Source organism: Juglans regia, chromosome 13 (genome assembly GCF_001411555.2).
Source record: "Juglans regia cultivar Chandler chromosome 13, Walnut 2.0, whole genome shotgun sequence".
Lineage (NCBI taxonomy): Eukaryota > Viridiplantae > Streptophyta > Magnoliopsida > Fagales > Juglandaceae > Juglans > Juglans regia.
In genome coordinates this window covers 11,207,899-11,352,077 of record NC_049913.1, presented here as the reverse complement: position 1 = coordinate 11,352,077, position 144,179 = coordinate 11,207,899, and the positions used below count along the sequence as shown (strand labels likewise).

Below are 144,179 nucleotides of genomic sequence, written 5' to 3'. Positions count from 1 at the left end.
AATGCATGTCTTCATTTTGTCAACTCATGCATTTTTTTTATCTTTTTGTAACCCATGAATTTATAAAAAGTTACTGGGTTTTGTAGAAAGTTAAGAGGCTCACAAGAGCCATGGCTCTCTTGTTGGATAGAAATTAGAAACATAGAGGTAGTTTGGCATACTCTGGACAAGACCCTTGGTCTCTCTGCACTTGAGGGTACAGTTTGTGACTTTCTTCGTTACCAATATACCACCGAACACTTTGACTAGAGAGAACCAAAAAATATATGAACAAAAATAACACTGAATACGCATCTTTTGAATCCTAAATGGGCACTCTAACTGTTTCTTTTCTTTTCTTTTTTCCTTCTATCGTTTCGTGCAAAACTCTTCTGAAAGTGATCGTATACATTGCATATATGCCTTATCTTATGAACGTGACATGAGCTGTTTACAATAGTATCCCCGGAAAAATTCAGAGGTTCACTGTCCAAGATGATCTCAAAGTTGGCTGGATTGTAGTCACCTTAATCTAATTGATTTTCCAGGGCCTAGCAAGTCATCACAATCTGTAATTCCCTCACAGAGGCACTCCTGGGGATTTGCATAAAAATAATCTTCTTCCTTTGGTTTGTCTACGGAAACTTTACGAGGCGTTGGCTGTCCCATTCTTTTCTCATGAGCCGACCGGACAGCATTGACAAACTCGGTCCATGAAAGTGTTCCATTCTGATGCATATCCAGTAACCCTACAAGCCTCTTCCGATCCAATAGGATAGTTTTTTTAAACCCAAGATATCTGCAAGAGATTAATCAGAAGTGTCTTTAAGATCTAAAAATAAGAGTGCTTAGCTTCCATTGCCATTAAATCAACTAAAAGGCCAACTTTGGAAGGGTAGGTTATACAAACCTGCGGTGACCTTCCACAACTTTTGCCATGTTTCCATCGTAGGTGGGAATAAAAGTGCTACTGGCTACCGAAACCATAAAATCTAAAGCTGCCATTTGTGATGAATGATTCTGGAACTGTCGCAGCTCCTCTGGGGCTAGCAACGTTTCTTTTTTCACCTGAAGTTTTTGGGTCTCAAATTTTAGAAGGATCATGTGCAAAGATATGCAAGATGATCTGAATGATCCAAAATGTTTGTCAAGTATACCAGTAAATCCGATATATCACTTCACAACTGCTCAACAGACACTAAGGATTAGCTATTAAGTGAAACTTATAAAGGAAAGCCCATCAATGTCATGCTTGATCCTCAGCTTGTGAAAATCACCATGTCATTTGGAAAGATTTCAATATGTTACTACTGAAATCACTATTAACTAAAAATAACTACCAGACAGTGAGCCAATGACCTATGGGCCAACTGGCATTACTTGTCTTTAGGGATCATGGGGTGCAACACTGGGGGGTTTTGATCCCCCCCAACTAGGCAATGGTGCCCTCTTCAAAATTGCCAAGCAAAAAAAAAAAAAAAAAAAAAACTACTGGAGACTGGAGAAAGTGGAGTGTTTTCACTAAGAGGAAAACAAAGATAAGGGCAAATGCAGAATAGCGATAAACTTACAATCTGAGGAAATGCAGCTCTTAGTGCCACAAGCCTCTGTTCACTGCCATAAATTTCACCAGCTGCGATATAAATCTGTGTCTCCTTATTGAAACCCAATGCCTGCAAAACCAATACCATCTCCTCTGGTGTCAGAGGACACAAACCTTGTGATCTTCTCTCTTCTGACACTATCTCTTTCTCTCTCCACCAAGGGTAAGCATACCTGAAAGAAAGGTGTGAAAAGATGAATGATATTTGTACTTAAAAAAACTAATTTAAAACTTATCAAAAAGGGATGAATGCTATTTATGGGTGTGTATTGTAGTAAGTGGATGAGTACAAACTAGTTTTAACTTGAGATACTTTTTTTTTTATATAGGTAATCATTGAAATATTATTAATAGAAATAGGCCAAGCCTAGGTACACAGGAAGTATACATAAGAAACACCTAATTAGGGTTTACAAACGAAAGGAGAAAGTCATGGACATTAAGTCCATTACAAATAATGGTTCCCGCCCATAAAAGCAATGACTTATAGAAGAAACGTTTTAATTCATCCATTGTTCTCTCGCAATCTTCGAAGCTTCTTTAACTTGAGATACTATCATAGACTTGAGTGAAAATAATAGATACACTTTGGTCAGGAAGGATCATACATTATACTCTTTCCTCTGCCCAGTGCTAAAACCCTGAGCTTCTTGTTTCAGAAACAAACAAGCGGGAACTGGCCTTATTAAAACTCAATCAGGACATTTCAGAATTTACCCCATTGACTCATCATACATTTGGCATCCTCTCCAAATCATCATACACAAGGCATTATAGCATAAAGAAATTTGAAATTCCCTGATCATTTGAAAACAAACAATGACTATTCTATACTGTTCCTTGTCCTTTGTTCAATGCATCATGAAGTGAAGTGCTTCCTAAGCAAAGAACGTTGGTCAAGCTTTTGAAATGAGCATTTAGAACTAGAAGAGACCAAAAAAGTATAATAAACACTACAAACCTCATCCTCTTGAGCTCTGCAGCTTCTTCCTCAGTGCAGCCATGTGTACAACCTGAGAAAGCCAACATGTCCATCTCATATCTCAGATGCAGAGCCAGGAAAGGTCCCTTTTCTTGAAGCATGCGAACTAATTTGTATCCCAAAGTCTCAATCTGAGGAGTGAATTTCAGTGCCAGGAAATTAACACGACACCTGAGTTTCTGAAGATCAGATGGGATCCCATTATTCGCCAAACGTGCATCTGTCTTGTTGAAGTGCAATACTTTATACTTGCCAAAAAGTGGAAGAATCTGCAGAACGTGATCAAAGACTTAGGGTAATGATGGATAGCTGAAATTTAATAGTTGATTTTTATACATTTCTTTTTTTCTCTGGGGGGGGGGGGGGGGTATTGATGTCCCACTTTTTGGTTCAAAATTCAAATCAGTCAATCCTTTAAGGATGAGGCCAAACTTAATATGCACTCACATTATAATTTGGCAATGTAAGCCCCACTAATAAAAATGGATTTTGTAGGGAAATCAAGCATGCGATAGCCATATGAGGTAAAAATCTCATGTACGGTTCTGTAGAGTGGCAGTAAGGGTGACTTATCTGTCAACTTTTCCACTATCACCCCCAAAAAACCGTACTCTGGCAACAGTTCGAGGGGCTCTTCAAAACTACCTTTACGCCCCCAAAAAATTGAGGGAAAAAAAGTACAAGTTGATCAAAATCAAACTTTGTAAATTCTAATTATCCAAACTATCGATACCCATGAATTGAACTACTTTTTCTTTTCCTTCTCATGACTACCTTTTTGTAAACTGTAATTATATAAGGTTTGAAACCCATATTAATAAGACTGACGGGTATCTTCATTTCTTCTTTTCATTTTCTCTGGGAAACAGATACGGTAGGTTAAATTAAAATAAATAATGCAGAAAGAGGTCACACACTGAATACTTTCTTTTACCTCTGTAGGTATATTAATGCTTCTAACACAATACTCGTTGAACTTCCACAAATGCACTACCATGCACGGAGGTACATATCTTGATACATATTTTGATATACTACTTGTACAATTACATTCATCACTAATTTTATGAGTTGATCTATGCATAGATTTAGATGCAATCCTGATTAGAGTAAAACCTCTCTAAAACTTTTGTTTTAGTTTTCAGTACTGACACTAAAAACAAGACATATCAAGATGTTCATAGCATGAAGATAAACCCATGTAGATTTGAGGGGACCTTTTTCTTTTTGAAGAACCTTCCCCACAAAGATAGTTATTCCCTTCCACAAAAATAAAAATCAAGTGAATTCCCCTATTTTTAGGACTCATCGAGAGCCCTAGTCAGTCAAGATCAAACAAGACACAGAAGTATTCTCATTAACCTAATAAAAAACAAATCTACAGACATGCTGTGAAGTTGATATGTAGCAAAAAAATTCATTAATTAAATACAAACTAATAAAAAGTACACAAACCTGTTGCACGTAATATTTTTCATTTGACCAGCTAACAGGAGCCATCTCAAGTGGGATGAGACCATGTTTCCTATTAAACCTCTTTGGCAGCCTTTTTATGATTCGAACTTCATCTCTTAGTGAATTAATGAAATGTTGCACATCAAAGATGTCCTCAAAATTACTGCAGAAAGAATGTTATGGGTTAAAAATTCTTATATAAAAATAAAAGAAGAAAATTAAGCCAGTTCTTTTAGAACAATCAATACACCTAGGGTCAGCCCAGAAAGATGTCTTGTCGAGCTCTGGAACAACCAAAGTGAGATTTAAAAGCCGAGCAACAGTCACCATGTCACATATCTGAAATGTCAAACTAGCTAAATCAACAATTTGACATATGGTAACAAAGGCAGGCAAAGAAAAAGAACAAAGGGTACCAACCGCTGCACGCATTTGATTCAAGCCTCCATTGCAAGACACTCGTAGAATACCATTACTTTTATACTTTCCTGGAATATTTCAGAAGTTAGGTTCCATTTGGAAAGAAAGAATAAAATATGCTTAAAACCAATTAAAATACAGGTACTTCATACGCTAAATTATAATACCCCATAATTCCCCAGTTGATTATGGTCTTGATCATATAAACCTCGTAGAAGAAAATAATTGTGAAGGCATGGAATGCGTTGGTATTTTAGAAAACCATACGATGGAAGCACTTGGGACTTTCAAAATATCACCAGAAAATGATTAGAAATTAATCACGAAATTTGATCAGGAATGCAGTAATTCAGCATCATTATTATGTCAAACAGCATGCAGGAGACAGCACAAGGCATTAGAAAAGTAGCAATTTAGCATAACCCATGCGGCTCCAAGCATCAGAATCCCCAAAATTTTCTCAGTATCCATTCTAAAATCACGTAGTGCTGTAACATTCTTTTTCTCTAATCAAATCAAACTATGCATCCAAAATTTATATTATATTGAAGTGCAATAGAACTTTTTTCATCAGCAGTTTTCTACTATCCAAAGACGCAATATATCGCATGCAGTACTAAACTGAGACAAATTGAGTAGCGACATTATAGATGATCCGATTCCGATTACTAACGCACTAGAGCTTTGGGTCTCAAGAACTCACTTGCAGGTAGAAGAGGCGGCAGCGATTGCACCTCTTCGACGCGAAGCTGAGCTACCCTCGATATTCGATTTGTAATCCCAGCCAGCAAATGCGGATGCCATAGCTCCCCGACCGCCACCAGCTGAACCAAGCACGTCCAGAGCACAATGCTCGAGCACACGCGGATGAACCACATCTGCAATCGCGTCCTCGGAATCACTGGAGCCGGTAGCTTATCGCAGTGCACTTGTATACTCTCTGATCTAACCTCCATTTCTCTGCCCAACACCTCATCGCCGCTTCATCGAACCTCTCTGCCTCCACACCAATTTTTAACCCCGATTTCGCTACTCAATTGTAACACCACAAAGCCGGCATGAATTTCACAAACAAATAGGCATCCACACTGTAAACCCTAAGCTAGACTTATCTCCGAATCCGAAGCAGGAAAAGAAAATGGGAACGTAAGTAACTAGGATAACGCAATTAGGAGGTTGTGAAAGATCGAAAAAAATAATAAAACCTTAAGAGAGCAAAACAAGAGCGGAGAAAAGGAGGGATAAAATCGAACAACTTTTATCAACAGCAATACAAAGTACAAACCGATCAAGTCAGGTGCTTCGTTCTGAATTGTTTTGGACTTTTTTCGGGGAAAATTTTCCTTTCCTTTTTCTTTTCCTCACAACGGAACCGTCAGACGCTGCATCATGTTTTCATGGGAAGAAATAATGAGAAAATGACAAATAGAAATATAGTTTGGCTTTCAATCTCCTTCTCGATCCATCTCTTTATCATGGACTCGAAATAAAAGAAAGTGCTGTAAAGATCAGAGGCTTTTGAACGGAAAATCTTCGGAAATAGATCTCTCCATTTCTGATGGATCCGTACGTTCCTAAACTTCCTATATGCTTCGAACTTTGAAGAGGTCGTTCTCTACTCTGCATTGAAATTTTTCCCGTTTATATAATTTTTCAAAACTGCTGAGATATTTGCAATTGATTTTATTTTGATTATTCCAGTCAAGAGTAGGGGTGTAACCGGTCCGGTCCGGACCGATTTTGGATAAAATTTAGGACTAAACCAGTATGTACTAGTTTTATATTTTTTAAAACCGATTATGCATCGGTTACCCTCCTAAATCGGTACTTCCGGTTTTACCGGTTTCTGGTTCGGTCCGGTCCGATTTTCCGATTTTTTAAAAATATAAATTTTGCAATTTGTCATTAAAAATTTATTTATAAAAAAAAAATTAATTTAAAAAAAACTGTTTTATACTTTTATTAATATATTAGACTATATAATAGTATTAATATTAGACTATTGGGCCATACAAATCTACCCACAAATATCTGAAGATCTATGCACATATCTGTATGACCCATGAACACGGTCGTGGCCTGTGGGTCTGTTGTTCAATTTGTTCGATTAGGTTCTTTGTTCAATTTGTTAGATTTTTCTGATCTCTAAGACTGTAAGTTTGTTTGGTTGTAAGTTTAGTTTTTGGTTTTCATTTGGATTTGTAAGATCTATAATGTTCTATGCGATTTGTTTGTAATTTTTTTTTTATTTTGGTTGTAAGTGTGTTCTTTAAGTCTGTGACACTACGTAATGCAGTGTTCGATGAGGTGGCAAACGGACGAGGGGGCCATTTTAAAATCCCATCTCCCTTGCGTCTCTCTCTTCCCTCTATTTTAAAGTCTCGTCCAGTCACAGTCTCTCTCTCCCTTTCTCTCAATATGCCCCGTCATTCAAACAGGAGCACCTGCCCACGGGGGGCGAGTTTAGAGCCTTGGAGCCCAACTCTTCCCCCGGGCCATGCGAGGGCTGGGGGCTGCCTACTCAAGAGTTGTGGGTAACACCCCTACGGCAAATATGGATTCGAATTAGTTGCAATTCTGTATTTTGCTTCTTGGAGGGAATATTATAGACTAGATTAAAATGTATATAGATATGGTGCTAAGTTATTAAATATCCATAGATAAGTGAAGCCACAAAAATAAACTAACGTCACCACTTCACCATCTATAAAGTGAATCATCACATGCAAAACGTAATAGTATGTTACGATGTTACGATCTAGAGTGTCATGTATAACTCGATTGTGAATTTAACAAAGTTTGTCTCATTTTAAGGATTAATTCTAATTAGAGTTTGTATCAAATATTATTTTTTTTTTTTTTTGTTTTAAAGAAACCAATATCTTATGGGAACAATTTTCCTTTTTTCCCATTCTCCTTTGAGGTCCTGTTTTCCTTCTCATAAAAAACTTCCCTTTTACGAAAAGCAAGGTGGAAGGGATGAAAAATGAGTGATGCCATGCAATGATATTATACATCCAAGAACCTTAACTGAGACAACATTATGATGATGCGTAAGGGACCAATAAATATCAAAGTACTCTCTTATTCAAGGAACCCCCAAACCGTAGTGAGCCTCGTGTACTTGTGTTATGTGCATATACAACCCGTTGATAATGAGTAACTTTGATAATAAGTTTATTAAAAAAAATGGTTTAATTAGCTGTAGAGTAATTTCATAAAAGTAAATTTATAAACTGATGCGATAATTTGATGTAATATGCTAGATATACTTTGAAATAAAAATAGTTTTACAATTTAACCTACTACATCAAACAACATCAATTTATGAGTTTACTTTTACGAAATCTTTATATGACAAAAATATTTCTCTTGCTAATAATGATTTCACAAACAATGAAGAAATGATAACAGTGATGATCGAGATATCGACAAAGAGTCTCCATTCTCTGATGACGACGACAGCGATGATGATGGAGACACGAGCACCATAAAGTTATGTTTTAATCCATAATGCCATATACAACTTCATTGCATGATCGATTTATTTAGTAATTTGTGGTGTGATAGTTAATTAATTATCAAAGTAGGACTGGACCCATGGGGAACATTAAGGTAAGTTCACATCTACTCTTGACAATCCCAAGTGACAAAGGAGTGACGAGTTATTGTGTTTAGTTTATGAGCTATACTAATTACTTGGTATAAAGTAACCAACACGAACATTATGATTTCGGAGTAAGTTATGCACGTGAAGAAAAACAAAAGTAAACCGTATCCAATATATATTCGATATGCTATACTTTTATTTGTCTTTGCATTGTATTGTTTGATTTCGAGAAACATTATTGTTTGCATAATTTGACAATATGTTTCTTCAAGACTTCAAGTCCCACTAAATTCTACAATAATAAAGATTGATCTTGTTCTTATCCATTTTGAATCTGTTAACGTCGTGTTTCGTATGCCTTTAGGATAGGTTCCATGTAACACCCACTTCCCGTAGGTTAGGAATGTCACGTGTTTTTCATAAAATAAACCCGACAAGAAATCATATTTAATAAATGAATTTAAAATTTATTTTGTAGAAAAACTATCTAATAAAATGTCTTCAAAAACTTAAATGAATAAACAATTTATGTCATAAAATAGTTTTTATTCTAGAAAGTCTGAACTAAATCAACTGGTCATTCTAATCCTGGTTTGTCTACTTGAATTCATCATCCTCACCTGGGTGGTTAAAAATATGAAAACAAACAAAAATGAGTCGAAAACTCAGTAATAAATCCATCACAACGTAAATATAATAAACATAATGTTTTCATAAAAGTTTTCATACTGAGAGCTTAAAATCATGACTATTCATACTAATGCTCATGTTATGTATGACTTGATTTATCTGAATTAACTGACTGATCTTACTGATTTATCTGAATTAACTGACTGATTTAACTGGCCAACACACTTAACCCTGTATGCGAGGTTGTGTACCGGCCCCACGTCTTGCGGCCGCGAGGGGAGCCGCTAATAGTATTCTGGCATACTATGATGGACCACGCTTGAGTCCATGAGTTGTACATCCACCTTGAAACTAAACTGCATTGATACCATGCATCTAAATAACCATTTGATTAACTGATATGATCTTATCTTGCACCTGAACTTAAGATAACTTACGTGTCTTATACACATAAGATGTATGACATAATACATACATAATTATAATTTTTGAATTTGAACATGATACGAAATGACATGATCGTATGCTATACTGTATGACATGTTTGCATATGACATGAGTGGTGCATAAATAATAGCAGTCCATGAACTGGCTTGAAAATAATACCTATATATAAGCTGAACTGTGATGATCCTAATTGGTGATCAAAATTACTTACCTCGTTGCGTTTCTTCTTGAATATCACTCCGTAGCACGTCACCTATACGCATTATTAACTATCACTAAATCTGTCTAGGAACAACATGTACTAATATCCGACTTAATTAAATTCATAATCCAAAAGATAGTCAAATAAATCTTTGTTTAACACCATAATTGATAAATCCTAATATTTTAAATAACATATTATAATTTAGTAGAATACTTGGACTATTTTAAATTAAGTCATAAAAATTCCAATTCTTAAAATAAGTTTCATTTCTTAACATAATTATTCAATCTTATACGAAATCTAATAAATATCATTTAAATATTTTTAATTTTTCTATTTAAAATATAACATAATAATTTCATTAAAAAATCTGACTAAATAGACAAAGGAAATATTAACTAAAATATTAGGCTCAATAGTATACTTTAAAATATATTTCAAATTCTTTAAGCTCTTCCTTATAAAAATGAGCTTATGACTAATATATTTATTTAATAAAATTAAACTCAACTTGAAATATTAAATTCAACTTCAAATAAAATGACGTAATGGTCTCCATAAATATCATATACTTAAGTGCAAGGTTACAAAAGTAATTATACTTAAAACAAGGTTATAAAAGTAATAATATATGTAATATTATTAACATCTATTCGTAGTAAACCAACAACCTAAAAACACAATTTATAAAATGAAGAGAACAGAAGCTTGGGAGGGAGGCGTGCGATATAGGGGCTCATCGAGAGAGAGGCTGGCGTGCAGCTGTTCTGGGTGGCTGGCGGGGTCACGGCAGTGCAGCTGGAGGGTCCTTGTGGTGGTTCAACACCGAGAGAGGGAGAGAGAGCTGTCGATAGAGCTTACCGAGAGGAAGGAGGAGCACTTGGCTGAGTTGGGTGGCTGTCGATCGTGTGCTTACCGGGAGGGAGTGGGTGCAACTGGGTTGGGCTGGTCGGCTCTTTCTGTGGTGGTCGAGAGGTGGTTGGCGACAGCAGCACCAGTACGCGGCCAAATAGCCACTGCCGATGTCTTCTATGGTGGCTGGCGGCATGCCTTGGTGGTTTTCACGGTCATGCATGGTCTGGGCAGTGGAGTTGCGCGGCGGTTCCATTGACGAAGAGTCGCTACCCCTTTTTGGTTGCTGCTGCTGGTGCTCTATTTAAGGAGTGTAAAACAAGGCTATGTTTCGTGCATGATTGTTGCACACCGAGGGGTTTTAGGCTCCCGATGGTTGGCTTCCGATACGTACATGGTGCAAGTTGCGGTTGACGTTTTCTACAAGGTGGTTGCAGTTCCTTTGTGAGGCTGGGCAGTAATCTACCCTTCTGTGACGGTGGTGCAATCGTTGAACGTGGAGGAGCTATGGCTGGGTCGATGGTGGATTTGTCGTGATCCTTGCTACGTCTAGTTTGCTTGGTGCACGAAAGTTTCTGAATCATGAAGGTGACATAATGTTTATGCATGAGAGAAATTTCTACGTGCATTATACATGTATAAATAAGTGATGGAAAAAAACCCTAGGGAAAAAGAGAGAGAGGCCTGCATGCAATGGAAACGGAAGTGTATCGTGTTGAACATGGAGTCTGATACAAGATCTCACAACTTGGGCTTTTTGGCCCAATAAAAAATAATTTAGGCTCAATAAAAATTATAGGATTATTGGGTTGGGTCGTTACATTCCAGCAACTCAGGTTTTCAGAATTTGGGCCTGGCAAAATAGAGATGAAGGCAATCTGCGAAAGGGTAGCCTTAGGGCTGGAGAATCTCCAATGCCAAAGTCAGTAAATTCTCTTGGAAGTTTGTAAATAAGTATGAGAGTCTAGGAACCAAAGAGAGTTTCTCGTACTTGGGACTTGCTATTTATACCCTGAGTCTAGGGGGACGGATCGTGTCTGCCCCCAAGGAGTCTGTGTCCTTCGTATTGTTCCTTTTGTCAGAGTCATTTAATGTGTCATGGCTCTGCGACAACGTCATTATGTAGCGTATAGCTCGGGTAGTGGTGCAATTAATGGGGCGTGGTTTCCCGATTTGTTTCACCCTCTGGCGTCCTTGGTGGTTCGTTGATGCCTCCCATGTCAAAGGATCGAGAGTTCCCCATATTTTCCTCCCATTATGTAGACAAGCATTCAAGAGCCGAACAATATTCGAGGGGTCTTCAGATCGGCAAGTCATATCCCTTGTAGCACGTTCTCTCATACAGGTAGCGTTCAGAGGAGCCTACCTGGGGGCTGAGTAAAAGAGTCTACTTGCTCTGGATTGGGCATTTGCTTCTTGTCTCCTTAGTTGCCATTATCAGGTCCGTTGAGACAGAAGGAGGTAAAAATCCCTTACATACTTGCTCTGGATTGGGTATTTGCTTCTTGTCCCGTTAGTTGCCATTATCAGGTCCGCTGAGACAGAAGGGGGTAAAAAACCCTTACATGATGTAATAACGTCTTTAACCTTATATATATCGAAAAAAATAATTATATCAATTATAGATAATTCTTTGTATGAGAAATGATATTTGTAGTTATAGAATGCGTAAATGTCGAACACTCATTTTGAAAAAGTGAATAAATATGAGACTAACATAAAAAAAATAATTTTTTAATGGTGAACTTCCTCTTTTTCAAAAATAATGCGCGGCGTTTAAGTTAACGTCATGTTTCGCACACCTTTGAGCCAAGTTTCAATAACTCTGGTCTTCGAAAACAAGCCATGTAAAATGTAGAAAATACTGCGACTTTGAGATGGCAACCTTGGAGCCAGGGAGCCTTCGATGTCTAAGTTAGTAAATATTCTTAAAGTGTAGTATATAAGTAAGAAAGTCTAAGGATCAAAGAGAGTTTTTCGATACATGAGGTTTGTTATTTATACTATGTTTGGGGAGGGTGCAGATAGTATTTTCTCTTGAAGTTCAGGCTTCTCTTTTAGCATATGCGGTCAGACTTTCTTTAATGTCGCATGGCTCCAAGTCGACTTGATAATTGTGGCATGTGACTTAAGTAGTAGCGTTATAAATGTTGAGTGGTTCCTTGGGCCCCGGTCCGATTTATATGAGCTGTAAATGATCTGATGTCGATAAATCGAGGGTCTCCCGTGTTCTTCGTGTGTTCCGTGCACATTCTGTTCCCAAGGACGGTTGTAGTGCGTCAATTCATTCTGTCTTGTCGATCAATCGACATTCTTCCCTGATTGTTGTTCCGTTCCTTGTTTGGTTAAGAGGCCCCATTGGGCTAGGTTCTTGGGCTGAGGCCTCGTGGGCCTTTCCAAGGGGAAAACTTCCCTTACACGATCCATAACTATATCTAACATTATTCTTTTGAGTTCAATCCCTACAATAAAAAAGAAGATGGGCCCAACCAATTAAATACGGGCTTTGCATTCAAAATATGTGTTAGTTTACATTTGGTGAAAGATTATTAAACACATCCTATTAGAATTTATCATTTTTTAATCATCATTTTTTTTATTATCTTCTTGTATGATATTAAATTATTAAAATATAATATAATATAAAAAATAATTTTTTTTAATTTTTTAATACCATGTAAAAGTAACAAAAGAGAAATGATTAAAATTGTGATATTACACTTCTTTGAGCTAATTCGTATAACAAATAGAATATAATAAATAAATAAATTATGTTTCCGTGACACTTTTTAAAAAAATTATTAGATATTTTTATAAAATAGATGAGGTGGTATTTTTGTATATATAAAATTAAAATTATTTATATAAATATCAATTAATCAAATTTAAGTGACATGGGAGAGAAACATCAGCCAATCAGCAAGGCCCACTTAAATGAACTTACGCGTCCCATGCAATCACAGATCACCACGTGGCTCAAATAAATAGAAAAGAAACGACAACTCCTCCTTCCTCGCTCAGATTTCGTCTTTCAAAGTCCAAAAAAAGATCTCTCTCTCTCTCTCAGGAAAAAAAGAGAAAAGAACAAGATTTTGCCATATAGCTCTCAGCCTCTCACGCTATGATTCAATCCCAGCATCTATATTTTCTGCTAATCTTAGGGTTGCTATCGTGTACATCGGAGTCGATTCGGTTTGACCTGCAATCGGGTTACACCAAGTGCATCTCCGAAGACATAAAGAGCAATTCAATGACGGTGGGAAAGTACAGCGTCGTCAACCCCAACGAGGGCCATCCCATGCCCGATGGCCATAAACTCACCGTTAGGGTATATATATTTTTTCTCTTTATTTGTGCTCGATGTGTTGACGTTTTTTAATGTGATTAGACTACGTATGGTAATTTGGCGACAATTTTTGGTGTTGCTATGCATAGGTAACTTCGTCTTATGGGAATAGTTATCATTACTCCGAGATTGTGGAATCGGGGCAGTTCGGGTTTGTGGCTGCGGAGGCCGGAGACTACATGGCATGTTTCTGGGCAGCCGATCACAAGCCCCAGATCACGTTGACTGTGGATTTCGATTGGAAGACTGGTGTAGCCGCCAAGGATTGGTCTAATGTTGCTAAGAAAGGCCAAGTCGATGTAAGTCTCTTTTTTGCACCTTTTATTGGTCTAATATTACTTCCGACAGGTTACTTAAACAATTTTGTTCCTTTTTCATGCGATTATGGTTAGGTAGTTAGATTTATTGTTGGTCTTTGGGCGATGAAATTTGAGATTTTTTAATTTAATACAGTGTGGGCTTGAAGCTTGTCCATCACTGCGTTAGGAAAGTTGAATTTTAGAATTTTATGCTGTATTATTCAGGAGTTACAAAACAAGATGCCAAGAAAATTTTGGGAAGGAGAGTTTCTTCCCTTTCCCAGTGAATGCAAAACGCGAGCATGGTTTTTCAAGGCAACGGACCTTGTTTGCTATTGCTTATGAGTTCTATAGGGTGTGAAGTTGATGAGATTTGCCTTCAGATGGATATGTAGAGAACCCCATTTTTTGAGTATACCCTAAGCATGAATGAAGAACTGGTCTCCGAAATCTATGTATATAGAAGCCGAGCTGTTCAGTTCTGGAAAATGATTAAAAACACCAATTATGAGTTTATAAATTCTGGCTGCCTCATCTGTGTACCTGCTGCATTTCTTATCTAGGTGGTCCAAATAATGTGCGGTACAGTTGAGGGCTGGTTTGTTATCCGCCTCTCCTGTCACAGCAGGAAATGCGACTTGTCAAAATTAAATGAAATATAGAGGAAATATTGGTGTAATGGGTAATGGAAACTTTGGGTGTCTTGAATTGCAAAGAAGTTACGAGTGAAGATTCTGAGTCGCTCATATGGTTGGTGAGTACAGCCGAATTCATTAAGAGTGTGTATGGTTTCTCACTCCAGAGGCACCCTTACTAGAAAACACTTTGGGTGCCATATTTGAAACCATTTTTGGCTATAGGTTTGGCCTCACTTTTGATAGTTCAATAGAAAGGCCTAGCTGGTGCTTTTATTTCATGTTTTAGCAGCATTCACTGCCCTTGAAGTGGCATTGCTGAAGTGCAGTTCAGAAGGAAGTAATGATTCCTCATTGTTGTTTCATAAATACGCTTGGTTATAAATATGGCTGAGATGATGTGCTTTTGTATTTATTGGGATTTCAATACAACTGGGCTAAGATAGCCTCTTTTACACATTGCCTGTTGGGAGAGATTGTTGAACTAATTTGTGGTTTTGATTTCATTTTTTTATGATCATGTTATGTTATCATAGAATTCATTTCATTTGCTATATCCACAGTGTTTTTGCCTGCTCTTCAGACTTTTATTTATACAGTTCTCAGTCATCTTGTTTGATGTAAAATTCTGGAAAGTCAAGATAAATGTTTTTTGGGGAATTGTTTTGTTTTTCCCTAGTTCTGCATTTTTTATTGCATTTTCAGAATCTTCACTTGTGGCACACTTGCAGTACAGCTTCTTTTCATTTTTATTTTTACTGCAAGTGTGCCATAAGTGAAGATTCTGAGAACTGTTTACTGTTGACTAACAAGTTTGTTGTACCAAACCTCAGAAAATGCAATAAAAAATGTAGAACTAAATGGAGCCTGTATGTGGAAAGTTCGTGCAGAGGATATTCCTCTTCAGCTGTATTTAGATGGTTTCCCTGGACTATCCTGGGATTGGGAGTGAATAGAATTTGGTGTTTTTCATGTGTTTTTATACCTTATGATATGATTAGTTACTTTTTTGGGAATTATGCTGGATGTTTAGTCTGTCTATTTTCAAATAATTGTATTCCCATTGGCCCTGCACTTTTAAATCAATATATTTTTAGTGGTGTTATTTTCAATATAAGTCTTCAGCTTTTTACATATTCCAGGGTTGAGATGTGAGGGGAAAAACTTATGTTGTTGTCATTACTTCATGTGCCAGGCCATGGAACTAGAACTTAAGAAGCTGTATGATACTGCTATTTATATTCAGGAGGAAATTTATCATCTCCGGGAGAGGTAAGGAAGCATCTTTATCTCGACCAAGTTGTCATAGAAGGGATATGTTTTGGCACAAGTATTACTACTTGAAAAAAAAATTATAAAAAAAAAGTCATAGAAGGGAGTTTTTTTTTTTTTTAAATTGTAATTGGAGCTATTTTTGCTTGATGTTTCAGAGAAGAAGAAATGCAGGAGCTCAATAAAACTACCAACTCCAGGATGGCCTGGTTGAGTTTTCTTTCGCTCTTTGTTTGCTTATCAGTGGCAGGCTTGCAGCTATGGCACTTGAAAACCTTTTTTGAGAAAAAGAAGCTCATTTAATCTTATTCTGGGCAGGTTCTACAATTTTTCTCATCTGTTTCGATTTACAACATAGAATCAATGTACCTTTCAAGTAGACTACTACAGTTGAAAATTGCTTACAGCCTGCAGAATCTTGTCTGCGCGTGTAGCTACCTTACATGAATCTAGGAGCAGCGTACCTTAATCATCAGTTAATTTGTTTCATTTAAATTTGAGATGAGATGAGACGAGACCAATCCAAACGTGGCCTAATTTCCATATTATGCGTTCTTGGAAGTTCTTCACATATGTTTATACCCACAAGAGCATTTAGAGGAGACATACAAATTAGTAAACAATGGATGCTTTCATAATCACCAGCCTCGTAATTGATCAACTTGTAGCATGGCAAGATAGCATCAAACCCTTTCAAATAAATTGTCCAAAGGCACCATATAATCTTGGTTGAACTAAGGCTCAAAAAAAGCTTTTAATTTAAGCCGATTCAAATTGTATCAATAAGAAATCGAGTTGATTTTAGTGAATATTTTTATTGTTTACTAAACTGCTTCAATCAGCTGATTTTGACGGATTTTAGTCGATTCTAACCAATTCAAATTTGTATTTTTTTTAAAATTGTCTGATAATTGAGTTTTTTTAATAAAAAAAAAATTGAAAAATAAAACATATAGTTCTTCATTTTCTTTAGTAGAACTAAAAAATTAGGAGATGAATAATTGTTTTGTATTAAATTTGTGGTCGTGGATAAAATATTACATTTACCATGTGCTTATAAGTTAATGGTCTTTATCTTCTTCAGCAAAAAAAATGTCAGACATTTGAGGTTAAATACATGAATTCCAAGTTTATTTGAAACTATTTAGATTTCATGTAATATTTTTATTAAAACCAGTCAATGAATTTTGTGGGTTTCAGAACTTGCATCAAGAAAATTATAAAATCTGATACATCTTGATTAATATATTTAATTATTGCACACGTGTTTTGTGCTAAACAATCTCCCTAAAAATGTTTAAAGTTGTTTAGATTACAAACATAATTGGTAGAGCTAATTAATCGTTCTCGGCTATTAATTACTAGACACCAAGTACAAGCTCCAACTGTTAAAATTAACAGCAACAAAAATACACAAAATCTTCACTTTCAGCAAATACATCCTTTACACAAAGGATATGGGGGTTAACCCCCACATCTAGCTGTTAAAAGAGAACGCCTAAACAGCAGATATACTAGATGTTGCATGTTCTCTACTCTCAAATCCACTTCGGTACCAAAAACAAATTACAATTAAACGATTAAAAAAAAAAGAGCAAAGAGAAATTAAGGTCAAAGGATGAGAAGTTTCTTTCTTCACATATGTCAATTTGGACGAGACTCTTAAAACAGGTTTGTTCACATCGAGATAATTGTAGAAAGTGAGAAAATTAATCAACATCATCATCTCTATCCGTTCATGACAAGATTACAAACAGAATATTGGTAACCTGATCAGTAGTAGCTATTTCCTTGCCAACGACCAGTTTGAGTCTATTCACAATCTCCATCTGCTCTCGATTGGAGGCAGCACAGGAGAAGACTGGTAGAAATGGCAAATATATTATCTACTAACTGATCACACAAATTGGTCTTGGATATCATGTATTGAATAGGCTCCAGTGATGGTCAGTTGGTAGATTTTCCTTTATCTTTTCAAGCCTCTTGAGGATTTCCAAGAAAGAAGGTCTTTGGTTCATGTCAGCAGCCCAGCAATGCTCGGTTAACCTAAAACCATTCAGTACCAATGGAGATCAGAATAATTTCTAAAAAGCTTTTCGACTAATCTATCAACACAATAGTAAGTAATCAAAATATAACAAATCTCAATATCCTAATTGCATATTGAGCAACATGAATAGTTTTGGACGAAAAGATTACAACAATGTTGAATAGGACCACTAAGGGGATACTTGGAGAATGAGATGAGATGAGAAATCTGTGAATAGTAGTGAAATGGTTTGAGTTATGATATTTTATAGAGTTTTGAGAAAGGAGAGAGAAAAAGTTGAACAAAAATATTATAAAGTTAAAATATTGTTAGAATATAATTTTTGTTTTGGGATTTGAAAAAGTTAAATTCTTTTTTGTGTTTTGTTTTTGGAAAAGTTGTAATAATTAGGTAATGATTAGATGAAAAAGTGTAAAATTTGAATTGAAAAGTGTATGTTTGAGTGGTGTTTTGATGTTGAGATGTGATGAGATGAAACCCCTAAATGTACTAAGATACCAATTTTTTCTCAACATTGGCATCTCCAGATTCTCCACCTGAAGAATGGTGGGGGTGGGGGAGAGAGAGTAGGAGCAGAATGAGGTGTAATAGGTTGTATGATGCACCATATAGCCAATTTGCTATATTAATCAATATTTTTACCAAATAAGATATCAAAGGCTATGCTCAAACATGTAGCACAAAATGTGGAAAAGAGAAAACAAAAAGCAATAAAAACAGATAGCAAATTGGATGAAGGGAAAACAACGACAAGAAGAATGAAAGCAATCCCGAGTCAACTAATCATTGCATAAGGAGACATTAGTTAAGTTAAAATAGTTACAAGGACAAGAGAGAAGGTAAATAACTTGGAGCATGGCCGTGAAGACGACAAGATGGCCGTGAGGGAGGGAGGGAGAGGGAGTCAAGCAACCACAAAATCATGGATTCAATTCAATTAATTGATCAGAGAAAGAAAGAAACAAAACAGGAGCCAACCCCTCAATGACCTTTTGATCGACAGGAAATTATGGCAAAACTTAAGTCTCGTTTGTTTTCGCACATGAGATGAGTTGAGATTAAAATTAAAAGTTGAATAAAATATTATTAGAATATATTTTTTTAATATTATTTTGTTTTGAGATTTGAAAAAATTGAATTGTTTATTTTATTTTGTGTGGGAATTTGAAAAAGTTGTAATGATTAGATGAGATGAGATGAGTTGAGAGGAGTTGTGAAAACAAACGAGGCCTTACTCTTTCAGTTCAGGGATGTATCCTTTTGAGCGAAATGTAGGCCTGTGTCCTTCAGCCACATATTTGGCTGCTTCATAAGGCTCATGATTTGAAAGTGGCGGGTCCCCTTCAAGCATCTGAACCAGTTTGGGAATGTCATGAATTAGAAATAATGTCAAACACTTGTATGTCTTAACTCGAACTCTGTATAGAAAGTAGCATTACCTCATACAGTATCATGGCGAAAGAGAACACATCAACCTTCTTATCATATTTCCGATGCTTGAAAACTTCAGGAGCCATATACCGGTCTTTCATTTCGTGCCATGCCAAAAAGAAATAAAAAAAAAAAATTAAACATTCAGTACTGAAATTCCTATCTGTTACAACAACTTTGTTAAAACACTCACAGCTTCCAGTCTCTCCGGTCATCTTGTACACGTCATGAGAATTCTGAACCTTGATGAGCTTGCTTAGTCCAAAATCTCCAACTTTTAAATGGTCAGCACTGGAATTTACCAGAAGTACATTCCTGAAATTGATAAACAAATTTCAAAAGGTAAAAATGAAAACCCAATATTAAGGTCACTAATGTTCTTGATGGCGGAAGCCAGAGAAAGAAATAAAAGGTGCCTTTTCAATTGGGTAAAGAAGCAATCCACCTAAGAACAGTAATCTCCTCACTATGAAGATGCATTAAGGGTACTAATTAAAACATAGCATCTTCAGCTACCAGTACAACACAGAATATAGTACGCCCACGAAGATCAAATACAAAATCAACTCACCTTGGTTTTAGGTCCCGGTGAATTATGACATTTGGTTCATTGTGAAGATAAGCCATGCCTCTGCCACATAAGATTTACATAAGATTGGCATAACAACTGAATTCACAGAGGATGCATCTTTTTAGTATAGAGTATGATTGCATAAACTCAAATTGGGCATTCAGCAATATGCAACTAATTCTAAATATGTACTGTCACTCAAACTTGCCTTTCCTGGGAATAAATCTCTGGACAACTATCTCTCCACACAAATTTATTTCATACAACCTTAAAAAGGTGTGGCTTAATTGAACTTTCCCACTTATAAGACAGCTTCTATTTACGATGCACAAGTAATCATAACTTTGGGATACAGGTCTGGCATTTTTCTTTAGGCAGGTATAAGAAGTCGAAGTACCTTGCTATGTCCAGTGCAAAGTTGATAGCCGTTGAAGGACTAAGGGAACTTTTTTCCTTGAGGTATTGATGAAGATCACCCTATAACGGCATATAAATGCAATAATTAAGTGCTCTGCAAGTACATGTTTCAGATCACTGAAAAAGACTTCTCACAATTTGGAACACAAAATAACCAGGCATTTTACTCACCCCTCGTAAGTATTCAGTAATTAACATAAGGGGCTTCTTGTCAGTGACAGCTCCGAGAAATTGGACTATATTTGGGTGACGAAGCTTCACTAGCAACTTAACCTCATGTCTGAAGTCCTGACTGAATCAGGAAAGTGCAGAACAGGTGAGTAATTTACATTCTCGATCAAGTAGAAATCAGATTGGTAAGGAAAACTTGATTATAGACAACAAGCACTTGATTAATAATTTTCATGAGGATAACTGCCCTCCAGACATGTTGACATATGAATAATAAAGGCCTTTCTAATTTCAATAGACACACCATTTCTTGGAAAGAACACCAGGTAAAGCATTAAAGAAAAGCTTTTTGGTCCGAATAAAATATCTCACCCATCATTTTGGTTCTGGTTCCATTGTATATTAGAACAATTCATAATAAATCTACAGCCACAACTCAACTCAACTATGCCTTACTCCCAGCTACTTGACGTTATTAGAAGGATCTTATGCCGGTCGGTCCAGACTAGGGGCATATCCCTAGTCATATATTTTCAATGTCAGTTGGGAATGCCCCAACTCATATCTCAATAGGATCCATGCTTCATACGAGGTGAAAAGTTATGTGCTGGCTGCCTACCTGCCATAACCCTCTGCCTTTATCCAGGCTTGAGACTCACTATCTAAAAGGATATAACATTTAAGTATGACTTAAGCAAGTTACTTCCAGAATATACATGCAGATATACAGAGGAAAGATTGTACTATGTCTCCAAAATAATCAGCTTATACGGGATTAAATAAAACAAACGTATAACAACCCCTCTATACGAAAACATCATAAGAAAAATGGATCTTACATCACCAATCTGTCATCTGAAAGTGATGGGAGAATGCGTTTGATTGCTACAGGTGTTCCACGCCAATAGGCTTTCAAAATCTCACCAAAAGATCCCTGCTAGCATCAGTCTCATCAGTTAAAGCATTTCTGACAAATGGACTAAAAAAACACACCAAGAGCAGAACTAGATTCAAGTGCAAACAAAATGACCAAAAAGTCCAAGGCATACCAGACCAACAGAGTGAACTAAGAGAAAGTACCAAATAAAGATGAAATTATTTTAGCCCAAAGAAACTATCCTCTCTTACAAAGATCAACTTCAGAGGTACTGTATACTCTGTTTCTTTGACAAGAATCATCTCGGCACTTTACCTAGCTAGGGGAAATGAAGTATAGGGTACAGGTGGAATAAAATTATGTGATTGGTATGGGGGTTCCTAAATCAATATCTCACAAGGCAGAATCTAGAAACTCTTGAAAATACAATTAGATTCTGCCTGCAGTAAAATAGCAGACAGAAAATCCTAGTCATGGTATTTGAGGAGAACCATCAGGCTCAGTTTAAAGAAGACAAATAAGAGACTTTTAAATATCATAGTGTACTTATAAAAAAAAATCTATATATCATAGTGTACCTACTTGGAACAGATTGTATAACTGGCCCTTATACAGTTTGCTCGTTACCAATCTTAAAAGAAATAAAATCAAACCTTTCCAATAATAGCTGAGTTTGACAAGTCCAGTTCAGAAGGGTCAATTTCCCAGTCACACTTGTTTGGCAGAGGGGGTGGAACAGGCTTTGGTTCAAAATGGCTTCCATTTTGGCCCTACAGCATGAATAATCAAAATTAAAGCCTGTGAAAGAAAATAATATAAAATACCTATAAACAAGTCTTTATGAAGTAATATGATATAGGTCGCATTGATATTGAGCCAATTTAAATTCATCATAAGAGCATAAACAACAAACAAGAGAGTGCATTCCAAGGTGAACTCAGGTGAAGCAAATTAGTCAGATATGACTTGTAAATTGTTTTCACATCTATGAGGAAACAACTCTACACATATTGATATTGAAGCTTGATACAAATATAATACCGTGCCTTGTTATCCAACTTCCATTTGAAAACTAGTAAAAAACATGGTAAGGACATCATCATATTTGAAGGTTCAAAGCCAAACACCACCGGACATTATTTTTTTTTTTATCGGTAAACAAGATTTTATTGATCATAAAATGTGATATCCCATATGATAAGGATAAGCGTAGGTGATGCATGGGATCCCACATTGCTTGGGAAGGAGAAATTCTTGCTTTTTATAAAGTTCCAATGGGGCTCCAATTGTATCATTCACTAGTCCTTTTGGAGTATAGGTCATGTGTTTGGCCCTTCCATTTGGGCATTACAAATGGTATCAAAGTCTATCCCAACCAGAAATATGGAACTTTAGCCATGCTACGTACAACGGACAAGCCCGACGAGGACGTCGGGACTTTAAAGGGGGTAGATTGTGATATCCCATATGATAAGAATAAGGGTAGATGGTATATGAGCCTTGAATTTTGTACCATACCGGCCGGTATGGCCGGAATATACCGTTTCTGTGGCGTAGCCAGTACAAAAAAGGGTATAGTTTCGTACTGGTCAGGATTTCGGCCATTTTGGCCCGTACCGACCAATATTTCGGCCTTTACTTTTTTTTTTTTTTTTCATTTCTTCAAACTGCAAGCTCATTTTTTAACTCCCCAATTCAGACCAGACTATTTATAATTTATATATATATTTATACATAATTTATTCATATATAGACTATTCCGAAATAGTATTCAAAACGGTACCGATACTGAAATATTTCGTTTCAATGCCTCGATAGAAACGGTCACTAGTACGGTATTCAAAACATTAGTATGAGATCCCACATTACTTGGGAATGAAAAGTTCTTGCTCTTTTATAAGGTTCCAATGAGACTCCAATTGTATCATTGACTAGTCCTTTTGGAATATAAGCCATGTGGTTTGGGTCTTCCATTGGAGCATTACATAAAATAGACAAAGCCCCAAATATATGGGACATACACAAGAACATTGCTTATGCGATCACCAGCAGACATTATTACATGCTCATTCTGATGGAAGACAACTTAGTCAGTCCAAAGTCAAACAATTTTGGACCAACTAATGAAACAGAACTGCTTTCATAATTTCCCAAGCAAACCAAAGTTCTCCTCACCCTACCCTTCTCAAACATAAATCATATATTAATGATCAATCTAACCCTGAAAAATGTCGAATACTCAATTGTATAGTTAAAGGATTAGGTTTGTTTTAATCTTAGCCAAGCAAACCAAAGTTCTTCTCCCCCTTCTCTTCTCAAACATAAATCATATATTAATAATGATCAATCTAACCCCGAAACGTGTCGAATACTCAATTGTATAGCGAAAGGTTTAGCTTTGTTTTAATCTTAGGTGTGGGATTTTTTTGTAAACCCTAAGGTTGTTTGTACTATGGTATACCTCCTCCATAAGCAAGGACTATTAATAAAATTGGGGGTACTATCCTCTTAAAAAATAGTGTCTAATATCCAATTATTTATAACTTGATGTGATGAAATACTTATAATGATGTTATGCTGCAATACAAGGGCTTAATGGAACCCAAAATCCCTAAAACGTCTTGACCTCAATTTATCCTTGATGGCAATACATGCAGCAGACAACAAGTTTCCAATAAACGCACCTCTGGAGAAACCAAAGTATAACTTTTGGTTCTCTCTTACTGAAGGAAAGCCATGTTAAAATCACTCAGACCTTTCACTAGTTTATTAAGAAGCCTATTTTGTCATTCCATCATCAATCAGATATCATAAAAATGGATCCTCAAAATAAATCTTTGTCAGCCCTTTACCCATAAAGTTACAACACCAATGCAAAGACTGCACACACACACAAATTTATATATATATATATATATATATATATATATATATACAGAGAGAGAGAGAGAGAGAGATGTCTGCACTTTTTTGTTATATGTCCATATATGGCCCAAGGATTCACATCCTAGAAAACCGGCTTGCTAGGTGGAGGTGCCCCCAAGTTTATATGCACACATGCCATTTGACTCCTAACCAATGTGGGACAATAACATACCCCCACCCTTCAAGACCAATGCCCATGTTGGTTGAGCAATATGGGAGGCTTTCATCAGGCTGGGGCAACATGGTCCGTCCCACTGGATCCATAGCCAACCACTCCGCAAGCTCAGGCCGTTAGGCGAGGCAGCATGGGAGCCCACAACCTGCTCTGATACCATTTGTTATATGTCCATATATGGCCCAAGAATTCACATCCTAGAAAACCGGCTTGTTCGGTGGAGGTGCCCCCAAGCTTATATGCACACATACCATTTGACTCCTAACCAATGTGGGACTAGAACATTTTCTCTCTCTTTTTTTTTTTGTCTTTTGAATTTATCCACCAAAATTAGAGCCCCCATTTCTTTTACTGTAAAAAAATTACCGACTACATGCATTTAGAGAAAGAGAGGGGGGACCATAGGCTTACATAAGACGAGCCACCGTACGATTTTAACAGCTCAATCATGATATGCTTTTTAGCTCCTTCGGCATCAGCTAAAGGCTGTCATAAGAGAAACTCCAGCTAATTAATCATCTGATGCCAAATACAATGAAATAAAAACAATAAAACTCTTATGCAAGTCTTATGTTAGCACTTTTTTCTTTTTTATGGGCAAACCTAATGTTAACACTTCACCGTCATACTACTTGTTTCTTGCTCATGATAAAGGTCCAGCGACTGGAAGCCGAAAGGAAATTTGTACTTTTAGAGTTACACAGTTTATTCACTTGCAATTCTATTTTCAGATGGACAACAGACGAATGCATTAATAGTTTGTCTGACCCCAAGCTTACTGACTCACACAACTCTACACTCCTTGACTTAAGCTTCTCCCAAATTTATCGTGTATTTTGCGCTTTTATGGATACGCTCCTCTCAAATAACTAGAACTAATAAATTATACTCCCACTGGTTGTTTGGAAAAGCCTAGAAAAGTGAAAAAGAAAATCGAATGTAAAAAAAAACGAAAGAAGGGGGAAACAAAAGCAGTGATTTAAAAGAATTTTACGGTGTTCTTCCAGCGATCTTGGGCGTTGACGTCGGCGCCATACTCGATCAAGCACTTGGCAACGTCGATCCAGCCGTGGAGAGAAGCGACGTGGAGCGGGGTGCGGTTGTCGTAATCTCTGGCATGAACGAGGGAGCGATCTTCTTCGAGAAGCTTGCGGACCGCAGCGGGGTCGTTCTGGTGGGCGTGCCAGAGAATCAGGGAGGTTCGGCTCACCCTCGCCTTCTCCTTCTCCTTCTCCTTCTCCTTCTGCTTACCCTTGTCCGAGGTAGAGCTTCCCTTACTACCGGCGGCCTCGCCTCCGGAGGGGGCGTCCGAGCTCATCACCAGCGATCGGATCGGATAGGAACCGTTCGCTTAACTGAGTGAATTCGGTTAGAAGTTTTTTTATTCTTTTAATTTATAATTAGTGGGGCGTTGGAATCTGTTATTGCCATAAAAGTAAGTGGGAAAGGACTGAGTGGGGGCGGCTAAAAATGTTAGTTTTGTGTCCGTTAGTCCGGTTTTACTTTTAGAAAATGCTTTACGCATAATATTTTTTATAATATTTTATATAATTATGTTTTAAATGAATATTTTTATAAAATATCTTATAAAAATACCATTATTTTATAATATTATTATACCATATATTATGTAATATATTATGTATATATCTTTATTCTTAATATTTAACAATTTATTTAAATATCATCAGTACAATAAAATTATGTCATTTTGATAATAATATTGAAAGTCGGGAGGTAATGTTTTGATATTCAAGCCAAATAATATTACGAATCCAATAAATAAAGAATTTAATTAGTTTAATATTACAAATTTTTTGAATTAATCGTTAAGTTTTTAACTAATAATATTATAAGAAAAATAATGTTACGACGCGAAGGGACGATCTATATTTGATGCACCAAATCTGAATATAGAGCAAAATCAAATAAAACGGGAAGTCGAGTAAAATATAATCAAGCCTAATTAGTATTGGATTCAATAAAATTTAATCAAAATTTAGTTAGAGAATTTACTTTTATAAATTTAGCTAACTACTTTTCAACAAAATAACAAACTCTCCAAATCTATCAATATTCTGTTAAAATATTGATTTTGATATTTTTATTTATTTTAATTATACTTGTAATTTGAATATTTATTCGCTATTAAAAAATACACATTAATTTTCTAATGTTCGTATTAGATTTTAAAAGAAAAAATTGACATAAACTAATTATAATATTATAGAACTAGAATTTGAAGCATTCCAACAAGGTGATGCCACATCATTGAAATGATGATTGATGGAGACTAGCCGCCTTCTGTACTTGAGTTTGAGATTTGGGCGCTTCATGCTTTTGAGACGAAGAGGAATTTTCTAGAATTGTGAACTTGCACGAAACGAATAGCATGCTAGAGAGGGAATTTTTTATGTCAAAATAATATTTGGCAAGTAACTTGGACTTAACAGATTTGGCCAATGAAAATTATCAAAGTTAAAAATATTATAATTTTGTTAAGTCCACTACAGTGATTTTTTATGAAATCTAATTAAACTTTGGTCAAAATATAAATTTGTTGAGTCTACTACTAGAGCTCTAAGCAGAACTTGTTGTTCATCACTATTCTTTTGCCATTGAGGCTTTGTTTGGATGTCAATATCACTTCAATCCGTCTTAAATCAATTATTGATGTGATATACTATTTTTTTAACTGTTTATAAAAAGTTAAATTCATATTAATTATTTCATACATTCAAACACATATCTCAATTTATTTACATTAAAATAATCTCAATGAGACTCACAAAATATTATTATTTATAGATCAACCCAAATCATTTAAGATCACATCAGCATCCAAACATAGTCCAAGTCTTCAAATAATTCATCAGAAAAAAGAAGAGTCCTCAAATATTATTTCGTTGTGGACCTTGTGGCCGTTAAACATGTTTGGATTTAACAATAATTAATAGTGCCAAAAGAAATTGTTATGGGCATATCTTTCCTACATATTTCTTTGGAGGTTCCCCAGCCAAATCGGGCGAGCCCTCTAACATGCATTCAAGCCCACCTGCGGATCAAACATCAAGCACCAAAGGTTTTATGCAGAGAATGTGAAGCTTAAAAGAGAAGATCAATGTTGCTTCAACTTGTTCATAAGATATGGAATCATCATGACCTTTGAAGACAAACCAAATTATGCAATTTCCATTCGAGCTGTATAATTCACTTGTAAATTATGAGTATATTCTGTCGGCTAACAAAACTTATATTACATTATCAAGTTCCAACCTTCAGCGTTGATAACGTTAGTTTCTCGTACGTACATGTTCTTCCTTCATACTTTGGGAACTTCACAGCAAATCCTCAGCATCTTCAAGAGACCGCTTGCGTGCCTTGAGGTTGAGCTCAAGGCTCTGAGGTAGAGGTGGTGTCCTCCCACGCCGGAAGAGAACTGCAAGAGCCCTCATTTTCCGACATAGATCAAATACCTGTAGATAATTCAGAAAGTCTTATTATAAAGAACCATATACAGTACCAAATTGAAGATTGCTCTGTTCTTACTGAGGAGGCTTCTATCTCCGCAACACCTTCACAACCTTGGCCTCCGCCTTGCAGTAAGTCACAATATTTTGCCGCTTCATTTTCATCTTCAAATACCTGCAACAACAATGAAGTTTTTGACCATGCAAAAGATACTTGGCCTGAATTGAACCATTCACACTGGAAAGTGGCTGGAGTGACTTGCTTCCGGGTGGGGAAGCAAGTGGGTAATTAGTGCCACAGACGGTGATGGTAGACTTGAGCATTATATTTGCAGTTATCTACAAATAATATATAGGGTCTTGCTCATGTATTCGCATTAGCGAATACTGATCCAATGAAATATATATTTGAAAACCAAAGCTTAATTATCACTTACTAGCACTCCCTCCCTAATATCCTCCACAAGCATCTGAAACTTTGTCCCGGTTCTTGACTGTTTGGGCTGATTTTCAATTCCAGACGTCCACTTTCCTCCCTTGGAAAACAATAACCCAAGCTCCCTTTCGACTTCACTGTTACAGAAAGAACAAAAAAATTGATCCGGTGCAACAGTAATAACCATCCAAAAGAATAATGGAACTGGAAAGGAGACCTGCGATTCCTTCGGGTTTTCATAGTGCACAATTGGTTTTCCCTCTGGGCAAGTACATATACAGGCTTTGAAGTTTCTCGCCAAGGGTTGGCCTCCAGTACTGTACAATAATAAATGACCGAAAATGAGAAACATTTTGCATAAAAACAAACATAACATTATATATGAACAGAGCACCAAGAATTGTAGAAATAAAGCCTATCACCATATACAATGCAACGTTTATGAACTATGAATGAACGAGTAAAACTTGGAATACTCAAATTTACAAGATAAAAATGGACACTGCATTCTGAGATAGAGGTACCAGTAACAATGATATATCTCAACCAAGAAAGGGGGATTCCATTGGACACACTGACCCAAGAATCAAGGGATCCCGCCAATATAAATAGCCCAACAAATGAGGTGAAACTCTTAGCAATTCTGCACATACTAGAATATCCTCTCTAAAGATTACGTGAAGTATCAGAGCTACCCCATGTCGGACACACCCGGAAAGTTTTTTCTTTCTTTGTAGGCATTTCATTGATCTCAAGGTTCACGTCTTTGGCATCGGAAATTGTAATAACATCCCCAAAAGCAGGACGGAGAGGTTCTACCTCTGCCTGCCAGCATTTCTTTATCTTCAGGCAAAATGTATGCATTATTTCAAAAGCATATGTCGTTAAATTTACATGTTTCAACTATATAACTGTGGCCTAGCCGCCTAAGGGTATATGCCTCTAATTTTAGAGTCAAAATAACCGTTCCTTCCTTTACTTCTTTGTAAATGTTGAACAAGAATGTTAGAAGATTTGGTCTATATGGTGTTATATGGTACGTGGGATCTGGCAGATTTGGAGAGTGGGATGAGACACAAAATTCTCATCTCATCTCATCTCATTTCATCATTACACATTTTTCAAATCCCTATACAAAATATAATAAATAATTTAACTTTTTCAAATCTCAATTCAACTTTTTTAAATCTCAATTCAATAATAATACCAAAACATAATATTTTAAACTATAAAATAAAACACAAAATTCTCGTCTCACCTCCAAACCTGCATATAGAATTAACATAAAATTTTTATCTATAAAAGGGAAACAATTACTCTTTGATCAGCTGTAAAGAAGCAAATTTTCATCATGCATGATCAAAAGACACCATGTCAAGAAGGGGATCCAAAAGAATTACGGCCTTAATAATGTTTAAATGGTTATATATAAGGCCCGTCGCACGCACAGGGAAAAGCATTGCATTCCAACCAAATAGCACGCATTAGCACAAATCACGACCAGGAGCACCAGCTGGAGCTAAACACTACAATCAAACGCAACAAATAAGAAGCAAGCAATACCATCGTAGCTGCTGCTATCGAAGGTCTGGTGTAGGTGTCTACGCATGTCGTACGCACGCGACGACATCCGCTTCACGAACTCATCCGAAGTTCCAGGAATGGTACCATCCAGGTGAAGCGCCCTCTCCACGTCCTCTCTTCCGTCGTCGTCGTCTTCATCTGCGGCTCCACTTCTCAGACTACAAGAAACTTCAAGAATTCTCCTTCTGTGAAGTTCTGGAGAGTACGAGAAGCCGAAGAAAGAAGAAGAAACACGACGAAGACGACGGTTGTGGGAAGCGGATAAAGAAGCAACGGAGATTCGCCGGCGGCGGCGGAGGCGGAAGATGTCACTGGTGGGAGGGTGAACAATGGAAGGCGAGACGGAGGAGAGAGAATCCATGGATGATGGTTCGATTTTCTGTAGGTGGGTAGGTTACATGTATATAAATGGGAAGAAAGAACAGTTTGGGAAGAATGGATTGCTGGACTTCTCGGTGTGAAAGGCTGCTAATGTGCCTCTTGGGTTTGGTGTGGTGGAATTAGGAAGGAAGGAAGGAGACGAAAGGTTTGGGTCCGTCTAGTGAATCTCAGCGTGATATTTTCCCTCCAGTCTGTGGTGGGTACGGTAGAGTTGGGTCTGTGAAACGGATGGGTCAAATTCTGAGAAAAACTATGTGATTTATTTTATTATCTGTTTATATCATTTTTATTATTTAAATGATAAACTTTGATTGATAATATTTAAATTTTAAATTTTAAAATTTATTTTTTAAATTAAATTATTTTATATAAAATAATTAATAGTAATTAACAAAATAACATCTAATTTTAGCCAAGTATCATTTTCCTTTTATAATTTTTTATATCATTATCTCTTATTGAAAATAAGTAAAATAAATAATTTTATAATTATTTAATACGATTTCAAAAAATAATAAAAAATGATAATTTTTTCTCATTGCTACTGGAAATGTCTTTTTATACACTGGTTCATATGATTGCCCCTAAGGCACCGATGGACCAACGACTTTGTCTATCACCCGAATTTCTTGATTAACGGCGTGTCAAGTATTTGCACTTTAGATCTCATGACTCGACCTGTAGACGGTGACATCGCCACCTTTGGAGACGTCATCTTCTCTTATTCACTTGTGCTGGTGGCGGAGAGGTCAACTCAAAAAAATAGAGCCAATTGGGCCTGATTTGTTTAGTAAAATCATTTTATTTTATCGGATGATTATAATTTTTTTAAATTTTAAAATAAAAATTATATTAAAAAATTATATTTTAATAATATTTTATTTAACTTTCATCTTATCTTATATTAACTCAGTATCAAAATCAGGCCTTAGTGTGTCATTACTAAATTCGAGAACCAAAATTCATAGCTTTGTAGTGCATGTGAACAGTTTTTCAAAAAAATAGAGCCAATTAGGCCTGATTTATTATTGAAACCATTTAATATCATCTAATCATTGTATTTTTCTCAAATTTTTAAAAAATATATATAATAAATAATTAACAAAAATCACATTAAAAATTATAGTCTAATAATATTTTATTCAACTTTCATCTCATCTCATCTCATATCAACTTACTACCCAAACCAGACATTACTGTATTATCACTAAATAAGAGCACTCTCATTGGAATAACCAAAGTCAAACCCAAGTTTTAGCTAATTTGAGATGAATTTAGCTTTGGCTATTTCATTCACATCAAATCCCGATTATTCATTTATTCATTATATAATAATAAAATAATATGAGATAAATTTGACTTTAGTTATTCCATTCACATCAAATCTCCATATTGAATTATTCATTTATTCATTATATAGTAATAAAATAATATTAATTTAATTTTTTTAATTATTAATTTATTTAATTTTATCATATTTTATCATTCTACCTATTATATGTTAATTAGCAATCACATTTTAATTAATTAATAATCATATCCAGAATTTGCATGTTTGGAACTTTCCCAACACATTGCAAAGTTCACAGATGATTCCTACATCAATTTTAAAGCAACTGGACTAGAATAAGAATTAATGATTTTTTATGATGAGAAATACCGAAGAACTTGTCAGTATTGATGATGGCACAATTCACAATAGCACTAAAATAATAGACATGAAAGCTACGCAAAGGCATGAAATCTAAGCTTTATAAAAAAATCATCCCAAAATCTCTACTCAATTAGTGGAACAATTGGCATCTATAAATTGCCACCACACTGAATCGAATGTAGCTAATATGTATAAAATGTTGTAGTCCAGTTCAAGTTGCACTGGCGCCAAGCAATTGCCTAGGGTTTGTATTTCTACAAAAAACATTCACAAAATACATCACATAGTGGCTGCCTAGCCACATATGTTGGAAAACCAACATATGTGGCTAGGCAGCCACTAAAATCAGAATTTTAGAGTCTACCGTCTAACTACATTAATGTACATTTACAACAAATAAAAGAGTAGGAATACCAAACAGTTACTTCCTTCCAAAAGGTGTGGATGTAGATATATTCTTCATTTTCTCGTAAACTTCCTTTTGAAGAGTTTGAAAATAGTCTTGTTACATTGCATTCATGCCTGCAAGATCTAATTTCATGATCTTTATATCAATCTTCTTCTTCTTAAGTGCAATTAATGACATTCGATTAACTTGGCCTTGGTGATCACTTTCTCCTCTCCACCATGCACACGGTTCTATCATCGGTCATGTGACTTAAGGCTTTATTAAACTCAGCATCTTCACCTTCTCTAGACTTTCTCTTTCTCTCCCTCTCTTTCTTACTCTTCTTGCCTAGAGGTCTCTCACCAATGATCTCGACGTTGTCATCAAGAGTGTCATTTGCTAGTGGAGTTGAGTCAACAATGGTTGGATGTTTCCCATGTAGTCTCCTCCTCGTGTGCAACATCGACATATGTTGCTGCCATTTTGGTTGGTGTCTTAATAGACACCAATAATGTTCCATGGTGTACTTCGCCTTCTCATTCTCTTTATACAATATTTTGGCCTTCTCAAGCTTAAATGAGCCAAGTGAGAATGTTAGAGTAAAAATGAGCTCAAACACTAAAAGAACATAAAAGGAGAAACTAAATTATTACATTGTCCTGCTCCGTGGCACCACTAGGATGTATTGACTCTACTTGGGCAACAACAACACAAAATTTATTTGTGCATTTTTGGATACATTGTCATCGATTGGTCAATGACACTACAGAACATTTAGGACTGTTTGGTTTTTTATATTGATTATAATATTCCCCTATTCTCTCCCACATTTGAGTGAATTTTTAGTCAGTCCCGCATATAGCATCAATGCTAATATTTAGCAAAACTGAAACAAAGAGGGTGTCCTCCTCTACAGTGAAAGACACACCTCGAAATGATTTTTTAGAATGTGACATTCTTTCACCTACGCAATGTGAAGTTTGGACCGGAACATTACCATCTATGCTATTGAACAGGATGTTGCCTTCCTCATGTTTACCACTTTGTAAGAGAGTGGTGAAGAAATGATCCTTATCAAATGGTGCGGCCATCCTTCATCGTATTAACATGGTATATATTAGGATATAATAGTTGGGATATAATAGGATACAAACTAACATGGTAAATAACTATATAAGAGGATCTTACCTAGATAAACAAATCTGGATGTATGGTTGAGCAATGGCTTTTCAACAGTTATCAAAGAGGTTCAGCAAGTCGGATGCACATCTTCAGCAATATAATCAAAATACCTGCACATTAATAGATCTCAAATACCCAAATGCTCCTAGCACGTGGGCAGAAACTCAAAACTGACACAATGGACAGATACATGTAAACATAGCTCAAACAGATAAAAACCCACATACATGTAATAAAAAATGATATGTTGGTGGTCTCTCTGGCATGCATCAAGGAATTTAAAAGGATCAATGACTTCTCACAAAACTGAAAGATCCTTTTACTCATAATGTTCACATCAGATGGGGAAAATCACATAATTGACAATGGAGTTTTGAACTTTTGACGGGGACAATCAACAGGCTCCGGTGGGGATGGCGGGGACAATCAAGGATGGGTTGAGGAGCATTTTAAGAGGATGATGGAGGAAAATCCTAGAAACCCTTTGTTTTTGAGAAATTATGCTCAATTTCTGTATCAGGTTAGTTTTGCCATAATTATTTGTTTGCATTTGGGCATATTGCTTTTCTCATCCTGTGCAATCATTAGGCTTATAATGGTTTTTTTTCTTTTAATTTTTCTAATTTTTCAACCATGGATAACTGCATACTTCAGAAGCCTAAACATTTGACAAGGGGATGATTTCACTTAATTCTCAAGTTCTTGGGAATTATGTTTCATCTGGGCGTTAATAGTAATGCTTACAATCTTATTGTGATGACAGTCCAAGAGAGATCTTCAGGGGGCAGAAGAGTATTACTCTCGTGCAATACTAGCAGATCCCAAGGACGGTGAAGTTCTATCACAATATGCTAAGCTAGTATGGGAGCTCAGTCATGACCAAGATAGGGCTTCAAGCTACTTTGAACGAGCAGTTCAAACTTCTCAAGATAGATGTGTATCTAAGAAAACTTCATACATTAGAATGAAAAAAAAAAAAATTATTTTCTAAGTTTGGCTCTGCACTTGCATGCCATGCAACTTAACTTTAGGATTGTTGGTTTTCAGCCATGTTCATGCAGCATATGCAAGTTTTCCCTGTGAAGCAGAGGAATATGTGGATGAAAGTGTTGTGCCAGAAGAGATCCAAGTCATGCCATCACATTTTCATGGAGCTGTCGCATCTGCAAGTGCTTAAAACGGCCTTAATTGACCTTCTGCAAGTTCAACCTTGAGAGAGAGAGAGAGAAGCTGACCAAGCTCAAGATTTTCATAGAAGCTAAATTAAACGGCCTTAATTGATTGAATGTATAAAGGATCGCGGCCTACATAATGTGGTAGTGTGCATTTGGGGCTGTCAATGGAGGGCAAATCATATCCAGAAACATCCAAATCCAACAAGAAACAGTAACAGCTCATGTAAAATAAAAACCCACTACTATGAAAGGAGGATATAGATAAGAGGAAAAGGAATCAAAAGCAGGAGCAGAACGACCAAGGAGTCTGCGAGAGAAAGATGGGGTTTTGGAGTGCGGTGACGGTGTTGCCGACGAGACTTGGGTTGGTGGTGCAGTGGTGATGCGGTGGCATGGCTCCTTGGTCGAACAAATGTCGTTTTCTTAGAGGAAAATAAACAGAATGATATTTGAGATAGGAAACGTCGAGATAAGAAAGAGAATATGTCAAAAGTAATAATAAAAAAATATTTGATTCATTTACGATATATTTTTGTTTTAGATATACAATTGGGTGTAAATTTTAATCGAAAAATCAGACCTGACCAGTTCGAACCGGTGAAATGGTTCAAAACCGATTTCTAAAATGTAAAAATCGGCCGGAATCAATCCGGTTCCGGTTTTATAATTTTTAGGACCGGATAATAATATAAATTATAATTAGATATAATAATATATATTATATAATTGTCACTATGACCATATATTATTATATAGTACTAATATCACTATTAGTATAGTATATAGTATAAGTAATAATTTAGTATCAATGTATTATTATATAATATATAATATATATTCACTATAATAGTATAATATATAGTATTAGTATATATTAATATATTATAAGAGTTATAGCATAATATATATAATAGTATAGTTAACTTAATATGTTAGTATTAATATCACTATTAAATATTAATATAGTATATAGTATTAGTAATAATTTAGTATCAAGGTATTATTATATAATATATAATATATATTTCATAATGTATAACATATAGTATTAATACATTGACATACTCTAAGTTAATAACAAATTAACAATTAATATCATAAATAATTTTTTTTTGTTTTTTTATAGTAGAATTTTTTTTACATGGCAGATTTTTTATAGCAGAATTTTTTTTACATAGCAAATTTTTTTTTTTATAAAGCAGATATTTATAGCAAAATGTTTTTTACATAGCAGATTTTTTTTTATAAAACGGATTTTTGTAAATAGTAACAGATTTGTAATAAAACAGATTTTTTTTTAAGTAGTTTTGTTTTTTTTTTTTTAAACCAGATTTTTTATGATAAATTTGCAAATTATTTAAACCGGAGAACCAGACCGAAAACTGGTAAAATCGGATGTACCGATTTAAGAGGGTAGTTGGTGCGTAATCAGTTTTGAAAAATACAAATCGATGCATACTGGTTCGGTTCTAAATTTTGTCCAAAATCGAACCGGACCGGACCCGTTACACCCCTATATACTATAGCAAAAATAAAATTTCAAATGCTTTGTCTAACTAGGCTGAATTTTATCCCAATAGCTCTCAACATTTTAATTTTTTTTACATTTGGCTAATCCATTGAAACTGCTCCAAATGTTCATAGCCCTGTAGTTCATATGAACAGTACTCATCAATAGTGTATGGTACTGTTCATGTGAGAGGGTCCACGAACGATGAAAGCTTTTTGTTTCTATCTTTTCTCCATTGCTACATCATGTTCACTTCTTTTAGCTATAGCTTCTCTCAAAAAAGCAAAGATGATATATATATATATATATAATTATTTTTACAATTTTTATTTAAGTATATTTTAAATAATGTGTATTTTTATAAAATAACTTATAAAAATAACATAATATTACAAAAATACCGTCAATTTAAAACATGATTAAATAAAAAAACTAGAAAAAGAATTGTAAGTGATTTTAAGGTCAAGTATAATGGCACAACAACCACTCTCTCACTAGAGTCTCTCCTCACTACATAATGAATACCCACTTCTCTATGAAGTCATCCTCTTTTGTATTGAAATTCCAACAAAGATCTTGAGCAACAATCTCAAACACAATGGAAATGGACACCTTGATCACACAAACTGAAGCCCTCTCCTGGAAATACCTCAATCTTGAACCTGCAACAGAAGCAACAAAGAAATCATTAGATTTGGCTTTGGTGGATCATTTGGTAGCTGAAAGACCTCTTAACAAATTTGCAATACACTCAATTATCAAAACTACTTGGAATTTGATACAAAAATTTCTCATTGAAGATTTGGAGGCCAGTCTATTTTTATTCACTTTCCAGTCACCTCAAAACAAACACAGAGTGCTCAATCAAGCACCATGAAATTTCAAAGGTCATATTCTCATCCTAAAACCATGGCCTCCAAGATCATCATTGCAAGAGATCCGATTAAGTCACTCAGCTTTTTATGTGCAAATTCATCTCCTCCCACTAGATTACATGACTGAAAAATACGACAAACATAGGAAAAGCACTGGCCAATCTTTTGAATGTAGAATAAGACGCGCAGTTTGGTATAGCATGCAGGAAATTTATTAGAATCAAGGTGGAAATTGACGTCACAAACCTACTGAAGCAAGGTTTCACACTACCTAAAGCTTTCAACATCAACACATGGGTTTCTTTCAAGTACGAGAGACTATCAGATTTTTGCAATGCATGTGGAAGACTATGGCATTCACAGATTTTCTGCACCTATCTCAAGTCCCTACCCACTCACCTTCCATTTGGACCTTGGTTACGAGTGGAATACACAAACCCAGCACTCTCTCAGACAATTCCTCAAACAGCAGACAATCAGCAGACCCAAGTAATCAGTACCACCCCACACTTCTAGCCAACAAAGAATCAGTTGCAAAGCTCAAAAGGAAGTGAACAATGAATTTTTTAGTGCTCAACACAAATGAAGTCACTAATGGGAATAACACGAGCTGTTCCGAAATGGTCATCAAGAACGTCTCCCCAGTCAGGCAGCCAGAAATCTCCCAATTTTCCCTTGCTCGGACAAATCTCCCGGCGTTCTGATCCAAATTCCTTGTTCCATTACAATTCCTCAGCCATATTCAACTCTGTAGCACCTACCGCACTAACTTAGATCAGTCATGAAATAAATTACTTCACTGTAAGCTCCAACCCATCAGTCATGCCGAATCTAATCCTTAACAAAACTAAAGCTCAATATACTTTACCTTATATGACTGAAACGGCGTAGCAATTGAGATTTATATCCCAAAGCTCAGCAAAGAATACTCTCCTGGCAATCACAATGGCGGCAGTGCAATCTACAGTGCTAGTTTATATAGCTCAACAAGCAAAACATAAGCCCAGCAGAACAAGGCCTAATTCGGTGAGCCCATGTTTTCTAATCTCATTAGGCAAGGTTCTTTTTTCATTAACAAGCAAGCCCAACCTCCCTCAACCCCAAGGCCCAGTAGCTCAAGCCTATCAAGCCCACAAAACCCATCACAAGAAGACTTCTCTGATGTTGGACTCACACATAGCACTCACTCAGCCCCACCCAACACAGACAAACTATCAAGAAGGCCTTGCACCTCTTTATCTTCTGATGAAGTCCAACCCACGAAGAAGAAGCCCCAAAAAAATCAGTTGGAAAAGAGACCATCATAGCAACGGCTACACCTCTATATCAAAATTCAGAAAAATCAACAATGGTACTTACGCTCCTTGAGATGCAGTCAATATCAATGGGAAAGAAAAAAAAATTTAAAGGGCTTGCTCAGACATCTCTATACCAAAAGCCACTACCACCCCTATCTGGAAAATCTAAAAAAGCTGAAGAGGCAAGCTCAAAAATCCCCCCTCCCCCCAAGTAGAATGAAGACAATGGTATGAAATTACAGACGATTGACCCAGCCTAAAGCAATTAAAAATTTAAGGGACAATATTAGGAAATATAATCCAGACACTATTTTTTTTTTTTTTTGTTAGAAACCATAGTGACAGTAGAATGCACCTTATCTATTGTGAATAGCTTAGATTTCCACTAAGGGTTGGCTCCGACTCTGACAAAGTCGAATTACCCACCTCCAACCTCCAACTCCGATTCGAGTCAGAGTTTGACTATGATCGAAGTTCAGAGCTCGGAGTCAGTCCTCGGAGCTCCAATCGGAGTTGAAGTGGGCTTGCCCTACTCAGATTGGGCCTGGGCCCACAACTAATATCCAAGGCCCAATCTGAAATTCAAATTGGCCCACCTTTATTTAAAAATATTTATATAAAAAAAAGACAAAATAATGTAAAAAATTAATTGAAAAATCTAAGATACTATAAACAAAAAAAAAATGAAAAAGATAAAATTTAAATACAATGACTAAATTGTGTACAATACAAAAATATGTGATTTAATATGTGCAAACGATAAATTTAAATTTAAAACTACAAATTTGCAATTAACTCTAAATTTACAGTACCAAAATATAAATAATGTCATATATTTGATTCAAATAGCCACAGTTCCCACATCAATCTTGACAGTCCATCCATTTGAGTCAATGACTCGATAGTCGATAGTGATTTCCTGCATAAAGTTTTACTGATCAGATGCACTATCATTTTTCTTTAGCCATTTAACTATAGACTTCTAAACCATCAGCCAAGTAATACATGACATAAAACAGGACACATTATGAAGTTATGAACTCACATCCACCTATAACTCTAACGAGTTTTGCATGATGGTAATCATGATATCGAGTTTCTCACTAATAAAGAGGCCAGGGGGTTCTCCATTTTACGGTGCGTCCGTCTCAGTCATCCACAATTAGTCTAAAGTTTACTGCTAGATTTACAAAATTATATAAATTATACTCTCTAGCCAGTGGTAACAAACATTTTCTACATCAAAGCTTTCTCCTAGGCATCCATCTTTAAATAATCGGGAATCACCATATACCGTGAAGACATGGAAAATTTGTGGCTTTAAAGTGTGCACAAAATTGTGGAAGCCTGCTTTGTCAATCGTGGTAAAAGGAATCTCGTCAGTGATGATCATATCTGCAAGAAAATCTCTAGACATCTTTTCACTGTATTAAGGGATTGACAGCTTCTTAATTTGCGTACCATCAGTGGCCGTAAAAGTCTCGTAATACTGACGTGCTATTAATACTGACATGCATTGCTTCTTCGAATAACAACCACAAAGTTGCCCATAGTAGTTGCATCGAGCCTGTGGGTTCTTACGATCATCAAGAATTTTGATGAAATGTCTCATGTCCACGACATTTTTTACTAGGTCGTGCTGGTCAATCTGCCTTAACATTCATCAACTCCTCCTCATTAAACATATCAACATATTCTAGATCTATTGGGACTCGACTACTTGCACAGGAAGTAACTGCTCTAGATGGGGGTCTACGGCCAAAAGTACATGTCAGTGACGCCAATGATTCTGCGTCATCCTCTTGTGGAGAATCGCGGTGAGATGGTGTGACATCCATAGTTTGCTTTGCGAAGCCTTGGTATAAAATTATTTGAAACAATTAACAAATAACCGTCATTTAACATGTTATAAAAATTATCTACACATTATCGAGGTCCTTTAATTGACAACACCTTGGTTTCTCACTAAGAGAACCAATGATCGAATCCTTCATCCCCCATGTATTAAAAAAAAAAAATTATCTACATATTGGAAACACATTGAAAATGAAAAATATATATGTCTGATTATGTTTGTGGTATTAAAAATAAATAAAACATAAAAACTAAACGTTCGCTCCTGCCACACTCAAACGAACAATTTGTGTGAAGTTCGCTCAAGCCACACTCGAGCAGTGAGCAAACATTTTCTGCAACCAAAAATCCTTATTTTTCTAAAACTTAAATCCCCCAATTGTTAAATTTAACTACCTAAAAACTGAAATCAATGAAATGCAAACAAAAAACATACACATTTTACAAATTTCAAACCAAAATGTGACAATTAAAAGATTTTTGAACCCTAAAATTCTAAAAAAAAAACTAAGTGAGGGAGTAAGCTTACAAATAATTTTTGGTTTAATGAATTCTAGAAGGTGGCTCGCAACGGCCTTAGGCGATGGCAGACATTATGGGAACAGTGTGGACAAAAGAGCTGTAAGGTGTAAGGTGCAGCAAAAGTGAGGGGAGAAGAAGGGGGTCCAAGCTGCAAAACCCCCTTCTTCATGAAACGACGTCATCATTGTACCCCTTTCTTCATGAAACGACGTCATTTTTTACTTACTTCAATAAAGGGTCCTGCGTTTTGGACCTCCGTCTGAACAAAATGACGTCGTTCCTCTTGAAGTGGAACAACATCATTTTAATTATGTTAAATTTTTTTAAAAAAAGTTCGGAATTCAGAGTCTGTGTTCGAAGCCAACATGGGCTCTAGACTCCGACTCCGACTCCGTTGGAGTGTTGTCGGAGCTCGGATGGAGTCAGAGTGGCACAAGTTTTTGCCCATCCCTAGTTTCCACCATTTTGTAAGTTATCCAATCTTGGAAAAAAATGTGGCTTGCTACTTTTGTGGTGTTTGAGTGTAGAAGTGGAACCTGTACGTATTAATATGAACGCAATTTCAGTTTTAATTTACTTATACTCTCCATATCACCCTTGGTTGATCACATATGTCTATGCACCAGCTCAATAAAAATTTAAAGCAAGCTTCTAAAGCCACTTGGGTTCAACGTATCAAGCATTTTCGGGACCTTGGGTTTGTATAGGATATTTCAATGGTCTCCTCAACCAATCAGAAAATTTTGGTGGACGTCCGGTTCCCTTATCATCAATTGGAGGACTCAAAACTCTAATAAAAAACTACGGACTTATCGACATTGGTTTCACATGTCCTTCTTTCACATGGACAAATAAAAGACACGGCAATGCAATTATAAGAGAAAGGTTAGACGAAGGGATAGCAAACCAACAATGGAGACTATTATTTACAGACGCAGCACAACACCATCAGGCCTCTTCGGCCTCAAACCACCATCCGCTTCTATTGCACACATGCAGCTACTAAGAAAAGAACGTTCTCTTTCAATTTTGAAGAATTTTGGAGCCACTCAATCAAATTATAATTAAAGAAGCATGGATCAAACGATTCAACGGTACTCCAGCCAACATGTTGTGCAAAAAAATTAAGTCCATAAAACAAGCTCTTAAGCTATGGAAGCAAAGAACGTCCTCCTTCAAATTTGAAGAATTTCGGATTCACTAGCTTCTCAATCAAATTATAATTAAAGAAGCATAGATCAAAAAATTCAACGATACTCGGGCCTACATGTTGTGCAAAAAAACCAAGTCCATAAAACAAGCTCTTAAGCTATGGAATATAGTCTACTTTGGAAAAATTCAGGTTAATATCCAAAATGTAGAACGTGAACTACTCGAAATGCAAGTAGTCTCGCAACTCCTTTGAACCAAGGAAGAGAAAAATACCTCCAATTTAATCTCCAGGAATAACTGAAGAATGAAGAAAATCTATGGCGCCAAAAATCATGAATCTCATGGTTGACATCCTCAAGTCTCAACAAATAATTTTTTCATGTATCAACAACAATCTGGAAGAGAAGCAATTCAATAGACTTCTTTAAATTGGGACCAGGTAATTGGACAATGGACCAAACTATTATTGAATCTTCTTTCATTAATTATTTTTTATCTATATATACTTCCACAAAACCACATGTCCTGGAGTTAATAGAAAATATGTTTGAAAGCAAGTCACAGATCAAGACAACAATTTTCTTAGTGCTATGCCCAGTGAAAAAGAAATTTCTGGCGCACTAAAACAAATTCCTAACCAAAAAGCGCCAAGTCCGAATGGAATGACAACCCTATTCTATAGATATTATTGGAGTATCATAAAAAAAAATGTCATAGAAGCGGTACAAAATTTCTTTCAGCAAAGGAAACTCTTGGGACAAATGAATCATAAAAACATAGTTCCCATCCCTAAAATCTCAAATCCAAGCTCTCTACACCATTGTCCCATCTGCCTATCATATATTATCTACAAATTCATCATCAAAATTTTGGTCAATAGCTTCAAATCCACTCTGCCCAACATTATCTCCCCTCTCTAAATGGCTTTTGTTCCTAGCCTTAACATCAAAGAGAATACGATAATAGCTCATGAACTGTTTCATCACCTTAAAAAAAATCATGAAGAAGAGGTCTAATGGCTATAAAGTTTGATATAGAAAAAGCTTTTGATTTTGTTTAGTTGGATTTTCTATTCATGGTGATGAAAGTCTTAGGATACAGCAACATGTGGATTAATATGATAAAAGAATGTGTCACAACAACAACTTTCTCAATTCTTATAAATGGCTCACCTTGAGATTTCTTCAAAATGCAAAGGTGACTCAAACAAGAAGACCCTATCTCACCTTTCCTCTTCATACTAAATACGGAGGTGTTATCAAGAATTATAATCATATTAAAAGTTCAAGGAAATTTTGAAGAAATTAAACTGAGTAGGAATAATCCACCAATATTGCACCTCCTATTTGCGAGCGATATAATTATCTTCGGGAAAGCTAGTGAAAGAAATGCTCAAACCATTTTTGAAAGCCTAGAGAAGTATTAGCAATAGTCAGGACAAAAAAATAAATCACAACAAGTCTTCCATTTTCATCACAAGAAACACCAACCCAGGAACCAAAGCTAAAATATCTCAGTTATCGACATACAAGTCCTCATCCTCAAGAATGAAATACCTAAGACTCCCAACTTCTTTCAACATAACAAAAAGAGAAAGTTACCAAAAATTACTAGAGAAAGTGGAGAAAAAAATAGAGGGTTGGAAATCAAAGCTGCTTTTGCAAGCAAGTAGGACTATGCTAATTAGAACAGTGGCTAGTATAATTCCATCTTATCAAATGTCAACATTTTTGCTGCCAAAATCAGTGTGCAAAATTTTGAATTTCTGCTTTAAAAATTTATGGTGGGGATTTTTGAAGGATCAAAAAAATAATCTGACTTTGAAGTCCTGGAAATCCATATGCCAACCAAAAACATCAGAAGGTCTCAACCTTAGACTAATGGAAAATATGAATCTAGCACTTCTAGCGGACACCAGATGGGAAATGAGTAAAGAAAATTCTGGTTTGTGGCACTCTATTCTATCAGCAAAATATCTAAAAGCCACAAACTTTTGAAATACAACTCCAAAATCATCAGACTCATGGCTATGGAAAGGAATCCTCAAAACAAGAGACCTATTTGCAAAAGGCATATGCTACCAAATAAACAATGGATTATCGGTCAATGTATGGTCAAAACCATGAATTCCTACAATAGAGAATTTCGTACCAAAGCCGATACAACTAACGAACCCCCTTTTGAAATTTTCTGACATGATCATAAACAACCCCCGCTCTTGGGATATTCCAAAAATGTAAAATTTCTTTGACCAAGAGAGCATCACTAAAATCCAAGAAAATCCCCTTCTACTGAATAACCTAAGGCATAACCAACAAATCTGGACCATAAATCACAATAGGAAATTTTTAGTCAAAACGGCTTACCACATAGTGGCAAGAAATTTTGGAAACACTCCGCAAAGTTTTCCAAGTTCTGTTTTTTAAACCTCTTTGGAGATTGAAAATTCATGATCGCCACAAGTTGATACTTTGAAATATCTTATGGAATATTCTTTCCACCAGAGAATGATTGAGCAATGTTATTCCGCATCTCCTTTTAGAAAACTGTCCACTGTGTAATGAAGCAGAAAAAACTTTAGTCCATCTCTTCATAGAATGCCCCATCAATCAGATCATATGGTAGCAAAGCATTCAACCTATAAATGTCACAACACTGCCGATAACTTCTATGTTTGACTGGATACAAATGATTCTCAATCCAGGGAAAGAGTTGGGATTAAATGACTCAGAAAAACATCATTTTCAATTATTTGCAGTCATCATACTGGATTTTATCTGAAGGTAAAGGAATGAAATAGTCCACAATCACATAGTTTTCTCTCTAAGAAAAGCAAAAGACCAGCTAAATCAAACATATTGAGCTTATAGACAAGCATGGGAAGAAAAACAAAATAGTTAAAGGAAAATCTAGATACCTCCCCCACAAAACCAATGGAGCCTTCGATGCAGTAGTAAGAGATTCTTTCTCAACAGCCTCCGCTATGATCCCAAAAGAAAGACTCTGAAAATATGGACTTCAAAAATCCAACCCACAAACCCAATAATAGTCGAAGCTTCAACAGCTCTTCTGGCGTCATAGTTAGCAACTCATCTCCAAAAAAGTCAAGTAATATTGGAGGGCGATGCACAAACTATCATAACAACTATTGAAAGCAAGGATTCAACACCAAGCTAGCAAATCACTCCAATCATAGATGACATCATGCAAAGCTTCCAACAACAAAAGGATTGGAGAATAGCCAAAACTCATCGATCCCAAAATCGATGTGTGCACTTATTGGCGTAATGAGTAGCAACCAACTTAGTTTTTGGTTGTATACCTTTAGATAATATTTCCATATGTATTCTATATATTGATAGTGGAAAAGATCCACCCTAAGACTAGTTGTATTTGTTTTAATTATCTTCAATATTAAGCATGCTTGATTAGAAAAAAAAAACGTCAAGTATAATGGAAATTGGAAAAGTTTTAAGGAAAATGATACTATGTTGGGGTTTGCCCCCTCAGTGTGACCATTTGTCTATTTTAATTTTTTTTTTACTTAACAATTAAGGAAGTGATTATTAGTGAATTTGTGTATTTTTATTTACATATGTTTAAAGATGTTTAAAAAATACCTAAAAGAAAAAAGAAAAAAATAAATGAATAATGCAAATGCACTATGAGACATGTCCAACGGTACAAGCTGGGCGGCATAGTAGCATCTTCCAAATTTAACTGTAGGAATGCATTGTTAATAACACAGGAGTTAATTTTTCAAATTTAACATATAGGAGTTAGTATCACTGACTGGCCGGCCTCATAGTCTAAGACAAAAGAATACAATTTATGCAAATTCATCATTTTCTTTTCTTCTTATGATTTGAGCTTTTCCATAAATTTTGTGCATCCAATCTAATTTTTCCTTAATCCCGAGATCTTTTTCTATTCTCGATATGGTTTGCATGGTTGATTTTCTTCTTATATATGATTTATTGCTTTTGATATAATTTGAATGCTAAAATTATAATGCTCTTAATAATACTCTCTAAAAATGGACCTTCATAAGGGTGTTAAGCCGTGGGGTGGGACAATATAGTTGGGCGCCACCGCTCTCCGGTGTGGTTCGGCAAAGGTGATAGAGACTTTTAACTATGGTGGCATTACAAGAAAACTGTTTGTTTGCTACTAATTATTTATTACCAAAATGATTATTTCCTATCAAAATGAGTATATTCTCATTGCAAATAGTCTGTTTCGCCGTTAATAACTCGTCACAAATACTCATTTTTTCTTGTGGTGTGGAGCCAATCTAGTGTGCAAATTATATCTATCTATAAAAAGGGTTATGTTGCACTTCCTTAATTTTGAACTTGTCATCCTCAATCTCGCCAATTGATGTTGGCGGAGATTGGATGGTTTTTCTTTACTAATTTTTTAAATGGAAAATAATTTAAAATACGACACATCAACTAGTATAACCAATAACACAATATTCATTTTGCTTTAGATTGCATTATAGATGTAAGGACGATGTTGTTGGGAATAGTACTAGTACTTAATCTTATTCAACTTCTATTCAAAGATTGCCAAAAAAATAGAGAACAATCACAAAGGAGGAATATCGTGAGCAATTCAGGGCCAACTAGTTAGCTTCGTCGCTTCTGTTGGGTTTTGCCTCACAATTTCATTAAATTTTTCCCTAGCCTCCTTAAATTATGCTGCCTTTTTATCACTGATCTCTTCTTCTTTTCATTTTCCTCGATCTCCCTTTTACAAGATGGGATGTTTGAGATGATATAACCCGATCGAGGTGTGGATTAGAGCTTCTAAATTAGAAGTCATTATGTTATAAAATGCTACTCAAATCTTGACAACATTAATTACCCAATTCTAATTTAATATAACCATATAACTAATGTCATTGGAAGACTGTAAAACTAGTATGGGTTGGAATGTGGAACCATTTACTCGGTTGTGGGATATAAAAAAGCAGAGGAAATTATAGTGCAACTAGGCTGGATAAAATCTGGAAATGACTTGCTAATTATTTGGCTACCAAATTCTGATGGAACGTTCTCCACTCGTAGTGCATGGAATTGTATATGAACAAGAGGTCCTAAATTTCCTTGGGTGAAATGAGTTTGTCATCCTGCTCTTCCAAAAATAGTTTCAGTTACTATGTGGAAAGCCATGCATGAGTGTCTCCCGTTGGATGACCAAATTAGAAGGGTCGGTATTCCTATTGTTTCTTGATGTGATTACTACTGAGTACGTGGATATGAAGACTTGAATCATGTCCTTGCGCGGATTGAATGTTGGCATCGAAGGGCACAAAATTCTTCTCAATCTGGCCAACTACTAGGTATTCTACCGTTGATAATTACATGGCAATTATGGTGGCGTCACTGCAAGACCAGGATGGAAGGTGTGGTGGAATTAGTGTAGAAGGTTTGGTGTTCCATTCAATATTGGGTGTCTTGGGCTGCTTTAAAACTAAAGGAAGTAAGGTCACTTACTCGGTGGGATAAGGGGGTTTTACAACGTTTTAATTTGCCTTTTAAATCGATTGCAGAAGAGGTTCTAGCTCTAGTCCAATGGAAGTGTCCGAAAAAAGGTTGGGTGAAGTTGTTGTGGATGGTTGCTCTCTTGGAAACCCAGGTCCATCAGGTGCGGGAGGTGTGATTCGGAATGAAAAAAGTGATCTAATTAGTGGTTTTGTAGCCTCTACAGGTCATAACTCCGAAAACTATGCAGAGGTGATGGGATTACTCCATGGGCTTCAACATATTGGTATGTTGGGACTGACGAAGGTTGAGATTGAACTAGACTCTATGCTCGTGCTTCACTGGTTGAAGACGCAAAGATGTAGTCTTTGGTATATGGAGAATTATTGGGATGAAATCCAAAATCGGTTAGCTAGTCTCACATTTTCCTTATCTCATTCTTATAGAGAAATTAATGCAACTACAGATGGTTTAGCTAAAAGAGGAGCTCAAGGTCTCATTGGCATGTGGTTTTTGGTGTCAAATTTTTCGTCCTTTGTAAGATGAATTATTAGATTGGATAAGGGGGGTTTTCCCTATATTCGAAAAAGTAGGAAACGATGTTAGAGGGCTTATGGGGGTTTCATTGTTTTATTTATTATTGCTTTTGCTGGTCTTTGTTGGAGTAGAGAGTCTAAGATTGTTACCACATTTTTTTTTCCCTCCTTCATAAGTGAGGTTGTTTATTAAAAAAAGAAAAAGGAAAAAAAGAAGACTATGTTGGAGCCAATCTAGTGTGCAAATTATATCTATCTATAAAAAGGATTATGTTGCTCTTCATTAATTTTAAACTTGTCATCCCCAATCTCACCAATTGATGTCGGCGGAGATTGGGTGGTTTTTTCTGTACCCATTTTTTAAATGAAAAACAATTTAAAATACGACACATCAACTAGTATAACTAAGAACACAATATTTATTTTGCTTTAGACTGCATTATAAATGTAAGGTTGCTGGGAACAATACTAGTATACATCTTATTCAACTTCTATTCAAAGATTGCCAAAAAACTAAGAAACATGAGAGGGGGTCACTATTCGACATGTGACCTTCCACTCTTTAAAAAAAAAAAGAAAAAGAAAGAAAAGATTGCCAAAAAACAAAAAACAATCGCAAAGGAGGAATATCGTGAGCAATTCAGGGCTAGGTAGCTAGCTTCGTCTCTTTTGTTGGGTTTTGCGTCACAATTTCATTAAACTTTTCCCTGGCCTCCTCAAATTATGCTATCTCTTTATCATTGAACTCTTCTTTTTTTCCTTTTCCTCGATCCCCCTTTTACAAGATGGGATGTTTGAGATGATATGAGATATGATCGAGGTGTGGATTAGAGCTTCTAAATAAGAATTGTCATTATGTTAAATGCTACTCAAATCCTTACAACATTAATTACTCGATATTTTGAATTAAGTAGTAGTAGTACCACTACTTCGGCCTTCTCTTTCCACGTGAATCATTGGTCTCGTGGTAAATTTGATGACAATGATATTAAGTTAAATTGGAGATCTTATGGCAAAATCTCCAATTTTACGCCCTTTAGGGTGAATTGGTTAAAAAATAAGTCTTCTTTATAAGTTGATATAGGAATAATATTGATGATTGAGGTAAGCTATGTGATGATATAATATTTAACTTTATACAAGCATGCATATTGATTTAGAAGAGTGCCAGTACTGCCGCTCATCACGCAAAATAAGTCATATATATTGATCTTATCATCATGTGCATGATTTATTTTATTCTTTTTGTCAAGTTTTTAAATATATATAAAATCAATTAAAATGCGTCTCATTAATAAAGTGTAATAGGATGTACTGTTACTAACTTAATTTGGGTGAAGAGTAATATTATTTTTTTAATAAAAAAAAAAGAAAAAAAAAAGAGGAACAATTAACAAGGGCAGAATAAATTAACAAAAATTAACAAATAAATAATGATAGAGGATCATGATCTTCTTCTCGAAATTGTGAACTTGAAATAAAAGATTATTAAAAAAAAAACCTAAAAACGAAAACAGATCAAACGTCAGAAGGATAGAGGGGGGGTGAATGGAAAAAAGATAGTCTCTCTCGTCAATGAGTTAAAAGAGAATTTGTGCAATAATTCAAAGAAAATAATGATTCTAATAGTATGAAAATTGGTAAAAAGATCAAAGGGATAAAAAGGTGGTCATGTTGTCAATCGAGGTCATGTTAATACTCTTTTCGTGATGTTCTTTTGCTTTTCTCTTTCTTCAAAAGCCCCCAAGTGAAAAATGTGGGATTGAAAGTTTGGCTTTTTAGGTTTCGCTTCTACAACATTAATCATAGGTGGTCTGACAAAAACCAAAAACTCAAAAGAATGATCAGTACAGAACCACCGCCCACCCCTCCCCAACCCACGGTTTTGTTGATATTGATTGTCACTGACTGTAATTCTTTAGACTTTCTTGATTGCAGATGACAGAGAATGACAAAGTCAAAGGCAAAAAAAAAAAAGAAAAAACACATGCTTCTTTGAATTCTGCTCGATCTAGCATTAAAAGTGAGATTCTTCGTATTCTTTTTTGACAAGAAAGCCGAATTAATTACAAAGACATCAGCTGCATGCGAGTAAAAGTGGCCGTCTCGAACCTCCTCTTGCTGCATAGCATCTCCTCACTCTGATGTTACATGCATGTCAGAAAATGACATGAACATGACAACCAGCTTGTAGAATAGCTTTTTCAAAATTTCAACCATCAGACAAATTAAAGATACAGAAACAGAATCATGAATTGTAGAAAATAGAGAATATGGTGAGAAAGATACAGAGAAGTGAGTGTGAAGAAGAGGAGGAAGACAGTGACAGGAATCTGGGTTTGGAGTACGTACTAGATGATGCAATAGGCTGCTGCCGTAGCAGCACTGGGTGGAGCTCGGAGATATAGAAGTTGACGGACATTTTGATATGTTTCTTGTAGATTTACAGTTTGTAGATGATGTGGGATCCACTTGTTATTGTTTGCCTTTAGAGATAGCAGAGGAAATATTGAACCTTCAGTGCATGTTAATGGGATCCCACAAAAATCAATAGAAATAGGTTCTTATTCTTCTTCTTCTTCTTCAGTTTTCAGCATGGAAAGTGCTGTACTGAGTCTTTGGAGCCCTCTCAATCTTCCTCCTATCTGCCCTATATGAAAGAATGATCCTCTAATCTTTTGCATGTCCATAGCATCTCACGCTGAATTAATTTCTTTGTTTGTGTCGTGCATCAAACGGACTTCAGTAGTATATATGCTACTTTATTTACACTGATTTCTGATATGATTAAGATTATATAAGTTACGTATGGATTTCAGTTCGTAGTTTAATATGTTTGCATGAAGCTTTTACGACATAGAAAACATTGGAATTTGGAAGGGAACCAAGGGGGAGAAGATAGCTAGGAAGGACGAGAACTAAGGAGCCCCTCTCCCGTTTATTCGATCTTCAAGGATCAATATATGTATACGAGAGAACAAACACTTCTGGCCTGCAACGTTTCAACTAGTCTTTCTGCATATTCAAATTAATGATGATCAAATCCATGCACATGTGAGTTTTACTTGCATAAAATTATAAAGACAGGCCGATCGAGCAAGAAATATCTAGCTAACACCCTATTTACGTACGTCTTACGATCAATTTAGATTTAGAATTCACATCTCAGCTGTGTTATTATATTTAGCTAAGAGATCATTGTTGTTGCAGTAGTACTGACTTCTCACAGAACCGCGTGCAGGAGTCAGGACCAGCTTTTGGTGAAAAGTTCTTTAAAAAAAAAAAAGTTTATTCGCATGCTTCGATGACTGAACTTCCATGGAAGTACTTGAACCATAATCTTTCCCCTGGCCTAAAAAAAAATCTTTTGGTTTGAACTTATAAAAAGGGTAAAAATTAAAGAAAGCCTTCATGTAATTACCACTAATATAATTTCCCGCATGCTGCATGCAGTCAGAAACATCGACTATGAGGGGGAAAAATACTAGCGAACATGCATGCATGCATGGTTATATATATATCCTATTATAAGCTGCAAGCAGAAAGGAAGGAGCTAGCTGCCAACTTTATCACGACAAAATCCCACTACTTCTTTTCCATTTTGTCGAAGCTGGTAAGAATGCCGACACCGGGTTCAAGCAAAAATGGACCGATTATATTCTTCAACATGATATCTTTCAAGTTGTCAAGTGCTGCATGCATTAATATATATCTATATATGCATAGGCCTAGTGCAATGTATATCAAGTTGTAGTCAAGTGATCATGATTTAGCATTCATAAGGTAAATCATCATTAATCTCTTTAATTATTTAATTAATTCGGTCTAAGTCATCATTAATGTCCGATATCTTCAGATTTTAGAACAAATCTTAGTAAAATATTCGAGATATATATATCGGGTGTGATACGCTCTAGATTATTTCTAGATCTTCTCGATCTGCCAAACCATAATTCGTTGGTCAAAAACGACAAAAAAGAAAGAAAGAAAGTGGCACCATTAACTTTAATATGCAGATTATATATGATTCTAATAATTAGTCGACATTTCAGTGCATGCAGATTAATATTGTTGAAGTTCCTATTGCAGATACTTATAATGGAATGAGCATTTTTTATATTTAGACAGAAAATGCTGTATCAACACATGGATTAATTTCCGATTATATATATATATTATAATTAGCTATATATATATATATATAGTGTTGTAAATCATATATATCAGTATCCCATTACGGATTGAATTTAGTTTTGTGCAAAGAAACATGATCGATCTTAGAATCGATGGCATTGTTAAAAGAGTGAATTAAACGAAGGCTTACGAGTATATCGGAGATGAATCAAAGCTGGTAGGCTGTAGCCCTCGCCTCAACGGGTGTATCATGTGATATCAATACCTCACATCTCTTTAAAAACATAATCAAATACTGTAATCAAGAATTCAAAGCGATTAAAAATTCTACTCATCAGTTATTATTTACTTTTACACTCTATACATATAATTTTTTTTTTTAATTTTTTTATAAGATGTTGGTGGTTTTTTTTGCAGTTTGTTTGGATAAAATTATTTATTCTATCTTATTTATAAATATATTATTTAATGTCATAGCATAATACGAAGAGGGGATTCTGAAAATTGAGATGAGAAATAAATTTTTCTATCAAAGAATACATGACACCTCTCGTACTAGCTACCATATGTCTATTCAGAAATATATTTATAATTATAAAATACATAAATATTACAAATATTTTAAAAAAATTAATAAATATGAGATTTGTATAAAATAATAATATTTTTTTAATCATAAATCACAATTCTTTTTATTTCTTTAAAAGTAATAGACGAAACTTGTACGTGCTCATTAATTTTCAGTACACACCAGTGAATAATACGGTTTAATCAGTCCTTTGTACTTGTCCGGTAACTTTATCATAATCTAATTGTTTTTATAATAAGTGAGTGTCTTTTTTAATATATTTAACCATGAGCTCAAGGGGCAAAGGCCGTCACTGAAAAGTAACCAAAGTAAGCATGAGCAGCTGACCCGTACATACGTCATCAGTTTGTCTTTATTTTATACTAACCAAAGCACGTCATAACGCATTAGAAGAGAATAATTATAGTTATAAAGAGAGTAAATTTATAAATTACCGTAATTTTATATTATATGTTAAATAAATTTATTTTTGTAACTAAGATATTTTTCAATATATAAGAAATAAGGAACACAAAACTTAATTTTAAGCAACTTCGATCGTAATAAAATAATAATTTTTAAAAATTACTTTGAACTTTTATTTTAATTTAATGTGTTTAAATCTTATGAAAATATCATGTTATTATAAAATTGTAAATTGGTTGTGTTGTATAAGTTCTTAATGATCTTGAGAATAATTAATCATGTGAATTTAAAAAAAAAAATCTTAAATTGAATGGAAGTGAATTGTTTTTACTTGTAAATTATTAATTAATAAGGAGATTGAAAATACGAGAATTCATTGGATCGAACTCTTGACATTATTAATATTGCATCATCAGATGACATTGAGATCATGACCAAATGATCATTCAGTACTACTTGTTTTTATGTGTATATATATTAATTTAGGCTATTTATTTGACTGTCATTATATTAATTATAATCATCATTAATATTGCACTGTCAAAACCCACTTAATAGAGATAGTACCATATCCACTCGATTTCCACTAACATCTCTTGCCTAAAAAATCTGCTACACCACGATGTAGCAGCAAGTAATACATTGGTTCCATCTGGAAAACATATTTTGTCTGTCTTTGGTTCTACTTCTTTACTAGGATGATTGCTAGCTGGTCTTTAATTTGATTTTTTTTTAATTATTCTTTAATCAATTTTATTCAACATTTCTCAGAGTTTCTTGATATCAAATGATTGAAAAACGAGGGCTCATTTGAATACAGAACCACATCTCATGATCTCATTATTATTCATAAATCATTTCAACTCATCTCATTTCATCTCATTATCCAAACGGACCCTTAATATATATTGTCACATGACTCTCCTTTAAAATGAACATTGCATGTACATAAAATAAACGTTCACCCTTTCTTTTTCCGAGACGAACTCATTTAAAATATACATATGCAGAACTAGATCATGTTTTAATTTTGTGTATACATATACATATAATATAATACATGTGCGTGTGTGTAGATTTTATCTGGAAACGGTTCTTATCTGTAATTATGTCAACTTGGAATAATCTTTCTTGGCCAGAGAAGTATTTTTGGGGGAAATGCAAGGAAGCACATGTGGTGTTTTTCATTTGTCACAATGATGAAAGTAAAGGAGAGAAAGGGTGGGAAATAAAAAGAGATGAAGCCCATCATCACAACTTTTGGGGTTGGCTAGCTAGCTGGTGATTGAAGTCTAGGATTTTCCACTCGTAATTCAGTGAGGATTAATTAACAACTACTGCCTAATTTCAATATGTTGGGTAAGTTTCTTTTCCTCTTAGCAGGTAATTGTAATAAGCACATGCAATAGTGAGACAGTACATTGTGAAACATGTTACAAAGTCAGCAACTGTTTTAGGCTGACTAATTAATATTCCCAAGTCTTTTGTCAATATATATATATATATATGCTTTATGATTCATAAAACAAAAGCATTGGACATTAGTGGATATGATGTGGTCCAAATCTTAAAAGGAGTTGAATATCCTTGAGGCTCCACACTAATCATATTGTCCCATTACCGCATTCCAACAATGTTTATCCTTAAAAATTCAAGAGACCCCCCACCTTCCCAAGTGCATCAATGGCCCCTTCTCATCTCCTTCCACTAGTCATGTTGACAAAAGATGCGGCAAAAGGTAGGCAAAAAGTAGTAGCAGACTAGCAGTGGTTTAAACTAATTGTGAAGAGAAAAAAAAATAGCTAAAATAGATAGGAAATAAAGGTTTTTTTTCTATATCTTTTTGAGGAGAAGATGGTTTTGATCACTTGAAATCTCAGTTCTAGTTAGAGATTGGTTCTATGTAAAGGTGCCTCTGTGCTCCTATGCGGCTCTAAGGAAATAGCTAGGGGGAATGGAAGATTCTCATACTTCAATACTTGATAATTTTCACACAGGTCAAAGGATAATATATAGGGGCTTTAGGTAGGCTCATTAGACCCTTATCAAGTAGGCTTTGAAAACAAGCTGCAAAAAAACTTTAGAAGATAATTAAAGCAATTTAGCATAAATGCCATGCTTGTTTAAGCTTGTTTTGAATTATTAAATTTTCCAGTAGCTCATGATCCCCAGAATATGAATGAAACCTCATGATGATGAATTTCTCAAAGTTGAATGCTACAATTGTAGGCATGTATCAGGTTCCTATTACCCCATGCCGACCTACCCTTGTTGATGATTTTATATAAGTTTTTTTTTTACATATAAACCTAGAGGATATATTCTGTAAAGAAAAAATATATTCATCATCTCTTTTTTTATTATCTTCTTATCAATTCATGATGATCAATCCATGATGTAATATTAGATGATAAGTTTATAAATAAAATATAATAAATAATATCCAATCATCTAATACTGCATCATAAAATGATGAGAATTAAGATGATGAATAGAATTATTTTTCTATAAAATGGCTCATGTAAAGCTGTCTATAGTCAAAGTTCTTATTTTTATTTTTTGTGAAGACAAGGGGGAAGATGAGGATAGTGAATACGATGGTGTTGTATTAGAGTCATTTGACTATAGTAAAAAATTTGGAATGAGACAGTATCACAATAAGGATAACCAGGATTATTGTGCTTTAAGATTCTTGTAAGGTAAGAGTTGAGGGTCCCATCGCTATCAGCACAATGCTAATTTTCTATGGCATGGCAGTACCTTTATTTATTTCCCTCCTCATTTGACTTGACAAGCATTTGGAAGGGAAAAAAATAATATATATGGGATAGCCTTAAACGTTTGACAGGTAGTCAAAAGGGTGTTTTTTTTTTTTTAAAGCCATAACAAACTCTTAAAGCAAAAATATTTCGCAACTCCAAGTAGACAGTACACCTTCATTGATGTTCTTTATAAAGCAATAAATATCCAGGCGTTCCCTCATTCATACAGAACTAGAGCTGGACACAGTTAGGAACTAAAACCCAAACTTTCTTGCTGTAACTACAGTTTGCCGAAACACCTTTCTCAGTTCCCAGTTTCCACTGATATCAAAATCAGAACCTCTCTCTGTCTCTCTCTCTCATGTCCATTACCCCCCTTTGCTTTTTCTCTATCACTCTTGTTTTGCTTTCAAGTAAGTGATGGAACAGACAGAAGAGTCCAATGCTAACAAGAAATGCACCAAAACGAGAAGTTTCAGGGACACGGCCAACCCTCACAAGCATCAGTATCAGTATCAGTATCAGTATCAGCATCAGCTACTACAGTATTCAAATCAGTATGGGTTCTGCAACCAGAACCAGTATCAGAGATACTACCCAGCTCTGCTTCCTCTACCCGCTCAAATGCCATTTCAGCTAACTTTACCTCCTCTCCCTCAAAACCACGGCTTCAGGACAAAAACCCATCTCCACAAACCTTCATGCAAGCTGAATAACACTCCTCTAGCCGCCTCCTCAGATACCCAGGTCCAAAATGTCGCAATTTCACCGGGTAAATATCAAAACCCTCTTCTTTTATTTGTTATGTTCCCTCCCCCATCCCCAACCCCAACCCCCCATTATTTGCGTGCTTCTTCTTTGGAAACACAAGTCTGGTTAGGGGTTAAAGATTCTGTGGAGGATATGCACTCTGCTTACACAGCGTTTCAATGAGATTCTAATCAATAGAGAAGGCTGAGAATTGAGCAACAGGAGCTGTTTTACTCTTTATTATCTCTTATTTTTGTTTTCTTTTGGTTCATTCTTATCTCTGCTCTTTCTGATCAAAATATGACAATAATAGTAGTTGAGCATCTACAATTGATATATGATAATTGCTAAAAATATTTGTCCTGCTGATTTCTGATTTTGAAATCTCCTGTATTGTGACGTTTCTCTTTTGTAGTTTAGGTACTTAATAATCTATAGCCGACTTAGCCTCAAAATATCTGAATTTTGTGGTTAGTGGAGTTGAATCAGTCTGACTCGTCTTTTTCTCTCCTTATCTAATCAGCTCCAGAGGGACTCCAAAAGCCAAAAAGCTTACCCCGTAAAGGAGATAGTGGAAGAGGTGTCATAGGTGCAAGGCAACCTCAATCACTAGTGGCTGCTAGGAGACCAGATTCTGGCGGCATAGAAGGGCCAGTTATCTCTCTCCTCGCCAACCATTTTCTTGTCCAATTTGATTCATCACAAAGAATTTTTCATTACAATGTCGAAATCTCACCTAGTCCCTCGAAAGAGGTTGCCCGAATGATCAAACAAAAACTGGTCATGGAGAATCCAGTTATGCTTTCTGGTGCTTTTCCGGCCTATGATGGTCGAAAGAACCTTTACAGCTCTGTTGAGTTCCAAAATGATAGGCTCGAATTCTATGTAAGCCTCCCAATCCCCACTAGCAAGACAACTTTGCCAAATAGAGAATTCAATGACTTGCTAGATAAGCATCAAAAGCTTAAACTATTTCGGATAAACATCAAACTTGTATCAAAATTTGATGGAAAGGAGCTAAGTAGTTACCTAAGCAAGGAGGGAGACGATTGGGCCCCTCTTCCTCAAGATTATCTCCATGCTTTGGATGTTATTTTAAGGGAAAACCCGACTGAGAAGTGTATTTCTGTTGGGAGATCACTGTATTCGAATTATATGGGAGGAACTAAAGAAATTGGGGGTGGAGCTGTTGGATTGAGAGGGTTCTTTCAGAGTCTTCGCCCAACCCAACAAGGGCTTGCACTCAATGTAGATTTCTCTGTGACTGCTTTCCATGAGAGCATTGGAGTAATCCCCTACTTGCAGAAGCGTCTAGAATTTCTTCGGGACCTTTCTCAAAGGAAGACTAGGGGTTTAACTGGTGAAGAGAAGAAGGAAGTGGAGAAGGCATTGAAGAACATCAGGGTCTTTGTTTGCCACAGAGAAAGTGTTCAGAGATACCGAGTCTATGGCTTAACAGATGAAGCTACTGAAAATCTTTGGTTTGCAGACAGGGATGGGAAGAACCTAAGGCTGTTGACTTACTTCAAGGAGCATTATAATTATGATATACAGTTCAGAAACTTGCCGTGCTTGCAAATTAGTCGGAGTAAACCATGTTATCTTCCTATGGAGCTTTGTATGATCTGTGAAGGTCAGAAGTTTCTCGGGAAGCTTTCGGATGATCAGACTGCAAGAATACTTAAGATGGGTTGTCAACGACCAAGAGAGCGAAAAGCCATTATAGACGGAGTCATGAGAGGACCTGTTGGGCCAAAAAGGTACAGTTAAACTCGGGAATAAATTCTGTCTTTAATTACTTGAAAGTTTGATTCTTTCCCAAGTTCTTCTGCTGCTATTAGAACTTTCTTGTTTTGCCTATGAATTGGTTTGTAAGTTAAATATTTTTCTATCTTGATAGTGGGATCCAAGGAAGAGAATTCAAACTCCACGTATCAGGAGAAATGACACGATTAAATGGAAGAATTCTACAACCTCCCAAGTTAAAGCTTGGTGATGGTGGCCATGTGAGAGATCTTACTCCCTCCCGCCACGACCGGCAGTGGAACCTTTTAGATAGCCACGTTTTTGAAGGAGCTCGAATTGAAAGGTGGGCACTGATAAGTTTCGGTGGCACCTCCGATCAGAAGTCCTACATTCCAAAATTCATGAACCAGTTATCACAGAGGTGTGAACAACTAGGCATCTTTCTCAACAAAAACACGATAATTCGCCCTCAATTTGAATCAACCCAAGTTCTTAACAATGTCTCTCTTTTGGAGTCTAAACTCAAGAAAACACACCGAGCGGCATTAAACAATCTTCAGCTGCTTATTTGTGTAATGGAGAAAAGACACAAAGGTTATGCAGATTTGAAGCGAATTGCAGAGACAAGCATAGGGGTTGTCAGCCAGTGCTGCTTATATCCGAATCTCAGCAAGTTGAGTTCTCAATTTCTGGCAAATTTGGCACTCAAGATCAATGCCAAAGTTGGCGGATGCACAGTCGCCTTATACAATTCATTACACTCTCAAATCCCACGTGTACTTCAGTCTGATGAGCCAGTGATTTTCATGGGTGCTGATGTGACACACCCTCACCCACTTGATGATTTCAGCCCATCCATTGCGGCCGTGGTTGGCAGCATGAATTGGCCGGCTGCAAACAAGTATGTTTCAAGAATGAGGTCCCAAACACATCGACAAGAAATCATCCAAGATCTTGGTGCAATGGTTGGGGAATTGCTTGAGGACTTTTACCAGGAAGTAAACAAACTCCCCAAGAGAATAATTTTCTTCAGAGATGGGGTTAGTGAAACCCAATTTTATAAAGTGCTCCAAGAGGAGCTGCAAGCAATTAGAGGGGCATGTTCTAGATTCCCTGATTATAAACCTCTCATCACTTTTGCTGTAGTCCAGAAGAGGCATCACACAAGGTTGTTTCCCTTCGAAACCGATCCATCTTCCACACAAACACCGTTTTCCGATGAAAATATTCCTCCAGGGACAGTGGTTGACACTGTGATTACTCATCCAAGGGAATTTGATTTCTATCTTTGTAGTCATTGGGGGGTGAAAGGAACAAGCAGACCAACCCACTACCATGTCTTGTGGGATGAAAGCCAGTTCACTTCTGACGAACTACAGAAGCTCATTTACAATCTCTGCTACACATTTGTGAGATGCACCAAGCCAGTTTCTTTGGTGCCTCCGGCTTACTATGCCCACCTTGCTGCATACAGAGGCAGGCTTTACCTTGACCGCTCAGAGCCCTCAGCTTACATGAGAAGCACTCCCACACTCTCCCGAGCTGCCCCCCCAAAAGCAACCCCACTACCGAAACTTAGTGAAAATGTTAAGAAACTCATGTTTTACTGCTGATTGTTCTTGCTGCAATTGCATTCAGAATTCTAACTTCATATGACCTATATACACTTTGGATTCCTCAGAGATGTAGGCTAAGAAGACTCGATTCGATAAATGTACGTGTTATGTTCGGCCCTCTGGATTATGTAAACCGTAGGAAAGCATTCCTGATCATCTTTATCAAGAAAGTTACAGTTTGCAATTTAGCTCTCTTGCCGGTTTTTAATATTGTTGTGAATGATTACATTATCATTTCCTCCCAAAAGAAATATCAAAGAATGTGCCATGCTTTTAATTAAGTCTCTGTCTGGATAGTATGGTAAGATGAGATGAAATGAGATGATTTTATATTAAAGTTGAAATTGAATAAAATATTGATAGAATATTAATTTTTAATAATATTATTGCTTTGAGATTTGAAAAAGTTAAATTGTTTATTATATTTTTTGTGAAAAATTAAGAATATCATAATGATGAGATGAGATGAAAACGTTTTCGTGTCCAAATCGGACCTAAAGCTGAACATGTGAGTGAACACAAACGCCTCGTAGAGCCTAAAGTTAAAACTTAAAACCAACCCAAATGGTAACAGAAACATTACGTTTCAGCTAATTAGAGTCATATTTGGACCCGAATTGGTTGTGTCGGATACCTACAAAGGTTGTACACACTGTCCCCAGTGCCAACAACATCGATCATATCGATTGCCGTCCATGCAATTCAACGACTTGGCTCTATAATATGAGCCCAAAGAGTCAGGCTAGATTAATGGAAGATTCGGAATGTAAGACCAAATCCACCCAAAGTGCAATAAAGGGGATATAAGTAACCTTAATGACATGATCATAAAAAAAAAAAAAAAAAAAACTTTTAAGGGCCACACCGCTCCTTTACCCTCAAAGTCTATGGACACATCCTTGGTAGGTCAATATAAACAACATTATTCATTATTTAGCCAAAATCAAAAGCAGATAATTTATAAATGAGCAATGATATTCACGCAACATATTGCACAACACATGTTTTAAAGTGAGGATTTTTTTGTAAGTGATATTATTTTTATGAATTATTTTACTAAACTATCTTTTGTTTTAAGACGTGGTTGTATAATGTGTTGTGAAAAGTAAAATGTTTATCATTTTTCTTTTTTATATATAAAACAACGAGTACAGCAGATTCATGTGCAAGCTGTAGTACCATCCCTAGTATTTTCAATGTTTTCAGGGAGGATGTTTCCACCTTGGATGCTAACTTGACAACGGACAAGGAAGACATCTCTTCCCTCGTAACTCTATGGAATCAGTACTTTTTGTTGTGATCGGCATTGAACAAGGGAATAATTAGGATCAACAGGTCATCAATCATAAACTTTTGTTTTCCCAAAAAAAAAAAAAAACACTTTAATTTGTCGTTCACACAGATAAGGAGGAAGTAGACAGGAGAAGGATCCAAGTAAAATAACGAAGAAAAGGGATAATATTTAGGATGTAGAGAGAGAGAGAGAGCTAGACAGCCTCCTATTACATTTTAAATAGTAAATTTATTTGTCATTATTTTTTTTATCATCTCATAATATGATATTAAATGATAAATTTATAATTAAAATATAATAAATAATTTATAATTATATGATGACAGGTGATGAAATGAAAAAATAGATGATAAGTAATAAATAGATGATAAGTAATAGGAATAATATATATATATATATATGCCAGTTAAGAATACGTATGATCCATGCATGCAACACCATTAAAAGAATAGCAGAGTTAAGGATTGAACACAAAAAGTTAAAAGGTGTTCTTGGGGGTCCCCACAGGAACTGCATGGTACCACACCAACTGGATCACTGCCCCGAGGGCAGAGCACTAGAGCAGTGCCAGCCCCATTTGAACGAAGAATATATTACAGTATGAGAGAGAAGAGATAAACGAGAGGGAGAACCAAGAAAAGATAGGATTTGAAGTAAAGCCAGTGAAGTCTGACTTTCGACTTCCCCTTTTGTCTCTTCAGCCTTCTCTCTCTCTCTCTCTCTCTCTCTCTTCATGGTTCTTTATTACCATTAACCTCTCTCCCCTTTCTCCCTGTGCGTCAGATACTACTTTTTAAGTACTACACGGCCATGGGAAGGGACAGAAAGACTGGAAAATAAACGTGGCCTTCCACAGCACAGCAAGTGGTAGGAACCACAAGGAACTCACGCTGTCGCACACAAGTGTACGTGCTATTTGGAACATGCAAAAGATGACCCACTTTGGTTTTTTTTTTTTCCAAAATATTTTATTTTAATTTTAATTTTTATTTCAATTCATTTTATAACAAAGTCTTAATAATAGTTTAAATAAAGTTATGCACAAGTTCAAATGATTTTTTTTAATAAAAGATAGACTATTATAAAACAGTGTAAAAAACTCTTTCTTTTTTATGATAACTAATTTTTTATTAAAAATTTATACATTTAGTACTTATCCCTGACGTTACTTTTATATTTTATGGCAGAAAAAAATAAATATTAAAATAATCATCATATATATAGAAAAATTTTATTTACAATCTTAAGTGAGAGATGGTGTACAATTCTATTGATAAATGATGATAAAAAGAGAAAAAACATCATTTTGAAAAGAATGTTATTGTAATTTTAAATTTAAATTTAAATTTTTTTAAACATAACTGTATAGACTTACTTGAGCAATTCTCATTTGTAAAATATATGTAGACTAACTCATATAAAGATAATTTTTCTACCAACATAATTAAACAACCTATTAAAGTATATGGACCATTCCTAATTTTCGAATTAAATCACATAAATTATTTTAATAAGAGAAGTATTAGTTATCACAAGACAGAAGTATCAAGTTTAAAATTGAAGTACAAGTTCAAATAAAAAAAATAGAACGTATTACTTATGTTATTTATAAATTTATTTTTATGAAATTATTAAAAATTAGATTTTTTAAAAATGATAAAACTCCATAAATAATACGATAATAATTAAAGTGATGTGTGAATACATTGGACACGAGAATCAAGGCAACGTAATGAGACTACGAAACTACATAGAAGTGGTTCCTGGTGTCTGTCTGTCTGTCATAGACCGATGCTAGGCTATACGGCCTCGTTACGTCGCAATTCGCCACCAATCAAAACAAACCAACCATTTCAACAAGCCCTTTCCTAGGGTTACCCAATTTCTTTCTTTTTTTCCTTGGGTTGGAGTTCCTGTGCTGTCCCATCCCTATAACTTTTTGGCACAGTAACCATGGCGTCCACGTTGGAATTAAATCAGTGTTTTAACCCAAAGTAATAAATGTATTTTTTTTTAAATAATAATATACACAACACATTATATAAGAATATTATAAAATAAAAATATTTTTATAAAATATTGTTACTTTTATAATATGTTTTACAAAAATATTTCTCATTTAAAATATAATTATGTAAAATATTTTCCTTTTTTTTTTGCAGGTGTTAAGATTCTGTTTGGTTTGTCCGAACCCAGAAGAAAATAGATTGTCTTTCTTCTTCGTCCTTTCCTTCCAAGTCATCTCTATGTGAACCAAGAATTAGAAAAAAATAACATGGAGCATAAATTTCAACATTTTAGCAGCTAGGGTGAGTTTAGATTTCAATTCATCATTATAACTTTTTTATCTTTCAATACAAAATATAATAAACAATTTACAAATCTCAAAATAATAATATTAAAAAATAATATTCTAATAATATTTTATTATTTCAACTCAACTCAATTTAACTCACTTCAACGTCTAAACACACCTGTCTTTTATATCAAAGGCATCCATCAATTTTAGATACTATTATTTTTGCTATGTTGTTGTATAAATCAATCACGTAATTAAAAAAGTATTTAAACGTGTTTCATTATTTTTATAATTGGAGATGATAAAATATATATATATATAATAAGAATATTTTTTATCCAAAAGAAGAAGGTTAGGATTGAATTTAAAATTTTCAAATCAGTCACTACTTATTTTCATATCTATAAAATTTTTTTTTATAAAATAAAATATAAAATAATAAATAATAACTTATAAAAAGAATTAATTATTATTCTCATTAGATTGATTAGTGGATAGTACAGAAAAAAAGAAAAATGGAGGATGGGACTGGCAATGGTAAGGCCGGGGCCTGCACTCGGCAGTAAAATAACAACAGGTAGCAATTAGCATAGTACAATTGTACAAAAGACCAATGGGGTTTCGATTGTAATCTGATTGGTGACTTTGGTTCCATCTCTGGTCACTTTTTTTTTTTTTTTTTTTAACTTTCTGATCAATGTTTCACGTGTAAAGTAGTAAATAAAGGAATCAATATGGAACGATGGGAATGCCAAGATCAGGCCTACCACTGAAAACAACACAGCTGGAAAAAAAAATAAAAAATAAAAAAAATTGAAAATCTCCCCCCATGAGCTGTTGGATTTTTTATTTTTTTCTCCTCTTGTTCTGTTTTGGTACCATCCCCAGTGATCTTTTCAGTCTCTTCCAAGTACAAAATTTGCATATGTTGACACATCTTTTCTTCAGTCTCTACTTTTTGTTCCTTCTTAACGTTCTATCACTTCTATTTACTTTAGACTAGTAGCTAGATTCATGGTGGCACTGTGATGTAAAGCAATTACCTCCATGCAGCCCTGATTGGAGTTTGATTCCTTTTTCCTTGTCTCAAAGTGGTTTCTGGCTCTGGACCGGATCTGCTACATTTACTAATACAAAATTTCTTAAGCTGGAACTGCACTAGTCTTGGACCTTTCCAGGAGGTAAGGATTTATTGGAACATTTGCTTCAATAAAATAAAGTCTAGATCACAAGGTACACTCGATTTCTACAGTTGATGAAATAGATTGTGCAACCTACTAATAAGGATCCCAAATGCTAAACGAGCTTGGGTCTAAGAATTGCCGAATTCGAAGCAAATGATGGTGGGAATAGATGTGTCCATTTCTGCCCCAAAGAAACTAGTTGAATCCAGCTTCATTTGTATAACTGCTTGAATCTTTTACAAGCTTCCAAAATATTGCTCCTGTAACCAAATGCACTAACCCTGACAAACCCTTCGCCAGCAGGTCCAAAACCACTGCCGGGGGTGGTAACAACATGAGTTTTCTCCAGAATCTCACTGAATACATCCCACGAACTTTGGCCGGGGAAGTGAACCCACACATATGGTGCATTCTTCCCTCCATACACATTAAAACCAAGCGAATTAAATGTCTCTACTATTATGTCAGTATTTTCTTTGTAGAAACCGATCACCTCATGCATTGCCTGCAAATAGTATAAAATTAGCGTATCTTGTTATATAAGTATTTCAGAATTTTATTCGGCCATATGGCTAGAGAAGAGGAACGTGAAAGATGAAATAATTAATTGAAAAAAAAAATCTATAATTGAACAAAAATAACAAGATTTATAATGACAAATATTGCTTTTTTTTTTTTTTTTTTTTTGTTAGTAAGGAATCACAGGAATGAGAACAGAAAACAGACCTTAAGACCTTCGGGTGAAAGGCAAGCTAGACCACCAGCTTGGGCAATGTTGGATGCACCATTAAAACAAGTACAAACAATGCGGCTGAAGTCCTTGGCTACAGGAAATCCATCAGAAAATAGCAGTTCCTTTGGAACTACAGTCCAACCTAGACGAACTCCAGTGAACCCTGCGTATTTGCTAAATGATGATGTCTCGATTGCAACCTGCAATGTGCATAGTTACGAATTCATGGAAATAAATGTCTGCCGCATTGAAAGTCGAAAAAAACTCAAAAATGAATTTTCATCACTAAAGTTACCTCTTTAGCTCCAGGAATTTCAAAGATGGAACGGGGGTTGTCCTCCGACATGTACATGGCATATGCAGAATCATATACTATGATTGAACCATTGTCCTTGGCAAACTTTACCAGCTGGGTCAGTTGCTCCCTGGTTGCAGCAGCACCAGTAGGATTGTTCGGTGAACAGAAAAATATGATATCCGTTCGACAAACACCTGACAGATCAGGAAAGAAACCATTCTCTGGAGTACACTTCATATATTCAATGCTCTCAAACTTTAGTACATCCTTCCGAAACTGTCCAGTCTGGCCCATGATAACACTCGAGTCCACATAAGCCTGCACTTTAACCCATCTCTTGTAAGGAATTGATCCGTAAGCCTTTAAAAAGTTTTATCCCTACGAAGACATTTTCCATGCCACATTACTAATAGCTTATCTAACAGATGGCGCCATCAATGAAAAACATTGTTTTCCATATTGATGAAAGCAAGGTAGATGGTCAATATGATTGAAATTATGAAATGACATGCTCAAACAAGCATAACATCCTTCATGTCTTGCATCTAAGTGGCAAGACCACCTAACCAACAGCCCAAGTTAACTATCAAAATTGAATGGTAGGCCTAATAAACAAAAACAGATGTTAGATCTATGGTTTTTTCTAGGGACTGAAAGTGAATTACTAGGTAGAAACCTTGTGTTACTTAATAAAATGACTTCCCAAGTAAACCCCTTTTTCTTGTAGGCGACTTCCCTAGTAAACCCTTTTCTTCTAGGTGACTTCCCAAGTGAACCTGGTTTTATTCATTTCTAGATAATTATTATTGCTCATCCAAAAAATATTAATTTCCATAGTGAACCAATTAAATGTCTCTCAAATGCACCTCTACCACTTTCTGTATAAGATATTGCATGGGGGTGTTCAAAATAAATACTACAGTAGATCTCTGTAGGTCTTTGGCAGGTAATTCCTGCAAAATTAAGCTAAAAGAAAAAAAATACTATCACAAATTATTACCACTGGCAGGTAATTTAATGCAAAATTAAGCTAAAAGAATAAAAAAATACTATCACAAACTATTAACAATAAATAAAATCTTAAAAAAATTTACAAAATGAATACCGGTAAGACCAACTCAACCTTTTCACTTAATATATATCACAATGAAAATAGATGATTAAAAGAGAAAAAACAGAAGACAAGTCAACTGGAGAATAAATTTTATTCCTTATTTTGTAGAAGAATAAATTACAGGGTATGACGGGTCTTGCACTGCCATTGTAACATCAGCCCCAAAAACAACCTGCCAAGAGTAGAAAGAAGGCAAATTTAAATAGTGCTACATTTAAAAAATGTTGTTACAATTTAAAAAAAATTAATTATGGAATACTTTGCTGGTAAACAAAAACCATCAGTACAAGCAAACAAATATAAACAGAGGCAAAGATCAATGCAAGGAATTCAAAACCAATGTGTAAATCTAAACAAACCTGAAGGCGGGATATATCACATTTCGCACCATCTGAAACAAATATATCATCGTCCTCTATTCCGAGGTTGGTATAAAAAGTTGAAGCAATTGCAGCTCTCAAAGACTACAGATCAGCAACAGTGTTAGTCTTCAGCTATCATGAAGTTTGTCATCAAAAGGAGTTATAAATTTCAATTGTCTCATATGAAACTTCAAGTAATCTGCTTTAAGTCATGTTGATTCTGTGTTTGATCAGATCAATTTGAACCTAGAGGATGATTGCCTAAGGTCAACAGCCAGAGTAGAAACTTCAACCATACCTTTTTTTATAAGTGAAACTTAGGCCATACCTTAAATCAGCATGAATTCTAAGACTCGGTGAATGGCAACCAAAAAGTACTTTTGTAGCATGTTCACAAAAACATATATGGTTATTGATGTATTGTGAATAGATTAACAATAAGAAGCACAAAAAATGTCTAACCATATGAAATGGTTGTGTAACCATTTACAATTACTTTCTAAAGAAACAACATCAGTTTACATTTAAATCTATATGCTTGATTCTAGATGTGGTGCCGAGGTCAACTCCATGAAACAGTCAATAAAAAATCAAGAATGCCCCATACCTTTTCACCCTGCTCAGCTCCATAACCACTGTAACCCTCTAGTGTTGATAATTCCTGTGATCTCTGTCAAAGTGAAAACAATTTGATTCGGTAGCCAGCAAAGCAAGGATTCTACTTAATCGTAAACCAGATAAGAGGTAAAAATGTGCAAAATTTCATAAAGACATACAATAACATGACCATGGAATGGTTTCAATTATGTCAAGCAAAAAGCAATCCTAAAAATGTTGTTTGGTTCAGCATTTAAGCAAGGATTCTGTAAGTTGTAAACTATAACCTTAATTTTAATTTTTGAGTCAGCAATCGGGAGGGAGAGAGTTAAGCTTCATAAATCACACCTCTCGCCCCAGTTTCCAGACTGCCTTCGTTGTTATTTTTCTTCTTCTTTTTTTTTTTTTTTTGTGATTCCATTTGCTAAGCTAGTTATAGAAATATTTTAAAAGATAAAAAAGGATAAGGAAGCATAAAAACAGAGAACACCACCACGAGAGATGTGCAGAATAAAGCCAGGAGCAAGAAAAAAACGAATGAAACAGTTTACAAGAGGGGTAAAGAAGTCGTACCTTTCTCATTGCAGAAGTTATAACTTCTGGAATAGGCTCAGTAGTATCACCAATTCCAAGGCTTATCACTTGTGCATCAGGGTACTTCAGCAGGTGTGCAGCCCTCCTCCTGGCTATCTATTCACAAGAATTATAAGACAAAAATAAGATTACTAAAACACTGTTCAAAATACAAATAATGAAACAGATGTCTTCTGTGGGTTGGCTGAGGACCAGAGGTGGGGGAGGCCAGAGAGAGAGAGATCATATCACTAGGACTTTTGGAGAAAATACAACAAACTGACAAAACAATGTCCTCCGAAGACCCGGCTTTATGCACTTTTTATAAGTGACAAAAATACTAAGAAACGGAAAAAGTAGGGCTTAGTGCACACACAAAGTATACCCAAAACCATCAAATCACCCAGAAGAGAATATCATCAAAGACTAGAAACATTTGAAAACTAACCCCAAGGGGTTGGCCCAAGTGGTGAAGGCCTTGGTCTTAGGGTATCACTCTCTTCAAGGTCCAAGGTTCAACATCTCATGGGTGCAAACAATCTTTTGGGGCCACATCTCCCGATGAAAAACCAACGATTTAACCAGTTCTGAATAGAGAAACTTCCGAGGGTATGGTGCACAGGACCGGGGTTTACTGTGCAAGGGTGGGTCCGAAGGGTCCTGCCTTGGAGAGGTTCCCCGACATTAAAAAAAAAAAAAGACACATTTGAAAGCTCCAAAAAGTAGTTAAATCTTAGATGAACTAAAATCCATGAAGAAGGCGAGTCAAGAAGCTGATAATATAATTATAAGGTTCTACCAAAAAAGAAATCATGTACCATAAGGTCAATCACAGTGGAGTGAATGGAGATTTTTAGCAATAGTAAGATTATAATAATAGAAAATAGGCGCACGTGCATTATATACCTCTGGGAAAAGGTAACCCGCTTGAAGTTTGGCCAAGTTTCCATTGCGAGAGACATTTGTCTTGTAAGCTTCAAAAGATACAGAATATATTCAGCATTACTGAATATCAAATATCCACAACGGGCATGGTAAGAAGAGATGCTTCTAATTCCGTTTTGGTTCAAATAGATTTTTCACTAAGGTGGCAATTTTGTATGACGGGACACAAATTTTCCATGTCCAATAATTCACAATTCCAGCAACAACATGGGCCCCGTATATCATAGCTCCACTGCTACACAAACTCCCACTAAAACAAAATATGTCACGCAAAATTAAAGAAAAAATAGAAAACAATATCCAAAATTAGAATTGAAATGGAGATAAAAAATGGTACCAGTCTGAGATTCTTTCGGCACCGCAGCAACGCATTTAAAAATGCTGTTTCTTTTCGCCTGAAGCGAAACGTTCTTAGTCCTGCAGCATACAAACCATAAAAGTTCATTCAATCGGATCCTTTGCAAAAGAGACGGAACACGTATATATAAATATATATATATATATATATATATATATTTTAAAGAAAAAAATATTCTTTTTAGTAGCTGAGAGAACTAAGAAACCTGAAAAGAACAAATGTGATCAGGTGATTAAAGATGGGAAATAGAAGTTTACAACTTTGGGTGCGTATGATTATTTTTTAGGAACTTTCTCAGTAACCAACAGCAGAAAAGAAAATGGTACCTAGAATTAAAGTTGGAATGGACCAAGAAAGCAGAAGAAGACGAAGAAATTGTAGTGGAGAGGTGTTGCAGTAGAGACATTTTCAGCTCAAGTACGAGGATGGCGATATCTTTTTTGAGGAACAAGAAACCTTTTTAGCAAATGAAGGCCTTATTAAAACCTAGCATCCAGTCAAACGTAAGCTTCCTTGAAAGCGCAGCTTCTAAGCCCTAGCAGTCGCAGCCTAACATTGTATATCAGACTAGGTCGAAAATGGGGGAATCTTTTGATTTCTCTTCTTCTGCAGGACCATTCACCGGTCGTTTGCACTGGGTTGATGAGGCTTGGGTTTCAATGGCTTAAGCTCACACGGGAAGCTGACGGGATTTTCTCAAAGCGGGGAAGGGGCGTGCGCTGGTTTAGGGTTTTAGGTGGTTTTTTTTTGAAGGCTTTGGTCGAAATGATAAATTTTCAAAACTTCCACCGATTTTATTTCCAAACATTTCAAATCTTTAATTTTTTTATTTAATTATTATGACTTTTAAAAATTTTAAAAAAAATACAAAAGTCATAAGTCAATATAATCTTTTCAAACTTTAAAATAAAAATAATATAAAAAATAATATTTAATTAATTTTATAATTTTTAAACTTTATAATATTTTTATTTCATTTATTTATATTTCTTATCTTAAAATTTAATAAAATATTTTAATTAAAACTATTTTATTACCATTTACAAATTATTTCACTACTATTTATAAAATTCTAAAATACTAAGCATCAAAACATAAATCCACTAACCATCAACTCCAAATTAAGTCCGCATTTTTTATGCGTAGTTACTATATTTTAAAAAATATATATATATATTTCAAAATTTTGGAAACAAAACAGTTTTTATCATTTTTAGTTTATACCAACTTGTAATAGTATTATCATTGGTTTGGTTTGAGAGTTGCTCTAATTCGATCCCATCTTATCTTATTATTATAATTTTTATAAATTTTTATAAAAATTATAATAAATAATTCAATTTTTTTAAAATCACAAAATAAAATTATTATTAAAAATAATATTTTATTTAATTTTCATCTAAACTTATCCCATTTCAATATACTATCTAAACTCCGAGGCAATTCACGGGAGGGAATAGTTATTTTTCATTATTATTAGACCATTGATATTGGATTATGTAAAAATCTATCCAAATTTAAAAGGGCACCTCCACATGATTAGGTATTATTTTTCTTATTAAAATATTATCTCCTCACTATTTCTTTAAGAAACGGGCATTACATGAAAAAATTGTTGAACATAACATTACGAGCAATGGAATTGGCATTATATAGATTGCTGAACATAATAAATATAATTACAAAACAATAGATTGTACATTTGTATTCAAAATAGATTACTGAATGATAATTGTAATTATATTTCATTAACTAATTAGAATAGAAGGAGATGAAGCAGAGAAGAAAAGAGTCAAAGTGGTAACAAAGTTACAAAAGTATTAATTATCAGATAGCTAGAATATAATAACAAATATATTTGATATAATTTGATATGATACGTTAGATTGTAAAATTAATTTTATTAAAAAAATATATGTCAGTTTATAAATTTATTTTTATTTATTTATTATTACTTTTTTTATATAGATGTAACACTCATCTTTGAGTACTACTATGGGTCTCGAATTCGGGATCTAAAAAATATCCCGAATAGTGTAATTTTTTTCTTCTTTTTTTCTTTTTTTATGTATTTTTTTAATCATCATAAATATTTAAAAAAATAAAAAATTCACAATATTATTAAAAAATATCTTCTTAATCATTTAATAAAAAAAAAATCTCATACAGAACATTTTTTTTGGATTCCAAACTCGAAACCTAAAACATTTCTATTAGGTAAACTGATGCAAACCCATTTAAACTAATTATTGGCTATATTTTAGCCTCTTGAATGTTTTACGGAAGCTGATACCAGCGTGAGTATAAAACTGGGCCGCCAAACCAAGTTTGTGTCGGTACACCAAACGAACGAGCGAACTTACTTCATTCACGTTGACCACCAAAGCTTGGGCTTGGAATGATGGGCCCTGTATGTTGTACTCTGTTCGGCTCAACTAGATGAGCTCGTGCCAACATGTTTATTGTTCGGCTTGCAATTCCACTAATTTCTTCTCATTACAAATTTGAGATTTGTCGAAAGAAAGAGCGAAGTGTACATGACATGGAGCTGTCAAAAGTGAAAAGCTGTTTCCCACGTCCAAAATCATGTTCAGCTCTGCTAAGGACAACCGGCGTTAAGAAATAGAGCTTTGCTACACAACCTCCACCACACTCCACACTCCACACTTTTTTAAATTTTTTAAATTTTTAATAGAGCTTTTTAAATTTGAGATCGGTTAACGCCGTAAGTTTCACGTACGGCGTTAACCGATCGTACGTGAAACTTATGTGGAATTATAAAAAGAAAAAAAAAACCGAAAAGCAAAAAGCAAAAAGTAAAAGGCATCTCTCTTTATCTTCTTCACCTCAAATCTCTCTCTTCCCTCCATTCTCCTTCCACGCGGCTGCTTTGTTTCTCCCAACGCAACATGGGCAATGCCATAGTTCTATCCCCATGTGCAGGCAGAAGCCACCTGACCACAGTAGAGCTTGGCAAGCTCATACTCCTATGGTGGTGGATTTCTTACCACCCATAAGAACCTTTGGCCACTATTTTCTAATCCTGCTGCCATTTCTTTCAACTATTCTGCCAAAAACAATCCCATGCTTCCAAATGAAAGAAATACAACGTGAGAAACCAAAATTGAGCAACATCCTCCACATTGTGAGCCTCTCCTCCATAGTTGAGCAACTGACGGCAAACCACAACAACCACAATGTCGTAAGACAAGTTCTACCGTGTTCTCTATTTCAGGAAGTAAAAAATAAAGCAAATTCTCTTGGCCCTTAGCCTAGCTTCACCTCGCACAGAAACTTCCGACGACCTCGTGGGTCAGCTTCTCAACAAACCAAGCCAATGAATACTCATGAGAAAAATCTAACATGCGAGAAATCAAACAATCAGAACCCAACATTCAAAGTACGACAATAAACTCATTCGAAAAATAATACCTTAATGAAGCCAATTTCCTTGGCGTTGTTGTGGAAGCATTGCCTATAACACATGAGGTCGTACTTCCTGATCAACCCAACTAGAAGGCATGAGCCCTAAAAATCCAATCCACGGAAACTAATTCCTTTTAAATTAACATTTTTATTGGTAGCAAACGTCTTTTAACATCATATTAGTTTAAAGAAAAATTATCTTTCTGATCATACGAGAATACATATATATTCTGCCAAAGAAAAGAATCATCTTTTTCAAGCGATCTTAGCGAGTTATATGATTATTTTCGCAAGTATCAGAATAACAACCAACGGCACAAAACAAAACTGAACAGAAAAAAACTCTGTAAATAAATCAGAAGCTTGACAAGGATAGGAACATGTTAGATTTCTTTCGATCAATGATAATTTCTCGGGGACTAAACAAGTTGGAGGAGAAGAAGCGATATTCCGTACCAGGCGCGGGAGCTAGGGCCGTAGTTCTTAGGGTGAGAATCACACACATTGGAGTGCCCCATGATCTTGTTCTATGTCTCAGTGACAATGGTTATTACAGCACATCAGAATATTAGTCTCCATGATTCTCGCATCTCCATGATTCTTGCACTCCCACCAATTTTGCTATCCAATATTTGATTTATTTGTAACGGCATTATTTGATTTCTTTCCATGTAAAGCATCACTGTACATAGCTATATATTATTGTAAATCATTCTCAATGAAATAAGACGAATCAATTTAGCCAAACTATTGTTTAACATGGTATCAGGCCAAAACAGGTTCTGACTTACCTTTCCTTGCCGATGGCTTCCTCAACCGATGATCCTCCTCCATCTTCTTCCCCATATCTCCTCCACCCCTCTGATTCTCCTAGTCTTGTTCTGGTTTCCGGTCTCCTCACCGATGACAATTTTCCAAAATGGCAGCGTGTTATTCGCAGTGCACTCAACGCTAAACACAAGCTTTCTTTTGTTGATGGCACTCTCAATGCCCCTGCCAAAACCTCCCTTGATTATGCCCAATGGAGCCGCACCAAAGACATGGTCTTAACTTGGCTTCTCAACACAATCACCCATTCCCTAGCCAATTCCTTGGATTATCACGATGATCCTCGAGATGTTTGGCTTGATCTCGAATCTCGTTTTAGCCATGGAAATAATGCTCGCCTCTTCCATCTTAAAAGAGAAATATCCAACCTTCATCAAAACCAACTTTCTATACCCGATTACTACAACAGTATCAAACAGCTTTGGAATGAGTTGGGAAATCTCCAACCCCTCACCGATGCCACTACCTTGGAAAAAAGGGCTGAAGATGAACGCGTCTTTCAATTTCTTCTCGGCCTCAATGATTCCTACGCTGCTCTTCGGTCCCAAATCCTTGCCACTAACCCTCTTCCATCTCTGAATAAAATTTTTTCCATCCTCTTTCAAGAAGAACAACAGAGGCTCCTTCAAGTATCCCGTCTCCACCCAGAAAATATTGCTCTTGCTGCTCGGAGTTCCCCTCATCCACGGCCACCTCTCAAATGCATCGAATGCGGCAAGGATGGCCACTTACGGAATCGCTGCTGGCGTGTTATCGGCTACCCACCGGGCCGTGAACCACGCAACACCCAAAGGCCATCTCTGCTCGGGAAACCTCCTTCTGCCACCGTCCATCTCGCTGCTTCCAACCCGGTTCCAGTTGGTCCTTCATCCAGCCCGATTCCAAGACTCTCCTCCGAAACCTATCAACAGCTCATGAATCTCTTACAAACCCCTCCATCCACGGCAAATTTTGTTGGTAACTCTTTCTTAAACCCTTCTTTTTTCGATCCCCATACTGATTGGATAATCGACAGTGGCGCTAGTGATCATATGAGCCACTGTCGATCATCATTTTTGCATCTCCAGCCCCTTTCTTCGAGCCGTGAGATTCGGCTACCCACGGGTGCTGTGATTCCTGTTGAAGGCGTTGGCACCATTCAGTTGTCCGAAAATATCATCCTCTCCAAAGTCCTTTATGTCCCTCTCTTTCATTATAATCTCCTTTCTATCCCTCAACTCACTAATAATTTACCATGTGTTGCAATTTTCTCATCTTCTACAGTTTTTTTTCAGGACCTTCAATTGAAGAGGCTGATTGGAGCGGGTGAAGCTTGCAATGGACTTTATATATTTCGGCCATCAAAAGTTGATGCTTTCTCTACTCACACCCTTGACAATAAGACCATATGGCATCAACGTCTAGGTCATCCTTTCAGTTTTATTATTCTTAATATTTTGGATAGTCTTTGTACTCTTTCTTATTGTGATGTTTGTGCTCGTTCTAAACATACTCGCTTGCCTTTTCCAACTCAAGCTACTAAAAGTACGATTCTTTTTAATCGAATTTATTGTGATATTTGGGGTGGATATTCCACTGCTTCTATTTGTGGAGCACATTATTTCTTGACTATTGTTGACGATTTTTCACGCACCACTTGAATTTATTTAATGCGTTTTAAATCAGAAACCTTTAGTCATTTAATGCATTTTTTTGCCATTGTCAAAAATCAATTTAATTCAATCGTTAAACATATTCGCACTGACAATGGCCAAGAATTTCTCTCTCAAAATCTACAAACCTTTTTTCATGAATATGGCATCATTCATGAGCATACTTGTGTTGAAACTCCTCAACAGAATGGTGTTGCGGAGTGTAAACATCGACATCTCTTGAATGTTGCCCGCAGTCTTCGTTTTCAGGCACATTTACCCCTCAAATTTTGGGGCGAATGTGTTTTTACCGCTGCCTATCTCATCAATAGAACCCCTACTCGCTCTCTTCAAAATCAAACTCCTTTTCAAATCCTTCTAAATACTCCACCAACCTACACACATCTTCACGTGTTTGGCTGCCTTTGCTATGCTCAAACTCTTACTGCTCATCGCGATAAATTTTCACCCCGTGCATCGCGTTGTGTCTTCCTTGGTTATCCGAGCAACCGCAAAGCTTATAAGTTATACAATATGGACACACATGTCATTTTCTACTCCCGTGATGTTACCTTCCATGAAAATCAATTTCCCTTCCAAACTCTTGTGTCTCCACCTCAGTCTACTTCCATCATTCTCCCTTTACTTGTACCTGAAAATCCCACTACTCCTAACACTTCTCCTAACACTTCTCCTCCCACCATATCTCTCGACCCTATCCCTCCCACTTCTCGCCCACGTCGTACTATCACCCGACCTACATATCTCCTTGATTATATTTGTCCCACCATACCCACGGAGTCCATTGCTACTTCAACCGCTGCACAGTCCTCAAGTACTTCTCATCCTTTATTTACATTTATCTTTTACTCTCGTTTTTCTCCTACTCATTATTCTTTCTTAACTGCCGTTACTGCCTTTGTTGAACCTACCTCTTATTCAGAAGCTACTCGCCACTCTCATTGGCGTGAAGCTATGTCCTCTGAACTCCGTGCTCTTGAGGAAAACTCTACTTGGACTCTTGAACCACTCCCTCCTGGTAAACAACCCATTGGTTGCAAGTGGGTCTTTAAGACCAAATTACGAGCAGATGGTACTGTTGAACGTCACAAAGCTCGCCTCGTTGCCAAAGGCTACACTCAAGTTGAAGGCATTGACTACCATGAAACCTTTGCCCCAGTCGCCAAAATGACCACAGTTCGTTGTGTTCTTGCTATTATTGCTGCCAAAAATTGGATTATTTACCAAATGGATGTCAACAATGCATTCTTACACGGTGACCTTGATGAGGAAGTTTACATGAAACTTCCTCCCGATTATTGTCCTAAGGGGGAGACACGAGTTTGTCGTCTACGGAAATCCCTCTACGGCCTCAAGCAGGCCTCCCGTAACTGGTTTTTTAAACTAACATCTGTTCTTCTTACTGCAGGTTTTGTTTAGTCTCAGGCAGATCATTCCCTTTTCACTTTGATCACTGCTACAAACCTCACCATTGTTCTTGTTTATGTTGATGACATCTTGGTTGTCGGCAATGATCTATCTCAGGTTACCTACTTCAAAACCATTATTTCCACTCACGTCAAAACCAAAGATCTTGGCCCTCTCAAATATTTTCTTGGACTTGAAGTTGCTCGCTCTCCTTCTGGCATCTTTCTTAATCAACGGAAATATGCCCTGGACATCCTTATTGATAGCGGCCTTCTTGGTTCTCGCCCTGCTTCCTTCCCTACGGAACAAAACTTGAAGCTCAGCGACACTGATGGCGATCTTCTTCTGATCCCGGCTCCTATTGACGGTTAGTTGGACGACTCATTTATCTCACCATTACCCGACCCAACATTGTTTTTGCAGTGAACATTCTCAGCCAATTTATGCATGCCCCCCGGGTTCCGCACATGACTGCTGCCACACGTGTTCTTTGTTACATTAAAGGCACTCCAGGCCAAGGTATTTTTTTCCCTTCCTCTAATGATCTGCATGTTAGTGCTTATACTGATTCTGATTGGGCCAGTTGCCCCACCACTCGTCGCTCCACTACCGGTTTCTTTATCACACTTGGTTCTAGTCCCATTTCTTGGCGTACTAAGAAACAAACAACTGTTGCTCGCTCTTCTACCGAAGCTGAATATCGTGCCATGGCCGTCACTACATGTGAACTCGTCTAGATTCAACAGCTGCTTCATGATCTTGGCATCTCTCACAAAGACCCTATGACTCTCTATTGTGACAATCAATCTGCCCTTTACATTGCTCAAAATCCAGTTTTTCACGAGTGTACCAAACATATTGAAATTGATTGCCACATTGTACGTGACAAACTTCGTTCGGGGTCTCTTCACCAACGCTCATCTTCCTTCTTCCGAGCATATTGCCGACATCTTCACCAAAGCCTTGGGTTCTGATCTCTTTCATCACTTATCTCACAAGTTGGGCATTATGGATCTTCATGCGCTAACTTGAGGGGGAGTATTACAGCACATCAGAATATTAGTCTCCATGATTCTCGCATCTCCATGATTCTTGCACATCCCACCAATTTTGCTATCCAATATTTGATTTATTTGTAACGGCATTATTTGATTTCTTTCCATGTAAAGCATCACCGTACATAGCTATATATTATTGTAAATCATTCTCAATGAAATAAGACGAATCAATTTAGCCAAACTACTGTTTAACAATGGTTTTGCAGTGGCTCATGGTAGAGAGTGGGTGTTTTGTGTTTTGGTGCGGGAAATAGAGGCTTACAGTGGCTTGGGTGCAGTTGGCGCCTTGCGTGGGAGGTATATGGGCTGAGAGCACAAAATTTCTTTGTTTTAGCGCTGTAAAACATAGGAGTAATGGCAACTGGGAGGTTTGCTGGGCTGTTTTCATGGAGTCTCTGGCGTGATGTAATGCCTTGCGAGATGGTTGGAGTTGCCTTGCTTGAAAGGATTCATGTGTGGTGACGATAGCTACGAGGTGGAGATGCTTCACTGAAGCCTGAAGGTTTGCGGCAGTGGTGGTTTCTTTGCTCAGAAAAAGGGGCCATACATGATTGGTTTCCTGAAGGAGATGGACGTGCATGGGCACTAGGTGTCTTCAAGGGAGAGGGAGTGGTCTAACGGAGATAGAGATGGAGGGAGGGAGAAATGAAATTTCGAGCGGGAGAGAGGGGGAACGAAATGGAGAGGGAGAGGAAAGAAAAAATAAAATGGGTGACGTGACACGCCAGTTGCACCAGGCAGTTGTATCTATCATTTTTGTATATATATATATATATATATATATATGACCATCTGGTCGAAGAATCTAGAGATGCTACCTGCATGGTGCATGGCGCATGGCGGGAGCACCCCCTCTCCGCCTCGTACCAGGGGGTGGGGTTGAAATTGACCCCACCCTGCCCCCCGCTCAACTCAATACACATTGGGTCTAAAAAAATTTTTGCCCAAATTATAATATAATTAAAATTTATACATTAAAAAAAGAAACTCATTAGAGTTGTATTTTGGATTGTCTTGGCCTCATAGACCAACCATTATATAGAAGGTCAAAGTAATACAATAGTCATACTTAAACAATGTGGGACTTACTGTTAAGTCAGTAAGTCCCACATTGCTTAAGTGTGACTATTAACTTGAATTCAATTTCAAGTTTTTAACAAATTGTATATATCTATCTACAATATATTTATATAAATATTAAAAATTATAATTTTTTATGTTAAAAAGGTAGGGGTGCAAAGTGAAGGGCTAGGTTGGGGCGGATGGGGGCGAGCCCCCGCTGCCCACCCCTACAAGAATCTAAGAATCATACCACATTTATAGAAATGTGGATACTTAGGCCCGTTTGGAACTTGGACTAAACTAATCGATTAGTTCAGTCTAATTTTAAACTGATTCTGACATTCAAACACCTAATTCTCAAATCACTAAACTCATCTCAATTTAAAACCTTTTTACACATGAGACTCACACCCTCTTTCAACTCAACACCTTTTTATACGCGGGATCCACAATTTTTTTCAACTTCTCATAAATACATCTAAACTCATCATAAGTGGACCTCACAAAATTTACTCCACCATCTCAACTCACTACTATTCATAAAGAATTCAACTAATCTCAACTCAGCTCAATATTCATAAAGAACCCTTTAAGATTTGTAGAATATTAAAGGGTAATATTCTACAAATCAAACGGACTAATTATTAGCATGTAATGGGAGGAGTTTTTTTATTTCCTTTTGGTGATACACTTGTTGAAATCTTATTTCTTTATTTATTAGGATGATATTGTATTAGTAATTAATTTCATAGATGCATATTATAACTATGACTCACAACAGACTTGGCGCGCTTTGCTTGTTACGAGCAACTCGGGGTGACTAATGCCGGTTTGTTCTTCAACTATCATTTTGGGACCATCAGTGCCCATTGAAAAAAAAAAGAAAAGAAATATATTTCAATCGTGTAAGATGCATTTCAAATTTATTCCTTAAAAGGATTACAAGCCAATTTTTTTTTATAGGTAAATAACATTTTATTGATCATAAGAGTAGACAGAAATCTAAGCACACGGTCATATACAAAAGCAATGCTAGTTATACAAGAAATTCATGATCGCTCGTACCATTAAAATCAATTACAATCGATCAATGGAACAAAGTATTAAAAATGAAAGTTCCTCACGATTTATGAAACTTGTCTCATTCCTCTCACTAGTGTTATCAAAAGAGCATTAATGAGCCATGGAAACTAGAACACAACACAATTGAAGCAGCAGAATGATCTAGTTATGTTGTCGGTAGATGACTGCAATGACTATTGTTCACAGCTTCAGACACGAGAACACAAATATAGTAGCATATATACTCAAGATCTTGGACTGAAGAAGGACAACTAATATACCATTTTTTTCCTTCTAGGCAACCGAAATACCATATTACTATTTAACTATGTTGGTGTGAAGAGCACATTATCCACGTCACTTAAATGGTAAAATTTGATTTGTAAGATTTAAATTTTAAAATTTTATCTTCCAAATCAAAAGAGAGAGACATAACTTAAAATGACTTTGAATATTACTATGTATGATGTATAATGACAGAAATATATGCATTATACATTAAAAGCAATAATGATTGTAATTTCCAGAAATTTTCTAATATAATATAGCTCCAACAATGTAGCAATACAGAGCCTTTGATACCTTCGTTCAATCCCCATGCCTTGTGATCAGCAGGAAGCAACTTTATGTACTCAAAAGTGAAATATCCATCCAAGAATCAGAAGCCATTTGTGGCTACCACCTGCTACAAATTTGCTTGTGAAGATACACTCGCATGCCATTACACTGATCCTCATTAACGGTGCTAAAATGCATGGCATCAATATCATAATTATCTCTATGAGCTCCAATTTTCATGACATTGAAACTAAAACTCTTACTGATATATCATATATTTACAAGGTAATATCATTAAATGCCCACCCTTTCAGCAGAAATAGCCATTGTTTCTAGTATGTCAGCTTCTACATTGGAAGATATACAACTGAAGTAGAAAACCGCACTCATTATAGAATCAATTAGCAACACAAATGAATACATGACCACCAAAAGAGGCCCTTCCCATATCCTTGAAGACCCATCTCCATAGCTCAGTGTCTTCACTCTATGCTCAAACAACCCCTCAATAAAAGCCATCCCAACAGTGGATCCGAGAAATATCAAAAGACCCACTTGAGTCTGACCCTTAATCAACACACTGGACCGCAGCATTGCATGATGTCCTGAAACATCCTCCAACACAGAAATCACAATAGCAATGTTGCAAATAATGATTGCATTGGCAAAGATGACCGAGAAAACAAGCCCTGCCATTACCGCGGCGTAGACAATCATACCTGGAGACAACCCAATTACAGCAAATGCATTGCACACGGCAACAAGTAGAACACAAAACAATGTGACACAGCCAACAACCAAAATGCAGACCCACAAATAGGTCGAAACTAGACGCCTCCAAATCTTGGCAATGATCACGTAAAATTTAGACACAGAGAACTTCTTCCTGGAATAACTACAATCTACCGAATAAACCACTGCAGCTTTTGATAACAACGACATCGTGATGTACAAGGGGAAGCACATTGCTGATGAAACAACCATCTCTGCGAAACGCTGGCATGACTGTTTCACAAGAGACGTGAGAGGCAGTCCACTGGACTTGGCCACCAACAAAAGCTCAATAATCAGTCTCCTCACAATCGAATGATTTGCTAACACGTTGGGTAGAAAAACGGCAGCTAAGGGGCAGATGAGCAATGCAGTAATCATCATAAACCCCGACAGATTGTAGCGGAGAATCTTAACTGATTCTCTTAAGATCTCCAAGGCATTCATTGAACGGAACTGGGAATTAGGCACAGTGACGTTATCAGAGGATTCCAACTCCAATTTTCGCAAATGGGTCTCTTCGGATCCGTCTTTTTTCAAATGATCCAATCTATTTCTAGGTGGTGTACCATAAGCAACTTCCATTTTCATCAATTTCTTCTTTACAAACTCAACAACTTCCAGAAACACAAAGGGTTTTTGAGAGCTAGAGCTGGCTCTGTAACTGAAAATCAAGGATGCAGGAAAAGTACATACAATGCGAATAAGATCTGAGAAGGCAAAACCAGTGGAAGAAAGTGAGTGTCACGCAATTAATAACGATAGAATACCTGAACATGTGGATTAGCAGTGATGATCATGGAGAGTAGTTCACATGGGAGGAAGGCATGGTCGGGGGTAGTGAATGCGCCAAAGGGTGTTAAGGAGGGGTCTCGTGGCGGAAAATGGGTATGATTTGCGTGACTGTGTGAGGAGTCGAGAGTAGAGGCGTGTGGTGTGGCTTTGGGTTCTGACAGCCGACAGGAGATGTCGATAACTAGTTTTGGTGGGCTCAAATGACGTGCATGCAATTGCGAAATAAGTTTATTGCCATTTTTGAAGGAAAATGATAAGATTACTTCATATTTATTATTAATTTATTCTTTTTTTTTATATTTAAAGGTTTTTTAATTTTTAATTTTATTTAATGGTTAAGAAAGTGATTATTAATAAAATTATATATTTTTTAATTTTTTCTTAATTATTAAGAATGTCAAAAAAATATTTAAAATAAAATAAAAAATTTTGAAATGGGTGGGTCTATGCCCACCGCTGGATCTCCCGCTGGGTGCTCCCGCTAATACATTTTGTGTTTTTTTTATTTTTTTGCTTTTTTTTATATGATTTTTTTAATATCTTTAAATATTTTTAAAAAATAAAAAAATTCACAATAGTATTAAAAAACACTTACTTAATAACGAAATTAAAAAAAAAAACTAAAAAATAAAATAAAAACAGTCTAACGGGAGCTCCAAGCGGGACCCCCCAACGGTAAGCATAGCTTTTTTCATTTAAAATATAATATGAGTGGTAAAGGAGGAGTAAACCGGTTGGAAGGGTATCATTACCCATTTTTTAAAGAACGATAATACCCTTCCAGCTGGTTAACAACCGGTTTACAATTAGGGCAATAAAATAATTTTATAATTTTATCGATTTATAATGATAAAATTGTTTTTTTTATAAATTTTTTAAAATAATTTTTTCACATTCATAAACATTACGAAAAAATTTAAAAAAAAATATACAATTTTGTTAATAGTGTTAATCATTAAGTAAAAAAATAAATAAAAATAAACAAAATACTCGAATGATAATTTTGAGTAGTAACTTTGAAGGGGCTTGTAGCATTTTTCTTTTACAAAATTATAAAATCTTTTTTACATAATTTTTTTATTAGTATTTTAAATTTTTTAATATCTAAGTTGTGAACTAGTTGTCAACAGTGGTAAAGCTATCATTTTTCTTTTTTAAATAGGAGAAGTCGAGTAAAAGATTTTTTACAAAAATAAATTTATAAATTGACATAATTTTATATAATATAATAGATTTATTTTATAATAAAAATAGTTTTACAGTCTAACGTACCACATCAAAACGTGTCAGTTTATAGATTTATTTTGGTGAAATATTTTTGTAACTAAAACATTTCTTTTTAACAATAATGTACATATAATAAGAATTTACCACTCAATTTTAAATAAGGAAAAATTTATTTATCGTACTTTTTATTATAATCTTCTCAACATTACTTGATGTGACATTAAATGATAGATTCACAAATAAAACATAATAAATAGTCTCTAATCATTTAATATTATATCATAGGATGATAAGAAAATGATGGTAAAAATAATGGTGAGTAGTATTACTCTTACATCCAATCACTTCACTTGAAAAAAAATATGAATAAAGTTGTAAGTGTTGGAATGGTAGCTTGATTTCTTGTTGAAAATGTCATTCCAGAGATTTAGCTTGGCTATGGCTTAACCCTAGCTCGACCTTGGCTCAAGCTAATTAACTTTAGCTCGACATTTTGTTCGAGTAAACTTCAAGCAAATTGTTCGATTGACATTCGCTCGAGCGAGCCCAGGCAGACTGTTCACTTGACACTAGCTTGACAGTCAACTTGAGCAAATGCCAGACAGATTGTTCACTCAACATTTCGACACGCTGCTCGAACGAATGTTCATAATTAAGAATTTTCATGTCATACAATATAAATACATGTTATTTTTCATTGTTTGGAATTTTGAGTAGCCAGAATAAAGAGAGAGAAAGAGAGATCATTTTGTGAGATTCATGAGAGTTCATTGAGTGTATTGGGGGCACTAAGATTGAGGATTTTGTGATTGATCTCTTGTGCTCCACTTTTATTGATAGTGAATTCATTAAGACCGACCCCGCTAACAGATGTAAGCTCACACTGAGTCGAACCACTTCAATCTTAATGTTATGTGTGTAATTATTAATTTTTTTTTATTTGTTTCTGCTATTTCACTTTAACTTAATTGCTGATTACCCGTTAATCTCAACAATAAGAAATATTTCCTGTGAATCATTATTTTTTAAAAATAAATGATTTGATCTGGTGATTTAATATCGAGATATTTCTTTTGCCATGAAGGGGGAAATAGCGTCAAACTATAAGACCATTGATTATTGTGCTGAGTTTGGATCCGATACCGCCACACACTATCAAAGGTGGCTTATTGGCATATGCCGAGTTCTTTTTATTTATCTACTGAATGAGTTTTTCTATTTAAAAATTGAGTAATGCTATATAAAATTATAGAATGTATAAACACTGTACAATCGTTTTAAAAAATAGTAGAGTCTATTATTAAAAAATTAATTTATTTTTATGTGGATATCATATTTATTCACTTTTTTCAAAATGACTACATGGCGCTTGCTCACTTACAACTGCAAGTATCATTTCTCTTACAAATTAGATAGGAAGACATATTTCATATGCCACGACAATATTTGATTTATAATAAAGTTCCTTTGAAAATTATGTATCACTATCAATCTCCTATTAAAAAATTAAGGGGAGGCAAAAAAAAATAGTTTAATAGATCAATGATTTGCAAATTACAATTTAATTCAAGCACGTAAGAGTCAAGCCTTGTTTGATAAGTGAGATTATGTCACCTCATTTCATAATTTTCATTTTAAATATTATTTAAATATAAATATTTTTTTATTTTTTAATTTTTAATTTTTTTTATTTAATCATTACCTAATCATTATAATTTTTCTAAACTTCCACACGAAATATAAAAAATAATACAACTTTTAAATTTCAAAATAAAAATTATATTATAACAAAACTTTTTTATTTTATAATATTTTTATTTAACTTTTTTATTCCTATTTTTTAAAATCCAATATAACATATTAATTTAAATTATTTAACTATTATTCACAAATAACTTAATTTATCGATATCTTAAAATATGATACTTTTAACTCATATAATCAGGATGAGAAAATTAAAAGAAATATAATATGTTATTCTAATATAATAATATAATATGGGACCATTGGTCCACTACGCATATTAATCAAAGCCATTTCTATGGAACGTGCACAGAATCAAACGAGCACATTCTAATTTGTATTTAAGCCCATATTTGGGAACATAGTTATTCTTATATATTTTTAGATTATTTTATTATTATTAATAAATAATTTACTATTATTTATAAAAGAAAATTTTGATATAGAGATGGAAGATTATTCTTAGATTTCGAAATCAAGCCTTATGTTATCTTGTCTAAAAATTTTTAATTATTATTTATAAATTATTCACTATTGATAAATACTACTATATAATTCTATATTCGGGAGAAGTTTTATTTGCAATCTCTACTTGAAGACTATATATGCGAGTTCTTTATTAAATAATAAAAAAAATATTTTTATAATTTTAAAAAATTTTAAAAATAAAATTATCTAGACATAGATTTCAGTCGTAACATTACTCTAAGAGTAATTCTACATACAATCATAAAATGTGTAAACGTCGCATAATCACTTTCTTTAAAAAAGAATAGAGTCCACTATTAAAAAAATAATTTTTTTTCAAATATACTTTATATTTTATTTATTTTTTTAAAATAATTACACAATAATTACATAATTCACAATTATAAATATATTTCCTCTCTTACGCCAATATTCAGGAGAAATATAATATTCATACAACGGAGCCCGGTTGCGTCATGCGTGATGGGAACGAGGTTGTCTTTGTCTATATTTATTCTTTTATTTAATCCAAGAGACAGACCATTCCCCCCTTCACAACTTAACAAGCTGATCACTGAAATCAATCCAATCTACCTTTCTCGAGAAGAAAGGAAACAAACGACAAACGAATCCCGCCGCCACCGCCTCCCGTCTGCTTCTTCTTCCTTCTCCATCATCACGCTTTTTCATTCATCTCCAAGCTCGCTAATTTTTTCAAGTGGGACGATCAATTCGATTCCGGCATGGCGACCCCAGCACCGCGTCTGGGCATCTGCACGGTTCTCTCTGAATCGAAGCGCATCCTCAATGCACACGCTCGTCACTTCCTCGCCCTCTCCGTCCTCTTTCTCCTCCCTCTCTCCTTCTCCCTCGTCGTCTACCCGACGCTTATACAACTCCTTACCGATCCCACGCCTAACAACTCCCAAGTCCTCCTCAGATCTCTCCCTTTTAATTTCCATGACCATCATCATCAACAACAACCACCCATCTCCTCCAACTCCCTTATCCTCTCTCTCCTCTACACCGTCTTCGTCTTAGCCTTCTCTCTCTTCGCTTTCGGCTCCATCACCTTCAGCGTCTTCCACGGCTTCTATGGCCGACCCGTCAAGCTTGTCTCCGCAATCAAATCAATTTTCACTTCTTTCTTGCCCCTCTTGGTGACGGTCATCATTTCCCAGGTCGTTGTCTCTCTGCTTGCCATTGCTTTTGGGCTTTTCTTGTTCTTCGTAACGAGAGTGATCGAGCTGTTTGGGATTGAGGTCGAGTATTCTTCACCTTATTTTGTAACGTTTTACGGGGTTGTGTTGCTTCTTTTGGCTATGGTATTTGTATATTTGCAAGTGAATTGGACCCTCGCATGTGTGGTTGTGGTGGTGGAATCTAGCTGGGGTTTCGAGCCGCTGAGGCGGAGTGCGAGTTTGATCAAGGGTATGAGAGGGGTAGCGCTGTCGTTGTTATTGTTTTTTGGGACTTTTGCGGGGATTGTGGTTTGGACGGGTGCGGTTTCGGCGGTGGGATCGGATGGAGCAAGTGAAGGGTGGAGAAGTTGGGGGTTTGTTGTGCAAATTGTGGCGACCTCCACTTTGCTTATGCTACTTCTGCTTTACAATGCCGCAGCGAACACGGTGTTGTATATGTATTGCAAGGCAATTCATGGGGAGCTAGCCATCGAGATTGCTGAGGAGTTTGCTAGGGAGTATGTTAGCTTGCCATTTGATGATGGGAAGGTCCCTCATGTAGTTTCAGTTGTGATAAGTTGATTTAGGATGAGGTTAGTGACCTCTGTAATTGATGCTCCAAACCTTTATTTCAATTACTTTTTCTCTTTTGGGCTGTCTTTTCCTTGCTACATTCGTTTCTGGTTTGTAGTATGTGAAGCTTTCCATATGAATGAATGAATACCCTTAGATGAGATCTCAATTCTGAATTTGGTCTTATTTGTTGTTTTTGATCGACAACAGTGCGGTTCTTTTTTGTTACGCATTATGGTTTGTTTTCATTCTCATGTTCCTGATAAAAGTGGGATTTGTATTGGGTCTTATTGTGCTCGAACTATCATTCATGATACTTATTTAAAGCAAGATCAGGTATGATATTGAATGACTTTGTTCCAATTCAGTGTGGTAATAATTGCGATGTCTCAGTTTCATTAAGCACTCATCCATTTAGCCGCAGTATTAAATTTACTGATTACATCCTTCTAAAGAGTAAAGACCTTGGGATCCTCTGAAAAGAAGGCATTGATTGACTCACGTGTGCTTTGATGTTCTTTTGAATTTTGTAATCCTGCATTAGCCTATATTATAAATGGGTGAGGGGAACTAGCTCAAGCGTTTACTTAACTACTTGATGAAATAATGTGACAGAACTGACAACCCAAGATAAAAGGCCTCCTGAATTGCACTGAAATAAATGGCCCTGCTTTAGCAATATTATCCTAACATTTCTGAATGATTATTATTCATGTTAAGGAAGAAATCAAGGCCAGTCACGTTTCTGCAATACCAAAGGAAGCTGCTAACAGCACCAATGCAAGCAAAAACTCAGTCACAGCAGAGGACAGCCACGCACAGCAGAGGAGCAAAGATTCTTCTAGAAATCAGAAACCGTTTCTGGTAGGACAGGTGTCAATTGATCCTAAAGTCGTGGAAATTTGTTAGTTGTAGAATTGTCTATATAAAGACTGTAAAGCCACGGCAGAATGGTATGGAAAACAAATGAATGAAATGAATTTTTCTCGAGTATTCTGTCAAGCACATGGTATGCATACTGAGCAATTATCTCATTATGGTATCTAGAGCCTTGCGAGACGCACGTCGATTTTTTTCCCTTTCTGTTCAGTCACAGAGCCGAATTCTCCATCTCCACTATCATTACTACACAGAATGGCGTCTGGTGATTCATCTCCAGTCTCCACTACACAGAATCCTCCATTTCTCGTTACTCCTACTACTCTATAATCGGCAAGTCATTTTATCACAATAAAACTCACCATTGACTCTTTTATGGAAAGCATAGATGGTGCCCTTTCTCAAGGGACGCCAACTATTTGGTCATGTGGATGGATCCTCTTCCATGCCTCCCCCATGCTTGATGATCACCCAAATCCCAAATACACTCGGTGGTTATTGCTTGACCAACTCCTCTTGTCTGCAATTAATTTAGCACTATCTGATCAAGTTCTTGCTGCCTCCTTAGACGCCGCAGGCCAGCCTCTCTCTCTCCATCGGAATTTTCAGTGTATTTACTTGCTGGGCTTGGGACTGATTATACCCCCCCTAGTAACCTCTCTTACCATTGGGGCTGACCCTCTTTCTTCTCAACAAATATACAGTTTTCTTGTCACCCATGAGTCGCGTCTTGCCCATCAAACCCAGTCACTTCTCAATGGTCATTCTCTAGCCGCTCACAATACTACTATCAAATCACCTCCAGCCTTTGTTCCATCTCATCAGAGAAGAGGAACTTGGATTTTTCGTGGTCGAGGTGGAGGAGGTCTGCATAATCCTTCCTTCTTCTCCACTCGACCAGATAATAGGCCTCTATGTCAAGTTTGTAATAAGCCAGGGCACGCTGCCCTCTCATGTTATCATTGATTTAGGTACGTTTGAGTAGTGAAAAGTGTTGAGAAGTATTGATAATGTTTGTGAATAGTAGTGAAAAAGTAATAATAAAATATTTAAATAGTAGTAAAAATTAGGTGAAAAGTAATGAATAGTAAAAAAGTAGGTAAAAAGTAATAATAAAATAAAGAATAGTAGTGAGAGTACTTGAGGTACTCTCACTTGCCAAACACACATTAATCACATTTATCAAACTGCTCCCCCCCTTCACTGTCAACCAATATCACCACTATACCTCCAACCCCACATCATACAAATTCCTGGTTTCCTGATACTGTTGCAACCAACCATTTCACACATGATTTTAGCAACCTATTTGGATTATTCATCATACCAGGGCTCGGATCAAGTGAGCATCGAAGATGGCTCTACTATGCCTATTCAGCACATGGGTTTTGCACATCTTCACACCTCCTCTGACAACTTTCTTCTTTCTCAACTTCTTCATATTCCCTCAATTACAAAAAATTTGTCATCAATTCTTCAGTTTTGTCATGATAATTCTGTCTATTTTGAGTTCCACTCTAATTATTTTCTTGTGAAAGATTTGCAAACTCGGGAGGTTCTACTTTCAGGGCACCGTTAAAAATGGATTGTATGTCTTGCCTGCAGATGCCACGACCTCATCATCAATTTCGGCTTCTCCCCAAGCACATATTGGTGAATGAATTTCCTTCTTCCAGTGGCATTTCTGGCTTGGACATCCATCCCCAAGAACTACTGCCTTTATAATTCGTTACTTTAATCTTCCCATCAATTCACACACATCTGTTTCCCATTGCTCAGCTTGTTATCAAGGCAAAACACATGCACTTCCTCGCTCTCCATCACCTTCTCGATCCACACATCCATTTGAATTACTATTTCAAGATGTTTGGGGTTCGGCCCGAGTGTTATCGTCCAATGGTTGTAGGTTTTTCTATTGTTGATGATTACTCTAAGTACATTTGGATTTTCCCAATTCAATCAAAATCATATGTTTCCTCAGTTTTTATTGCCTTTTTACAATATGTCAGTAATTATTTTTCTTCTAATATAATGGCTATTCAATCTAACTGGGGCAGTGAATTTAGGCTCTTTAAAAAAATTCTTCAATCCTTTGACAATGTTCATTGTCTTACATGCCCTTATTCGCATACTAAAAATGGAACGGTTGAACGTCGTCATATACATATAGTTGAAACAAGACTTTCTTTTTTAACACAGGCATCAATGCCAAGTCAATACTAGTCTGAGGCATTTCAAACTTCTATTTTTCTTATAAATAGAATGTCTAACCCAATTTTAAAAAATAAGTCTCCCTTTCAAATTCTTTTTAAAAAATCTTCAGATTATAATTTTCTTCAGATCTTTGGCATTGCTTGCTGGCTAAATTTACGTCCGTATAGTTTTCATAAGATGGACCTTCGGTCACACTTTGTGTTTTTATGGGCTACAACCCAGATCATAAGGGATAATGTTGTCTTCATATCCCATTAGGCCGAACCTACATCTCTAGATATGTAATCTTTGATGAAACTCATTTTCCTTTTACCTCTAAGTCCAATTCATCCTATCACGCTCGGCCCGTTTCCATACCTTTACTCCAACCCACTAGCCCTTTTTTACAAACTCATCACACGTCCAGCACACATGCAGTTACAATCATCCTCAAATTCGTCTGGCCCACTCCTTCAATTTGCTCGACCCACTTCACCTACAGCCCAATCTATCCCACTATCATCAAATCTCAATCCAACTTTACCTTCAGTCTCTCCATCCGATTCACATCCAACGTTTTTCTCACCCTCTAGCTCCTCTCAATCCCTAAATTCCCAACTTCTAAAATTCACAAGTCCTTCCTTTAAGCTTCCTCCGGCATCGTCTACTACGGCACAAACTCACAACTCTCATCCAACAGTCACACGTGCTAAGGTAAACACTAAATGCACTCTAACACGCACAGATGGAATTGTCCTTTGGCCTCAACAAAAACCCTCCTTTCACTCACCATCTCTGCACATACTGATGTTCCAGAAGAGCCCACCTCCTGCACTGAGGCCTCTAAATTTTCTAAATGGCGAGAAGCCATGAAAATGGTTCATGCCCTTTTACACAACCATACGTGGGAATTGGTCCCCCATCACCCTCCTTCAATGTTTTGGGTCCCAAATGGATACTCAAAACAAGAGGAAAATTGATGGAACTTAGAAAGGAATAAAACACGTCTTGTGGCCAAAGGCTTTCATCAACAAGTCGGAATCGACTACACTGAAACTTTTTCCCATATCATTAAACCCACCAAGATCCGAATTCTTCTCTCCCTTGCTGTTACTTTCAATTGGCCACTGCAACAATTAGATATATAAAATGCATTTTTACATGGTGATTTGGAGGAGGCAATTTATATGCGACAACCCACAAGTTTTGTGCATTCTGACTTTCCCTCTCATGTGTCCAAATTGAAAAAGACCATTTATAGCCGAAAACAAGCTCTTCGAGCATGGTTTTCTAAGCTCAGTACTAAGCTATTTTCGCTTGATTTTCAAGAGTCACAGTCTTATACTTCTCTTTTTCTTTATCGTAATGCATCTCATATTGTTTTCATTCTTATATATGTTGATGACATTATCGTTAATGGGTCTAGTTTACATTTACTTTATGAGTTCATTTCTGCACTCGGCATGTCGTTTCCCGTCACAAACTTAGGCCAATTGCATTACTTTTTAGGAACTGAAATCTACCGAGATGATAAATGGTTGTACTTATACCAATCTAAATATATTTTGGATCTTCTTCATCGTACAAATATGCATAATGCCAAGCCAACTTCCACTCCCATGTCATCCTCTCTTAAACTCACGGCATTTCAAGGAACTACTTTTGAGGACCCTCACTTATATCGTGGTGTGGTTGACAGCTTGCAATACTTATCCTTCACTCGCCTTGATGACATCTCGTTTGCTGTCAATAAAGTATCAATACATACATAACTCAAAGATACCACACTGGCAAGCAGTCAAAAATATTCTTAGGAATCTTAGACTCACCTCTCATTTTGGTCTTTACTTCTCTAAGTCTTCCAAACTCACACTTTCCACTTTCTCCGATGCTGATTGGTCTGGTTGTCCTAATGATAGAAAATCCACAGGTGGGTTTTGTGTATTTTTTGGGTCACACCTTATCTCTTGGGATTCCAAAAAGCAACCAACTATTGCAAGATCATCAACTGAAGTTGAGTATAAGGTTGTTGCCAATATTACTTGTGAGATCCTATGGATTCAATTTCTTTTAATGGAACTTGGAATTTTCTTAACTGATCCACCAACATTGTGGTGTGACAATTAGGATGCAACTCATTTATCAGTAAATCCAATTCTACATGACCGTACCAAGCATGTAGAATTAGATTATTATTTTGAAAGGGATCGCATGGGGGCCAAGACTCTCAAGGTTTCTTTTGTGTCCAGCAAAGATCAACTGGCTGATATACTCACAAAACCATTATTTACGTGGATCCAAAGGTTTTAACAATGGTTTAAGACTTATACTTGCAAGCTTCTTTTTTTTTTCAAAAATAAAATAAAAATCATTGGTAGCCCTTAATTGCTGAAAGTAAATAAAGGAGCATTTTTTCACATACAGAATAGAAAAATAAATTAAATTCTTGTATGTGGTTTACAGTTTACAAGAATTCCACACAGACAATATTAAATACCGTAAGATCTATTTATTATATTTATCTCTCTCTAAATTAGACCATCGAATTTAATAGAGAATTCGAGTTATATTATCTCTCTATGTTCAGAGACGTGTTGGATTTTCGATCTTTTTAGTATAAAATGAAAGGAAGGATGTTGCAGTTTAGAGTAAGCAATGATGTGGACTACTTACTCAAGCTTCACCTCTAGTGATGGACAACATGATCCATAACGTCAGCTTTCAACATTAAAAAAAAAAAAAAGGTTTGATGTCAGTCTCATGTTTGGGCACCTCATCATGATGGATGGCTATTGTATTATTCATTAGATAAGATTTGGAGTTCCTTTGATGTGTGTTGTTGAACTGAGTTTTACCTTTAGTTTTCGAAAATGGACATAAAACCGTTATTTCAGACAAAAATAGGCATTGGATATTGGACCTGAGAAGTTGTCACCTATGGTCTCTGACTCTTCCATGTCCTGTTTAGATAGTGATTTGGGTGTCTCCAGGCTAAAAATCCAACCGGATTATGATGCCCTTTTACAACCTGGTTGAAATTTGAAAATAACTATGCTAAGACATCTTGCCACCACAAAGCAGTCTTGTTGAGTTTCCCATTTTCTGGTTTTACTCGTCCTTTGTTTTTGTTTCTTCTTCTTCTTCCTCTTTTTTTTTTTCAAGCAGATTTGAACTCGTCTGAATACTGATGAATGAGCTGTGTCTTATGGTCTAATGATACTTTTGTCTTTGAAACAAAACAGAGTTCTTGAAAGAGAAAAGTTTGATCTATTTTATAAAAGTAAATGTACAAACTTATATGACTTGACGTAATACATCAAATTGTAAAGCACTGCAGGTCCTTCGTAAACAAGTTAAATATGAATGACTGAATTGCATTACGCACTCGGTAGTTCGAGTGCGTGGTTGACTGAAAAATAAATCATATGATAGTAGAGAAAAATGAGTTCATTTGGAGAATGGGAGAAAATTACAGAGCGCTGGAAAATGGGTCAATTTTATGACGAGGGTAAAATGCATAGAAATGAGGTCTTTTACTCTGAGAAATCCTACAAAATAAGCTGTCTATAATGTGTTCTCATCATGCTCATTCAGGCAGGGAAAAAAGAAAGCTACTAAAGTCTCCATTCAAAATTGCATGAACGGGAAAACAAAAACCTTATTAGACTATTAGAAGTGTGAAAATGCTAAAAACAACAATATTATTATTATCCCAGTAATCATCTCCCTGGTGACCAAACAATATTGTTAAACGATGTAAATCAACATAGCAAAATAAGGTCCTATTTGGATATAGAAACGGTTTCATCTCATCTCATCATTATAATTTTTTCAAATTCTCACGCAAAATATAATAAACAATTCAAAATTTTCAAATCTCAAAATAATAATAATATTAAAAAATAATATTCTAATAATATTTTATTCAACTTTTAATAAAAAACATCTCATCTTATCTTACTATCCAAACGGGCCTATGTAGAATAGTTGTCTAGTTCTAAGGTTAGTCTTAAAAGTTTTAAGAGATTTGCAGGCTTTTCTCCAAGGCCACCTCTTTCCGGATCCAGAACCAGCGACCTTGCTTCGATTATGAATAACCACTGGGTAGCCCTACTTTTCTACCATACTCTTTCTAACTTGCTTTTAAAGTTTCTCAACATTATGCTGCATTCACGATAGGAGAAGTTGGAGATCTGTTTTGCCAACATGTGGTGACTTGAGATGATTCTATGCATGTTTGTATATACATGCATATGAAGTGATTCATCATTCATAACAGATCCAGAGATTACACAGGCTCTGACATTTAAACAAGCAGACTTTGATTGCAGCCTGCAAAGACTAGCAATAGCAGAAAGCGTGAAGCGATCGAGATATATGACAATGGAAACACGAAATTTTTTAGTCTGTCCAGAGAGAATTGTTAGTAACAGTAAAAAGTTGAACAAAAGCCATCCAAGAGGAATTGATTTCTAACAAAAACCACACAAGGATGACAAATGGAGTATCGTAAGCAGTATAACAGCAAACTCACGATGTTGTCAATCCCTGAAACCCACCAGACAAAGCAATGAAGCTCAAGCAAAATACAAAGCATATTCATCTTGGTAGAACTCAAATTTTAATATTTCTGTACAGCCTCATCGATGTCCTCCCCATGAAGCGCCCTGATTCGGAGATCTCAAAGCCCATTACCAATTCACTTTGGCAAAGCAGTCTGTCACTTGGAGCTTGAAACACCTTGGCCAATAAATGAAAGAATGTTGAACTATTCCCCTTCAAGGAATCAAAATGATTGAAACTTCATAAATTCATAATTGGTCAAAGCTTTCTATTGTAAGCCTGGGTAGAAGATGAAGCATTCATTTTAATAGCCCTCTCATCATGACCAGAGCTGAAGAGAAGGTTACTCCAGTTTGTTGACCTCTGCACAATTCTGGAAGGAACTCGGTCACTATCTTCCCCACCAGAAGCTTCATAACCATCACTGGTAGACCTTGAAAGCGGGATTACCCCCTGAGCAACTGCACCAATGGTAGGCAGACCTGTCAGCCGCCTCGCCTCTTCAGCAACCGATGAAGAACGGAATGGATGAATGTCGGGTGAGTCTAAACTACTGTCAGGAGAAGAAGAAACTATCCCAGCCGAGCTTGACATTGCTCTGCTTGTTTGGAAAGCACTGCGAGCTTCAAGCTGAAGAGGGGCTAGACTAGTTGATGTCTCATTGAAACCTTTCTCAACTGCTTTAACAGAAACTGTTGGCAGGGGCCCAAGCGGTAAGTCAGCTGGGAGGCGCACCCGCTTATTTGCTCGCTTTCTATTACTCTCAGGCCTCGGGACCATTCGACGGCCACTGCTGCCAAAGCTACTTTCAGGTTCTAGTCCGAAAGGGGCATCCCGTCTGAGTACAGGCTGCAAGATTTTGGATTTTTTTCTTGCCTCAGCAGCTGCCTTTGAAACCTCTTCTCCATTTAATCGTGCTAATGTCCACGGACTGATCTTCACAGCCCCAGGGTTTTTTTTCTTCATTGTTTCCTCTCCCACCACCTTTTTCCCGAATGAACTCACAGATACAGTTTCTGGAGGAACAACGTCGAACTGCAAAAAGTACAGAAATTATGGCAGCATTGACAAACAGAACCATATGATTTGTGTCACCAGATAATAAATTTCCCAAAAGTCACAAAAGATCACCAGTGTGTTCCCAGTTAAAGCACTGCAAATACTTACGCAGTGCCCAAAAGATGAGACAGCTAACAAAGTGCATAACCCACAACTAGAAGATTAGTGAGAAATCATATATAACTCAGCATTCTGACAATTTTGACCCATAATCCAAAAGGTGGTGCAGTTCATTCCATTTTAACAAGCTTGTGGTTTTTCTTCGATCACTTTCTACATAAAGCCCCTTAAGATTCCCCCCCTCTTTAAATGAAAAAAATATATATATGGCGCCATTCAAATTTACTGATTTGGCAAAAGAGCACATTCTAAATTTCTAACAGATAGTGGTTCATTCAAATGCTACAGAAATGTGCATCTTGGCAGCCTGGTACCAGATAAGATACGATACAGATGAAAATACAGTTATTCTTGAAAACTAGAACACAATATGACGGCTGCATGAATTAATTAAATAATAAATATGCATTTGAAGATCTATTCTAGAATATTTTTAGATTTCAAAAAATAAATAAGAAATAAGGTAATTTAAAAAATATACATATATGGTAATGATATACATTCATATATGGTAACGATATACATTCATACTCACCAAATGACATTTAGGGCTCGTTTGTTTTCAGAGATGAGATGAGATGAGTTGAGATTAAAGTTAAAAAGTTGAATAAAATATTGTTAGAATATATTTTTTAATATTATTGTTATTTTGGGATTTGAAAAAGTTGAATTGTTTATTTTATTTTGTGTGGGGATTTGGGAAAGTTGTAATGATGAGGTGAGATGAGATGAGATGTTTTTGGAAAACAAACAAGGCCTAAGAGCACAAATAAACAGGCATCAATGTAGCCAAGTATAATGACAAAAACCATCCTTCCACCCTTCCACCCCATCATAATTCCATTACACAAACTTCAACAAAGTCAACAGAGAGTCCACATTCAAGAAAGCTTTTTAATTGCCATACATGGATCCAACCGTATCTGAGCTGTATCCATGTCTGATGCATGTTGAACACTGATAATCTAGGGATTTTGGAGTACTTGCTTCATAGATGCATATAAATTATTTAATCTGAGGCATACACAATTGTGTAATGTTGATGTATAATTATAGGCAATATACCACCCAAGAAGTTCTAGTATGCTACATTTTAGTTGGTGAGATAAATTGTAAGCAGCCCAGACTGCCTTACTTCCAACGTTCTTGTTCCCGTTAGCAGATATGAAAGAAATACAAATATACGCACGAACAGGACAGATTCATCATTTGGGAGATGACAAGCCAATTGCCGGGGCAGTGCTGCCAACCTAAGAGGCAGACTCTCCAAGTAACTACCATTTTATGAGTAAGATTTATTAATGATTGAAAAGGCACTATCCAAGTATACCAGGGTTGTACATCAGATACACCAAACTAGAAAAGCAAAGAGTTATCTCCAAGGAACTTATATCTCCAAAAAGCCGAAGATCGGTCAAAATTACCTGGTCTTCAAGAAATAGGCGCGGAGGTGTGCACCATGCGCCACGGTGGAAAGTTGTAAAGGAGCTTGCACTGCTTAATCCAGTAAGTGAGCTTGCAGGAGACATTTGGGGACTCTGCTGAACTCCAACTCCTTGTTGCTCTTGCTCCTGCTCCCTCAGAGCTATGATGTAATCATATGTAGTGATTCCCTGTCCAATGCAGAAATTAAATTAGCCGATTTAACTTCCAAATTGGTGGGATACTGCCCAAGGGAGTGAGATGCCATATGAAAAAAGAGACTGTTTGATTCATGCACAACAATAAAATGCATGACTAAAACAAGTAAATAAGAATAAACGCTAGTCAATAAATGGATTTATCAAGCCCAAATAAAGTAAGATAGGGCTAGTTTTGAAACTGTATATCTCATAATGATGCGTAAGACAGGTTGCAATTGTACCTTCTTTATGAGGAGAATGTGAAAGAAGAAAAGCTGAGCGAGTGGTAACGTAGCAATCATGGCCAACATGGTGCAGACCGCCTACGAAAAGTTAACTTAAGAGTTAATTTGAGGACAGAAACAACCACCGATAGAAACAAGCTAGCAACGAATTTTCTTGTCCCAGTTACTAATTTGAGTCCACAAAAATAAAAAATCGAGTACCACAAGGCACAAGTGGACAAAAACAGTAATAGAAAGATAAATTGTTAAAAAAGATATAGAAAGTTAGCAGAGCACTCACCACTACAATAACAAAAGGCACCAAAGAGAAGCTGCTCCCCAACTTGGCAGAGATATCTGCAGAGAACCGCTTCCTCTCAAGAAAACAGCAGATAAGCACAAGGATTCCAGTCGACCATTGTAAAATAAGCTGCAATCTCAAGCCCAAGGTGGACAAACCATGTATATACCTGTCAATAATCAATTAAAATGAAAATGACTTGAAAATAAAATGCTTACTCTGGGGTGATCTTCGGGTCCTGGCACGAAGCTTGAGGGAATTGTAATAGCAAATTCAGGAAGGGTGCAAAAAGATGGCATAAGGTATGGTTCCAGATCACAACGATTGATCCAAAGACTAAATATTAATGGAAACTAAACAGCTTTGGCAACAAGCACTTCGCCGAGTGAATGGTGAATTCTAAGGAACTAAAAGAAATGTTCACTGTTTATTGGTTTTTTAATACAAATGGAGTTCTAAATTTCTTCCATGAAAGGATGATAAAACCAGATAGGCAATATAGCATGTCAGGATGCTGACCGAAAACATTTCATATTACTCAGAGCTTTACAACAGTGAGGATGGCCCCTTGATGCCTGGTTTCCTTGATAACTATAGGGTTTTGCCCCTAAAATTTTTTACTCAAAAAAATTAGTGAGGATCAGGGATGCTTGCACAAGACTAGAAGCGAGGCTAAGAGCATTCTTTGACCTAGATGAGCCATGGCAATAATCTAGAGTGGTTGGTAAAGGTTCAATAGGGTTAAAAGAAAATGCATGGAAGCTCATGCTTACCAAGAGAAGAGAGGTAACCATTAGGGTGAAAAATTGTCGATAGTTCTTTCTGCCTATACAGTTGTTAAGCCACTACAAAAAACAAGATTAAAAATAAGAGGAATTAGGAGAATTATCAAAGAACAAGGGAGAAAAATTTTAACAATTCAAGACTTTTTATACCCTGCAATGATGATCAAAGCGGTCAACACATTTATCACAAACTCGACAGTGCTTACTGTACTTGAAAACCTACATCCAAAAAACAATTTGAATCTCATAAAATTCATCAAGTATCAAAGGAAAATTCCAACAGTAAATCTTAGAAGCAATTATCAGATGGATACAATCAACTTGTGTTTGATGGCATGTTTACTGTGGAATGATTGCAAAACATTTCACTTTTCAAAGCAAGAGATGTACATGGTGGAATCTGTAAACAGCATGGCCGACTTGCACATGCCATGCCATTGAAATGATAACTATCATTTTTTCATTATGAATTAGCACATAAAATATTTTTGAAGGGAAGTTTTAAGCTTTTTCTCACTTCAAATGCATCTACTCACCTCAACTTCACACAAACTGCAGTAGAACATGCCTTCTTCACTCATTTGTTGTTCAGAAGACTCCTCACTTGAGCTGCAGCGGTTGCAGATAAAAGCACAGGGAAAGCAAGCCAATGAGAAACAAGACGAATGCTTTGAGGATGCATTCTTCTCAATTTCAGTAATATGCTCTTTTGAAGCAGCATCTTTGTCCACTACATCCTTATCCAGAGGTTTTCCCCCATCTGTTGCAGCATTAGCATCAACTATGGAAGAAGTTGATTCACCACCTAATTTAGAATCCCTTGGTCTTGAATACTTTTCATGGTCTGGGATATTTAGGTATTTTTTGGACTTAAAAACCCCAGGGTCTGCAGGATCGGCTGCCGCACACCAAATATATAGGCCAAAGACACATGTGATCTAAAAATGAAAGATGTCACTGAAATTTCTTTGAGAGAGCATTGAGTGTTAAATGATCTAAAAGAAACAAAAAATACCACTGACAACAGCACTTCTCACTAACTCACATTTAGTCCAACTTGTGGAAAGATTAAACCCTGGATATTTGTACTTGGAAATAGCAAGTGTATACAACATGATATCCAACAAATGCACTTTAGAATTCAGCACCGCTTGGAGTTACCTAACTTTCTGTTATTGAATATTAATGCATTTACTAGCTATTTTTACTTGTGCCCGGTAAACCACCTATCAGTAGGTATATCTACTACCACTTCAAAACCACTCAAAGGTTAAAATTCAATTGACTCCCCATAATATTTCATGAAAAAAACATACCACCTTAAACAAAAAGAGAAACATGCATAAGATAAAGACACATGAGTTCAAAGGATTGCCTTGCTTCCCTAATTATCAGCCAAATTGTACAGTTCTAGGCTATGTCATATTAGATGTCGATAAATTATTTGTTTGTATCAACAATTTGTGGGGACAGACTGGACCAAATTGCTATAATGACAACTCGTTGGACAGTTTATTGCTGGGACATGTGGTTGTTTGAAGCTGCAGTGCATCCTATAAGCCAATTACAATTGGAAACCTCTGGCATGTATCTGTGAAATTACGAAAGGTTGTTTGAGGGCTTAATTATCATATAATCTTATGTATCCCGAAATAAAAGTTTTTTAGCTCCCATAAAGCGTTCACTAGGCATAATGTGGTTTATTTTTCGAATTTTACCACTCAGATTACAACAATAACATCTGAAATGTTAATCGGTATTTGAAAGGGGATTTCAGGTGAAAAAAAAATACAGAACAACCAGAATTCTACTTCTAAATAAAATATTAATGCAATAAAAATATCATGAATTGTTAAATATTTGAGCATGCTGACGATTCTACCTAGAAATGCTTGTAAGTGAATACTTTCCGCTGCATTCTATAGGTTCTCGCGTCAAGAAGACAATAAGACGCAACAGAAGAAACTCAAAATTATGCTCGAGTTAGAGTTCTATTCCTCTATTTGATCAAATTTGAGATTATGTAATAGCTCCTAAAAGGCACGGTACGAGGGTAAAAGTCGAGCAAGATATTTACTCTGATCAAATTAAAGTCGGGCAAGATACATACTTTAGAGGATGAATCGAGAGATTCGACAAAGACTACATTGGGAACAAAATTAGAAAGGAAAATAAACTGAGCTGGGAGAAAGAATAATCTCCTTTATAAACAAATACATGAGTGAGAAGCTAACAAGCAGATGAATCACAGATCTCATTTTTTTCAACCATCCAAAAGGGTAAAAAAGAAGAACACATTAAAGGCAGTGATATAAATAAAAATGGCTTACAAGAGGAGTGTAGAGACCCATCACAATATACTGCAACAGTTTCTTCCCAACAAAAGGAGCAAAGAACACAAAGAAAGCAAACCCCAATGCCAGAAACACAGCAACAGCTACCACCTTCACAAATATAAAATAAGCACACTGGAATCAAAATTCTGAACGAAAGGGAAAAAACACTCCCACCACTCACAAAGGAAAAAAGTTTAAATTTTTAGATCAAAACCTGGAGAGGGTGGTAGGGAAGTTGCCATCCATGCTTCCTCATTTTACACTCAGCAGGCAGTGGCCCAGAAAAATAATGCAAGAAAAAGAAGGACCTGGGTTTCTCCCTTTCTTTTTTTGGGTTTTACTTATTTTCTTCCACTTCCCTCATTTTCCAGGAAAGATGAAGATCACTGATTCACTGAGGAAACTAATCAAACGATGGTGGGGGCGGGGGGTGTAATCAGAGATAATAAAAATGTAGGAGAAAAGGCATCAAAAAAGAGAAGCTTGAGCTTAGAGACATAACTGGTATGGGGTAGTAGTGGGTGTGAAGGGGAATGGGACAGTGAGGAAACTTTGTCTGGTTCACTCAATCATAGCCTCAGGCCATGGGAGGTGAGAAAAAATTCGCTTGGTTTGGGTTTTTGTTGGTTCTTGCAAACTTTTTACTTGGGCGGAGATCTGTGGCTGCAGGAGAGAGAGACTCTGGTTTTCTTTTCACGCCTATAATTACACCCTTGCAAACTTCCTTTTACTTTTTCCTTGTTTCTAGCGTTACCTTTTTCCATGGGCAAATCATGTGTCACACAGGCCAGTGCAACAGACAGTTGTTTGGTTCTCCTTTTGTCATTGCCATTTGCCAACAACCCTAGCTTTTTCAAACCCTTTGCTCTCTCTCTCTCTCTAGTCTCTCTGTGCTTGTACTTATCCTTTGTATTAGAGGAGGGGACGAGGGGTTACGCTTTACGATTTAAAATATAACCGAACTGTCTTATGTTGAAAGGAATAACACGGTTGGCACTTACCCAACGGAAAGAAAAAAACAGTGAGGAACCATACAAGGCAATTCTAACTTTACGAATTACGACCCCTCAGCCATACTGGCATTTCTCCATTTGAGCTCTGTATCTATCATTACCTGATAAGCCTGCTGTTTAATCTGAAATTCCCTTCGAAAATTTTGGACAAAAAAACCCAATTTTTTATTTTTCTCTCCTACTGGGCAAAAAATGTTGTTCTTTGAATTAAAGGTTGGGGACCTTGGGGTGGCTGATGCCTGGTCGTCTGGCTCAGACTCTTTGCCTATATGCCACCATTATATAGGTTGATATTCGTTTAGGCCTAGTTTGTATTTACAGTTCATTTCAACTCATCTTATTATTATTCACTATTATTCAATAATTTTAACTCACAAATCTCACTATTATTCACAACGCATCTCACTACTATTTATAATCTATCTCAATTCATCTCAACTCATATTCGAATCCAAACGACACTAACTTCTTCCTTTTAATCTCTTTCCATGGATAGCACTCACTTTTGGGCAAAATCACTCTTTCATCTGGTTGAGAAGGGAAAAAGAAAATGGGTCCTTGGAGACTTGCTTAAAAAGACATCTATCAAGGATCAACCTTTCAGCGAGTCTTCTTCCCTTATTTGCACTTTATGTACTGAAATTAGTGCAGTAAGACAGAGGTAAACATGATTTAGAATATGTATTAGTGGGTACTAACTTGGCATCAAAGCATTAGACCATGAATTGACTAATTATTTCATAGAAGAAATTTCAAGATACAATGATAATAAAAGTCAAAAAGGTGTTGCGTAGTCCGACTAAAAACCAAAATGATACATCTTTTCTTTTGGTCGAAACTCAGTATATGGAGGTCACAATGTCTAACGTAGCCATGTTAAAATACGAAGAAATGGCTCATAAAAAAAGTTGCCATACACAAAGTTTATCATTTTCCTAAGCTAAAACTCAGTATATTTTTTTATAAAAATTTGTCTGAATTTGTGTAGATCGTTTCTCAAACTCAATAGGTAAACGGCCAGCAAAAGAGGCTCTCGAGCCATCTGACCTGTTGGCAATGTCGGGAGCCAGCCCCACCCCCCTCTTTAACAAATTGCTCAGAGAGAGTGACATAACAAAGATGGTGAGTTGGCCATCCATGGTGTCTGGTGTGTGTAGTGCAGGGACCGTATAGTGTTTCTGAAACCTTGTGAACTTGCATTTTAGCATTTTCTTGTCAGAAAGAAACTGGACTGTAGTGTTTATTTTCTAGCATATATTGCACTTCTCGATAATGAGAAAAATAATCCCATTTCAACCACCATTCAGTTTGATTCTCCTGGAGATCCACAAATTTGGAGATTACTAGAGTGTATGAGAATATTAATTCAATTAAATATATTTTTAAGAAGAAAATAGTTACACTTGAATAATAAACTTTGTAGCAAAGCTAAATATTTCTCAATTTCAAGAGCTTGTGGGGTTTTTTTTATTATGTTCTTTAATAAATTTCTAGATGCAATAAGTAGATTTATCCATTGTATATATTATTAGAGTCTACATTATTCACATATTAAGGATTCTTTTCTATAGTAAAATAAGATAAGATGAGATGATTTAGATAAGTTAAATAAAATATTATTAAAATATTATTATTATTTTAAGATTTAAAAAAATTGAATTATTTATTATATTTTATGTAGAAATTTAAAAAAATTATAATTAGATGAAATGAAACAGTTTCTGTATCTAAACGAGGCTAAATAAGACTTAGTTTGGATTAAGAAATCATCTTCATCTCATCTCATCTCATCTCATAATTACAATTTTTTCTAATCTTCATATAAAATATAATAAATAATTCAATTTTTTTAAATCTTAATTTAATTTTTTTAAATTTTAAAATAATATTAATATTATAATAAAATCTTACTCAACTTTTAATTTTTATTTAAAATTATCCCATCTGATTTACTATCTAAACGAGGATTAATGTTATTGAGTGTCTACTCTATATGTTTCAAATTATAAAAAATTCTGAATTAAAAAAAAAAACTTAACTAAATTTGTAATAACATCATATTTTACTTTATCTAACTTATAAAATGATAAAATGAAATTAAAAAATAAATAAATAAATATAAAATTATATAATTGAGATAGTACTTAAATTAATTAATGAATAGAGGTCCTGACAGGGTGGTTGAACTGCATTTATTAATATTTTGGACCTCTCTCCGTGTCGTTTCTTCACAGTAATTAATGGATTCAAATGCTGCTGCTCCTATTATATCACGCATTCCAACCCCACCTATTTTCTTATTACGTTGACCCTATATCTTCGTACAACCGTCGATTTCCAAAGGACTGTACCGTTGTTATGTTTCATGATCGAATCCGACGATCATAACCAACGCACATTCTGTTGTACAACTTTATATTTTTTCTGTTCTATTCGAACCTATTTTGACCATTTGTCTCTCTTTGAATTTTTTTTTTTTTAAATAATACTAATTTGGGAAAATTTTCATCCTATAATTACTTCAGCTTAACATCTATGTAGTCGGATCAGGATAATTTATAATTTATTTTTATCGAAATGTTTTTAATGATTTTAAAATAAATAGAAATAAACTGTAAATTCAGATATATTAAATATTAAAATTTACAATACTCGTAATAGAAAAATATTCATTATCTCACACTTCACATTTTATAAAAAATATTCTCACGTCTTATAAAAAAAATATCTCTACACATTATAAAAAAATTATAGATATGAGATCTGAAAATAAAAAATAATTTATGCATAAAATTCATCTTCATTGATAATATTTGATATAGATAAATTCATATACTTTATTTATCTTTATTCAAATTGTAAAAAACATTTAATTTAAAAATATTTTAAAAAATTCAATCATATCCCTAAATAATTTTGAACCAAATGACGGAGTTTCAATTAAGGTTTTAATAACTATTGACAGATTGACTATATATGATGAAAAACATTGTAACAAATTTCATACTAATGGAAATGAAAGAAATATATATTCTCACATGTTCTGAGAATTATCAAGATTAGTAAATATTTCACCATCAACTATTAAATAACATACTCGTTCAACTACACTTAAAATAAAAAGATATAAAAAATCTATAAACATAAACACATCTAATGAGATTTATAATATTTATCGGATATTTCATATTAAAAAATGCCAAATCGACCAAATGGAATGACCGAAGAAATGCACCGTCCTTTAGGATTAGTTTAGATTGAGAAACACTTTCAATCCAGCTTATCTCATCTTATCTCATCATATAATTTTCACAAATTTTAATATTATTTGAGTGTAAATTAAGTAAAAAATACAAATTTTACAATATTTATTATTATTTGTGTGAATTTTCACGATATATATATATATATATATATATATATATATATTTGATTTCTAGTGTGAAGACTTGCCAACTTAAGTACACGCAGCAAAACGTGTCAAGTAGAAGATGGTTTAGGTAATGTTTAGATGTTGAAGTGAGTTGAGTTGAGTTGAGTTGAGATGATAAAATATTGTTAGAATATTATTTTTTAATATTATTATTATTTTGAGATTTGAAAAAGTTGAATTATTTATTATATTTTGTATTGGAATTTGAAAAAGTTATAATGATGAGTTGAGATGAATTGAGTTAATTTACAAGAAAATCAATCTCTTTGTAAAAAATGGAAATGTTATAAGTCTAGATCGTTATTAAGAAAAATAAAATTTCCTCAAGATATTACTTACAGTTCATATAAGTTTTTTTTATTTATTTAATATCAAAATATCATCCACGATCCCTAATAAACAGTTGCAGTATTGGGTAGATCCTAAGTGTCGATAATGCAAAACTTTTTGTGGTTTTAAGTCTTCAAAAAAGTCCATAAAATCTCACAATGTAATGAATCACATGAGTATATATAATTATATAATTTTAAGGCCTGATTTAGTTACATAAAATTAAACTATCTTATATCATCTCATCTCATATAATCATTACAATATTTCTAAATTTTCACACAAAATATAATAAACAATTCAAAATTTTCAAATCTCAAAATAAAAATTATATTCTAACAATATTTTATTCAGATTTCAACAAAACATCTCATCTCATTTTATCTTAACTGTAAAAATTAAATTACTTATTATATTTTGTGTTAAAGTTTGAAAAAATTATAATAATAAGATCAGATGAGATGAGATGAGATAGTTTTATGTATCCAAACTGGACCCAAGAGAAGTGTTAGGGCAGGTTTGTGGAATGGGATGAGACACAAAATTCTCATCTCATCTTATCTCATAATTACACTTTTTTTAAATTTCTATACAAAATATAATAAACAATTCAACTTTTACAAATCCCAATTCAACTTTTTTAAATCCCAATACAATAATAATACTAAAATATAATATTTTTAACACTAAAACAAAACATAAAATTATAATCTCATCCCCCAAACCTACCGTCCACAAAATAGAATTAAGAATACATAGTAACAGTCAAACGTGCATGTCATTTGCTTACAAAATTGTTTTTTTTTTAATAAAAAAATATTAATCAATTAAATATAGGAGGAATATTATGATTGCATGTAGGAACATAAGAGAAGAAAACATAATTAAAAAAAAAAAAAAAAGATGGGTGAGTTTCCTAGAGAGATGAGGGGATCAAATAAATAAAATAAGGAATTGTTTAATTCGCATAAGGTTTGAACTTTGAACAAAACGTGATTTTTGTTGTTATGTAATTTGGACGGACTTGTGTTGTATTTGTATATAGGTCAGAGAGTCTACTACACAACTCATCATCTCTCAATACTTACATACTCAGACATATGGAGATTTGGCCCGTGAAGTTTGAACGCTCCCCCCATCTTTTTCTTCTTCTTTACACCTCTTTGGCCGCATCATATTCCTACCCGTGACCCATTTTCGCAGTTTTGTTTAAATATAGATAAATAAATGTCTAATGACGTGGCACCAAAAAATATATATAAAATTATAAATATAGTTTTATTATAAAGTATATTCAATATATTTTACGTGTAGCCCTGAGGTAACCAACCTTCGGTTCACACGTATGTAGATGGGATAAGGTGGGACCCAGAATTGGAGAAATACTAAAAGAAAATGGTTTTAAACCAAAACAGTAAAACTAAATAATAGAACCAAAATAATTACAAATTTAAGATGGAGTTGCTTTAATTGGGAGGAAAGAAAGAGTGATGATCAAGAACAACAAGGACAATTCACGTCACATTTATTTATGTTTTTAGTTGGATTTCACTTATGTTTTGTCCCAAGTCTTTCTCACAAAATTAGTGGGATTACGATAGGAGTTGAAAATGTTGCACAGGATAAAGCAAATTATAGGATTAATAAGAATCTTAAAAAGATGTTTTCCCCACGCTACAAGTTATCTCATAGCACCTAACTAAGCAACTTTTTGTGACCTTTTGATGCACAAAATTACTTTTATTAACAAGGCAAGTTGGTTTTCTATGAAGAATATGTGAGTCCAGATTCTCTTCAATAAAGATAATTTTAAAATTTCGGATCCTATTAGATGCTCGGGAGAGAGTGACAGATTATCTGAATTTTACCATATTTAATGTTGTATATAAAAAGAAATTCACAAACTGACATGATTTGATGTAAAATGTAAAATTGTTAAGTTATATTTTATGTAATGTAGATATAATGTATTATACGAAATTACATCAGTTTGTGAGTTTATTTTTTTATAATTTTTTTATGTCTCTAATAGTTCTCTATCATTATGTGATTTTCGGATGACGTGAATCCCACGTGGGCATGCATATTTAATGCCAATATCTCAATTGATCTAGATGGGTCTTTGTTGGGTAAGAAGCAAGAGAGAAGTTGGGCACTTGGGGCCTCAATTTTAGGTGAGTAATTTGTGCACCAAGTATCATATGAATACTAAGAAAATACATATGCATCAGTCAATCATGCTGCTAACAAACATTGTGTTGGAATTGATTGCAAAGGAGTTGCTTGTAAGTTTTTATTTTGGAAAATACTATAGACACAAAGAGATTCTATAAAAAAATTTCACACGCTGATGTGGCACACTATTCCTATTTTTTTTTTCTTTTCCTTTCTCCCCACTCCCCTCCTTCCCGCCCCCTACCATCTCCCTGTGCCAGCCATGGTGGTCGGGGACCACCTCATGGTGGACAGAAGACGTCAGCGGTGCCAATTGGCACTGCCAGCGTGGAGCGCCAATATGGAGGCGCTTTATCGAGAGAGGGAGGCGCTACTCATGGAGAAGGGAGAGAGGGAAAGGCTTACCTCGATGAGGGGCTAGGTGTGGTGGTGCAGTTGGGCTGCGACAGCAACGCTGGCGGCGACGAGAAGGAGAAGTTATGTGAGAGGAGTTCGATTTCAAGAGGAGGAGGAGAGGGAGACGGGCTGCACTGTGGGGGGTTGGGTTTGGTCGGGAGGTCATCGATGAGGGGGAACGACCGTTGGTGGTGGCCGACGACGAGCTGCGGCGGCTAGAAGACCAAGTTGTGTGAGGCGCACGGCCGAAGGGGGAAAGAGGAGAGAGAGAGGGAAAGTGAGAAATGAGTGACTAGGGAAAATGGACATGATAGTGTGCCACATCAATATATGAGATCCCTTTGTGAGATCTTTTTGTGTCTCTAGTAGCCCTCTTTTATTTTTATATGACTTTCTCGAGAACCGGCCAATGCCATGAAGGTGACTAGGTTTACGTAATTTACGTGCCAGTAAGAAAATTATTGATTATTATTATTATTTTAAAAATATTTAATTATGAACAGATTGAGGATTCTATAAAAATAAATTGATAAAATGATATGATTTAATGTGATACATTAAATTATAAAATAATTTTTATTATAAAATAAATATAACGTATTATAAAAAATCATATCAATTTGTAGATGTAATTTTATAAAATCTCTTTATAATTGTACAACTCTTTATTATTTTGGTTGGTTGAAAATAGAACAACAAAAGGGGCAAATAAATAGTGAGGATTGAGGAATTTAGAAAAGATTTCCCATTTTAGTTGGGCTGGCAGAAATGAACTGTGACTAAATTCAAATTATAAATTTTTCTTTTTTTCTGAAATCGAGAATAGACAAATATATAAAATGTACATGATTTTTATATGAAAAAACTTAAAGGGATATCTTGATAGGATAAGACAGGATAATTTAGGTGTTTTTTAAACAGTGAGTTACAATGAGACGGTATGAAGATGAAAGTTGAATAAAATATTATTATTATTTTGAGATTTAAAAAAATTGAATTGAATATTATATTTTATGCAAAAATTTTAAAAAATTATTATGTACTCTATTCCAAAAAAAAAAAAAAAAGATTGGATTTTCTGCGCAACACGATGGAGGAATCCAATTTCCTCCGAATTTCAGGTCTCACCTTTAAATAGCATTATAATTAAATAGCAATATAAACAAACACTAGTCAGCAATTGCCTCGAAAGTGTGGTTTTGTGGCATTGTTTGTGAATTATTTATTGTCCCTTCTACTGAACTCAGCTTTGTCATTTGTTAGAGACTCCAAATAAAGAACCGAACCCTTTTTGTTTCACATCCAACAAGAGTGGGATCAAAACTTGGACTTGTCATAAACCCACTCAACTTATTACTTATTAGTCACTAATTATAGTGTAAAGTTGTAGAGTTATGGGTCCAGTTTAAGAATCCTTATCCATATTTGTTGCGATAAAAAGATTTTAAAATACGAGCAATCTTGAAAATTCTACATACTACATCATCATTATACTCGGCTTATGACTATCTAATAAGATAATATTACCGATCCTGGTAAAAAGGTGTCTTATTTATAATGGATATGGTACGTAGTATTACTCGAAAAATATAAAAATACAGGTAGGACCAAAAAGATATTCTCAATGGTGCACATGTTTGTTACATTAAAAGTTAGAATCGTATAGACTACAGGGTGTCTTTCTCTCTATCTATCTATCTATCTAACTATCATAAGGAGTGGAGGGGGCCATGAGGAATTAAAGGCCGACCTTTTATTGATGGGAAGTAAAAAGGGGTGAGGGTGGGTGTCATTCATTATGCTACTTTAGACAAACATGTGATGCATTTAATTATACCTAAACTAAAGTCCCCCCCACCACTCCCACGGTCCCATCATTTCCTTTTTTACCTTTTTTTTTTTTTAATACCTCTCACTATTTACCGTTGAGAATTAGCTTGGCCCCCCAAGACAGGCCTTTGAAAATTGAAACGATGATGATGAGATTATAAAATATCTCTTAATTTATAAAATTTATTGTCCACTTATTTTATTTTTGGACTACACCTTTTTGCAATAAATTCTCTATTTTGACCCCCATTTTTTTTTTATCTTAAATATTTGTAATTGTACTTGTTGATGTGGTACATGTTAAATGATTATTATTTAAGTAGTTCACATATAAAATCATTTAAAATTGTTTACATAAAAAAAATATAATTATAAATGATAAGATTTAATTTGAATATTATATTATTCTCTTTACCTACTTTTCTCCATTCCCCAAGGAGAAGTCTTGGCAGAATTTGGTCCGATACATGGGCTACAGTCCAATCAGGAGCTGGGACTCGTGGGCTAGCAAAACAATAGATGGGCTCGGAGTGATCACATCAGAGGGCAGTCATATATTTGGGCTGGGCCTGGTCGTACAATCTCCTCCATTATTTTCGACTATTTTATATTGGTTGGCAGGCTTATACCATTTGGAAAATGCTTGGGTGATCGAAGCCGACGAAGGGTGGTCGATGCATATATTTAATTGAGGTGTATTGGATCTCAAACTCCATGCTAATAATGAATGCATCGAGGAATATTTCGGCTCATTTGTTTTCACAGTTATTTTCAATTCAACTCATATCCTATCATCTCATTTTATCTTATTTCATCTAATTATTATAATTTTTTTTAAATTTTTACATAAAATAAAATAAATAATTCAATTTTTTCAAATTTTAAAATAAAAATAGTATTAAAAAAATATATTCTAATAATATTTTTTTTAATTTTTAATTTTTATTTTAATTCATTTTATTTTATTTTATTTTATTTCATCTGAAAAAATAAATGAGATAAAAATATTTGTATCACTAATTGCATATCTCCATTGATTTGAAATGGGACTCCAGCTTCAAATCCGACGTGTCACCAGTTATAAATTTGAAGAACATGTTGTTTTAATGCTTGCCATCAACGATGATTATGAGGTTCCTGTGCTTTAAATTTTCCTGTCTTCCAGGATTTTTTTTTTTTTTATTTCCTGTTGGTGTTAAGCCGTTGACTTGACCCTTACTCCCACTCAACCGCCACAGCTCCTAAATGAAAAATGGAAAGATTTAAAATTAGAATGTATTTATATTTAAGTAAAGTTTGTAAAACTTATTAAAAATTTTGAAATGAGATGAAAATTCTATTTGCCATCCTCCAAATATGTCATTTCCGAGACATCTATTCCGAGATGGTTGGAGGATAATACAATAAAGACTATTGTATATTAATGCCCACTCCATTAGTATGCAAGTGTTATGCTCTATTTCACAGTACAATACTTATTTCATTTTTATTATATTGTGCCCAAGTAATGTTACCCATTAACCATTAAATCAACTCTTTCAAAATATAAAATTTAAGAATTGATTAATAATCTTGTAATAACAATATGATTATCATAACAAAGCTGTGGTTAGGTACCATTAAGACCTCTCTCTAGCCAAGATTCCCCATCGGCTCACCTAGGAAGCTTTTTCGTTCACCGGGTGGAGGGGGGTTGGTGCTTCGGCTCCACCCACCTCCCCTCCTCACCGGCCACGGCCTTGTCTATTTTCCGTTTAACTTTGTTTATTTTCGGTTGGTTTTCTAATTTTTTTCCGTTAGCGACGTCACTTGCCGATCTGTTGTTTTCCGACTATATAGGACCGACACACCCATCAGCTTCTCCAAGTGCCGATCGTTTAGATGGTGGAAGAAATCCGCTCATATGTGCGGCATGTACGCTAGTTTCAGGACCAGCGACATCGAATCTTTCAGATCTGACTGTTTTCTTCACTCGAAATGTGGCGAGTGACTTACACACGCTGCCACCACCAGTAATGGCCCCTCGCCGGTGATTCATCACAATTTCCGATTGCCACGCTGTGTTCCTGCTTTTTCTAATCAATGATCGAGTAAAAGTGGACGTGAAAGTTTCTTCTAACCAGTCCAGACCAACAAGTTGCAGCATACAACCCTTTATTGCAGCTTCTAGCCGTAGTTCTATATTCTGTTTATCAAATTATATAAAAACTATCACCAACTAGTCTCCCTTTATTGGAAATGGGTGGGAGCCATTTTTTTGCTCTAGATCTTTTTTTTTTTTCCCGTATTGTAATATGTTGATTTTGAGAAGATTATATGAGACTTTTACCTCAATAAATTTTGTATTTTATAAATGCTAATTTATATATGAATGTTCTACTTTATTGAGGAAAAAAAAAATATGATTATCATGACAGTCTAATAATTAATGTATAGCATCATAATCAGCGACTACTACTCTACCCCTATTATAATTGTTAGATTTGGGGTAAAAGTGGCTGTAGTGGATGTGAAGCTCCAATGGGTGCCGAACTATATATATATATATATATGGTGGTCATGTTGTTGTCGGTGTGTGCCAAAACACAATAATTAGGGTAACCAAAAAACATTATGTCCAGTCTTGTTTGGTTTTGGTTCGCTTTGTGATTCCTAATCATGTTTAAGCGACAATATTGTTGCAAGAAACGAGTTCTAATATCATGACCCTCCACTTTCTTTCTTTCTTTTTTTTAAAGGCATATTAAATTCGGGAAAAGCAAGTGATCATCGTTGGTCTATAACCCTGGTAACTTGTTGCAAAAGAACATGTTTAAAGAACTATTTTTATATTCTCTGCCTGATTTTTGGTTTAGTTAGAAGTTAGACTTAGATGTCCTCCATCCCGCTTAGTGTGTTTGCACCTAAGCATGTTGAAAAGGTCTAAACCAATCAATGAAAGACCAACTGTAATAAAAATAAAATAAAATGGTCGTTGAGTTATCCTATCCTCAAATCATAAGCTTGTGTGTAGAGTTAAGGTTGATAATGTTAAGTTATAAAATAAATAATAAAATCTATATATTTCCATCAGTTTAAACTTTTGAGATAAATGGTGATTCACATAGTATCAGAATAAATAACCTGAATTCGAATCTTGACTCTACACTCTATTTCATTTAATTAAATATTTCACGTGTTGGCCAATCCATTGAGAATGAATTTGACCCACATGTGAATGAGAGTGTTAAGATATAAAATAAATAATAAAATTTACCTATTCTCATCAGTTTTAACTTTTAAAATAAATAGTGATTTCACATATAATATAATTTCTCACGACTGTTTTATTATCAAAGAAGTCTTCACTAATGAACAATCATGTTGAAAAGTTGCAATCAGATGCACATCCTTCTCAAATATTTGGTTGGTTTCTTTTTCTTGACCTGATTGAACTCAAATCAGTTTGAAAGGGATAATTAAAATTATTTAAAGGTATGAAATTTACCTAATATAGTTGTTATGAAACACGAGAGAACTCTTCATGATTTGATTGTCTTTCAATGGTAGGTGTGATAGGGACAAAGCTTGACCAAAATCATACCCTTCTCCCTCAGGGCCCCAACCACTTGAAGCACACGGATTTCTTAATCACGGCCTAAACTGCATAATTAATCATTGCTTTCAGTACATATGGTGGGGTAAGTATCCCATTCCAAGGACCCCCACTTTGGGTACATTGCATCAATGCTATTTAATGTTATATATTTTTCCTTATATATATATATATATTTTTTTTTTTTTTATATTTTAGAGTACACCCACCCCTTTTATGAAAACCAACCATGCTTTTCATGATAAAACATTTTGATGGGTGGAGAATTTAATTTGTCTTATTTTGAGTTACTTTTTCAGTCTCAATCATGCAAAGTCATGTTATCTTATCTTCATGGAGATATGAAAACATGACAGATAAAGAGTTTTATTTACTTGCAATCTAGAGTGTATACACATCATTTATCGCGATCGATATTCATTAAAATTATAAAAAAAAAAAAAAAAAGTTAGAATATTAATACTTATTATACTAATTGATGTGATCAGAAACTTTCATATCAATGATGTGTTAAGTCCGTGAATAAATAAGCTTGTAAATATAATTTTTTTTTTATTATTATTAAGAAGTTGGCAAAGTGGAATGAATGGGAAAGTTTTTAATCCATAAAGGGAACCAAAACTAAGACAAATGTGGTTTAATAAACTCATGCCAGCTAATGAAGATTGCTTTTGCTTAATAAAACTGAGAGGGTGGATGGTGCCATGAAATGGCTAAAGAGGAAAAATTATTCTCATCAGCGATTATTTATTATTTATTTTATAAAAAAAATTGTCAAATGTAAAGTATGAAAATATATAGTGACTGATATATAATATTTTTCGAGTCAGTGTCTGCAAACTTTCGCACACTAACGCGCACAAAGAACCCAAAATTTTCACTTGCCATGATGCTGACCTTGATCTGCGCTTCATGTATATGTTTGCTTCCTGTGCCAACTCCTCATCTCAAATTTTTTCCCCTCTTTTTCTGAAGCATGATATCTAAGAACTTGGATTGTTGATGTATGTTTCTGACTTCTGAGCTTTCTTGGAATTTAATTGTGTCTATAAAATATATATATATATATATATATATATATATATATTTATATACACACACGTAAGTTGCAAAGCTCTATGAGGTTGGAACTTCTGCTCCATTTCTGTTGGGGCAGCAGAAATCTTTTTTCTTTTTGACCATTTTTGGTAGGAATCAAGTAGTTAAAATTTATGCAAACCAACTTGGTGCACTTGTTTTCTTTGTATCTTTTTTGGGGGTCCAATTGATTAATTAACCAATAATTCATTATAGAAACTTCATCACGCAATTACTAAATATTAAATTATCTAGAATTGTTTTTTTTTTTTTTTTGGCATATAGGTATGAATATTCTTTGCGCAAAAGATGCATATTTATGTGTGATTTAGACGAATAATTGTAGCATTTGTATATTTTTCTTTTTTATATAAAAAAAAATAGAAGTACCTTAATTTATCTCATATCTTGTTCGTTTTCGCAGATTAGATGAGATGAGATGAGATAAATGTTGAAAATCGAATAAAATATTATTATAAAATATTGTTTTAATATTAGTTTTGTTTTGAGATTTGAAAAAATTAAATTGTTTATTTTATTTCATGTAAAAATTTAAAAAATTGTAATAATTAGATAATATGAGTTACAAAAATTTTATGAAAACGAACGAGTCTCAAATCTTATTAAATCTTGAGTTTTGCTACGCAACCTCCACCACACTTCACACTCCATATTTTTTTAAATTTTTAAAATTTTTAATATTTTTTTAAATTTTTTTTTGAGTTTATTCTTTTAAAATTATTTCAAATTTTCTATTCATTATTCATATAATAAATATTTGATAAAAGAAAAAAAAATAATAAAATTAAAAAAAATATAGAGTATGAAGTGTAAAGAAGTTGTGAAGATTTATTCTTAAATCTTTGCCTCCCCTGATGAGTGGTCAAATCTTAAACCTTCAAGAGAGAGAATATATTATAAAACTATAAAAATCATTTTTTATTAAACAAAAATGCTAAAAAAATGTTAGGATTAGAACAAGAACATGGTTGTTCTGAGAGGTACAAGTTTAATATAGTAAAAAAAAACTAAGAGTAGCCAGCAAAGAGTTGCCCTCTATAAACCTTCCAAAGATAAAATCTACATTCTATTTATGATATTAATTTGCAAGATATTAATAACTCTGTTAAAACTTTTTATATATATATATATATTATATATAGACTTAATTCTAAAACTATATTTTCATACCTTTTTTTCATGTTAATCTTGTATGCTTCACATTTGTTATATGAGACCAAATCGATATACAAATTATTTTATCGTAGTTTTTATACCTCTTTAAGACATATGAGACTTTAGTGTACTCAAAATATTCTCCATAAATACATATTTATAAATTCAGACCATGATCCTCTTTATAGTTTTGGTGCAAAATATATAGACATTATAAGACTCCAAAAATCTAGTATATTAAATACTCGATAAATATATGAACAATGTTACTTAATCATCTGAAACTTACTGTTTAAATGACCCTCTTGACATTGTACTACCATGTGATGCCACGTGATTTATTAAAAAAATAAAAAACACAAACACATGAAAAGGGATAGAGGGAACTTATCGTTTCAATAGTTTTCTTTTTGTATTTTCAACGTCCTCTTGATTTGAATATATTTTTTTATTTTTATTTTTTATTTTTAATAAACCTCGTGATATTACATGATGGTGCGTCAAGATAGCCATATGAGCTGTAAGTTTTAGATGGCTTAGTAATAGTACTCTAAATATATTATGACTCCCCCCATATTATATCTATTTCTCTTCAATTCCGAGTCATCAAGCCCTTAAAATTATCTGAAAAAAATACAATGGATTTTTTTTTTTTTTGGGCAAAAGTAGATTATCTTAATTAAGGGAAGAATATGAAAAAAATAATAAAAAAAGGTCACTAAAATCAGGGCTGTCATGAAGGAGGGTGAACAGAAGGGAAGGAAGAGGAAGCGTGGAGGGGGGGGAAGGAGAGCTAATAATATAAATGGTAGGCAATGGATGCGTGGTGTGTGTCTGAATGTGTGATTTGGACACGAAATAGCTCTGAGATCACCAAAAACAAAGGGAGCAAAACAAAATACGTACCAACGTTGGACTTTCGGAGATTAGATTTTAAAAGCGGCGGGGAATTAGTTGGGAATAGGATCCGAATACAACGGACATTGTGTGTGTAAGCGTGTGCGTGTCTTTTCCTTTTCTATCTTCTGGAGGTCACAGCTGTTGTACGTTGTTGCTCTTTGGACTTCCAGATAGATATAGAAAATAAAGAGGAATATTAGATACCGATCAGGAGGTATCGGAGTTCCGCTTCTCTCCTGGAACGAAGACGATTCTCCGTTCATTCATGCCGGAGTTATATATTTCTTACTTTCTTATCTTCAGGTCTCTCTCTTTCTCTCACTGTATGATCTATGGTATATTGATTCTTGGCATTTCACGTTTGGTTGCTTACTCATGAGCTTTAACTCCCTTTTCTTTTTCTTTTGTTTACCATATGTCACTGGCTTGGCTTTTATCGTTGCATTTAATCCTGAATTGGAGTTCTTGCTGTTCTTAGTTGCATTATTTCTCAGCGTTGGCTGATAATTCGTGTTCGTGTTCCACCACAGTGATGAAAACTTTGACATTTTTTATTGTTTCTGATCTATCTATCTATCTATCTATCATTTTTCACGTTAAAAACCAATTCTAGATTAATTACAGGGTTTCTCGCTTCTCATTTTCATCTTTTATTGGTGCAAGTATTTATTATACGAATAATGTATGTTCCCAAAGTAATATCCCATTGGTGGATTCTTTTTGTTACTTCGATTTTCACATGACATTCATTTAATGTTTATTGTTTTTTTTTGTTTTCTCGTACATTGCAACTTTCACCTTATAACATAATATGTATATATTTATATATTCAACTATATTTACACATGTATTTGTTCATATTTTGGGTACATATAAACTTGGTTCTTCAATTAGCAGGTCCTATTTGTCTCTTTGTTATTTTACATGATGGAGTCATCCCTTCAATTTGTTTTTCCGGTATCTTTTCGTTCTCTTTCTTGCAAACACTTGCTGTTAATTTCTGAAAAACTCTGTTTGCACATGCTGCTTCCTGATATGTTAGCGAGTATTCATATTGTTTCCGTTCAGAATTTTGCATTAAAATGCTGATGGTTTTGAAATGATCTCTTCATTCAAGTTTCATTTAACAATGATTATGAGTTCTTTTACTAAATTTATATTTAATTTTCTAGTGTGGCATTCAGGTTTTCTTCTCTATCGGAGTAGGACAACGTGATCCGAGAGGAGCATCGATGTGATACTCATCCTAGAATTTCAAATTCATCGAAACAGTAAACTCTTGTGCCCGGAAGCCAACTAGAAAGTCAAACGGCTGATCTCTTTGGAATTTGTTGAAGGTATGTGCTTGATTTAAGAATGGGAAAGTTGATTTATTATAAGAAAAACAAAATGGAATGGTTTTGATTAATGGAAAACTACAAAGGTCTAAGATATGGGAAATCTTAGTTCATATGTTGGCCATTTGGCTTCCCTTGTGCGGATTCCAAGCTTGTGTAGATCAAGGTTTACCTTGCATAGAGTTTCAGCTGTGTAGTCTGCAATCCTTCAATGGAATGTCAAAAGTGTGTAAACTGTTTGAAAATATATTTTGTCGAATGATACATCCATGCCTATTAATCCTTATCTTCTATAGTAAAAGAGAGCAAGGAACTTACTAAATCTTGTGCTATTTCATTATTTCTGCCATCTTCATTCACGCCTCAGATATGCATGTGTTATATTTTCCATGCTTTATCAGTTTTGAAGATGAAGCTTGCTTGGATATAGAATTGGCCAAATCTCCTGCATTTATTTTTTTATGATTTACTTATTCCTGTGATTCTGTCACTGGAATGCATGACAGAAACTTTTTGTTTTTGTTTTTTCAGGTGGTGTTAATATCAAATGTACCTGATCATCTACCTGTGAAGTTGACACCTTGTTGAAATAATTGAGGCTGAAATTCGTTAACGGGGTGATTTTTCCTATTCAGCAAGATAGTTGTCACAATGGGTGGCTGTGCCTCCAAAACAAATAGAAGAGTTCATACCCGGAGGAAGTACTTTCCCATATGTGGTAAAGGCCGTGGAAAGATCTGCGCTTCCTTTCCTGATCTACCTTTGCAAGGGATTGACAATGCTGGAAATTGCACAAGAGACTTGGCTGTCAGTGAATTTGTTCATCTAGATTTTGAGAAGGGTACTGCCACCACCCGCAAGAGATCTGAAGTTTCTAACATGACGTTTCATCTCACCCAGCTCCAATGGAACCACAGTCAACGTGATGCAAATGGTATCTTCTTTCCCTCTCTTATTCGGGCAATTAGGGACAACATTAAAAAAAGAAAAGAAAAGAAACATAAGATACCACAAAAGGGTACCTAAACTAATGTAAACTTTAGTAAGGAGGTACTTGGAGTTGGTTTAAGCAAGAAGGACAGAAACAAATAGATTTTATTCTTTACGACAGGAATTGTATGATATTTCTTTCTCTTTTCTTGCAAAGGAAAGTTAAATTACATCGTTTTTATGGTAATTCTTAGTTGGTTTAGAACTTGTTGGGGCAACGCCTTATCCTTGTGGTGGACACAAATGCCTTCCATCGCTGACCACAAACAACCAATAAATTGCAGGAATATGCCAAGAAGAAGCATGGTTTGACTCGGTTAGTATTCTAGAATCTGATTCTGATGATGACTTTAGCACCGTGTATGGAGGTAATAAATCTGCATTTCCCCAGAACAAAGTGTGTGTTTTTTTTTTATCGTTATATTAATACTTGTGAATTAGTGTCGATCTTTTTGGCTGCCAGATTGTATTCCTTCGGTAGGTAATGCAACTCAATTGGTTCAGTATGAAAGTGCCTCCTGCTTTGTAGACAGTGGGTGTAAATATGAGGAATTTTATGGAAGCTACCTCAAAATAGATGGAGGTACTCATAACCCTTCGGAGAATACACAAGAAAACAACTTGAAGTCTTGCTTACCTGGTTTGCTTCCTCCAGTCATTTTGAATGACAAGAATCAACCTATGTCAAGTTCCCCTCCACCTCAAAGAAAGCAAGCTGCAGTTATTATGTATTCTTATAAGAGGAAATCTGTCGATGGCAATGAAAAGACTGAATATCGTAAGTACATACAGCTTTTAGGGTTCACATAATCCAGTTTTTCTAGAAAGTTGACATATTTGTTTGATTTCATAACTATTGCAGATGTCATTTCCAGTGTTATATATTTGTACTATGTCATGTCGGAGTTGTTTTGGAAGTAATTTACTCGCCATTTGACATTAGATTTTGAAGATATTTCTCGACCTTTAAATATATTTTGGTAAACTACTTATATATATAGAAGTGAATATAGAATGTATTTGAAAGTCTTGTTTGTTGAAATATATATAGGTGGTTAGTATTTATATGTACGGACTGGTCACCACTACAACACTAAACATATAAAATGGATTTTGTCAGGTGCATCTGAGAAATATTTGTATCATCCCAGAGCTGGACTGCAGATTCCATGTTCACCAGGAGAGAAGCTGACCGCGGGATGCTGGTCTGCTGTTTCACCTTCTGTCTTTAAACTCCGTGGCGAGAATTACTTCAGGCATGTCAATGAATTGCTTCTCATGCCCATTGTAATACACCACTAGCATTTGGTGATTTGATTTATGAAAAACTAAGTTCCCTGCTGTGCAGAGATAAACAGAAGTTCCCTGCTCCAGAGTGCAGCCCATATGTACCAATCGGAGTTGATTTATTTGTCTGCCCTCGAAAGATAAATCATATTGCTCAACACCTTGAATTGCCTTGTGCCAAAGCACACGAGAAAGTGCCTTCATTGCTGATTGTCAATATACAGGTTCTCTCTCTCTCTCTCTCTCTCTCTCTCTCTCTCTGTGCTGGAGAGGGTCTTTATCAAGTATATATATTGTTCTCTAGTTGGTTCTGTTCCACCAATGACATTGGCCATGCTTGCCATCCACAGCAGCGGAGCAAGAAAAGTCACAAAGATAGATACCTTAGATGAAATGTTAGATTTTCCTTGCATATACTGACTGCTCTAGAAATTGTTTATGATGAATGGGTTCTGCTGTTGTTCCAGCTGCCCATTTATCCTGCTACCATGTTCCTTGGTGAGTACGATGGGGAAGGCATGAGCCTCGTGTTATATTTCAAAGTATCCGATCATTTTGACAAAGATATCTCTCCTCGTTTTCAGGACAGTATCAAGGTATTGTCTCCATAAAATGTCCTACAATTTCATTTTCTTTCATTCAACCTTGTGCAATCCTAATTAATTTGATGCCAATGTTGGTTTGATCCTCAGAGATTCATCGAGGATGAGATGGAAATGGTTAAAGGGTTTACGAAGGAGTCCTTGGTTCCTTTCAGGGAAAGACTAAAAATTTTGGCTGGGATGGTTAATCCAGAGGACCTCCAATTGAGTTCTACCGAAAGGAAGCTTTTACATGCTTATAATGATAAGCCTGTACTGTCACGCCCTCAACACAATTTCTTCAAGGTAAATAAAAGTACCTCTTTTTTTTTATAAAATAAAAATAAAAATAAACATATTGTGCCGAGTGGATCTAAAAATAAACACAGATACTGTTTGGATACAGAAACATTTTTAATTCATCTTATTTTATCAGTATAATTTTATCAAATTCTCATATAAAATATAATAAATAATTTAATTTTTTTAAATATAAAAATAATAATAATATTAAAAATTAATATTTTATTTAACTTATTTAAAATTATTTCATCTCACTATTCAATCGATCTCATATATAAAATAGTGAAGTGGGGTGGACTAAACTAACGTTTCCCCTGCCTTTTTATTATATCCAGGGAACCAATTACTTAGAAATTGACCTGGATATCCATCGATTCAGCTATATATCCAGGAAAGGATTAGAATCATTCCTAGATCGTTTGCAGTATGGCATACTTGATTTGGGTTTAACAATCCAGGTATATCACTTACCCTAGCAATTGCCATATTATTTCTGCTCTTACCAGGTAATAAGTAGGATTAAACGTATAATATTTAAATTTTATTATTTACATCCGTACAGATGTTGAAGTGCTTTCAAAAGAATAACTAAGTTTTTGTATTAAATAAAATAAATGATGGCAGGCACAAAAACCAGAAGAACTGCCGGAACAAGTACTGTGCTGCGTGCGCTTGAACAAGATTGATTTTGTAAATCGTGGCCAAATACCTACAATTGTAACTCTGAAAGATGATTGATGTGGACAGGACAGGACAACTACACCTGCAGTGCAGGGTGATGCATTAATAGCAGCAAAATACTCAAGAGGCAGCTTCCGTAGAAGTTAGATCAACAAATGAAAGGGGAGAGAGAGAGAGAGAGTAAAATGGCAGAAAATCCAATTTTTCGGATGCAAAAATGAGTTGTTCTTTGTATCAATGTATCTTATCGATAACTTCGGATTCATTTTCATAACTCTTCTTCTTGATTTATCTCATTTTATTTAATTATTATAATTTTTTAAAATTTTTATATAAAATAAAATAAATAATTTAATTTTTTTAAATATTAAAATAAAAATAATATTAAAAATTTATATTCTAATTATTTTATTTAATTTTTAACTTTAATCTTAACTCAACTCCTCAAACGAACTATGAAATATTCTTTTAAAAAATTTATAAATTTAAAATTTATAAAAATATATATATATTTTAATAATAAATTCTATATTTTATTAAAAAATACATAAAATTTGCACAATTTTAAATTGTATATAATATTATTTTAATAATAAGAATATGAAAATATCTATTTTTATTCTTCGTTAGTATATTTATTAGAAGATGATCTGAATGAGGACTTGTTAAGTCATTAAAGTCAGCTTAGAATATGGGAATTATTTAGATTTTCCTCATGTGGAGTTCAATTGGTGAACGTTGTTGCTGATACACCATGCAACATGTATCTAATTACTACATTTATTAATGCTTGCAAGCACTGGGTTAGGTTCACCTGTCAGGGCCCCACGCAACAGTTGAGCAACTATAAATTCTTAAACAACAACAACAACGGTAATAAATGCAACAGTTGAGCAACTATATAGAATAAAATTACATGTATTTCCATGTACAAAAGAATGCACAGAAAGGTATAATTTCAATAAGATATTGCTTCTTACACTTGTTTTACATACAACATGATCAGTTACTGTATTAATCCAGGCAAGTTTTGTTTTGAACTGACTTCTCAGTCTTCTTTCCTAGTTCCATTCTTTTATATATGGCTGTTTGGATAGAGGTGGGGGCTTCCTCAAAACTATGGCCGATCTAATGAAAGTTAACTTAGCAGCGTTTGCCTGTTAATGGCAAAATTTCATGCCATCTGTCACCCACTGCTCTTCACATTCACAACCCAGAAACTATGTTATCTGCTCTTCTTTCAAACGTAATCGCGCTATCGGCTGTTGATCATTGTTCCTAAGACCCATCTTGTTAGTTAAGGCATGCTTCTCGACTGCCACATTGTCTGGTTTTCGCTGTGATGCTATGCTGTTCGCTGTGTTATGGCTGCTAGTTTTAGCAGTTGGTACGTCATGATTATGTTTACCCTCATATGTTGTAATGACAGCTTTTGGATCTGTTGAAGCCCTCTCGATGTGCTTACGGACAGTACATCCTGGGGTTGTGCATTTGTAATAGCTTCTGCAGATCAGAAAAAAAGATGCATCAGTTATCCATGGGACTCACCTCAAATAGGCCAGGAATAAATACCCCTTAGCAGTAAAAAAAAAGAAATAGAGAGAGACATCACGCCCATAGACATAAAACAAGCATGAAGGTGGTCATGATGGTTGTAGTCTGACAAACTATGATTGAGATGATGGAGGAGTTAAAGAGAGGACTGATAAGAGTTGATGAAAGAAAGGCACAGCTATATAAATACGTGGTCAAAAGACAGAATGAATCTATCTTACTTCCACTATTTGGAAGAATTGATCATAGACCTATATTAGTGACAACCAAGGATAAGCCCTACACCTTTTTGATCTGTGGCTTCTTTCTGAATGCAGAATGTATACAATTGATTGAGGACACTAAGAATGAAACTCCCAGGAATTTGAAAGCTGCTGCTTTCTACTTTAACTGAAGACTTAACACTGGTAGCAATAGCAATTCAACAACCAAATGCACTTAAAGAAATTTAATTAACCTCTTGAGCGGATAATGGAGTTGGTGATACCATGTATCACCCAGCCACTTTCTCAAGAGGATTCTAAAGTCTCAGGGAGTTGAGGATTTAAATGAAAGTTTGAATAAGTTAAACCCGCCTTCTCATTTACAATTTTTATAAGAACATCTATATTATCAACCTCTTTCAGTAAATGGTATGCAAAAAAATATCTTACAATTATCAAACGCTGGACTTCTGTCAAGAGATAATTAATAAGTAGTGATACGCTAATAATCCATTCACAACTTGTAGACAACTTTAAATATAATAATATTTTTTATTAAATTTAAACACATCAAATCAAAATAAAATTTAAAATAATATTATTTTATTATATAGTCGTATACAAATTGTTATTTAGTGGTAAGCTTATCATTTCTCTTGGTGAATTGGATCAAGAGATAGGAAAAGTAGTAGCTACCTTGGATAGGGATTTCCTTTGACAACCTTCTGTCCATATTTTCGCCATCTATACCCATCATCTAAAAGATCCACTTCACTAGTTGTCTGCACAATGATTCTAGGTTCCGTAACAGTCCTATGTGAAGATGCTGGCTCTGAAACCTTGAGCTCTGTACTTCTGCACAACAGAAAGAGATCTGTTAGAAACCAAAACAAACAAACAAATAATCAACCCTTAGTCGTGAGCAAGATCAATATTGAGATAATACAAAAAATCTACCGTCTCTTTGGGTCGGGTTCATCTTCATCCTTTTCATCTACTCCAGTTTCAGTATCACCCACTTCCTCGCTGTCACTTGTCCCAGATAAGTGTTCAGGTGTAGCTTGGCTAGATTCCTGGTCCTTCTTTGACATTGAACAAGGAGCTATACCTTCTTTCAATTTGTTTAAAGTCCCACTTTGAACTTGAGAGGCTAAGCCAGGATTCCCCTGAATAGTTGAATTTCCACTGGGATTTCCAGTGTCCTTTGCACGCTTATTGTTTTGGGGCGGTTGATGGTTGTGCTGGCCCTTGTAAATTATTTCGGTTACTTGGCCATCAAGAGAGCGCTCAACCTTTTTCTTGACAGGACAATTTGGATGTGAGCATTTGTAGTAACTACGAGGAAATTCACTACCTTTCACCTGCTTCTGCCCATATTTCCGCCAGTTGTAACCATCCTCAGCAGGCTTATCAGCAGCAAATGAAGAAGGTTGGGATCTCTGTTCAGAATGGGAGAAATCAGACGATTCATTCACTGCGACACCAGAGTCTGGTATTGAGGGGCTCTGCTGATGTGCAGTTGTATTGGTAGTAAAGGTTGAAAGCTGTGTTGATGATGTAGTAGGTGCTGTTGATAATGAAGATGGATAATCGGTTTGGACATGCAAATGGGAATGGGATTGTGCAGCCTGAGCTGTGACCTGGGCCAGAGCCTGCTGGTGTGTCATTCCAAAGGACCCCTACACGTTTCATGCATCACAACAATAAGAAGCAAACACAATATGGATTTGAAGGTTAAACAGTTATATAGCATGGATGATGAGAGAACACAGTGTGCAATCTCGGAAGCATGTCATGGCCGCCACACTCATATTTTATTCGACAAAGATGTGTATCATATACATATAAGAAGATTAACTTGTTTTCACAGCTACAACATGGGATGAGACTTTGATACAGCATGGATCTGGGATGGTTAAGTTTGGGGACTAAAAATTGAAATTTCTCAAGGAAGAAAAAGTGATGCAAATGAAGAGCAACAGATCTGGTGATTTATACAATTATGGTATAACATTAGAATGTTGGTTAGTATCAAATAATGGCCACATGTACTTTTTCAGTTTATATATTTTAAGTTAATTCATTATTTATAACTATTTAATGCCTTTTGATGTTTGTTTATTTATCTTTGAAACCAAAATTAGCATAATATATGCATAGAAATATTTTACGTATTAACAATCAAAATATTCCTCCCATATTGTTTCATAGGGTCATGTTCATATTGTTTCGTACCTATATCCTATATCTGTATAGGACTTCCTAGGGCAAAGGATTCAGCTTCATCACGAGAAAAATCTAACCAAAAAAAGGAGTTATCCTTGTTCAAGCAAGCATTAATCTAAGCCATACACTGCTTCTACCTAAGAATAACTTCATAAATATTCATTTCTAATAAGTGCCTCAGCTTGGTAAGAGGTTGGGCATAGATCATTCACAAGAAGAGACTTTAATCCTTAGAAACCACAATCCTCACAAGCACTGCAGTACTCCAGCTCTCAAGATCAAAATAGTAGATTGGATGTGAATCCTGTATGGGATTCAGTCACCATTAAGCTGGAAGCTCAAATCTCGGGCACTCCTATCTCTAATCTTTAAACCTCAATATAATTTAGATACTTTTTTTTTTAATCAGTACTATCATTTAGATACTCAACATCATGGTAAATGCTATATGCTTGGGAGTTGAAATGACTTCCTTAAAATATGAACAAGGAGAGAAGTTATCAAGTATTAGCACATGCATCTCCATCACCATTCTGCCCCGGGGCTGATTAATTAGGTTAAGGAAAATATGAAAATATGAGGTGACCTCATTAAAGAGAACATTCAAGGATACAAAAATATAAATAAGGAGAGAAGATATCATGTATTAGCACATGACATATAATATTTTTATTTTGTTTTTTAAAAAATAAATAAAAGCACATGCTATATACCACATGCATACAAAACCTTATTTGCTCTGATCTGATACTAGGTGCTCGAACATTATAAAGATAACACGTGGACTGTTTTCAATTGAAAGGAAACCATCTCAAAATCCAAAATGAAAATATGGTAGGAATATGAACCTCGTCAATTAAAATAAATATAGTACATCAAAATTTTCCTACGAAGTATTAAAGTGCAAGAGAGATTATCTTCCTCAAAGTCTCAGCCTATACTCAAGAAAAAACTAGCAACATACGCAATTTGGGTATTCATGGTAAGCTTTTAATCAACAAAATAATAGATCATCTGAACAAGACAGGTTTGGAGGGTAAGATGAGAATTTTATATTTTGTTTTAGTGTTTAAAATATTATGTTTTAGTATTATTATTGTATTGAGATTTGAAAAAGTTGAATTGAAATTTGAAAAAGTTGAATTATTTATTATATTTTATATGGAAATTTGAAAAAAGTGCAATAAAGAGATGAGACAATAATTGTGTGTGTCATCCAACCCCCCAAACCTGCCTTAATCACATTTTTGTTGCCAACAACCTGGATGTCTTAAGGAGCTGTCAAATTTAAAACGCATTTGAAGGTTGGATGACAGAATCGTTCATCACAGAACTCGATCATTTAACAAGATCCCACTAAAGTAACCAATTTTGAACCATTTCCCAAGGTTCCAGATATATGTCCAGTCTCTACGGAAACAAATGAAATTTATCTTGTCAAAGTCTTTTTCTCTCGACAACAAAACAGAACATCAAGAAACGTAAAAAAAAAAATGTTCTACAAAACCAAAACAAGTATATTTATGAAACGTACAAGTGCCACAGAACATGTAAAAACACTGAGAATTACCTGACCCGGTGAGAACAGCCCTGGCGAATCCAGCAAGCCGGCGGGGCTCATCCCCGGCGGAACCGTAAAAAACTTTGGCTGAGCAATCGCCAAACCCGGCGGCCGATTCTGCTTGAACCGAAAATCGTCATCTCGGCCAGTGGAATTTAATTCATCCGGCGCTGGGAAGCTCTGGCGATGGAGTTGTGAGGGAATAGCCGCGGGGGAAGCCATGGCGCCAGCAAGGAGCTGAGAGAAGGACCTGCACTCGTCGTTGTCGGAGAAGAAGCTGGAGACGAGGGTCATAGGTCCCGGACTGAAGCCGAGACCGGCCAGCCCTCCACCAGCACCATTGAAGATCGTTTCCATGGTGGAACGGGGTGGGAGACTGATGGTAGGGCGTGAAGGAAGGGAAAGAGCGGTCGATTTCGAAGGTAGGGATGAAGAGGGCGGTGGTGACGACGTGGACGGGAGGAGTGGCGGCGCAGGGTCTTCGTTATCAGCCATTGATTTCAGGAAAAGGAAAAGGTAAAAATCTGATTTGTTGTTTGTCTGTAAGGTTTGTTTTGCATCTGTTTTCGTCCTCTGCCTCTGCGGATCTGAAATTCAGCCCAAAAAATCCCTTTTCACCATTTCTTTCTTTCCTCACTCTTCTTTCCTTTTTTTTATTTATCTGTTTCATTTGTCTTCGTTTCGGACAAAGCTATACAGCTAACTGTCTATTGAGGCAAATCATGCAATCGTGAAATTACTATTTTAGCTTTTACGTCCTCCAAACATCCCTCAATTTTTTAACTGATTGTACTCAATAGATTAGTTAAAATTAAAATATATTTTTTATAAATATAAGATAAATTTAGTTTTTAATTATTTGTTTCACATAAACTTTTATATTAAAATAACTATTTTTTATTATATAATAATATAAATAATATAAAATAAATTCAACTTTGAATATTCATATCAAATTTTCACATTAGATTATCTATCTATTTATTATATAGCAATAAATAATTAATAATTAAAAAAATATTTAATTATTACTTTATTTTATTTTATCATATTTTACTATTTTCTATCATTCCCATCCAACTATATTTTTTTTTTATCAAATTTGGACAGAATATCTATAAACTCGTGCACTTGAAGAGAGCATCCATTCAACAAACATTTCTAAAAACTGGACATGTTGGTTTGCTGGAGAAAGAAATAATTCATAAAATAAGAATTTGGCCTATGAACATGAACATGTAAATTTGAAAATTATTTTGAATATAACTGTAGCTAAATTCAAATTATTTGAAATTTGACTAATCCATTGTGATCATTTTTTATTTTTTAATGGCTAAATATTCAATAGATTTAGCTTTTAGTTAATCCATTGAAAATGCTCTAATATAGTTATATTGCATATAATCATTTTTACGTATTTTTTTATACATTTCATTGATGTAATTGGCCAAAATAATTATTTTATATTAAAAAAATGATGCCGTCAATTATAATAGTAGAATGCACAAAAAAATACGTAAAAATAATTGCACATTGAATTTTTGCTTGGAATAACGTTAGATAAATTTTAAGACATAAATTTTGCACACTCTTTTTAAAAATTGTAAAATATATTATTTAAAAATAATTTTTTTTTACATAGATCTCAAATTTATTTATTTAAAATATAAATATCATTTCTCTTAAAAAATATACTGAAATCTAGAGTTTGGCTTTTTTTAAAAAAAAATAGTAAATTGATGACAAAACCCTCGTATCTCTGATATTAGAAAATATATAAGGTGATGTAGAACTAGTTCGTGAATTTCAAGACACATAATAGTTTATGTCGCTGCGTGTGACTCACGCATTAGGTTTGAGGGTGAGATGGAAATTTTGTATTTTATTTTAGTATTTAAAATATTATGTTTTAGTATTATTATTGTTTTGAGATTTGAAAAAATTGAATTTGGATTTAAAAAAATTGAATTGTTTATTATATTTTGTATGGAGATTTGAAAAGTTTGTAATGATGAGATGAGAATTTTGTGTCTCATCCCACCCTCCAAACCTGCTAGAATAACAAGATGTAAATCTTAAAATTTTCGATAGTTGGATTGATTGTAATGTATGTATCATTATCAATAAAGGAAGTAATAGGGTGATATATTAGACACGAGGTTTTAATATCTTAAAAATGTAAATATTATTTTTATATAAAAAAAATATTAAAATATAAAAAAAAATCAATTTAAAAAATAGTCTTCCATGAATAAATTTATAATCGTGGGAATGAATCATTGTCATATGAAAACGACTATCCGTAATAAAATTCAATAGGCATTCACTAAAATAAACAAGTTTTTTATATGATATATAAAATAAAGATCGAATATAAGAAAAGGGGAGGGGTATAATAATTTTTATAAAAATTTTATGTGAAGTTATTTTCACATAATTTTTGTATATTTTTTTAATATAAAATAAATATTAAATTTTGTCACATCAATAAAATATATAAAGAATATTTAAAAATGATTGCATATAACAAATTTGATAGTCAATTTATAAAAACAACAATAATTTAAATTAATGAAATTATGAATAAATGAATGGCTAGGAAGTTGGAAAGTAGTGGAAGGACAAAAGTGGAAAATCGAGGCCTCTTCCAAATCAGTGAAGAAATAATGAGCAGAACTGGTCACGTATCGATGATCTCTACCTGTCTGACTTGAAGCTGCCAACCTGCAAAGGGTTTGTGCAGAGCACGAAGGCCCACATTAATGCAATGCATGGAGCATATATTTATATTTATATTTATATTTAAAAAATTAACAAAGTATTTATTTTCTTCTTTTCTCTTTATCATTCGTTCGATCTCTAGCCATTTTGGAACATTATAATCCTTAACTGACATTGGGGCCCATTACTATAATGGCACATTAATGCCGTTAAAGGAAAAAAAAAAAAAAAAAAGACTTTCTTTGTGCAATATAATGTCAACAATTATATAATATAAATATTCTAATTTGTAAATATTTAAGAACTCTTTTGGATAATTAAAATATTTTAAGATATCTATAAATAATAATAAAATAAATTATAAATAGTAATAAAATAATTTGAATTAAAATATTTTATTGTGATTTAAAAAATAAAAGAGAAAAAATTGAATAAAAATATTATAAAATTAAAAAAATTGTTTGAATCTAATTATTTAATATTAATTTTATTTTAAAATTTGAAAACATTGTATTGTCTTTTGTGTTTTGTTTAGAAATTAAAAAAAAAGTTGTATTGATTTTGTGTTTAGAAATGATTAGATAAAAAAATTAAAACTAAAAAAATATTTTGTGTTTAAGTAATGTTTAGAAATAAAATATCCAAATATACTACAACATCTAAACTAGTCCTAAATAATCGTGACATGTGACCAGGATAACATAAATTTTCTAATTTGGACAATATTCGCAGCAGCAGAAGTTTTAATTCAGAACCTATAGCACAATTAAGTAAATAGAATGTGAATTAGTTAAAGCAGATTAAGAAAAATCATTTAAAAGCTTTATGTGAATTAGTTAAATGCTCAACAACGACTTTTTATTATTTGACTTTGTATATTTGATTTAGGTTGTGTTTAGCTGTTAAGATTATTTCAGACTAGTTTATTACTTTTTATAAATAATATATTATTATATTCATAAATTATTTATAAAATATTTTATTATTTATAGATTATAGATATTCTTAACATTTAAGTTGTAATAAATTATAAATAAATAATACAAGAAAAGGTAAGGTGGGTATGTTTGGATGTTAAAATGAATCGAATTGAGTTGAGTTAAAATAATAAAATTATTTATTATATTTTATATTAAAATTTAAAAAAATTATAATGATGAATTTGAGATTCAAAATCATTCAGTTACGTGAGGTATAGGAAGCTGAACAGTGCACTCGACCCATTTCTAGTGGCTCACGTGAAAAATAGTGTCATGGAAATGGAAGAAAACAAGGGAGGTCATGTCACGTGGAAACGGGGGCTGGAATTTGTAGATGAGTAGGGACCGCAGAGTGTACCATGCGGATGCGGTTGTGGAGTTCTATCATCTATGATGTCAAGCAGTGACACTGCTATTTTTTGCGTCAAATTAATTTTTTATGAGCTTTCAAATTAGAAGATTTCTTCTTTTAGTTATTCAACATATACTTACGAGAAATTTCTTATTGAAAATCTATATATTCTTAAAAAATTTCGATATTTTATTCTAAACAACTGTTACCAGTATAATTAAAGAAAATTAATGTCTGCAAACAAATCATGCGATCAATCCCACCGGGTGGATAATGATAGGCTAGCCCCTTACCACTTATTTATTATTTATTTTATTATTATTAAGTTTTACTTTTTCTTTTTTAAAAAAATAATTTTCATTTATTCATATATATGTAAATTGAATACAATTTTTGTCTCTCTATAAACTAGCTAATACAAAAACGGGTGCCTCTTCAATCCACACCATCTCCTCCTCTGACCGTAAAGCAGCCTTTGCTAAGTTATGTACGACTACATTAGTACTCCTATGTGAATATTGTACCTTCCATTCATATCAGTCTTGAAGGATCATCTTCGTCTACTCGTTTATACTACCAAAATAAGAGAAACTTACTGTCATATACTTCATTCACTGCATCAATAATGATTTGCGTATCCCCCTCGAATATTACTTTGTCAAAATTGAGGTCCCTACTTAAGTCCATTGCTTTCCTCAAAGCATAACACTCAGCTATAGCTGGTAGGTCAATATTTGGTCTCTGGTCATTACAAGCAGCCAAAACCTCTCTCTCTCTCTTCATTTCTGATTATCACTATCATCCTCATCTTCCTTGTTTTAACATCCAAAGCAGCATCCCAATTGGCTTTAACAAAGCTCAACTCTGGTGGTTTCCAAATTTTTTCACCTCCTACTGCTCTGGTAGTCCCCTCCTGACCCTCTGAAAAAGGCTTGGCTAGTTGAAAATCACACAAGACTTCCTTTGCTGATCTGATAACACTGCTTGGACTGAGAAATTTCTTTTCAAAAATGTAATTGTTTCTTATGTACCACAAGCTTATCATAATAGCTACCATCTCTTCCATCTCAAACTTTGAAAGCTTGTATGACAACTTCTCCCACAAACTCATCAAATCTGCTTCTGCTATTTTCCATTTTTGCAAAGTTTTTAAATGCAAAGTCCAAACATCATTTGCAGCAAGGCAATGCCATAGAACATACATTACAAACTCATCCTCTTAAAAACAAATAGGTCACTTTTGTTCTTCAATTACTCTCTTTACAAATAAATTCCCCCTTGTAGCTAACAACTCGTTGCCTGCCTTCCACGTGAACATTTTTAATTTTTCAGGTAAATTCAAGCTCCATATATGTTTCCAGCTGCTATCTGATTCTGCCCCTTGAGGATTCCTCTTGTACAACCTTTGATCCTTCTTGCTCCAAATAATAAACACTTTTTACACTAAACAAGCATTTATTTGAAGGGCCTCATATTATTTTGTCTTCCATATCTCTTCTGCTCAAAGGAATGCTACATATTTGATCAGTTTCCTCTTTCTGAAAAATAGTTCTAATCAGTACCTCGTTCCATTCCTTTTTATCCTCAACCATTAGCTCACTGACATTAGCGTCATCATTCAGTATAGCAACTGGACTCTGTACACAGAAAGAAGATGGGGTGGACAACCATTTTTTACCCTAAATTTTGATCATGTTACCATTTCCAACTCCACACACTTCTCCATATCAATGAGGGTGCATAGCCCAATTTTGCCTCCAGCAGTGAGGTATTTCTGAAATACCTTTCGTTATAGATTTGTGTTGTTAAAGGATTTTGCAAAATTCTCCAGCCTTGTTTTGTCAACAAAGCTGAGTTGAAATTTTCCAAGTTTCTAAAACCCAGGCCTCCCTTGCTTTTTGATAACCCCAGTTTCTTCCAGCTCCTCCATTGGATACAATTATCTCTTTGTTGATTATCCCACCAGAACTTGGCTAACAAACCATTAAGCCCTTTGCAAAGCTTCTTTGGTAACCTGAAAACACCCAGTGTATGATGAAATAGCTTGTAAAACAGCATTTATCATAATTTCTTTCCCAGCACTCGAAAGAAAAGAGTTCTTCTAATTATTAATCTTTTGCCAAATTCTTTCTTTTAAACACTTAAATGTATTATACTTATATTTACCCACCACAGGGGAAAGTTCCAAGTATCTCTCATAGTTCCCTTTCACCAGATCCCCTCATTCCCTTAGGATTCTTCTTTTGATTTCTGGATCAATGTTAGAACTAAAGAACATGGTTGTCTTCTCCTTATTTAAGAACTGACCAAAAGCTGCTACATATCTACTGAGAATCCCTTTCAATTTTCTCCATTCCTCCACACTAACCCTTCCAAATAGAACATAATCATCTACAAATAAGATATGATTGATTCTCAGCCCCCTCCTCACAACTGAAACCCTCTCTTATTTCCCCTTGCTGATCTGACTTATTGAGCAATGCACTGAGACTTTCTGCACACATGATAAAGATGTAAGGGGAAAGAGAATCCCCTTGCCTTAATCACCTCAATGGATAAATTTTCTTCCCTGGTTCACCATTAACCAAAACTGAGTATGTGACAGAAGAGACACACCTCATAATCATCTCTGTCCACTCACTACAAAAACCAAGCTTCTTCATGATAGCTTCTAAGTAATCCCACTTAATTCTTTCATAAGTCTTTGAGATGTCAAGCTTGATGGCCATGCTTCCCTTCTTGCATCTCTTTCTCACCTTCATTGAATGTAGGACCTCGTATGCAACCATAATATTGTCAGTGATTATCCTTCCTGGGATAAAGGCACTTTGATTGGGTGATAGTATGTTAGACAGTACACCTTTCAGCCTATTTACAAGCACTTTTGTAGCAATTTTGTAAATAACATTACATAGGCTAATAGGTTTGTACTCAATAACACTCAAAGGGTTTTTTGTTTTGGGGATTAAAACTATGTAAGTGTAATTAACCAGAGAAAGCAGTGACTTACCATTAAGGAAATCCAACACTGCATTGCATACCTCCTCACCTATTATATCCCAATGATTTTGGTAGAAACAAGCACCAAAACCATCTGGACCAGGTGACTTTAAGGGCCCCATATATTTGACAGCTTCCTCAATTTCCATTCTGCAGAAAAGGTCTTACCAGTCTCTCATTCATAGCACTTGTAATTCAAGTCTCCACCTACTGCACACAACCTTCAATATCTTCCAATCTTGGTCTTGTCGAGGTAAACAAATTCTCAAAATAATTGTTGAAAGCCCCTTCAATTCCTTCTTGAGTTATAAACAGATCTTTTTGCTCATCCATGACCTATTTAACCACATTCTTCCTCCTTCTTTGAGATGCACAAGCATGAAAAAATTTGGTGTTTCTATCCCTCATTGCATACCGGTTTTTTTTTGCTCTTTGTTTCCATTTTAGGTCCTCACTCTCAAGCATTGACCTCAACTCCTTTTGCACTCTTTTGATTTCTTTAGAATTGTATTTGCTCTCTTCATCTTGGAGCTTTTTTAGCAACATAGTTTTCTCTTTTATACCTTAGAGTCTATCTGAACCAATCTGCTTACTCCACCTCAAAATGGCACTTTTGCCTCTTTCCAGTTTAATCTAAATTTTTGGCACATGAGATTCCCTCTGCATATTTTGCCAAGCCCCTTCAATAACATCCTCACAGCCTTCCTCTTTGACCCAGCTTGCTTCACATCTAAATATTTTCTTCCTTCTCCATACCTTTTCTCATCTCTTCTTCATTGTTAACAAAATTGATTTATGGTCTGAACTTCTCCCAGTAAGCACTTCCACCCAATAATCATTGAATATTTGTGCCTAGTTTGGATTAGTCACTGCCCTATCTAACATTTCTTTAGTAAATGTCTCATCTTCATGTTTGTTGGTCCATGTGAATTTGTTCCCTCTCTACCCGAGATCAAACAAATTACCCTCTTCTAATGCTAATCTAAAACTTTCCATCTGTCTCTCTGATCTTGGCTTGCCTCCCCATCTTTTTCATCATTAGAAATAATCTCATTAAAGTCCCCTAATACACACCACCCTTGAATACTACTTGGTTTCAAAGACTTTAACAAATTCCAAGCTTCCTCTCTTCTACTAGTCTCAGGTTGACCATAGAATCCAGTCATCAACCACCTATCATCACCATTTTCTCATCTAAAATCCAGGCACTAATATGCCTCTAAGTGTAGTTTAGTAACTCAACCCTCACTCTACTATTCCACCAAAGAGCTAATCCACCATTCTTTACCAAAGGCTCTACCACAAAGCATCCCTCACAGTTAAGTCTCTTCTTCATTCTCACACACTTCTCACAATTCAACTTGGTTTCCATTAGAAGAATTAAGTCTGGGTCCTTTTCCTTCACCATAAGACAAAGATCTTGAACTGTCCGAAGGTTCCCAAACCCTCGGCAGTTCCAACTTAAAGTCTTCATTGTAAAAGGTGGAGCTGTTGAACAACCTCCACCATGCTTTCTTTTGGATTGTATTCCTCACCATCAAAGTTTTTGCTTGTTTTCTTTCCTTTCAACCTCTTTGTTTCTTTCCCCTCCTCATTCTCATTCTTTCTTTTTTTAATGTAATTTTCACCAATGCTAACTATGTTCTTCCCTTTTTCTCTAGGACTTCTCTTCTACTCACCCTTAATTGTAGCTCTCTTGGTAATTAACTCCTTGATGGTTTCAAAAAGGTATTCCCTCTCTTCCTCCACCTCAGTAATGTTTTCTTCCTCGTTCTCTATCCCTTCCTTCTCTATGTCCTGCTCTACTTCCTTCTCAACTACCTCCTTCTCCTCAGTTGTTTTCCTTCCCTCCCCTGCTTGCTTATTAGTCATCACTTTATCATCCATTCTATCCTCCTTCTCATTGCCCCCTCCATTTATTCCCTCAGACTCAGCCTCACTATCCCTCCTTCCCTTCTTAGAAACTGTTTTTTCACTAAGTACCTTTTTTTCCCATACTATTATTAATAATTTCTTCTACCTCATCCTGAATAAACTATCTCCTCCCTCTCTCATTGTTTTTTTTTCAAATTAACTGACCCCCCCTTCTTTGTTTTTACTTCTATTTTTTAGTTTGCTCTTAACCAAACCCCATATTGAGCAACTCCTTCACTCTTGCTTTCACAACCTTCCTTACCATGAGTTAAACATCCACAAGAAAAGCAAAATCTAGATAATTTTTCATACTTTATAGGAATCAAGAGCTTGTCCCCTTTCACATTAATGGTTTTGCCTCTTGCTAGAGGTTTTGATAAGTCTATAGAGATCAGAACCCTTAAGAATCTTCCCCAGCCACTCTTATCCTCCTTCACATCCACCTTCTTTACTCTGCCAATGGTGTTGCCTATCTGTATCCCTCTGTCCTCATTAATGCAAGATAGTGGCATGTCATGCAACAGAATCTAGAAACGCTACTGCTTGCACTTTAGCTTCTGTGCTGGAGTATCTTCATCAAAAGGTTTTAGAACAAATAGATGAAAGCCAAACAACCATGGTCTTCCAGTCCACGCCTTTTGTTTATCAGTTGGATTGGCAAAGGTTATAGTGAATACATTCGTATCCACTTCTAGAAATTTTGCAGGTTTGCTTATTCTCCAAACTTTCTTCATCGTGTTCTCCATCACCTCCTTGTTTATACTTCTATCCATGCACACTTTCCCCACCAAACTGCATTTTCCTTTCTATGAAATCTCCTCTCCAACTTCTTTTTCGAAGTCTATTATTGCTTCTTCGTCCTCCATAAAATGCATTCTACCCCCCATTTCTCCTGCATTTCCTACATCATTCTATCTATGTTTTCTGATTTTTGCTTGATTTCCTCTCATTTTCCTGCGGCAAACACCCCACAGAAGATTTTTCTCCACCGTACTCCATTGTACCTCACTCCATTTCTATTACAACCCTTACTCACGCACCACCCAAATTCAATTAGAATCTAGTGGATCCCACCACTCCACCTCTACCTCCCATTCCGAAGGAGAGAGAAGAATTTTTTCAGTATCATATCTGATAAGTGGGTTTCATTATTATTTTTTTACTTAATAGTTAAGGAAGTTACTATTAATGAAATTGCATATTTTTTTTAAGATTAAGAATGTTAAAAAAATACTTAAAAGAAGATACTAAAAAAAATAAAAGTTTCAATTACACTTTAAAGTGATAAATGGGTGGTAAGAAGTAGTAAGTCTATCATTACATTTACTTTATTATCCTTCTTAGATGATTTTTTTATTTTTTTTAAAAAATAAATATAAATAGAATAATGTTATATACCACATACTATTAGTGAAATTGCATATTTTTTTAAGTTTAAGAATGTTAAAAAAATACTTAAAAGAAAATGCTAAAAAAAATAAAAGTTTTAAATACACTATAGAGTAATAAATGAGTGGTAGGAAGTTGTAAGTCTATCATTACCTTTACTTTATTATCCTTCTTAGATGATTTTTTTTATTTTTTTTTAAATAAATATAAATAGAATAATATTATATACCACATTCTTATTTTACTTTCATCCTATTATTAAGATGTGACATATTTATTATTGTTAAATGATTCTTTATTAGATGGTTATTTATCATCTAATAATAATAAATATATCATATCTTACATAATAATATGATAGAGTAATAAATAAAATTTAGACAATGCTAAGGCCACCAAGAAAAATAACTATTGTATTATACAGATGGTGCAAAATGCACTCCTCTTATTCTTCAAATATTTTTTAAACTTCTTTAAATATCATAAAAAAATTAAAAAATTATTTAAAAAATATGTTCTTACTCATTAAATAAAAATAACAAAAAGATAAAATGATCACTTTGGGTCACCTTTGTCGATCGTCCGAACATTTTTCATAGAAATTTTCATATAAAAAAATAGAAAATCCGGGAGTTTTAAGTTTTTATGTTTCAGACGTGACAACCATTACAAACTGGGATGGAAAATGTCCACGTGCACTTCTCCTTAACAGATGAATATACAATTCAGTTTATAAAGGTTGTAACGCCCACATTATTGCGTATTTTTTTAAAAATAAGTAGAATTTATTATTAAAAAATTAATTAATTTATATAAATATCATATTTATTGATTTTTTATAAAATAGTATTCGACACTTGCAAACAGTCATATATCATTTCTCTCAAGGGTTGTGTATTTTCGATTAGGATCAAGGAGAGAGGACTCTAGATTAGGAGTGTAACCGGTTCAGTCTGGTCTGGTTTTGGATAAAATCTAGAATCGAACCGGTATGTACCAGTTTTGTATTTTTTAAAACCGATTACGCACCGGTTTCCCTCCTAAACCGGTACTTCCGGTTTTACCAGTTTCCGGTCCGATCCGGTCCGGTTTTTCAATTTTTTAAAAATGTAAGTTCCATAATTTGTCATTAAAAATTTGTTTATAAAAATTAAAAAAAAAAAAAAACTGATTTAAAAAAAAAATGTTTTATAGTTTTATTAATATATTAGACTATATAATAGTATTAACATTAAACTATTAGTATAGTTATAAGTTATATATTAGTATTAGTTATAAACTTTTAGTGATTTAGTATTAACATTTTATGTAATAGTTTATAAATTATAATAAGAAATTATTTCATATATGAATATATATAATTATATATATTATATATAAAAAGTTCACATAAAAATTTATAATTATACATTATATATAAAACTTATATATATTAATATTATATATATATAATATTTTATATAAAACTTATATATAAAAATATTATTTTTTATTTTTTTTAATCAACGGGTCCGGTCCGGTCCAAAACATCCTGAAACCGGAATCGGACCAGAACTGGCCGGTTTTTATATTTTAAAAACCGGTTCCGGACCGGACCGGTTCAAAACCGGTAAAACCGGTTCGATTCAGTCCGGTCCGGACTGATTTTCCGATTTTCTGGTTTAAGTTTACACCCCTACTCTAGATGCACACGTTGGGGCTGCCCCGATGGGCCCGGTCATCATCTGCATTTGTTAAGTTTTATTGTAGTAAGGATTGCCATCCGTCCTATATGGGCGAATTGCAACCCTTTTTGCCCATCGAGGTAGGCACATCAGCCTCTCCACTCTCAAACAGCAATTAAATTGGAGACCACAACAAGATTCTCTATCGAACTGTCGCATTTTCCAGATCCAAACTAAGCCAAAAACTGACAAATTATTCAATTAAAAGCTTTATGTGAATTAGTTAAATGCTCAATGTAAAACTTGAAGTTGAATATATTCATTTGTCCCTATTTGAAGTGTTTACACAGTGCTCTATTTATAGAGAAAATCGTGCTCTATTTATAGAGAAAATCATGCCAAAAACAGTTTGGCATTCTAACAAATAGATGATGCGCTGATGGCCTATAACTAGCTGTGTGATCGTGCTAGTAACAGAAATATGCCTTTAATACAAACAGAATCACACAAAAATATTTCCACAAAATCACAAGGATGTATTTCTAGAAGATTCTTGCAACTAAGATGGTTTGACGTCCTTGTGTGCAGCTGAGCTGGAGCATTGTAGCTTGGTGTGCTGAGTCAAGGTTGAGTTGGAATTCTTTGAAATGTTATCACCTTCCCGCGAGTCCATCAAAGGAACCATGGTGAGACTCGATCTTAGTGTGAGAAACCGAGATGAGAGTAGAGGTTTTGTGAACACATTGGCAAGTTGATCACGGGAAGAGATAAAGGCAACATGTAGTGTCTTTGAGGCAACTCGGTCACGTACAAAATGAAAGTTGATTTTCATGTACTTTGTTCGTGAGTGGAGAATCGGATTGGTGGAGAGGTATGTGGCCTCCAGATTGTCACACCATAGAGTGGGGGGGGTGTGAGAGAAACTGGCCAAGTTCTTTGAATAGTGACTGCAACCAAAGTAATTCAGCAGTAGTGTTGGCAAGAGCTTTGTATTCAGCTTCAGTACTCGATCTAGCAATTGTTTGTTGCTTCTTGAATTCCCAAGAGACGAGGTTTAATCCAAGGAAGACACAGTAACCCCTTGTTGAGCAACGTTCATCTGAGTATCCTACCCAATCCGCATAAGAAAAAGTATAGAGATGGTAAGAAGGGGATGACAGAATGTGCAAGTCATAATGAGCAGTGTTTGAGATATCTCAATATTTTCTTCATAGCTTGCCAATGAAGAAATTTTGGGGCATGAATGAATTGGTAAACTTTACTTATAGCAAAGGTAACATCAGGCCGTGTAAGTGACAGATATTGAAAGTTGTCAATAGTACTTCTATAGAGAGTAAGATCGAAAAATGCTAGGTCATCAGTAAGAGAGAGATGAGTAGAAATTGCCATAGCGATCTTATGGATTTGACCAAGTCCATGTTAATTTTTTTTAACAGATCACATATGTATTTTGTCTAAATTAAATGGAGGCTATTGGATAATAGATTAATTTCGAGGCCGATAAAATATCTAAGGGACCCAAGTCTTTGACTGGGAAGGATATGCTGAGAGATGTGGGGAGTGGCGGCGCCGGGTCTTGGTTATCAGCCATTGATTTCAGGAAAAGGAAAAGGTGAAAATCTGACTTCTTGTTTGTCTGTAAGGTTTGTTTTGCATCCGTTTTCGTCTTATGCCTATGCGGATCTGAAATTCAGTCCAAAAAAACCACTTTCACCATTTCTTTCTTTCCTCACTTTTTTTTTTAAATTTATTTATCTGTTTCATTTGTCTTCGTTTCGGACAAAGCTATACAGCTAACTGTCTATTGAGGCAAATCATGCAATCGTGAAATTACTATTTTAGCTTTTAAGTCCTCCAAACATCCCTCAATTTTTAACTATTTAGAATATACTTATGTTAAATACAGTTACGTTTACATATTTTTTATATATTTAATGATGTGATTTGTTAAAATAATTATTTTATATTAAAAAAATAACGATACTAATCATATTAATAAAATGTACAAAAAATACGTAAAAATGATCACACATAAAATTTTTGCTTGAAATAACGTTAGATAAATTTTAAGACATAAATTTTGCACACTATTTTTAAAATTATAAAATATATTATTAAAAAGTAAATTTTTATCTCGAATTTATTTATTTAAAATGTAAATAAGAGAAATAATATTAAAATCGAGTTTGGTTTTTTTTTTATAAAAAAAAATAGTAAATTGATGACAAAACCCGCGTATCTCTGATATTAGAAAATATATAAGGTGTTGTAGAACTAGTTCGTGGATTTCAAGACATATAATAGTCTATGTCGCTACGTGCGGCTCACGCATTAAGAATAACAAGATGTAAATCTTAAAATTTTAGATAGTTGGATTGATTGTAATGCATGTATCATTTATCAATAAGGAAAGTAAAAGGGTGATATATTAGACTCGCACTACATTCTAGTGATATAACAAGGGCATTGGCGAGGTTTATATATCTTAAAATTATAAATATTATCTTTATATAATAAAATATTACAATACAAAAAAAAAATATCAATTTAAAAAATAGTCTTCCATGAATAAATTTATAATCTGAGAATGAATCATTGTTATATGAAAACGACTATCCATGTTAAAATTTAATAGGCATTCACTAAAATAAACAAATTTTATATATGATATATAAAATAAAGATCGAATATAAAAAGAGGGGAGGGGTATAATAATTTTTACCAAAATTTTATGTGCAGTCGTATTTGTATATTTTTTTGTACATTCTGTTAATATAATTAGTTGTGTATCATTTTTTTTAATATAAAATAAATATTGAGTTCTGTCATATTAGTTAAATGTATAAAAAATACATAAAAATAATTGTATATACAAATTTGATGGTCAAATTATAAAAACAACAAAAATTTAAATTAATGAAATTATGAATAAAAGGAAGTTGGAAAGTAGTGGAAGGGCAAAAGTGGGAAATCGAGGCCTCTTCCAAATGGGTGAAGAAATAATGAGCAGAACTGGTCATGTATCGATGATCTACCTGTCTGACTTGAAGCTGCCAACCTGCAAAGGGTTTGTGCAGGGCACGAAGGCCCACATTAATGCAATGCATGGAGCATATATTTATATTTATTTTTAAAAAATTAACAAGTATTTATTTTCTTCTTTACTATTTATCATTCGTTCGATCTCTAGCCATTTTCGAACATTATAATCCTTAACTGACATTGGGGCCCATTAACATTAATTCCGTTAAAAAAAAAACAAGAAGAAGACTTTTTTTTGTGGGATATAATGTCAACAATTATATAATATAAATTTTCTAATTTGTACAATATTTAAGAGCTCTTTTGGATAATTAAATTATCTCAAAATATCTAAAAATATTAGAGCGTCCAAACTAACCCTAAATAAACGTAATAGGTGACGTGGATAATATAAATTTTTTTAATTTGGACAATATTTACAGTAGCAAAAGTTTTAATTAGAACCTATAGCCGAATTAAGTAAATAGAATGTGCTATCAACTTGACATTAATCAAGTTAAGATCATTTGAATTAATTAGTAACACCTTAATTTCTTATTAAAAAAATCAATGATCGAATCCTCCTCATCATATATATATATATATACATATATATAAATAAAAATAAAAAACTAGACATTAATCAGGACTAAAGCTTGCATTTAATTAGTTAAAGCAGATTTAAAAAAATCAGTTAAAAAGATTTACGTGAATTAGTTAAATGCTCAAAACGACTTTTTATCAATTTTGATGGTTACGTTACGTGAGCTGTGAGAAGCTGAAAAGTGCACTCGCCCATTTCTAGTAGCTCACGTGAAAAATAGTGTCATGGAAATGAAAGAAAATAAGGAAGGTCATGTCATGTGGAAACGGGGGCTGGAATTTGTAGATGAGTAGGGACCGCAGAGTGTACCATGCAGGGTGTGGAGTTCTATCATCTATGATGTCAAGCAGTGACACTGCTATTTTTTGCCTCAAAT

At 34.9% G+C, this 144,179-nt stretch overlaps 11 protein-coding genes across 15 annotated transcripts; 4 read left to right on the top strand and 7 right to left on the bottom strand.

Moving 5' to 3' along the window:
• Window positions 1-153: 153 nt before the first annotated feature.
• LOC108992917 (rhamnogalacturonan I rhamnosyltransferase 1-like) lies at window positions 154-6,094 on the bottom strand. 2 transcript variants are annotated; one of them, XM_035684481.1, is made up of 9 exons: window positions 5,725-6,059; window positions 5,143-5,468; window positions 4,440-4,507; window positions 4,270-4,358; window positions 4,020-4,182; window positions 2,544-2,833; window positions 1,551-1,755; window positions 890-1,047; window positions 154-778 (listed from the first exon to the last, which is right to left on the bottom strand). In XM_035684481.1, exons 2-9 carry the CDS (start codon window positions 5,393-5,395, stop codon window positions 502-504), a joined length of 1,503 nt encoding a protein of 500 aa, XP_035540374.1. In that variant the 5' UTR covers window positions 5,396-5,468; window positions 5,725-6,059; the 3' UTR covers window positions 154-501. The 2 variants fall into 2 exon arrangements, with proteins under 2 accessions (XP_035540374.1, XP_018823181.1); XM_018967636.2 differs by having other exon boundaries at window positions 5,143-6,094.
• Window positions 6,095-13,196: 7,102 nt separating this feature from the next.
• LOC108992924 (transmembrane emp24 domain-containing protein p24delta9-like) lies at window positions 13,197-16,278 on the top strand. Its single transcript, XM_018967647.2, has 4 exons — window positions 13,197-13,511; window positions 13,619-13,828; window positions 15,659-15,735; window positions 15,894-16,278. Exons 1-4 carry the CDS (start codon window positions 13,305-13,307, stop codon window positions 16,036-16,038), a joined length of 639 nt encoding a protein of 212 aa, XP_018823192.1. The 5' UTR covers window positions 13,197-13,304; the 3' UTR covers window positions 16,039-16,278.
• Window positions 16,279-17,340: 1,062 nt separating this feature from the next.
• Window positions 17,341-25,752, bottom strand: LOC108992918 (integrin-linked protein kinase 1-like). 2 transcript variants are annotated; one of them, XM_018967637.2, is made up of 11 exons: window positions 25,347-25,752; window positions 24,764-24,838; window positions 21,906-22,022; window positions 21,215-21,309; window positions 20,376-20,496; window positions 20,185-20,264; window positions 19,788-19,847; window positions 19,410-19,531; window positions 19,225-19,310; window positions 19,021-19,136; window positions 17,341-17,781 (listed from the first exon to the last, which is right to left on the bottom strand). In XM_018967637.2, exons 1-11 carry the CDS (start codon window positions 25,668-25,670, stop codon window positions 17,655-17,657), a joined length of 1,323 nt encoding a protein of 440 aa, XP_018823182.1. In that variant the 5' UTR covers window positions 25,671-25,752; the 3' UTR covers window positions 17,341-17,654. The 2 variants fall into 2 exon arrangements, with proteins under 2 accessions (XP_018823182.1, XP_018823183.1); XM_018967638.2 differs by lacking the exon at window positions 24,764-24,838 and having other exon boundaries at window positions 25,347-25,747.
• A 1,430-nt stretch (window positions 25,753-27,182) lies between these two features.
• On the bottom strand, window positions 27,183-30,411 carry LOC108992908. Of its 2 annotated transcripts, XM_018967628.2 has the most exons (6): window positions 29,822-30,411; window positions 28,476-28,575; window positions 28,260-28,395; window positions 27,902-27,997; window positions 27,664-27,828; window positions 27,183-27,407 (listed from the first exon to the last, which is right to left on the bottom strand). In XM_018967628.2, exons 1-5 carry the CDS (start codon window positions 30,201-30,203, stop codon window positions 27,691-27,693), a joined length of 852 nt encoding a protein of 283 aa, XP_018823173.1. In that variant the 5' UTR covers window positions 30,204-30,411; the 3' UTR covers window positions 27,183-27,407; window positions 27,664-27,690. The 2 variants fall into 2 exon arrangements, with proteins under 2 accessions (XP_018823173.1, XP_018823172.1); XM_018967627.2 differs by lacking the exon at window positions 27,183-27,407 and having other exon boundaries at window positions 27,436-27,828.
• A 25,485-nt stretch (window positions 30,412-55,896) lies between these two features.
• On the top strand, window positions 55,897-60,048 carry LOC108992920 (protein argonaute 7). Its single transcript, XM_018967639.2, has 3 exons — window positions 55,897-56,520; window positions 57,022-58,258; window positions 58,399-60,048. Exons 1-3 carry the CDS (start codon window positions 56,169-56,171, stop codon window positions 59,855-59,857), a joined length of 3,048 nt encoding a protein of 1,015 aa, XP_018823184.1. The 5' UTR covers window positions 55,897-56,168; the 3' UTR covers window positions 59,858-60,048.
• Window positions 60,049-64,285: 4,237 nt separating this feature from the next.
• Window positions 64,286-70,355, bottom strand: LOC108992925 (LL-diaminopimelate aminotransferase, chloroplastic-like). The gene is made up of 10 exons (XM_035684480.1): window positions 69,944-70,355; window positions 69,597-69,676; window positions 69,221-69,288; window positions 68,315-68,431; window positions 67,752-67,814; window positions 67,142-67,246; window positions 66,904-66,954; window positions 65,666-65,986; window positions 65,364-65,570; window positions 64,286-65,142 (listed from the first exon to the last, which is right to left on the bottom strand). The coding sequence occupies exons 1-10, from the start codon at window positions 70,021-70,023 to the stop codon at window positions 64,849-64,851; spliced, it is 1,386 nt and encodes a 461-aa protein (XP_035540373.1). The 5' UTR covers window positions 70,024-70,355; the 3' UTR covers window positions 64,286-64,848.
• Window positions 70,356-80,632: 10,277 nt separating this feature from the next.
• LOC109020829 lies at window positions 80,633-82,437 on the bottom strand. Its single transcript, XM_019003350.2, has 2 exons — window positions 82,212-82,437; window positions 80,633-82,105 (listed from the first exon to the last, which is right to left on the bottom strand). Exons 1-2 carry the CDS (start codon window positions 82,217-82,219, stop codon window positions 80,965-80,967), a joined length of 1,149 nt encoding a protein of 382 aa, XP_018858895.2. The 5' UTR covers window positions 82,220-82,437; the 3' UTR covers window positions 80,633-80,964.
• Window positions 82,438-86,204: 3,767 nt separating this feature from the next.
• LOC109020830 lies at window positions 86,205-88,413 on the top strand. 2 transcript variants are annotated; one of them, XM_019003351.2, is made up of 2 exons: window positions 86,205-87,448; window positions 88,149-88,413. In XM_019003351.2, exon 1 carries the CDS (start codon window positions 86,418-86,420, stop codon window positions 87,435-87,437), a length of 1,020 nt encoding a protein of 339 aa, XP_018858896.2. In that variant the 5' UTR covers window positions 86,205-86,417; the 3' UTR covers window positions 87,438-87,448; window positions 88,149-88,413. The 2 variants fall into 2 exon arrangements, with proteins under 2 accessions (XP_018858896.2, XP_018858897.2); XM_019003352.2 differs by having other exon boundaries at window positions 86,218-87,448; window positions 88,153-88,391.
• A 6,435-nt stretch (window positions 88,414-94,848) lies between these two features.
• On the bottom strand, window positions 94,849-102,432 carry LOC108990819 (probable protein S-acyltransferase 22). Its single transcript, XM_035684479.1, has 9 exons — window positions 101,725-102,432; window positions 101,505-101,618; window positions 99,711-100,112; window positions 99,325-99,393; window positions 99,163-99,234; window positions 98,390-98,518; window positions 98,107-98,187; window positions 97,667-97,855; window positions 94,849-96,098 (listed from the first exon to the last, which is right to left on the bottom strand). Exons 1-9 carry the CDS (start codon window positions 101,764-101,766, stop codon window positions 95,322-95,324), a joined length of 1,875 nt encoding a protein of 624 aa, XP_035540372.1. The 5' UTR covers window positions 101,767-102,432; the 3' UTR covers window positions 94,849-95,321.
• A 15,006-nt stretch (window positions 102,433-117,438) lies between these two features.
• LOC109002881 lies at window positions 117,439-122,848 on the top strand. The gene is made up of 11 exons (XM_018980798.2): window positions 117,439-117,738; window positions 118,608-118,772; window positions 119,304-119,706; window positions 120,047-120,130; window positions 120,226-120,540; window positions 120,883-121,018; window positions 121,111-121,273; window positions 121,517-121,645; window positions 121,742-121,936; window positions 122,269-122,391; window positions 122,558-122,848. Exons 3-11 carry the CDS (start codon window positions 119,424-119,426, stop codon window positions 122,669-122,671), a joined length of 1,542 nt encoding a protein of 513 aa, XP_018836343.2. The 5' UTR covers window positions 117,439-117,738; window positions 118,608-118,772; window positions 119,304-119,423; the 3' UTR covers window positions 122,672-122,848.
• A 643-nt stretch (window positions 122,849-123,491) lies between these two features.
• On the bottom strand, window positions 123,492-128,846 carry LOC109002894 (probable WRKY transcription factor 4). The gene is made up of 4 exons (XM_018980816.2): window positions 128,168-128,846; window positions 125,329-126,050; window positions 125,068-125,226; window positions 123,492-124,117 (listed from the first exon to the last, which is right to left on the bottom strand). Exons 1-4 carry the CDS (start codon window positions 128,651-128,653, stop codon window positions 123,835-123,837), a joined length of 1,650 nt encoding a protein of 549 aa, XP_018836361.1. The 5' UTR covers window positions 128,654-128,846; the 3' UTR covers window positions 123,492-123,834.
• Between the last annotated feature and the right edge of the window lie 15,333 nt (window positions 128,847-144,179).

What these genes read in the sequence shown, in the direction of transcription:
- LOC108992925 (XM_035684480.1), bottom strand. Translation starts at nt 70,023, where the DNA reads ATGTCTCTACTGCAACACCTCTCCACTACAATTTCTTCGTCTTCTTCT. An exon ending in TAACTTCTGCAATGAGAAAG is followed by an intron (nt 67,815 to 68,314) that starts GTACGACTTCTT and finishes TCACTTTGACAG; the next exon opens with AGATCACAGGAATTATCAAC. An exon ending in AAATTCCTGGAGCTAAAGAG is followed by an intron (nt 65,571 to 65,665) that starts GTAACTTTAGTG and finishes TGCACATTGCAG; the next exon opens with GTTGCAATCGAGACATCATC.
- LOC108992920 (XM_018967639.2), top strand. Translation starts at nt 56,169, where the DNA reads ATGGAACAGACAGAAGAGTCCAATGCTAACAAGAAATGCACCAAAACG. An exon ending in AAATGTCGCAATTTCACCGG is followed by an intron (nt 56,521 to 57,021) that starts GTAAATATCAAA and finishes TTATCTAATCAG; the next exon opens with CTCCAGAGGGACTCCAAAAG. An exon ending in GGACCTGTTGGGCCAAAAAG is followed by an intron (nt 58,259 to 58,398) that starts GTACAGTTAAAC and finishes CTATCTTGATAG; the next exon opens with TGGGATCCAAGGAAGAGAAT.
- LOC109020830 (XM_019003351.2), top strand. Translation starts at nt 86,418, where the DNA reads ATGGCGACCCCAGCACCGCGTCTGGGCATCTGCACGGTTCTCTCTGAA.
- LOC108992908 (XM_018967628.2), bottom strand. Translation starts at nt 30,203, where the DNA reads ATGGATTCTCTCTCCTCCGTCTCGCCTTCCATTGTTCACCCTCCCACC. An exon ending in AAAACCCGAAGGAATCGCAG is followed by an intron (nt 28,396 to 28,475) that starts GTCTCCTTTCCA and finishes TTTCTGTAACAG; the next exon opens with TGAAGTCGAAAGGGAGCTTG. An exon ending in ATATTAGGGAGGGAGTGCTA is followed by an intron (nt 27,998 to 28,259) that starts GTAAGTGATAAT and finishes TTGTTGTTGCAG; the next exon opens with GTATTTGAAGATGAAAATGA.
- LOC108992917 (XM_018967636.2), bottom strand. Translation starts at nt 5,395, where the DNA reads ATGGAGGTTAGATCAGAGAGTATACAAGTGCACTGCGATAAGCTACCG. An exon ending in AAAAATATTACGTGCAACAG is followed by an intron (nt 2,834 to 4,019) that starts GTTTGTGTACTT and finishes CACGTTCTGCAG; the next exon opens with ATTCTTCCACTTTTTGGCAA. An exon ending in GTTGTGGAAGGTCACCGCAG is followed by an intron (nt 779 to 889) that starts GTTTGTATAACC and finishes AATCTCTTGCAG; the next exon opens with ATATCTTGGGTTTAAAAAAA.
- LOC109002881 (XM_018980798.2), top strand. Translation starts at nt 119,424, where the DNA reads ATGGGTGGCTGTGCCTCCAAAACAAATAGAAGAGTTCATACCCGGAGG. An exon ending in CTTTAGCACCGTGTATGGAG is followed by an intron (nt 120,131 to 120,225) that starts GTAATAAATCTG and finishes TTTGGCTGCCAG; the next exon opens with ATTGTATTCCTTCGGTAGGT. An exon ending in GTTTTCAGGACAGTATCAAG is followed by an intron (nt 121,646 to 121,741) that starts GTATTGTCTCCA and finishes TTTGATCCTCAG; the next exon opens with AGATTCATCGAGGATGAGAT.
- LOC108992918 (XM_018967637.2), bottom strand. Translation starts at nt 25,670, where the DNA reads ATGAGCTCGGACGCCCCCTCCGGAGGCGAGGCCGCCGGTAGTAAGGGA. An exon ending in GACCGGAGAGACTGGAAGCT is followed by an intron (nt 19,311 to 19,409) that starts GTGAGTGTTTTA and finishes ACGAAATGAAAG; the next exon opens with ACCGGTATATGGCTCCTGAA. An exon ending in TCGCCATGATACTGTATGAG is followed by an intron (nt 19,137 to 19,224) that starts GTAATGCTACTT and finishes AAACTGGTTCAG; the next exon opens with ATGCTTGAAGGGGACCCGCC.
- LOC108990819 (XM_035684479.1), bottom strand. Translation starts at nt 101,766, where the DNA reads ATGAGGAAGCATGGATGGCAACTTCCCTACCACCCTCTCCAG. An exon ending in TGGGTCTCTACACTCCTCTT is followed by an intron (nt 100,113 to 101,504) that starts GTAAGCCATTTT and finishes TTTCATTTTTAG; the next exon opens with ATCACATGTGTCTTTGGCCT. An exon ending in GCTTTGATCATCATTGCAGG is followed by an intron (nt 99,235 to 99,324) that starts GTATAAAAAGTC and finishes TGTTTTTTGTAG; the next exon opens with TGGCTTAACAACTGTATAGG.
- LOC108992924 (XM_018967647.2), top strand. Translation starts at nt 13,305, where the DNA reads ATGATTCAATCCCAGCATCTATATTTTCTGCTAATCTTAGGGTTGCTA. An exon ending in GCCATAAACTCACCGTTAGG is followed by an intron (nt 13,512 to 13,618) that starts GTATATATATTT and finishes TGCTATGCATAG; the next exon opens with GTAACTTCGTCTTATGGGAA. An exon ending in CTAAGAAAGGCCAAGTCGAT is followed by an intron (nt 13,829 to 15,658) that starts GTAAGTCTCTTT and finishes TTCATGTGCCAG; the next exon opens with GCCATGGAACTAGAACTTAA.
- LOC109002894 (XM_018980816.2), bottom strand. Translation starts at nt 128,653, where the DNA reads ATGGCTGATAACGAAGACCCTGCGCCGCCACTCCTCCCGTCCACGTCG. An exon ending in GAACCCGACCCAAAGAGACG is followed by an intron (nt 125,227 to 125,328) that starts GTAGATTTTTTG and finishes TCTGTTGTGCAG; the next exon opens with AAGTACAGAGCTCAAGGTTT. An exon ending in AAAGGAAATCCCTATCCAAG is followed by an intron (nt 124,118 to 125,067) that starts GTAGCTACTACT and finishes TCTGATCTGCAG; the next exon opens with AAGCTATTACAAATGCACAA.